This window comes from Mytilus trossulus, chromosome 6, assembly GCF_036588685.1.
Source record: "Mytilus trossulus isolate FHL-02 chromosome 6, PNRI_Mtr1.1.1.hap1, whole genome shotgun sequence".
In the NCBI taxonomy this organism is placed as follows: domain Eukaryota; kingdom Metazoa; phylum Mollusca; class Bivalvia; order Mytilida; family Mytilidae; genus Mytilus; species Mytilus trossulus.
In genome coordinates this window covers 35,541,827-35,667,546 of record NC_086378.1, presented here as the reverse complement: position 1 = coordinate 35,667,546, position 125,720 = coordinate 35,541,827, and the positions used below count along the sequence as shown (strand labels likewise).

The window sequence follows — 125,720 nt, the reverse complement described above, 5'->3', positions numbered from 1 at the left end:
CAAGCGAGAGAAAAAAGGTTGTTCAGAAAAAAATCCATAGCCCCCCCCCCCCAAAAAAAAATCAAATGGATTGCTGCCTCAGTGCCTGAATGTATTTTTATATAACAAGAGTTTACTATCTAATTTCTCATTGATAGGCAAAAGATACCAAAGGGATACTAAAACTCAAAAGTCAAAATAAACTGACTATGTCAAAGCAAAAAAGAATAACAACCAAAGAAAAAAGAATAACAACCAAAGGACAAAGAACAGTAAACAAAACACAACATAGAAAAGGAAAGACTGAGCAATAATAACCCTACATAAATCCAGGATCTCATGTGCTCTGCAACAGTATTAAAGCAGATCATGCTCCACATTTGGCACCTGCCATGTTGATTCTGATATAATGCAGTAATTATCAATTACAAAAAAATCTATTATTTTAAGATCAAATATGCCAGATAGATACATGTGTACACATTTAAATGCATCTCTACAACTATCCAAACAATCTTACATGACCCAAGAAAATGAGGTAAAGGTCAGATGAACCAAACTGGAAATATATGTACACCTTACAATCATTCTTTACACCAAATTATGCTTTAAATAAAGTTGATATACTACTGCACATTAAAGAAATGAAAAAAAAACAGGAAAAAATTAACATTGATCAATGAACCATGAAAAGTGTGCCAAGGTCAGATGAGTGCTGTCAGACAGACATGGGGGCTTATTCTCATTTCGCCTTAGCTGTCAAAATTTATATATAAAATTAATCCCAGTTTGCCTTAGTACAAATTTTCAGGTATACAAGAATTAACTAAGGCGAAATGGGAGCTTTTATAAACAATAAAATTAAGTTAAGTTTTGTTTGTATTGCAATTAGTTGATGTATTTATTATTTTGATGTCAAATTTTACCATGAAATACTTTTTATAAGATTTTTTTTTCATATTTGGTGTCCCACTTTTTAACGTTGCTCTTTTTTTCCTGAAAGTGTTTTTTTTTACTTATGTGTTATATTTTGTAAAAAAAATGTCTTACTAGAGATGACAAATTGGTTATAAACATTTCATATTTTAATGAATAAATAAAGACAAATATCATATAAGTACAAGGCACTGATATACATATTTGAATGTTTAAGGTTAATTTAGTTTCCAAGTTTGAGGATGTAAGATGCTGCATCACCATACTGAATATAATCAGTTGTACCATTGTGTAGGGTTTCCTTTAAAGTGGTGAATCTTTCTTTTTTTTATCTATGCTTCTTTTCTTTTCTTCTCATCTTGCCACTTGCTGCACACTGTCATAACTTTCTTTGCCTCGTAAGCTGCTTACTCTTTCTTGAACAAATTGATAATTTAAAATATATTTGGATGTGTTGTTTTGGTTGTCTTTTTGATCTTGTTATGCCAGCCCTCTAAATGCTTATTTGTCCTGGGTCCTTCTGTCTGGCCGGTTGGTTCCAGGTTGGTTGTAGGTTTCTGCCCTCTCTTCATATCACAATTATACGTTAACTTGGTGCAGGTATTGATTTAGTCTGTGGTGTGTTTTCCAAGGTGTGTATTCTTGGTACTTGGTAAATGTGATTGCAGTTTTGTCTGGTAGAGTGCTGATCTCCTGCTTTCGAATGAAGGCAGTTTTTGTGCAGTCTCATTGGTCTGTGCATCTCATGATAAACTAAACTCATTGGTAATTTGTTCAAATCTTGAAGAAGTCAAGTAATTGTATACCATGGATTTTACTTTATATATATAATTAGCACAGTTTTGGAGATGTTTAAATATTTTTTTATTAAAGTTTTAATTAAACAAGTTTGTGGGAAAATATGTTTTTTTCTTTCTATTAAACTTTTTGTGTTGCATAATGTAAAGGATAATTAAATAATTATTATTTTCTAACTGCATGAATTAAAAAAAAACTTTTATTAAATATCAACAAACAATATTTCAAGAGAAGCAACTTTCCAACTACATTTTATATTGTAGATTTTTCCTGATCACAACTTTTGAAATCATAAAAATGGTCACTTTTATTAAAATTTTTTTTAAAGAGAAACGACTTCCTAATTACATGTTGTTCAAATTGTTATAAAAACACAAAAGTTTAATTTGTTTATTTAATATTTTTATCTAAATTCACATTTCGCCTTAGTTCAATTCCCATCTGGCCTTAGTATATTTTATACCTTTTTTACCTGGAATTCACAGCTAAGGCGAAATGGGAACACACCGACATGGGCACCATACAATCATTACATGTGTTTTTAAAAATAGTTTACCTTTTGCATATAATAACTTAGAAACTAAATCAGGAAAACTTTTAAGATTGACCAACAAACCATGAAAAACAGATGATAATTTCCAGACAAACATATACAGTTTACAATCATTCCATACACCAAATATAGTTGACCTATTGCTAAGAACCCCAATAATTAAATTTTTGATGAAATCAACAAAGTTGAGTTTTAGAGACTTTTGGCCCCTTATTCCTAAACTGTTGGGACCAAAACTCCAAAAAATCAATCCCAACCTTCCTTTTGTGGTCATAAACCTTCTGTTTAAATATCATAGATTTCTACTTACTTATGCTTAAGTTATTGAGCAAAAAGCAAGAAAAATGCTTATTTGTGCCCCTTTTTGGTGTCTAATTTCCTAACTGTTGGGACCAAAACCCCCAAAATCAATCCCAACCTTCTTTTAGTGGTTATGAACCTTGTGTTAAAATGTTATTGATTTCCGTTTACTCATACTAAAGTTATTATCCCCAAATCATTCGTCTTTGCACGACACTCACGACGACTATGTGATACCAATATACAACCAATAATTTTTTTTAAATTTTTGCGGTCGTATAAAAACCAACATTTAACCATTAAATTAGATCAAGGACAATGTACATATATGACAGACGGAAACTTCATAACATAAGGCACCTATACACTAAGTAGGAAGGATCCAGCTCTTATACCTTCTGAAATATTAAAGTTTTTAAGTGGTCAGATAATGCAGGGCAGATCACTATCCCTATGTGTGCTTTCTGCAACAAAAGTTGCAGGTTTTTACAAAAATTATGATAAGGGTTTGTTGAGAACTTACTTAGGATGAAATCATTTCCCATCAAACCCCAACGTTGTATGCCTATGCTTATTGGGTCAACAAAGTGGTGCTCAAATCAGTGAAATCTTTCAATCCCCACTTTTGTATGCCTATGCTTATTGTGTCAACAAAGTGAAGTTCAAAACGATGTGTATTCAACTGAACTGTTTGTTAATGAAGTTGATCATTGGCCTCCAGATAATAATTTACTTAAATCTACTAGTTGGTTTATTGTTGATTTGGTTTCTCTCCAGAATATGCTTGAAATATTTGCCACTGCACAATTAACCAAAAACACTTTGGAATAATTTTAAAAGCATGTTTACCCCAAAAATGCAGAATTAGTGAAAAATTGAATTTTGAGACTTGTTTTCATATAGCAAACATGCAGATAGTCAATGACTAATTACTGATAAAATAATGTTTTGGGACAGGGCCATTCTGGGTACTTAGTGAACCTAGTCCTTTAAAGCATTATTTTTTTTATGAATAACTAGCTCCTAAGGTTGGTTGTCAAGGTCCTATACACAACATGTGGGAGCCAAAAAATAGATTACAACACATTAATTCAACTATATCCGAAGTTATTTTATTAGCTCAGGTTCAAATCAAATTATACATGAAAAGTAAACACAGATCAGATAATGAAACTAAGAGCTTTGTTGAACTGATGCTGGATCTGTCAGAAGAAAAAAAACTATGTTCTGAAGATACATAATTATTTTTTGGATAGCCATTTTTCATGGATTTTGTAGGAACTTTAAAACCCCAAATTCAAATGTTAAACAAATTATAAATTTTCTATAGGGTCTGCAAAACTACAAAATCAAATATCCATGAAAATGCAAGTTTTCATCAATCCATTAAAATGGATACCCACAAAAATTAAATGAATCCGCATTATACAGTAGTGTGTTCATAAAAACTACAATAACAGTAGGGCAATTGGACTAAACTTCAATCTTTATGTATATAAAACCAAAAACTGAAAAACAAATATTAACTTATTCATGTAAGCATTAAGTTGCACACACAATCATGCTGATAATATAGGAAAAGGTGATTTGGGGTTCACATGGACAAAAACAGATCATCCAAAAAGGGCATCTAGAGATCCATCTGTAATCTTGAACGATGGAAAGGTGTTTTGACAAAAACCTTTAAATAGCTCCATTAGTAAGACAACCTGCTTGTAAATAAATCATGATACTAATGTTGTCCTATCAAAAAGAAATCCCTTGAAGGACAAGAACACTAAGTTATAAACAAAGATGCACACAAGCTGACAGACTTGGGATAGGCACATTTCCATGTGAATAGGTTTAACTTAGGTTTAACTAGTTTCTTGAGTAAATAAATAACCCTCCCTCTTTTGATCTCAACAAAATGAAAAGCATAATCCTCACCCACTTGTAATTCAAAGTACTGTAAATTCAGAAATTATTGCATGCATTTATTATTGCGATTTTGTTATTTTAAACTAATATGCGATTTTAATTTTTGCGATATTGAGAAAATTTCTATTTAAGTCATATACTAAATTTCAAAATGCGAGTTTAAATTATTGCGATTATCACGCTGTCAAAATTTTCCCATTAATAAAAACATCACAATAATTTCTGAATTTACAGTATTGGAAATTAGGAAGAATTCAAGATTCTGAGATCTATATTACAAGTCATTAATATTGAGCTGTGGACCAAATATGAAGTGACTCTGTTCTGTAGAAAGAAGAAAAGTGTGACCAAATACTTATAAGGTCATTTAACATTTTATAATTTCACAGTAACATCACTGGAAGTAGGTATCTGTCAGATCGAATAAGCACGAACACATAACAACTCATCAATGTAAACATTTCTCTCAAATATCAAGCCATTCTTGTTTTAGTTCTTAATCTACTGATAAAGAAATCATGTATAGCATACTGTAAATTCACAAATTATTGCATGCATTTATAATGGCAAGTTTTTAAGAATGGATCAAATGCGAGATTGATTACTGCGATCTCAGAAACATCTACATGAAGATATATGTTTCTGATATAAGAATGCAGGTACTTATAATTGAGAAACTAAACCTGTTGCATTATTCGCATTAATAAAAACTTTGCATTGATTTCTGAATTACAGTACTTCAAAATGAAAACATTACTTTATAATTTTTATGCATTTGATGCGCTTTTCTGGATTCACATTCATCAACACTCAAAGACAAATAATTAAAAACTGAGGACATACAAGAAGTGAAACAGTTGATCAATAGACAGCAATTGTTTTTAAATTAATTCTGCAACTGACAATTCATAATAAAACACATTTTTTCTTGTTTTGCTTTAATTATTTCTTTATAATAGATTACAATAAATTATCAATACAAATAAAATCAATTATTTTTTACAAATTCATAAACTACAACAAAATCATAACAACATAAATAAAGAAATATCACATTGAAGACACATGCTATATGTTCATCATTTGTCCAAATTATTGACCCTGTTATCATAAATATTGGTATATAAGAAGATATTATTAGGCCCCTTTTTGGCCTTCATATTCATATTCATATTCAGAGATCTAAACGATCTTATAAATAAGATGTTCACAAGACATGCTTTTGTCAGATATTAAAAATAACATAGTGAATTTTGTTTTGCATATTGCCTTTATGTATACAAATATCTTGTATTATATATATTAAGAGCAAGTCTTGCCCAAGAATATATTTTAACACAAAATTTCTAAAACAAAGATTGTGAAAGGAAAATATGATGTTCGATTAAGGCTTAATTTTGTCTTACGTTACTGTAAATCCAGAAATATTTGCGATGTTTTTATTATTGTGAAAAATGCCATAAGATTATTATTCTAATAATTCAAACTGGCATTTGGCAAAATTTTTATATAAATTAAAACAGGAATTTTTCAATATTACAAAAATTAAAATTGCATTTTAGTCTAAAATGACATAATCCATGCAATAGTTTCTGAATTTATAGTATTCAATTTTATAAGCTAGGTACAACATAAGTAAAGTACAACTGTACTTGTAATTTTCTGTGGACTATCAAGCTATGCATGAAAATGACAGATGATGATTTAACAACTGTGTAACACAAGGCTATTCAAAGATCATTCCTTCTGATTTGTAGAAGTTCTCGTTCTTGTTTTTAGCATGAGCAAAAGTTCAATCTTTCTTATTTCAATCCTTTTTTTTTTCTTTTTTTTCATCATAAAATTTTCATTTGGATACTAAGTATTAACACAAAACAAAATTGTTTCTGTCAATATTGAAGAATTCCTGCTGGCTATACAAAATCTTTTTTTAAAGTCAGTATAAAACACTTTTTTTTAATCACAAATAATAAACTATTACCATAATTCAAATTTTTACTTTTAAATTTAAATATAAAACTTTAATTTATTCAAAGAAGTTATTTAATATTTTAGTTTGAGTTATTTATTCACTGAATGTGTTATGTAGTTTTTGATCCATCTCTTTATTCAAAATTGCAAAACATTGACACTCTACCAAACTTACTGCAAGCATTACCTTCGATTGACGCAAGACTTGGCGGCATAGAAAATAGATTTTCCAGAATGGAGAATGAAATAGTACAGATGAGAAATGATGTAAACAGACTGGAAAATAGGGTTAAGGGAACGGAAGGTAATAACTCGGAATTAAATGAAAGATTGAACTATATCGAAATGGAACGAGATCAAATTAAACAAGAAAATTATGATTTAAGAGAAAGGGTTGTGGAGATGCAAGCAAGGTCTATGAGGGAGAATCTTTTATTCGGGGGTATAGAGGAGGATACATGTGAAAAAGAGGACCGTGACAATATCCAAACTGAGAAAGTTCTCCAAAAATTCATAAAGGAAAAGCTTAATATCCTTGACAATATCAAATTTCATGTGGTACATCGTCTACGTCCACGACAAGATGGTAAACCACGCACCATTGTTGCAAAGTTTGAGCGTAGGAAGGATCGTGATAGGGTATTAAAGGCTGCACGCGACAATTTGAAAGACACTCATTACAGCATTTATGAGCAATTTCCGAATGAAATTATGGAGCGTAGAAATATATTATGGCCCATATTTAAGAGGGAACAACGAGCAGGTAGACGAGTCCGATTCAAGGAGGACAAGCTTTATGTGGACGGACGTAGGATTTTTCCACAAGATGTAACCTATCAAAACAACCGTCAAAATCATTCAGCCCCTAACAAACAGATGGACAGAAATGATCAGCAAGACCCCCCTTTTCTGCTAAAACACTTTGGACCTCCTACTGGTGTAAATCAGCAACCAATTGTACAGAATATGTAGGACAGGCATACAAGAGGACAGTCATCTCAGATTAAATTATCTTGTCTAAATGTTTGTGGACTTAAAAAAAAGCTTAATTACCCTGAATTTCAGGAACTCATTAAATCTTATGATATTTGTGTATTCTGTGAATCAAAAACTGATGATTTAGATATCTTAAATGTTCCGAAAGGGTATGAATATTTTTCCAAAAACCGCAAAAAATTTGACAGAAAATCTGGGGGGATAGTTGTTGTGTTTAAAAATTTATTAAAATCACACTTAAGTTACCTGTCTAGTGATTCGGAGTATGTTCTTTGGCTGAAATTTAACCTAAGACATGAACCAAATTTTTTACTTGGTTGTGTCTATATACCCCCTGAAAACTCGAGGTATTCCTCTGTAGAGGCATTTGATGAAGTAGAAAATGAGCTCATTTTTTTTCAAGAGGAAAATATTCATACTATCCTTATTGGTGACCTAAATGCCAGATGCGGCACAGGTAGAGACTTTATATATCCTAATGATGATTTAGCACAAATTTTGAACTTTGATGGTGCAGATGTAATAGATAATTATTTTCATAGCTTCCAAAAATTGATATTGTATGATATCCCATTAGACAGAGCTAATGAGGATACAGGTAGATGTAATACATTTGGATCAAAGCTATTAAGTTTCTGCAAAAATAATAACATGTTTATTTGCAATGGACGAGTGGGTTCAGATAAGGGGGTTGGTCGTGTTACGAGTAGTCAGACGAGTCTTATTGATTATTGTATTGTATCGCCAGATCTATTTCCACTTTTGTCGGAATTCGAGGTCATTGACTTTGACCCTTTATACTCAGATGTTCATTGCAGGTTACATGTTATATTCTCAACAGGTGTTACTACTGATTTGCATAACAATGATTCTACTCCAAACACGGTAAATATACCTGTTCGGTGGAACAATGAGATGAAAGATCAATTTGTTAACATGGTTGAGGACAAAATTTCGACTGAAGATTTGTTCAAAAAACTTGTCACATTAAATGTTGAAAGTGACACGTTTCAATCAGATATTGACAATTTTGTAGATTTTTTTAACAGCATATTTATTGATTCAGCGCATAATTGTTTTGGTGATAAGGTAGTTCGAAATAAACAGCCGAATAGGCAAAACAAGGTGTTTCAACCCTGGTTTGATAAAATTTGTCATCAAAAGAGATCTGAATTCCACAAGTCAAAGAGAAAACATTATCTCTCTAAAACAGACGATTCTCGAGCTGATTTGAAGTATCGCGCGAAGGCTTATAAGATTGCAATGAGCAAGGCTTTTAATGACTTCCAGTTTAAGGCAGAGAAAGACTTGCGCAGTGCATCTGAAGGTGAACCACGAGAGCTCTGGAATATTTTAAATAATTTGAATAAATCTACTTCAAAAAGAGATGAAATTGATCTCGATAACTTGTATGAGTATTTTAAGAATTTGAATATTGATAAACATCCAGATGATGATGATGACGAATTTATCTTGCCAAACTGTGATGATGATTTTGTAAATAATATACTCAATGGTGAAGTTTCAAACGAAGAAATTTTGAATGCTGTGAAAAATTTAAAAAACAGCAAGGCCCCTGGGTTTGATAAGGTCATTAATGAGTATATTAAATCAACCATTAATGCTACTTTGCCTATGTATAGAGAGATTTTTAATATGATTTTGAATACTGGTGTAGTTCCTCAAATCTGGACGGTTGGAATAATTATTGCTATATACAAAAACAAGGGCGATATCAACAACCCAGATTCGTATAGAGGCATTACATTAGTGTCCTCACTTGGTAAACTTTTTACAGCAGTACTTAATAGTAGGTTGACAAAGTATGCTGAACTAATAGAAACTATACCAAAGGCACAAGCCGGATTTAGAAAAGGATATAGTACAAATGACAATATATTTATACTAAATGTTTTGATCGAATTATACTTTTATAATAATAAGAAACTGTTCTGTACTTTTGTAGATTTCAAGAAAGCTTTTGATACTGTTTGGAGGGTGGGGCTTTGGAAAAAACTTATAAATTGTAATATCACGGGAAAGATATTTAAAGTTATTTATAATATGTATGGCAATATCAAGTCTTGCATCAAAAAGGGGGGTGAGTTATCAGGATTTTTTCCTTGTGAAGTTGGTGTTCGTCAAGGGGAAAATTTATCTCCTTTCTTATTTTCTGTATTTCTCTCGGACCTTGAGACTTTTTTCAGTGAAAATGGTATATCTGGACTCCAAACCGTATCACAAAAAGCTCTTGAACACTTAAATACGTTTTTGTTGTTATTTATACTATTGTATGCTGATGATACAATAATTTTAGCTGAATCAGCAGCTGCATTGCAAAAGTGTTTAAATGTATTCGAACAATATTGTAATATATGGAAACTGTCAGTAAATGTTGAAAAAACTAAAGTAATGGTATTCTCCAAAAGAAAGTACACTATGCGTGATAATTTTAAACTATATGGTTCAATTATTGAAAGAGTGGAGTCGTACCCGTATCTTGGTTTGCTTTTAAACCAAAACGGGAAATTTGTTATAACAAAAAAGAAGTTAGCAGAACAAGGACAGAAAGCACTTTATGCTCTATATAGAAAGATTAGGAATATATCTATTCCAGTAGATCTACAGCTTCAGCTATTTGATTCTTTGATTGATCCTATACTTTTATACGGGAGTGAAATCTGGGGATATGAAAAATTAGACATATTGGAAACTGTGCACTTGCAATTTCTAAAAAAAGTGCTCTCTGTCCGTAGATCAACGCCAAACTTCATGGTGTACGGCGAAACAGGTAGATATCCACTAGACATACATGTAAAATTACGTATACTTAATTTTTGGGTAAAGCTACTTTCGAATGATTCTAAACTGTCTAGTATTATGTATAAGTTATTGTATGAAATGCATTGTTCAGCAAATATGCAATCAAAATGGTTATTGAATGTGAAATCTATACTGAATGATGTTGGCTTATCGTTTGTATGGGATAGCCAAGAAATTCTTAGTAAAAATTGTATAAAATATTATGTTAAACAAATCTTACAAGACCAATTTGTACAAAAATGGCACAGTATGGCTGAAAGTGCCTCAAGAGGGGAACTTTATTTATCATTTAAAAGGGATTTCTGTCTTGAAGGCTACTTGGTAAAACTAAATAAACAACGCAGAGTACAATTGAGTAAACTGCGATGTTCAAATTTAAAATTCCCTATAGAAACCGGTAGATGGTTAAATATACCTCGTGAGGACAGAATATGCACATTATGTGACATGGGGGTGATAGGAAATGAATTCCATTATCTGCTAGTATGTTGTAACCCTAATATTGCAAGAATTAGAAAAATGCATATACCAAGATATTATTTTTTTAATCCAACAGAGGACAAGCTCTTTGGTTTGCTATACTATTGTAATATAAAAGTACTCAATAATGTCGCATTATTTTTGCAAAAAATCATGAAGTATTTTTGATCAAAGAAACTGTCTAGTACTTACCTAATTCAAGTTGTGTGTTATAATCCAATTGATCATATTAAATATATATATATATGTATGTATGTCTTGATATGTGTATTTGTTTTGATCGTTTAAATCACGTGTCAAACAACCGTATGTTACGGTGTGTTTGATGACCTATATTCAATTGACCTGTATATATGTTTATTTCAATTTTATTCTGTTATTATACAAATCTTATACCACTTCTGTCAAGCTGTATATTATGTATATCTGCCTCTTGTAACAGTGTAAACTGTCAGAGTGTACAATAAAATCAAAAAAAAAATCTTGAAGATATTCAGTGTATTAATTTGGTCAAAGGAAATAAGTGTCTAAATAAAGTTAGAATGCACAAAAAAATGCATATTCAGACATTTAATTTGAAAGATTAGCTAATAAAACTAAGGTGGGTTATTATTTTATCTTTGAATGGCCTTTTTTAAAAGAGTATTTTACTACAGATTAGATATAACATTATTTAATGGGTATATAATACCTATTCTTAAAGGTGAGATAAGATTTAACATGTAATGCAATTTATTTTATGGTATATGATACCTATTCTTGATAGTGAAAAGCATGTATGAATGTAAGTGTAAGATCTACAGATTTATGCTGGTACAATGTATAAGCTCCTGTCAACATAAATGTCAATCCCTCAATAACCTCCCATTCAAAGTAATGGTGAAAATATACTTAGTAATTTATAATTTTCTATGAACCGAAATGAAATAACATTTTTTTTTAAATTGAAAATTTCATTATCTCTAATTGGTTTGTTTGTGTGATATATTTTTTGGACTACAGTCATAGTAATTGAATGAGGGCAACGTTTTGGGGCCACAGTCCTAATAATAAAATACAGGCAATGTTTTTGGTCCTGGTTATTATAAAACTAACACCCAGTACTGATTCCAGACTTAATAAAAAAAGTTTTCAGATTTTTTTTTCTCTCATTTCTTATCAGACAACGCAATGCCCCAGGGGCTTATATCAGAATAAATCGTGTACCAAACATGCAGCAAATTTTGAAAGCAAATGATATACCTTTATAAGGGCTCACCATAATCAGTGGTATATTTAATTTCTCACAAACTTAATCAATGATTTTGTAACGTTGCTTTCAAAGTATAAATACTTACCAACACAAAAACAAATTTCATTTCAAAATCTACAAAGCAGTTCAACCAAAATCGATAATAAATAATGATCAGTGTATAAATATATATCTATTAATAAATATTATTTAATTTACAACCAATAAAATTTATAATATATATATTCTTAGAAAACATATGATGTAAAGAAAAAATCACTGTAATTATATCTAAAATCTAGTTTTCTGTTTCTGTGAGGAATACTTGGCTTTAGCTAGCAAGTATTGCTCGCCTTATGAAGGAAATATTGTAGTAGCTTATTCTATAATTGTTCTACTATAACTAATGATACACACAGCATGCAGATAGTAACCATCAATGATCAAACTATGAATCAGTCTTACTCTATAAGTTTTAAAACAAATATTATGATACATGCAGCAAAATCATATTTTTGTTCAAAATCAACAAAGAAATAACCTTTCTTAATGAAATCAATGAAACTATATTTCTCACAAATTGTCCAAACTAAGCTTTGCTAACATATACTCATAAACATTCATAACAGTCATTCTTGTATATCACTCTCTGGACATATGATGTAAGGGCTTATTTATACAATAATTACCATAATGCATTAATAATGACAGAAAAATAATTCATAATTAACAAAATTTTGTGTCATCAAAATAATAGGAGGCTGAGTATTGTGCATATCTATGTTTTGTGTGCAATTGATTTTTGCTATCATTTTCATTTATTTGGCAGCATTCTGTTAAGTCACAAGCCAAACATGACTGTGAGAATCTGAAATCTTTATATGATACAAACGTACTATATTTCTCACAATGTAATAAATTATTTTATCATGTTATTATACATTAATTGGGAAAACAAGGGGGTCTCCTACTTTTTGGACAAACACGACAAGTGCAAATAAAGATAATTTCTCTTAACGTTGTGTCTGTTATTCTGAAGGAAAATAAAACAACCAATGTGGCAAAATAATTATGGAGTAAAAATATGCATACACAGTCACTTCACAATTTGCTATGGTATTTGTTTCTTTTAGGGACATTTTTTATGAATATTGCACAACTGGTGCTAACCAAGTATAAAGAAGCTCTTACTATTGCTAATTTAAAATCAATCTATTGAACACATCAACACTTATGCAATCAAAAGAATCAAACACTTATTTGGCCAGGTTGCATTCTGTAATACATTGTACTGGTTTCTTTTGAAATACATTTTAAACCGAATGCTTATTAAAAATTTACGTTCCTATATTGAAAGTGAGACAACAAAACTGCTGAATATTCTTAAATTTCATAGTTTTTTTGCTTTCTTGTATCATGTTTATTTCACTCTTATCTTGCTTTCGTATAAATATTTCTACATGTATGATAGCCTCAGCTTTTAAAATCAAATGCCTTTTAATATCTCTTCTAATTCTTGAAAATTTAATATGATCTCATTTTACCTGCCTACAGAATGCCGACGCAAGATTAAACCTTGCCAAATGAGCATTAAACTTTTTATTTATTGCTTAATAATTTCAATATATCTTAAAATATGCAACAAGCTGCTTGTGTCATGGCAAAGCTCACACTTTCGAATGCAATCACCAATCAAAAATCAAATCACTGTTATAATCTCTCTTAGTATTCAGCATTTATATAATTACAGCCCATTTCAATGAATGTGTAGCTAAAAGTAATATCTTTGGTAATCTTGCTTGTTACCTGAACTGTGAAGTCATTATTAGGTCAGGTATACTACCCTCCTTTCATAGTAGCCTAGTCCAACAGACAGATATATTGGTTGTCTGATGGACTAGTCTACTCTTAAAGAAGGGTAGTTTACCTAACCTTAAAATGACTTCACGGTTCAGCTAACTTGCAAGCTAACAAAAGATATTACCTTTGCCTACACACTCAATAAAATCAGCTATAATGGTTTCCTCACAAATAATAATCACATGAATTATCTGTCTAAAGCATCTAAAACTTTAACTATTTGTTGTTTGATCTTTTTCGTGGCTTCCCCAGCATTTGGAATTAAGAATCTGTCCATATCAGTTACTTCAACGGATTCGTCCTCTAATGAACCATATTTAAATGTTATCAATTCTGGATGACGTTTTTTAGATGTTATTTTCACTATACTTCCTAATGCTCTTCGAGACTGGATATGTGCCATGCCTTTTCTAATTGGAATTTCACGTAAAATATACATATGATTGTCTGTAACTAGAATATAACTGAAATGGAAAAAAAAAATAACAAATATTATGTTTGACAATAATCATTTTAATTCATATCACCGTCATGAACACATAATACTGTTTCTTGCCAATATAATGAAAGTTATACTGAATACATACATTATTTGAAACTGTTATGTATTCAAGTCATTTCTTACATACTATTTTTAAAATATTATTTCAAGTATATTTTTCATTTATTGTCTGACAACAATTAGGAGCCAGTTTCAAAGATGTCTGAACATTTTTTTTTATATTTCATTGGTTATCTAGTGGAAAAAAACTATGTGTGTAATGTTCAGGGTTTCCCCTGGGTCAATTATTTTTTTCGCCACCTCTTTCGCCAAAACAATATATTTTTCGCCACTTTATTATTTTTTTCGCCAAGTAACACAAATATTTTTTTTCCTTCAAATTTTCCTTTTTTTCCAGCCCCCCACCCTCCTCCCTACATAGGAAGTGTTTTTTTTACAGCAAAACGAAGCTCGTGTAAGGTGTAGTCATTACATTGAAGGGTTACTCTCATGCCAACCTTTTGAATAGATTTCTTCATAACGACAGTTTTCTTTTATAGACCATCGTAAATAAGTAAAACAATATGCTTGAAACACGTGTGTAACTGAAACGACTTTGAAGTTCCCATTAAAATCAATGACCTATATATATGTAAGTTAAATGATAAAGTTTTAAATCAGAGACCTTTCTTGCTTATGAACATTTTTCGTCATAACAACAATTTTTTTTGCACTATCATTAAAAGAAGGAGAGGAAGTGTAAACATTTTGCTTCAAAAACGTGCGTCGCAAAGTGGTTAATAATAAATCCCTTTTTGTGACATGTGACAGAAGCCATTTAACAATATCATTTTGTCATATCATACAATCAACACCTTTATTAATTAGTCCTTTGATGTCGATAGCTATGAATGCAATCAGCTGATTATTGATTTTCTGTCAAAATCTTAACGAGTTCAAGGTGAATTCCGAGTATTGTCTGATCGGTAAAGTCAGAAAAACCCGAAAAAAGTAAATAAACAAAATGGCTGAAAATAAATCGTAATATATTTCTTTCGCCAAATTCTTTCGCCAATGACGAATTTTAATCGCCACAATTATAATTTTTTCGCAAATTGCGAAAATGGCGACCGCCAGCAGAAACCCTGGTAATGTTATTCTCCAGGTATTATCTATCCCAACCATCACATTGGATAGTTTGAATCATGATAGTTTTTGCTTGGTAAATTTTTATTGTTGCTTTAGTCCCACTATAATTTTAATCTAAAATGTTCTATCTTTAGTTAAAAACTTTAATACCGGTAGGTCAAAATACATTCGGTTCATGTTCTTTGCCAGTCTAATTGAATACCATGTCCACCTCTTGTTTTAAAGGATCTGATTCAATGCTTTGTTGTTTGTTTTGTTTTTTCTGATGGAAGGATACTTTCAGGATTTCAGGTTTACTGTAAATTTACTTTGTCTTCAAACATTTTGAGAAAGACATTTTTTTGTAGATGCAGAAATCATTCCCTCCAAAGAAATTGGTCAAAAGCATTGTCAGAGCTTTATAATTGATTTTTAGAGACAGGATCTGTATTTGAACAGAATAGTTCTTCAATTCCTTTCCCAGCTTTAATTTATCTTTTTTGGATTATAAGTGCTTCGTTTTTCAATAAATTTTGGAAATTGAAATACTTGGTCTTGAGCATTAATGTCAAGACATTTATTTTCGAAATAAACATCTTGTGCAGTTAAATTGATAAGGTTACTGTTATTGTAAATAAAAACCATACCTTGGAAACATGAAACCATTTGATCCGACAGCATTACATTTACAAGAGTATATTATATCTGGTTTCTTTAACCATGTATCCAAGCTCACTTTCTCTTTGGAATCTTCATCAGAAGAATTGGGTAACTCATCTGCTTAAACAAAAAACAATAAGTGGTTTATTTTTACATTTAAGCATACACAATTAAAATTCATCAAGAAAAAATGAAATATTTTTTGGTTGAATGTGTTATGATATTCCCAATACACATCAATTATCTAAAGATCTTTCCGAACCTAAAATGTTTTTTAAATATTTTAAAATATTTTCAAGCAAAAAAAGTCAAAATCAAATATCAAAAGAATCAACGTCAAAGAATTTCATGGCTGCTTTAGCTAGGATTTTCCCTGTCTAATTCAGATCATCTTTCTGAACTTGTTACTGAATACTTCCTGTCATACATTTCTAAATCAGCTTATATAATAAAGCATAAAATTTAAAAGAGCCTTATTAACTGCTAAGAAACAGAACACAACTTAAATGTTTTACAATGTTAAAACGACAATTTCTACTAATTAAAAATAGATAGGTGGTCACATATGTTACAAACATTAATACAGAATATCCTTATGTCAGCAAGTCTGCAAAGTGTATTCAATGATCAAGAAAAACTTAATATTTGTCAGGAATAAAGCATTTTATTTAAACAAGTCATTACTATTTAATATGGAAGAGACATATAATACTGTATACTGACCATCTTCATCATCACCTATAGAGAATACATTATCCATGTTTCTGTATCTTTTACCCACTCGATCGGTATTACTCACATGTCTGTAAAATATAAATGTGTGTCAAATTTTCATTCAGCTAAATTAATACAGTATTAGAGTGTGTATTATACACACTTTTTACCCAAGATGCATAATTAGTAAATGCCTAAAATGGGGTGACTAAACAGAACTACAGACATCTTTTCCCCCATATTGTAATATTTCAAAGTACAAGTGTGTCAATTTCCTGAAGTCTATAAAGCTATGTAAAATAAACTGATATCACACAAATAGGAAACCACTCACAATTGTAGAAAACATAAATTCATCAATCTGCTCTCTTGATAGTTCAACAAAAAATGTCTGTCTTCCTTGAACAGAATTCATATTCAAATGGAAAATCCAGAGCTCAGATGCTTTTTGTAAACTTTTACACTAAATAAACTATAGATCTAGCTGTGAACATGACTATTACAGTGGTTTCATTATTATTCAATGGATGATAATTTTCTTTGATGTCATGGTTGAAGGTTTTAAAACCATTGATATAAGCCCTCAACAATCTAAAAATTTACTCAATCTAAGGAAATTGGTACCAATTAATATAAATGATTGCAAGTATAGTACAGTATACCTTTCAACTTGTTGGTTTTCATTTTTGATATAATCAGTCAATTTTTGTTTCATTTCAGCTGATTTACTCTTGACAGCTCCAGACAATTTTCCAAATAATGACCCTGAATCATCCTTATTCTGGAATATAAAAAATGTATACATACAATATTTTGTGTTTTACCCAGATGACCTCACTCTTTGCTATATCATGCAGGAAAACTGGCAATCCTACACAATAGTTGAACACACATGGCCCTAGAGACACAGTTATTTTGAAGTGCATTATTGTATCAAAGTTATAGAAAAGTCTATCAGATTGAACTAAAAACTTTATGTGAGTGGGTCTATAATTCAGTTTGACAGCTTTAGACATGGAAATATTTTGGACTAAATCACTAATTTTACAAGTAATAACACCCCCTACTAACTTTTTTATGCACAAAATATAAAAGAAGGAATCTCTGAAAGGTGTATGAAAAGAAATTTTCAAGTTCTAGGCTGTCCAGGAACAGTATTTGTAGTAAATGAAAATCAAAGGAAAATCTGTGTCCCCAGATCCAATAAAAAAGAAAAACTTTATTGTTTAACCATTTTTGAAATCTACATGACACATGTAACCTCTGAATGTTCATATTTGGTTCTTTTTTTACATTGACGTTAACTCTACATCTGCTTTTTTGATAATCCTACAATTTTCAAAACATGTCTAAGAAGATGGGCAAAGTATTCCAAAGAAAAAACAAAATACCTTTGAAGATGGACGGAAATCTTCTCCACTTTCTAAATCACTGGAAGCTGCCTCAGGATTGCATATTATACAAAGTTTAGAATTATGGTTTGTTAATCCATCACTCAATCTGTCCTTCATTAACTGATGTACAGCTAAAATAAAAGGTCAAACAGTAATTTAAAGGGTAAGAGGAAATTTATATTTGTCTAGCAATAACCCTTTTATAAATGAATAAACACTGTGAAAAGCGTGAAAAGATCACAAAAAATAGGACACATGCTTCCATATATATTTTTCTTAAAGCAAAGATACTACAGTGACCTAAGTGACCTTATATAACCTTAATCTTGAATTATGGCAGATTGTAACTATACCTGAATACTTAAAAGTCTGTGACTAAAAGAAACAATTTTATAAATTTATCACTTACATTTACACCAAGTCAAGTTCCTAAACAAAAAAACAGAGTTGAACTTTATATTAAAATTTAGTGACTTTAGGCTTTCTTTGAATGGAATAAAATGGTCGGCTACTTTTAATTAACATCGTTTCATTACAGATACGTATCATCCAGCATTATTATATACTAGCATCCTTAGTAAAAATGTAATACCTGAGTAACCTCCCTTGGCAAAGCTGATAAACTGGTAATGTTTCTGTAAAAAGTTGGCTATGACCATGTAAACATATTGGTCCTCCTCTTCACGGCCACTACCAATAAAACACAAGTGTTCACCTCCTGATATAGATCCTGTCAATAAAGTTAAACAATAGCATAAATAGTAAAACGTTAAACAGCATATTTGGCAAAAAATATCGTGCAAGTTATGGAGGAAAATCAAAGTGTCAGAGTTGTTTGTGCACACGCTATGTTACACATTTTTTTTAAATTCTCGAGTTTCTAAATCAGGTTGTTTGTGCTCACGCTTTGTTACACATTTTTAAAAATGCACAAGTTTCTAAATCTGTTTTTTTGTGTGTGTGATTTTGACTTATTTCAACAATTCTAGAACCATTTACAAGCAGTTTCAACTTCTGTTTGATGATGGAAAAAGGTTTTTCCATGAAAATACTGCAAAAGACCACATGCTATTTGAAATTACAAGAGTTTCATTAGAAATTTTCAAGAAATTTCTTGGTCTGCTGACAATGTACCAGTTCAAACTATACAAGCCCGATTACGGTATCCATAAGATTCATTTTTTTTGTTTATTTCAGGAGTATAACTAAACCACAAATTTCAATGATCAAAGAAGTACAAATTCTCTATTGGCTTGCATGTACACTTTGGTCAAACCATGAAATCTAATATCTATTAAAATACAATTTTTGCTCAATCCACAAAGAACGGTATCTATAAAAATAAATAACAGCTAATTTTTAAATACATGTAAAGCATGACTTTGGTGAGCTTGCTTGCTGTGTTTGTATATTGTACAATTGTAATTGGTATAACCTCCAATCAAATTTACATATATGTATACAGGTTAAAATATGCCTATATATTGTTTGAAGATGTCAATGTTAATTACAAAGCTTGAATTAATGTTTCAAATAGAGCAAGCAAACCTACTAAAGTTTAACATAAATAAGCTGTAATGCATGGTGTATTTTCATCCCCATACCTACCAGCATTAATACTTTGTTGTTGGGCAGCTAGCAATGCCTGTACAGCAGTATTAAACTCCATTGGATTCTGTAACATCTATAAGATAAAACAATCAGTATTAACAATGCCTGTACAGCAGTATTAAACTCCATTGGATTCAGTAACATCTATAAGATAAAACAATCAGTATTAACAATGCCTGTACAGCAGTATTAAACTCCATTGGATTCTGTAACATCTATAAGATAAAACAATCAGTATTAACAATGCCTGTACAGCAGTATTAAACTCCATTGGATTCTGTAGCATCTGGAAGATAAAACAATCAGTATTAACAATGCCTGTACAGCAGTATTAAACTCCATTGGATTCAGTAACATCTATAAGATAAAACAATCAGTATTAACAATGCCTGTACAGCAGTATTAAACTCCATTGGATTCTGTAGCATCTATCAGATAAAACAATCAGTATTAACAATGCCTGTACAGCAGTATTAAACTCCATTGGATTCTGTAGCATCTGGAAGATAAAACAATCAGTATTAACAATGCCTGTACAGCAGTATTAAACTCCATTGGATTCAGTAACATCTATAAGATAAAACAATCAGTATTAACAATGCCTGTACAGCAGTATTAAACTCCATTGGATTCAGTAACATCTATAAGATAAAACAATCAGTATTAACAATGCCTGTACAGCAGTATTAAACTCCATTGGATTCAGTAACATCTATAAGATAAAACAATCAGTATTAACAATGCCTGTACAGCAGTATTAAACTCCATTGGATTCTGTAACATCTATAAGATAAAACAATCAGTATTAACAATGCCTGTACAGCAGTATTAAACTCCATTGGATTCAGTAACATCTATAAGATAAAACAATCAGTATTAACAATGCCTGTACAGCAGTATTAAACTCCATTGGATTCTGTAGCATCTGGAAGATAAAACAATCATTATTAACAATGCCTGTACAGCAGTATTAAACTCCATTGGATTCTGTAACATCTATAAGATAAAACAATCAGTATTAACTATGCCTGTACAGCAGTATTAAACTCCATTGGATTCTGTAGCATCTGGAAGATAAAACAATCATTATTAACAATGCCTGTACAGCAGTATTAAACTCCATTGGATTCTGTAACATCTATAAGATAAAACAATCAGTATTAACTATGCCTGTACAGCAGTATTAAACTCCATTGGATTCTGTAACATCTATAAGATAAAACAATCAGTATTAACAATGCCTGTACAGCAGTATTAAACTCCATTGGATTCAGTAACATCTATAAGATAAAACAATCAGTATTAACAATGCCTGTACAGCAGTATTAAACTCCATTGGATTCTGTAACATCTATAAGATAAAACAATCAGTATTAACTATGCCTGTACAGCAGTATTAAACTCCATTGGATTCTGTAGCATCTGGAAGATAAAACAATCATTATTAACAATGCCTGTACAGCAGTATTAAACTCCATTGGATTCTGTAACATCTATAAGATAAAACAATCAGTATTAACAATGCCTGTACAGCAGTATTAAACTCCATTGGATTCAGTAACATCTATAAGATAAAACAATCAGTATTAACAATGCCTGTACAGCAGTATTAAACTCCATTGGATTCTGTAACATCTGGAAGATAAAACAATCATTATTAACAATGCCTGTACAGCAGTATTAAACTCCATTGGATTCTGTAACATCTATAAGATAAAACAATCAGTATTAACAATGCCTGTACAGCAGTATTAAACTCCATTGGATTCTGTAACATCTATAAGATAAAACAATCATTATTAACAATGCCTGTACAGCAGTATTAAACTCCATTGGATTCTGTAACATCTATAAGATAAAACAATCAGTATTAACAATGCCTGTACAGCAGTATTAAACTCCATTGGATTCAGTAACATCTATAAGATAAAACAATCAGTATTAACAATGCCTGTACAGCAGTATTAAACTCCATTGGATTCTGTAACATCTGGAAGATAAAACAATCATTATTAACAATGCCTGTACAGCAGTATTAAATTCCATTGGATTCTGTAGCATCTGGAAGATAAAACAATCAGTATTAACAATGCCTGAACAGCAGTATTAAACTCCATTGGATTCTGTAACATCTATAAGATAAAACAATCAGTATTAACAATGCCTGTACAGCAGTATTAAACTCCATTGGATTCAGTAACATCTATAAGATAAAACAATCAGTATTAACAATGCCTGTACAGCAGTATTAAACTCCATTGGATTCTGTAACATCTGGAAGATAAAACAATCAGTATTAACAATGCCTGTACAGCAGTATTAAACTCCATTGGATTCTGTAACATCTATAAGATAAAACAATTAGTATTAACAATGCCTGTACAGCAGTATTAAACTCCATTGGATTCTGTAGCATCTGGAAGATAAAACAATCAGTATTAACAATGCCTGTACAGCAGTATTAAACTCCATTGGATTCTGTAGCATCTGGAAGATAAAACAATCAGTATTAACAATGCCTGTACAGCAGTATTAAACTCCATTGGATTCTGTAACATCTATAAGATAAAACAATCAGTATTAACAATGCCTGTACAGCAGTATTAAACTCCATTGGATTCTGTAGCATCTGGAAGATAAAACAATCAGTATTAACAATGCCTGTACAGCAGTATTAAACTCCATTGGATTCTGTAACATCTATAAGATAAAACAATCAGTATTAACAATGCCTGTACAGCAGTATTAAACTCCATTGGATTCTGTAGCATCTGGAAGATAAAACAATCAGTATTAACAATGCCTGTACAGCAGTATTAAACTCCATTGGATTCTGTAGCATCTGGAAGATAAAACAATCAGTATTAACAATGCCTGTACAGCAGTATTAAACTCCATTGGATTCTGTAACATCTATAAGATAAAACAATCAGTATTAACAATGCCTGTACAGCAGTATTAAACTCCATTGGATTCTGTAACATCTGGAAGATAAAACAATCAGTATTAACAATGCCTGTACAGCAGTATTAAACTCCATTGGATTCTGTAACATCTATAAGATAAAACAATTAGTATTAACAATGCCTGTACAGCAGTATTAAACTCCATTGGATTCTGTAGCATCTGGAAGATAAAACAATCAGTATTAACAATGCCTGTACAGCAGTATTAAACTCCATTGGATTCTGTAGCATCTGGAAGATAAAACAATCAGTATTAACAATGCCTGTACAGCAGTATTAAACTCCATTGGATTCTGTAACATCTATAAGATAAAACAATCAGTATTAACAATGCCTGTACAGCAGTATTAAACTCCATTGGATTCTGTAGCATCTGGAAGATAAAACAATCAGTATTAACAATGCCTGTACAGCAGTATTAAACTCCATTGGATTCTGTAACATCTATAAGATAAAACAATCAGTATTAACAATGCCTGTACAGCAGTATTAAACTCCATTGGATTCTGTAGCATCTGGAAGATAAAACAATCAGTATTAACAATGCCTGTACAGCAGTATTAAACTCCATTGGATTCTGTAGCATCTGGAAGATAAAACAATCAGTATTAACAATGCCTGTACAGCAGTATTAAACTCCATTGGATTCTGTAACATCTATAAGATAAAACAATCAGTATTAACAATGCCTGTACAGCAGTATTAAACTCCATTGGATTCTGTAACATCTATAAGATAAAACAATCAGTATTAACAATGCCTGTACAGCAGTATTAAACTCCATTGGATTCTGTAGCATCTATAAGATAAAACAATCAGTATTAACAATGCCTGTACAGCAGTATTAAACTCCATTGGATTCTGTAGCATCTGGAAGATAAAACAATCATTATTAACAATGCCTGTACAGCAGTATTAAACTCCATTGGATTCTGTAGCATCTATAAGATAAAACAATCAGTATTAACAATGCCTGTACAGCAGTATTAAACTCCATTGGATTCTGTAACATCTATAAGATAAAACAATCAGTATTAACTATGCCTGTACAGCAGTATTAAACTCCATTGGATTCTGTAACATCTATAAGATAAAACAATCAGTATTAACAATGCCTGTACAGCAGTATTAAACTCCATTGGATTCTGTAGCATCTGGAAGATAAAACAATCAGTATTAACAATGCCTGTACAGCAGTATTAAACTCCATTGGATTCTGTAACATCTATAAGATAAAACAATCAGTATTAACAATGCCTGTACAGCAGTATTAAACTCCATTGGATTCTGTAACATCTATAAGATAAAACAATCAGTATTAACAATGCCTGTACAGCAGTATTAAACTCCATTGGATTCAGTAACATCTATAAGATAAAACAATCAGTATTAACAATGCCTGTACAGCAGTATTAAACTCCATTGGATTCAGTAACATCTATAAGATAAAACAATCAGTATTAACAATGCCTGTACAGCAGTATTAAACTCCATTGGATTCAGTAACATCTATAAGATAAAACAATCAGTATTAACAATGCCTGTACAGCAGTATTAAACTCCATTGGATTCTGTAACATCTATAAGATAAAACAATCAGTATTAGCAATGCCTGTACAGCAGTATTAAACTCCATTGGATTCTGTAACATCTATAAGATAAAACAATCAGTATTAACTATGCCTGTACAGCAGTATTAAACTCCATTGGATTCTGTAACATCTATAAGATAAAACAATCAGTATTAACAATGCCTGTACAGCAGTATTAAACTCCATTGGATTCTGTAACATCTATAAGATAAAACAATCAGTATTAACAATGCCTGTACAGCAGTATTAAACTCCATTGGATTCAGTAACATCTATAAGATAAAACAATCATTATTAACAATGCCTGTACAGCAGTATTAAATTCCATTGGATTCTGTAACATCTATAAGATAAAACAATCATTATTAACAATGCCTGTACAGCAGTATTAAACTCCATTGGATTCAGTAACATCTATAAGATAAAACAATCAGTATTAACAATGCCTGTACAGCAGTATTAAACTCCATTGGATTCTGTAACATCTATAAGATAAAACAATCAGTATTAACAATGCCTGTACAGCAGTATTAAACTCCATTGGATTCAGTAACATCTATAAGATAAAACAATCATTATTAACAATGCCTGTACAGCAGTATTAAATTCCATTGGATTCTGTAGCATCTGGAAGATAAAACAATCAGTATTAACAATGCCTGTACAGCAGTATTAAACTCCATTGGATTCTGTAGCATCTGGAAGATAAAACAATCATTATTAACAATGCCTGTACAGCAGTATTAAACTCCATTGGATTCTGTAACATCTGGAAGATAAAACAATCATTATTAACAATGCCTGTACAGCAGTATTAAACTCCATTGGATTCAGTAACATCTATAAGATAAAACAATCATTATTAACAATGCCTGTACAGCAGTATTAAACTCCATTGGATTCAGTAACATCTATAAGATAAAACAATCATTATTAACAATGCCTGTACAGCAGTATTAAATTCCATTGGATTCAGTAACATCTATAAGATAAAACAATCATTATTAACAATGCCTGTACAGCAGTATTAAACTCCATTGGATTCTGTAACATCTATAAGATAAAACAATCAGTATTAACAATGCCTGTACAGCAGTATTAAACTCCATTGGATTCTGTAACATCTATAAGATAAAACAATCAGTATTAACAATGCCTGTACAGCAGTATTAAACTCCATTGGATTCTGTAACATCTATAAGATAAAACAATCAGTATTAACAATGCCTGTACAGCAGTATTAAACTCCATTGGATTCTGTAGCATCTATAAGATAAAACAATCAGTATTAACAATGCCTGTACAGCAGTATTAAACTCCATTGGATTCTGTAGCATCTGGAAGATAAAACAATCATTATTAACAATGCCTGTACAGCAGTATTAAACTCCATTGGATTCTGTAACATCTATAAGATAAAACAATCAGTATTAACAATGCCTGTACAGCAGTATTAAACTCCATTGGATTCTGTAACATCTATAAGATAAAACAATCAGTATTAACTATGCCTGTACAGCAGTATTAAACTCCATTGGATTCTGTAACATCTATAAGATAAAACAATCAGTATTAACAATGCCTGTACAGCAGTATTAAACTCCATTGGATTCTGTAGCATCTGGAAGATAAAACAATCAGTATTAACAATGCCTGTACAGCAGTATTAAACTCCATTGGATTCTGTAACATCTATAAGATAAAACAATCAGTATTAACAATGCCTGTACAGCAGTATTAAACTCCATTGGATTCTGTAACATCTATAAGATAAAACAATCAGTATTAACAATGCCTGTACAGCAGTATTAAACTCCATTGGATTCAGTAACATCTATAAGATAAAACAATCAGTATTAACAATGCCTGTACAGCAGTATTAAACTCCATTGGATTCAGTAACATCTATAAGATAAAACAATCAGTATTAACAATGCCTGTACAGCAGTATTAAACTCCATTGGATTCAGTAACATCTATAAGATAAAACAATCAGTATTAACAATGCCTGTACAGCAGTATTAAACTCCATTGGATTCTGTAACATCTATAAGATAAAACAATCAGTATTAGCAATGCCTGTACAGCAGTATTAAACTCCATTGGATTCTGTAACATCTATAAGATAAAACAATCAGTATTAACAATGCCTGTACAGCAGTATTAAACTCCATTGGATTCTGTAACATCTATAAGATAAAACAATCAGTATTAACAATGCCTGTACAGCAGTATTAAACTCCATTGGATTCAGTAACATCTATAAGATAAAACAATCATTATTAACAATGCCTGTACAGCAGTATTAAATTCCATTGGATTCTGTAGCATCTGGAAGATAAAACAATCAGTATTAACAATGCCTGTACAGCAGTATTAAACTCCATTGGATTCTGTAGCATCTGGAAGATAAAACAATCATTATTAACAATGCCTGTACAGCAGTATTAAACTCCATTGGATTCTGTAACATCTGGAAGATAAAACAATCATTATTAACAATGCCTGTACAGCAGTATTAAACTCCATTGGATTCAGTAACATCTATAAGATAAAACAATCATTATTAACAATGCCTGTACAGCAGTATTAAACTCCATTGGATTCAGTAACATCTATAAGATAAAACAATCATTATTAACAATGCCTGTACAGCAGTATTAAATTCCATTGGATTCAGTAACATCTATAAGATAAAACAATCATTATTAACAATGCCTGTACAGCAGTATTAAACTCCATTGGATTCTGTAACATCTGGAAGATAAAACAATCATTATTAACAATGCCTGTACAGCAGTATTAAACTCCATTGGATTCTGTAACATCTATAAGATAAAACAATCAGTATTAACAATGCCTGTACAGCAGTATTAAATTCCATTGGATTCTGTAGCATCTGGAAGATAAAACAATCAGTATTAACAATGCCTGTACAGCAGTATTAAACTCCATTGGATTCTGTAACATCTATAAGATAAAACAATCAGTATTAACAATGCCTGTACAGCAGTATTAAACTCCATTGGATTCTGTAGCATCTGGAAGATAAAACAATCATTATTAACAATGCCTGTACAGCAGTATTAAACTCCATTGGATTCTGTAACATCTATAAGATAAAACAATCAGTATTAACAATGCCTGTACAGCAGTATTAAACTCCATTGGATTCTGTAGCATCTGGAAGATAAAACAATCAGTATTAACAATGCCTGTACAGCAGTATTAAACTCCATTGGATTCTGTAACATCTATAAGATAAAACAATCAGTATTAACAATGCCTGTACAGCAGTATTAAACTCCATTGGATTCTGTAACATCTATAAGATAAAACAATCAGTATTAACAATGCCTGTACAGCAGTATTAAACTCCATTGGATTCTGTAACATCTATAAGATAAAACAATCAGTATTAACAATGCCTGTACAGCAGTATTAAACTCCATTGGATTCTGTAACATCTATAAGATAAAACAATCAGTATTAACTATGCCTGTACAGCAGTATTAAACTCCATTGGATTCAGTAACATCTATAAGATAAAACAATCAGTATTAACAATGCCTGTACAGCAGTATTAAACTCCATTGGATTCTGTAACATCTATAAGATAAAACAATCAGTATTAACTATGCCTGTACAGCAGTATTAAACTCCATTGGATTCAGTAACATCTATAAGATAAAACAATCAGTATTAACAATGCCTGTACAGCAGTATTAAACTCCATTGGATTCTGTAGCATCTGGAAGATAAAACAATCAGTATTAACAATGCCTGTACAGCAGTATTAAACTCCATTGGATTCTGTAACATCTATAAGATAAAACAATCATTATTAACAATGCCTGTACAGCAGTATTAAACTCCATTGGATTCTGTAACATCTGGAAGATAAAACAATCATTATTAACAATGCCTGTACAGCAGTATTAAACTCCATTGGATTCAGTAACATCTATAAGATAAAACAATCATTATTAACAATGCCTGTACAGCAGTATTAAACTCCATTGGATTCTGTAACATCTATAAGATAAAACAATCATTATTAACAATGCCTGTACAGCAGTATTAAACTCCATTGGATTCTGTAACATCTGGAAGATGAAACAATCAGTTCTAACCGTGTTGGCACATAGCAGCAAAATTCATCAAAATAGTGATCACTTGGCAACTGTATACCCGTAGCCAGGGGGTTCGGACAACAAACCACCCCCTCCCCCCCATGAAAACAAATAAGCACTGTTCTGTTCGAATTTTGACTGTTAAAATCAAGTTTGTGAGTCCAACGAACTCCCCCCTTGGAAATCCTGGGTACAAGCCTCAGCTTCATACATTAAGAGTCAAATATTAATTTTCCATAACAGGCATGATTTTAGATAAATTGTAAATACATAAACAAGTGATACATGTGTCCTGCTTTTAAAACTTTAGATCTCAAGCACACCTGATGAAAATTATTCAAGAATCATGTAATTCACACATTATTGGTATTGTTTATCAAAATTGAAGCATCACGCTACAGTGTTTAATGATTGGCAAAACCCATAATGCTTAGACATCTATAAAAGGCTCCAATATGAGTCGACAAGTATGCTTTAAGACAACCATCAAGTTATTAATAATTTTATTTTATGAATTACGCAATCCAACATAATAGAATTCTTTAAAACTCCAATGCTCTACAAGATAAAACATGATGTATTGTAATGTGGACTATTTTTTTCATGGGATACCAATTCATGGATTTTGATGGTAAAGATGAAAAACTAATTTAAGTATTCAACAAAGTACACATTTTCTATAGTCTTGTTTGCAGACCTGTGAAGAACCAATAAATCAAACCTCTACAAAAGTACATGTTTTTTAATCAACAAAAGTTGAAACCCCAGAAATAATTTTTTTTACAGCAAATCAATCCAATGATAAAGCATTGTGTATTGTGTTTAAAACTTTATACTTACTAAGTTAGCATCTAAGTGGAATGCTGTAGGTAAATGGCCATTATTATACTGTTCTGCTGGTCGACAATCTACCACAAAATATTTCACTCCATCACCCTGGAAAATTAAATATGAAGATTTACCATTTTTAATCGTTTTCACACAGTTGACAATAAAACTCTGGACAATTCTTCCTACCCCATTTTTTTATTCATACAGATATTCCAGTCAGTGATACCATACTAAAAGTTTAATAAATCATGTTTTTCAAAGTGTATAACAAGAATGTGTCCATAGTACATGGATGCCGCATCTGCACTATCATTTTTTATGTTCAGTAGACTGAAAATGGGGTAAAAACTCTGCTTTGGCATTAAAATTAGAAAGATCATATCATAGGGATCATGTGTACTAAGTTTTAAGTTGATTGGACTTCAACTTCATCAATAACTTCATCGACCAAAAACTTTAACCTAAAGTGGGACAGATGGACGAACAAACGAACGAAGGCACAGACCAGAAAACATTATGCACATAAATGGGGCATAAAAAAAGAAATACAATGGCATAATATAAGTAAGATACTGTGAAAGTGTCATTGAAATCTAATGATTAATCAAAAGGTCAGGAGGAGTAACAAATGAAAAATGTCTATCATCTTTTGAATGTATGCAAAATTAGGAATGGGTGACTTTTTTATACTTTTCATATGTTTTGTCCTAGACATAAATCTAATTTTCTAAGGTCGTAATTGATAATAAAAAGATGCTAAAATTTGAGTAATTAAACACTCACCGCTCCTGGTTGACAAGCCTGTAACAATTCTGCTACTGACACAGGTAAACAGAGGGCCTGAGTGACACTAACTTCAAATTCTTCTTTAACAGGGACTAGACTAGCACCAAATAATGGACCCTGGTAATCCTAGTAAGTAAGTAAGTAAATTTTATTTAGAGTCGGCATATATATACATAATAACCGAGAAAAACAATATATACAATAACAAAAATGATACACTGTTATAGCTAAGGATAAGGCTGTATGTTTACTAACTTGATATCTTTCTCTTAGTCAGTAAACATTCTTTTTTCCTACTTTCACTTTCAGTTTGACAAGACTAAGCAAATATGTAGAAGAATGTACATTACAAAACAAATTACATTATCATTGATATTGTGCATGTAAAAACAATGTGAAAGTCCTGTGAACTTATATAGGCAAATTTTGATCAAATTATATGCCATGTTTTTTATTTCCTTGTCAAATTAGTGGTTAGCTGTACTGTGTAGGTTTGTATTGTGTGTTTTTGTTTATGCTGAATATTGTCTAAAAATGCAAAGACGACAATTTGTGTCCATCAAAAACTGGTTTAATCAAATGTAACAAGTCAGACTATCTAGACCATGTGTTTGGTTTTCATTTCTTTTTATTTTCAGGAGTTACATGTGAGTGATTTGTATTATCAATTGTCATGTCCAATATTTTTTAAATTCACAATTTCCTTTTAATGTATTAATCAAGACTTACTCTTCTGAAAGATTGAGGTGTTCTAGATGCATAGTACTGTGACAAAGAACAGAAATCTTCAATATCTTCTGCTTCTAGTCCAGAGGGAAATGATGTTAACACTTCTACAAACAAAGGAAGATAACATGTTTCCATTTTGCTGTAATAGTTTTTTTTCTTTTTGGAGAAAAAAAATAGAGCAAAAATATATCATTTTGAAATGGACAAATCAAAATGGAAAATATATATTTTTAATAATCCATTACAAGTCATTTAATTTATTTTTTCATTAAAACATTGCAGACTGACCACTTAACCAATTCTTAACATTGAAGAAAGCTAACATCTAAAAATAATCTATTATCATTTGGTTATCAGGGAAGAATATCTAATTATGAAATTTAGCTTTATCTTTTACTGAATTTTTCTGTATCATGATACTGGGTTTCTTGTTTAGTTTTCATTATTTAACTGAAATTATTTTTAAGCAACTTTGATACACATAATATATTATCCTGAATCTATTAAAATGTGTAGTAAAATGATTTTTTTTAAATTTTACACAATAAATACCTATAATAGCTTGCTTAGTATCAAGTTCTCCAGCCAAAAGCTGGTCTCTGAAAAAGAAAAAAAAACTAATATTAATCCTGAGCATTTGATGTTGTAGGTCTTGAAAATCAACAATCAGTAATGCGATTTCTTCACATTTAGAAATAGAATAAAAACAAGAATGTGTCCATAGTACACAGATGCCCCACTCGCACTATACTTTTCCTTGTTCAGTGGACTGTGAAATTAGGGTCAAAACTTTAATTTGGAATTAAAATTAGACAGATCATATTATAGGGAACATGTGTACTAAGTTTCAAGTAGATGCGACTTTAACTTCATCAAAAACTACCTTGACCAAAAACTTTAACCTGAACTTCGCACTTTCATTTTCTATGTTCAGTTGACCATGAAATTGGGGTCAAAACTATAATTTGGCATTAAAATTAGAAAGATCATATCATGGGGAACATGTGTACTAAGTTTCAAGTGGATTGGAATTCAACTTCATCAAAAACTACCTTGACCAAAAACTTTAACCTGAAGTGGGAAGAACGAACGGACGGAGGCATAGACCAGAAAACATAATGCCCCTCTACTATTGTAGGTGGGGCATAAAAATCATATGCTAGTTTTATCTATCTAAATGGTTATCCAGGTGTCTTTTGTTGCATTGATTTTGGAATTTACAGTAATCATCCATAAAATAAGAACGTATGATTTTTTTCTTTATTTTGTATGGTATAAGATTTCTGCTTGAAATCATCTTTTTCGAAAAATTATCTATGAGTTCCTATGAACTGATACATGTAAATCACAATTTCTCACCAAAAATAAAGGCCCAATTTCAATGTCTTGAAAATCCTACCTTTCATTAATAAAAGATTCAGTAAACAGGCCAACTGAAATGTGTCACAATACTAACCTTGCATTGACCAGAATGACCAGTGCCATAAAGAAAGCCAGGAATGGATCTCCATGTTGGAAATATACATCCCACATGTTCTGTATCACAGGTAAATTACAGGTAGAAGCAAATAAACTTCTTAACTGAAAATTAAACATGTACATTTAGGAGATAACTGTATGGTATTTTTTTGCACCAACAGCATCAATTGGTGATTTGATTGTTGCAAATTAAGTTTACTGGCAACGACAATGTGATAACAATATACGACCAATAATTTTTGAATTCTTGCCGTATAAAAAAACAACTCAAATAAATGCATCCCAACACTCATTTGGTGTAAAAAGTTACCAACTGATTAATCAAAACAAAAGTTATAACACCAAAATCAAATTTGTTATTATGGACAGACATCTACATTTACAGAATAACATCTTCCCCCTTAAATTCTGTGGTAATATAAAGCATATATTAGAAAATGCACGTTAAGCAGTATCTTTCTTTTTAAAAGGTCAAAGAATATTCTCCCATTTCAAATATTATTTTAATCCAAAAATAAATATAGGATCCAAATTTATACTGTTTTTACTTTCTGAACGTACAATTTTCCTATCTGTTTGCTTTTAAAACTATGAATACATAAACAATACATCAAAATTAAATATTGCCTTTTTTCTGTTTTGATTTTACATATGAAATAAGTTCAAACCAATATTGACAATAATAATACATGTAGTATCACAAAGTATTGAAATATTTCTTAAACAGAGCATAATGTCATACTAGATAGCCCAAGGTTAAGAGGCGAATATGAAGATTTGTTTAATGTCACATTGGATAGCCTCAAGCAATCAAATATCAATTTTGCTATTAAATTTACCATACAGTGAGATAAAAAAAAAAGTTAAATGAGTGGTTACACAATTTCTTACCCAGGGTAGAGCATAAGTATCAGGAGTAATTCTTTTAGTGTCCAGAAATGAGGACAGTTCTGGGTCATGATACTGTAGCAGTAACCTAAATAAATGGAATGGTTTTCCATTCTTCTCACAATCTCTGAAATAAAAATAAAAGATCAATTAGAAAATTTGAACTGTATAATAACACACTTTAAATCAAACATTTAAAATGATAATTTTCTTTTTTAATAAATACATGTTAAAAGATGGTCACATAAAAATTCATAAATCACATAAAACACATGTGGATTTTGTTCAATGTTGAATGCCATAATGTGACCAATTGTTTATTTCTATGTTGTTTGCTCTAGCGTGGAGAGTTGTCTTTATTTAAAAGCAATCAAACCACATCTTCTTATTTCATTAAATCAATCCATAAGGTTATGGTTAATCAATCAACAAAATGTATGATTGGTTAAAATTTCTATTTCCTTACATCCGTCTTTCCTAGAAATTCATTTAACACTGAAGTCCATATCCCAACTCCCACTAGCCAAATTTCCTGGGTAAGAAATGATACATATTTTGTACCCACTGGACCTGTAATCTATTTTATAGAGGATAGATAAAAACTGATCAGGTTATACCTGAATTAGTGAAGAAGAAAGAAAACAAAACTTATTATCACCTTTGTTTTGGTTTGAAAATTTATGACTAGTTAGACCAGAAGTTAAAAAAAATTGAAACAACAAAATCTGGTTATGGTTATTGCTTTTCATAAGAAACATTTTAGACATGTTTACAAATCCACTCACCTTGAAATAAATTTGTTCAAAATGGCATAAAAACAATTGTAAATTTCTGCTCTGCTTAATTTTAATGCCAGTAAAGGTTGAATTACTCCTAGCCAATCACATTCTGATTTGTAAGTTTCATTACGGGACTTGCTGTAGAAGGTTATAATGGTTTCAAGGTCACTGACAAGAGTCAGTTTATCTTCTTCATCTTCATTTCCAAATTTATCTGTAAAAATAGTAGTATACTTAAGAAATAATTCTATCCTGCCATGCTCTATGCTCATTTTAACATGGGTAGGCATTATATTTGTTAATATCTAAATACTGAGCGTTAGCGAGGTATTAAATGTTTACAAATATAACGCCTACCCATGTTAAAATGAGCATAGAGCATGGCAGGATAGAATTATTTCGATTCTAATAGGAATATTTGATCTTTTTCACTTTGAAGCGAACCTATAGTATACTCAAATGCACTCATGTTTAGCGAAAGGTCCTACGACACGATCAGTGAACAAAACTTAATTGGATCGACACGTAAAGAAACGATCGTTGTCATTGGTCGCTTTAAACCAGATTCGACCTTCAAGCGCTGAAGCTCCACCCAGACACACATGCTAACAACTCACATGATAAATATAGCAAGAGTTTTGTGAATGAATCAATGGGTGAAATGTGTATTTGTTTACACATATGATCGGGAGTTTCCCTTGCATTTCTAGTTATGATGTGTGAATTTTTATAAATGTATAAGTATTATTCGAGTCTTTTGTTTTACGTTTAATCAATGTTCTATCTTTTCACGGCGTCACGGAGATATAAAGTCAATTAGATCCCATGCACATGCAGAGGCGGATCCAGCATCAAAAGATGCGAGTTTTTTTTTTTGTTTTTTTTTTGTATTTTTTGTTTTTTTTTCGTATTTTTTTTTTGGAGGGGGGGGGAGGTCATACAATAGGAAAAATGGGTGTTCCAACCAGTCCATACATCTCCATTTAAAAAACATTGATCGTCACTGACATGTTTTTTTTCTGTTTTTGAATGTTTAAAAAGGAAGAAGATTACGTCAATAATTAATAAACGACAAAAATATCCAAAAAACTGTCCAAGGTACAAATTCAATTAGAAAGGAAAGCCTTATATAACCAACTAAACCATACGCTCCACTATATGGTCAATCAACGGAAGGGACGGATGTCATATTCCTGACTTGGTGCTGTATATATGTTGTTGTTACCAATTTATACGTAAATCAAATGTATCTGATTTTATGCCCTTTATGGGCCCTGTAATTTGGGAAATACTAAATTGTCTATTCTATTCTATTATATATGTCGGTCTAGTACACTACATGCACTTCGAATTTGTGGATTAAATTTCATCGGGTATGGAAAATCTTAAACTTTAGTGTCAATAGCAAAACCAACATGCAACATTTGACACAAAATAAAAAGCTAACAAAACATGTTTAACTCCGAATACAAGTAACATAACTAGTTTTCTCATTAACAATCATGCACATTTCATTTCACCAGTGGGAGTAGGGGAGGAAATAAAACTTCTATTAAACGACGTGTCATGCCCAAGGTTCAGAATTGAATATATAAATTACACAAAATTGCCGAAAATAGGCCGCCTGGTGGTTACAGTTATTTTGGCTCAACAAACTGTACGACAAGGGTTTTACTAATTGTTGATGGACTTGTTCATATATAAAAATAATCTTTTTATCCGATGAATAGATGGCCCATTTACAATCATACTGCATCTCCATATTTGTACATTACGATCCGAACATTCGAAATGCATCAGGGGCATTATTAACAATTTTGCTTTGCTTGGTAAGAACTGAACTTGTCACAGACAGGATGAAAACTTATATACTGCCGAACAGACTACGAAAAGGACTTTGTCAAATGTTGAAATCCGAGCCAGACATTTTTTATTGGGGGTTGGACGGGAGTATTGATAGTCGTTTCTTAACAATCATACTGCATCTCTATATCATTGTATCATCGGATGGTTTCACCCAACAAAATCGAGGAAATAGTGGGAATAATGTTAAGCCCCGCAAGGGAACTAATGGTTATCTCCTAACAAAAAAAACAGCAATATAACTAAAAACTAGAAAATTAAAAACAAATTTTAACAATAATAATGTTTCACAAAGTCTTATGGCCAATCATATTTCTTATACATAAAGAACTCCGTGATGTCAATACAAATGTATCACTGAAATTTGCATTTTAAAATAATTAAATCCAAATTATCATTGTTTAAAGTTCAACTGATCAACCTTTTTTTAACGTACTGATTATCTGAAATAAATCAGTCTGATATTCAAGGATTTTCTAGGCATACCGGCTATTTTAATGTTTAGATATTTTGTTTTGTTTCATTGCAACAGTGAGTAGTTGTAGTAAATTCTTTTGTGGTCACGTGAGTTCATTGATGAAATTAAATCAATACTATGATTGTTGTGTTTATCTTATTGGCCAATGAAATCGATCGATACATTTCAATTTCTTCAATACAAACAACTTTGTTAGTAGTGATCGGGCAATCGCTAAACATGAGTGCATTTGAGTATAGACGCTCGAAATGTCGCCATTTTGATTTGATGAACCAAAAACTTAATAGAAAATAAGCAGTTTACAAATAAAACAAGAATGTGTCCATAGTACATGGATGCCCCACTAGCACTATCATTTTCTATGTTCAGTAGACTGTGAAATTGGGGTCAAAACTTTAATTTTGAATTAAAATTAGAAAGATCATATCATAGGAAACATGTGTACTAAGATTCAAGTTGATTGGACTTTAACTTCATCAAAAACTACCTTGACCAAAAACTTTAACCTGAACTTCACACTATCATTTTCTATGTTCAGTGGACCATAAAATTGGGGTCAAAACTATAATTTGGCATTAAAATTAGAAAGATCATATCATGGGGAACATGTTTACTAAGTTTCAAGTTGATTGGACTTCAACTTCTTTAAAAACTACCTTGACCAAAAACTTTAACCTGAAGCAAACGGACGCACAGACGGACAAACGGAGGCACAGACCAGAAAACATAATGCCCCTCTACTATTGTCGGTGGGGCATAAAAAGAAAAGAAACATATAAACTTACTTTTAGAATGTTTTTATTTTATTTCCTAGCGAGCAACACCAACAAAAATGTCAATTTTGATCTCTGGCGGTGTTCAAAATTCATCTGACGTTGCAATTTCAATTGTGAAGTCAATCACGTGCAGCCCATGTTCTATTCGAATTAGAACGTCATGGCTTTGTATTCAAAGCTTAACAAGGACGTCATATTAGAATGTGTATTTGTTAATATTTGTGGGAAAAATACATTTTTCTAGGATTTCTTGCAATAGGAATACAACAAATTTGAAGATTGAATGAACAACAAATAACTTTGATAAGAGCAAGTGTACCATTGAAATAGAAAATTTGGCAATTAAATTCAGCAAACCAGAGATTTATTTTTTTTGCTCAAATAATCCATCTCCATTGGAACTTTCACCAATTTGACAGAAAAATGAAGAGCTTTGAATGAGAACATACATCACACAGTGAGCTTTTTCAAATGAAGCCCAGGAAACTCTGAGTTGTAGTTATAAAGAAAAATGCTATGAAAATAAAGAATATACATATTTATACATATGTATATATACAGATATGAATTTGATGAGCTTTGAATCTGAAAACAGTCACAGGGTATATACATGTTGTGGCATGTTTACAAATGCATGGAGTCTCGACAAATTTCAAGATGCTCTTATTTGCCGTTCCATAGAAAAAATGCAATGAACATTTTTAAACGGCCATGTATGTAGGAATATAAAAGAATATTTGTACCTATCTTTCACTATTTATCCATACATCCCCTATGCCATTGCTTGTGTCATTTGCTTTTAATATTTCACTGTCTATTTTGACTTTTATGACCAATTTTACAGGTTACAGTCAAGAGTTTTGTCCCCTAAAAACCTTCCCCATAAGCTCCATACCTATAAGTGATTTACAGTCCTGTCGTATCTGTTCCTGTTCCTTCAAATCAAACAATCCATCAAATGTTGCTAGGGAATCTCCTTTACCATGTACACCTAAACATATCTATAAAATAAATGAATACATCTAATTAAAAAAAGGTTAGAAACTTGATACAAAACTTTCAGACATGATTTTCTTTTCCAAAAGAATTAAAAAAATTTGCACCAGAAAATATATCCTATTCAAATAAAATTGGGGTTTTTTTTTTAGAAAAAAAATAATTCAGTCATCTTTCTATATCAGTGAATACTCCTAGGCGATTTGCTTATTGGTAAAACAATAATTTATTTATTTTCCGCGCAAGTCCAGACTCAGGGGAAGCAACTTAAACCCTTACTATGCAATAACTGTTATATGATGGGTGTACCCAGACCACCGTTATTTGGCTCCAATGGCGTTCCATACTTTCATAAGTCAGCTTTATGATTCTTGTTTCAAAAGTTATGCATGTTCCTTCAACCTGAGGCTATCTATAGTCTATTGCATTCTGAGCACAACTATGGACTTATAAAATTGAAATCGGATGAAACATACTTGGTTTTCTGGAGGGGTGTGCTTCCCTTCTGTGTCTTACAAAGGAAGTTTAGAGGCCTAAATCTTAGTAAAAATAGTGCAAACCAGCAGGCATATAACTACTGATCATAATTATTATTGAAATATGCATAGGCAATGACTACCTCTGGTTCCTCTTTACCCACGAAAATTGATATCCCACGAAAATTAATGAATCCACAGTAGTTGACATAGAATAGAGAAAATTTTGCGTTAAAACTTACCTGCCAAACTTCTGCTCTGAGGTGTGCTGGTACTGGTCTATTTTTACATATATTTCTCAATGTTCCATAATCACACTCGTCTACCAAAGCTGTCTCTAAATCTATTATCCTAAAAAGCAGTAAAACACTTTGTTAATTATAACTAGAAAATATGTCTTTAAAGCACAGATGACTTACATTTTACAATACAAGATTTGAAAAACACTGATATTAACATTAAACTTTAAAGCCTTTTTTTCATTTTTATTTGGAACTGATTCATTGATTGCTAATTGGTTTTTCACATCACTTTCAAAAGTTATAGTTTATCATCATGATCTATGATTTTGTTAATGGAGGAAGCTTAAGTGTAGGAAGAGAATTACTTACGTTAGGCACTTAAACTAACAATTTTTGGTCAATTATGAGGTCCCTCAAATTTGTATAATTGATTTCTACTCTAAATGAAGGATTTTTTTTAAAAACATGTAGATATCAAATTGTCAAATAGAAGTGACTCATTTAATGACCACTATATCATGAAGGATTTTGGTTGGAAATTAAAGGGGTGCACTTCTATTTTTGATGGTATTATTCCATAAATCAAAAAATTAGTATATACCTACAGTTTACTTGGATATTTAGAAAAATCAAATTAAAGAAAAGGTGACAGTAAACACGTTACCAGAAAAAAAAACTCCCTACAGACTTTGTAAAAATCATTTCACTAAACAAGTATAAGACTAACTCTCAAATGATATATATCCTTTTCATTATCGTCCACTACTTGATGATATAAAAAAAGAAGATGTGGTATGATTGCCAATGAGACAACTATCCACATAAGACCAAAATGACACAAACATTAACAATTATAGGTCACCGTACCAAAGCCCATACCGCTTATAGTCAGCTATAAAAGGCCCTGATAAGACAATGTAAAACAATTCAAAGCTATTCTTTATGTTATTATATATACCGTATGTCTTATTTATGTTTTAGGCAACAAAGTATTATCAATGGATATCTCATTTTAAATAACATTTACATAAGAAATGCATTATATTCAATGTTTTTTTCACTAACCAAATATTTTATACAAATTGCAAGCATAACCTTTTCAGGAACACATATTTTTTGAAGTGTATATGCATAGTAAAGCCTATATTTTGACACAACATGTGAAACCTTATCAATGTTGAGATAGCCGTAGTGTAGTGGTTAGTTAATGCATCCGATTACTAACACAAAGATTCCTGGTTCGATTCCCATTCTGGATGAAAATGTCAGGAACTGAATTTTTGGCTCTCACTTGACACCATTTGCACATTTTACGTATGGTCTTGAGGAAACGATGATAGTCAGCTTGAAGGGGACGATAAATGGCTGACCCGTGTTAAGAGAGAGCTACATGTATATCTCTTGCACGTTAAAGACACTTTTGTGGATTTTGAAAAAGAGCAGGCTTATGCCGCTACAAGGCAGTACTCACACCCGCAAAGTGGAAAGAGATCAATATAATTTGAAAAACATTTTTCCCAATCCACTATAAATAAATATGTTAAAACTAATGTTCTCCTAAGAGGGTGGTAAAGGGTTATTTTCGTGCAACGTTTTCTGCCTTTTTATTTCACGTGTTTTTCGTGTTTTGGTGTTTTATTTCTCGTTTTCTCGTGTTTGGTTTGATGTGCTTGCTTCGTATTTCCCTTTTTTTATTTTCCGTGTTTCGTGTAGGTGGTCCTAATTTCTCGTTCTTGCCTTTTTCAGCATTTGATTAAAAAGTAAATTGGAACTAACTCAAAGTCAGTGAGTTATAGTACCTTTTGAAACTTGTGTAAAATAATAGAAATTGATGTATATTGTTACCATTTTACTTTCTATTGTATAGATATGCTATACATGTAATATAGTCCTTCATTATAATATTTTTTTTCAAATCAGATGCAAGTAGCAGACACTTAAAGGTTACCACAAGGTTTTTATGTCCATTTACAATGTCTACATGATCTCCAAGAACGGCTGAGTAATATCTGCTTATACTTATTTTCTTAATATTTACGACTTTATGTCTCGTGCTTCGTTCTTCCCGATTTTTATTTTTCGTGCTACGTTTTTGCGATTTTTATTTCATGTGTTTCCGTGTTCAGTACCCCCCTTTACCACCCTCTTCTAATTATGTTTTTACCTCAACTATTAGCACAACTTTTGTATGTTTCAGATCTTTTTAATTTACAAGATTAAGTTTGCATATAAAAATGAGAGCTTGGTACTACAGCTGTAATAACATTTTTTTCAAATGATATTAAAGGGGGAGCAGGACCTTTTTCGGGACATCAGGATTGGGTGTTTTAAAGATCACGAGTTCAGGATTGACCGTTTCTGGATCTGGGATTTGTTTTTAAATTTCAGGATATCAGGATTTATTTTTTTTAAATGCGGGACCTCTGGATTTCATGTTTTTAAGCCTTGGATTTCTTGATCAGGACCCCTCCGACCCCTCTCATTTTAGTGCCTATACACCTTTAGAATCGCTATTTATTCCATTCCAGATAAGTTCTAAAATTACATAACTTTTTCATCCAGTTAAAGCTATCTGGGACCCTGTTTAAACAATTCACCATGCATGATACTTTTTAATGAGACCTGTTTAAACTACCGTAAATACTTCAAACTAATTTCTTTTTACTTCAATTTTAATTTCGAACAAAGTGGATCATACTATATCAAAGTTTCTTGATGATCACCTTCTAAAGTTTTTCCTCCCTCAGCTCACTGCTGATGTCCTCCATTTTCAGACTGCGTGACATAAACAGGAACTTGTATAAATGACTGTTTTTCCAGAAACGGACTAAATAGCGATAAGATGTAGAAATTTGATATTTCAGAGAATAATGTCACGTTGATAGACTCTAATTTATTTTTTACTATCATCTCATATTAAGAGGCGATTCTTTTAATCAAATTCGAAAAAAAACAATAAAGATGTCATGATTATCTAGACAGTAGCACTTCAACTCTGCCACTAATCTACTGTTCAATGTATATTTTTTTAGCAGTCAGTTCTGTATGCGTTTACCCTCTGGGGTTTTTACAAACTATTGATATAAATGAAAAACGTGACTCTTTTTCATGATTCGTGATATGGCATATATAATTGTTTATGAACCAATTTGCTAATGTATTATGGTTTGTTATTTACCAACTTGTGTCTTCTGACACTTCCGCCATAGTTGACGTGTAAGGACTAACTAATTTTTAAACATTAACGGACACATCTCCGGAAGTTTTTTTCAATTAATCATCAGAGATGATAGAGGATACTGATGGTGTGCATACGGTAGAAAATAATAAAACATGTTGTTAAAGTCAGATAATTGTGATAATGAGGAAGAAGAATGCTAGTTGGGGGTCCACTAAGACTGGGTTGTCATGTCCTCAATCAGTTGTTCTAGGGAGATAACTTCAAAAAAGGGGGATTATTTTTCGCGCAAAACCATTTTTTTTTAGTTTTTCAACGCTATCAATATTTATTTTTTTCAATTTCTATAAGGTATGGGAAAAATCTTGATTCAGAATTTTTTTATTTTTTTTTCTGTTTTCATCTGCTTGAACACAATATTTTTGTTCACTGTCCAATTCTAAGATCCGGACATACCGTTATTTACATTTTTCAGGGCCGGGTGATGCCAACAGGAATCCTCTAAAAAAAAAATATCTATTTGAGATCAGAACATATTTTCAGGAAAAAAATCTACCCCCTCGATTCCATTGTGTCCGCCCCCTTGCGAGTTTTGTGCGAGAAAATTGGTTGATTACAGGGATTTACTGAAGCAAAACTGGATCGGACCCCTCCTAGGCAGTTAGTGGGCACCTTGTGAAAATTTAAGGCAATCGTATGTCTGTCACATTGTAATCGTGTTCCTCACCAACACACACTATCAAAAGTGGGAACCAGGACACACCTATATTTTAGCCCCTCCAATACTTTTTGAAAACGAAATGAAGGAGGATACTAGATAAAGATAAAGATAAAGATATTTTATTTCATAATCATAGGGGTCATAACAAGCATGTAATCACATAAAGTAAAAATAAAAAGCCTTTCTCTCCCACTCGCATACACTCACACATACAACTATCGTTCTGATACTGACTGACTTACTTGCATCCTTAGTTTAAACATATTTATTTATAGTGGATTGGAAAACAAGTATAACAACTTATATTAATCCCTTTCCACTTTGCGGGTGCGAGTGCTGCCTTGTAGCGGCATTAGCCTTCTCTTTTTCGAAATCTACAAGGGTGTCTTTAACGTGCAAGAGATATGGCTCTCTCTTAACACGGGCCAGCCATTTATCGTCCCCGTCCGACGGACAATCATCGTTTCCTCAAGACCATACTCGTAAATGGTGTCAAGGGAGAGCCGAAAATTGAGTTCCTGAAATTTTCATCCCAAACGGGAATCGAACCAGGAACCTTTGTGTTAGTAGTCCGATGCACTAACCACTACACCACGGCTCTCTTTTTCGGCGTGTCACTTTTTCGGCGTGTCACTTTCAGCAGTAGTTTATCCCCCTCCATTCTCCCTTTTCACTTTTCCCCGAGTCTATTCCTGTTTTTGCAAGAAATTTTTCTCAATAGGTTTGAGCTAAGCGTCCTGGAAAACTTGTGAAGAGTTAAAAGACTGAGTTACTTTGCTACATAGTTTCCATATATTGTATCAAATTATAAAGACAAAACACGACCACTTACGAGGGTTTGGACTTGGAGCAATCCCTTAAGAACAGTAGCTGGATACACTCAACAATCTCAATCAAAATCTCAGTGAAAAAATATTTCAATGTATTTCTAAGGTACAGTCAGAGTATGTGTAGGGTACAGTCGTGGTATTTTAAAAACTGACCATCAGTAGGTGTGCTTGATCGAACCCCCCCCCCCCCCCCCGGCTGTTTTGAAGGCCAATTAGTGTATGGTCTTGTGCTATTTACATGTACTACTCTTTGGTCGGATTGTTGTCTCTTTGACACATTCCCCGTTTCCATTCTCAATTTTAATCAATGTATTCTATATTTGTAAAGACACCTTCAGCAGGTTGTTTGTTCTTTTTTTTTTATATAATATATAAAAAGCTCTAGATCACATTCAACTTAAGATCATTTAAAAAAGGAGATGCGGAATGTATCAAAGAGACAACAACCCGACCACTAGAAAAAAACAACAGCAGAAGGTCACCAACAGGTCTTCAATGTAACGAGAAGACTGGGTTTTTTTTACTGTAAATCGGTTCGCCACTGTTTTTCAAATGCAATAACGTATTCTATAGAGTTATTAAGGCTAAACGTTCTTATGATCAGCTTGACAACATTTTAAGTTGTTTGTTTAATTGTCCTAGAATACAAAAAAATATGAATAGAAACGAAAATAGCTTTTTGCTTTAATCAAATTTGAAATTCTTAATCATAAAGTCTATAAAGTATTATATATATTGAATTTTGTTAATCTGTAATCAGTTTAAAATAACTGCAATCGATTTTATTGCCTGTCATCTCATTCATTTAGAAAAGACTCCTCCCCCTTTTCTCCCGTTTTGGACATTTGTAGCTGGTTCTGAGAGACCGCCGATTGACTTCAGGATTGAAGTATTGTTCCTCACTGCTGTACACTGGTCATGAGGAGAACTACTTCAAAATCATATAACAAGAGTGCACACGCTGAAATGTCTCGCCTTCTTTACTAATCATTGATATAATACTGATGGTGCTAAATATAAAGCTTTATTACAGCTGTCATAAAAACTTAACCAAGAAAACTAACATTGACCAATGAAGTTCAACCATGAAAATGAGGTCAAGGTCAGATGAACCATGCCAGACAGACATGTACAGCTAACAGTTCTTTCATACAACAAATCAGTATAGTTGACCTATTGCTTATAGTTTAAGAAAAACAGACCAAAACACAAAAACTTAACACTGAGCAATTATTAACCGTGAAAATGAGGTCAACGTAAAATAAAACCTGCACGACGGACATATAGATCATAAAATATTTCCATACACCAAATATAGTTGAACTATTGCAATTAGTATTAGAAAAAAGAGCAAAAACTCAAAAACTTAACTTTGACCACTGAACCATGAAAATGAGGTCAAGGTCAGATGAGACCTCCTAATGGTCAAAGTTAAGTTTTTGAGTTTTTGGTATTTTTTCTAATACTAATTGCAATAGTTCAACTATATTTGGAGTATGGAAATATTTTATGATTTATATGTCCGTGTACATGTACACCTTTCACTCATTACATACACCAAATATAGTAGACCTATTGCATACAGCATAAGAAAAACAGACCAAATCACAAAAACTTTGCTATAACCACTGAACCATGAAAATGAAGTCAAGGTCAGATGACACCTGCCAGTTGGACATGTACACCTTACAGTCCTTCCATACACCGAATATACTTGACTTATTGCTTATTGTATCTGAGATATGGACTTGACCACCACTGAAAATTTAACCTTGTTCACTGATCCATGAAATGAGGTCAAGGTCAAGTGAAAACTGTCTGACAGGCATGAGGACCTTGCAAGGTATGCACATATAGAATAAAGTTATCATACTACTTATAATTAGAGAGAATTGAACATTACAAAAAAAAAATACTTTTTTTCGAGTAGTCACTGAACCATAAAAATGAGGTAAAAGACATTGGACATGTGACTGACGATAAATTTCTAATATGAGGCATCCATATACAAAGTATGAAGCATCCAGGTCTCCCACCTTCTTATATATAAAGCTTTTAAGAAGTTAGCTTACGCCACTGCCGGATCACTATCCCTATGTCGAGCGTTCTGCAAATAAGTTGCAGGCTCGACAAAAACTATATCTACTTCTATTATTACCAATTTAAATAGTTTACATCTATTTTCATAAAGTCGACCTTATTACACTATATACTGTAAATATATCCTATATATGTATCTTGCCTGCATGACAATTACTCTTGCAATTGTTGATTAAAATATATCTTATTTAATTCACATTCAAATTCAAATATCTTTATTCCTAAAGAGCAAGCCATATAAATCAACACAAATCACAAAGTCTATACAATATCCACACAAACAACACATGCAATCGAACATACATACTGGCTGTTAATAAATGAATATGATTTTACACAAATATGGAAACAATGTTGGACATGTTGATACTAAAAAGAATATGTACATCAGTACAAAGATGAATAACTCTATTTATTTAAGCAAACTTTTGTCTCTTTTTTTTTCTTGTCTGGTCTGGTTATATTTTTATTGAGGTATAGATTAAAATTTGTGTTAAAAACTAAATCTTCAGAAAGTTTTTAATAAATTCTAATGTCTTATGTCTATTGTTTCCAAGACGTTGTTGTTGTTGTTGTTGTTGTGACTTATTGTACCTTTTTATCTATTTTTCTTGTAGAGTATTAAATAAAGAGATGTGGTATATGATTCCCAAATGAGACAACTACATCCCCAAAGTCATACCCGTTTGTGCGATCGAAAAATTACATCCGTATATTAACTCCGCCACATTTTGTATATGTCTGCCCCAAGTCACGGGAGTATCTTTTTTCCAACATTTATTTCAGTTTAGACCGAATCATGTTACCGAGCACTATAACATGTAATTAAGATTATTTTTTTTTGCAATGACTTTGTCACACACCCTAAGATCATATTTCGATCTACATGATACAAAGTGTTTTTAATGTTTACAGCATGCACTCACTAGTGGTCGAGTGCCAGGTCTCCATCTCTTACTTGGTATACCCACGGAAGAAACAAATTATCAATATAGAACTTGTCCGTTTTTCCAGATGTTATTTTTTTACTTTTTTTTTTTGCCTTTTAAACTTATTTTTATTCAAGCGTTACGTATTCTATCCTGGTATCTATCTATGATGAGTGTATTTACCCTCACGACACTTACCAAAGAGGAAATCATTGATAATCATCGGTCTGTTCTATGAAAATTCAACAAAAGATTAAGAACTGGATCTTCCATCACTGTATTGGACACCTAAACTACATAAGTGTCCTTACAAGCAAGGGCATATTGCTGGGTCTTCCAAGTGCTCAATGAAACCTCTTTCTAAATTATTAACATCGATTTTATCAGCAATCAAAGACGGGCTCCAAATCTATTGTGAATCTGCCTATTCTAGAGGTGGCGTAAACCAGATGCGGCTACTAATAAATTCCAAAGATCTTTTAGAGTACATACATTCTAAGACTCTCTCATCTTGCAATAGTATTAACACATTTGACTTTTCTAAACTTCCCGTTTGAATGGTTTTACACTAGTAATATTGGGGCCCTTTATAGCTTGTTGTTCGGTGTGAGCCAAGGCTCCGTGTTGAAGGCCGTACTTTAACCTATAATGGTTTAATTTTTAAATTGTTATTTGGATGGAGAGTTGTCTCATTGGCACTCACACCACATCTTCCTATATCTATTTATACAAGTATTCCCCATTCCAAACTAAAAAAACATACACAAAATTCTCTGAAACTGCATGACATTATCAAAATGCTTGATTTCTTGATTGAAAACATATTTGTTACGTTCGGAGGACGTGTTTTTCAACAGACTGTCGGAATTCCAATGGGAACCAATTGTGCCCCTGGTCTTGCCGACTTGTTCTTTTTTTATTATTGTTAGGCTGACTTAATACAGGAACTTCTTAGAAAAAAGATAAGAAGTTTGCAATATCCTTTAACTTTGCGTTTATAAATATATAGATGATGTTCTCTCAGACACTAAGTAATACAAAATTCAGTGACTATGTTGAACGAATCTATTCCATCGAACTAGAGATAACGGATATTACAGGTACAGTCTGTCTCATATCTTGACTTACATCTAGAAATTGGCAATGAGGGTTGGCTGAAAACTTTATGACAAAAGAGATTATTTCAGCTTCTCAATTGTTAACTTTCCATTTCTATGTAGCAACATTCCAGCATCTTCCAATTGATACGATATTCCCGGTTTTGTATTTCCTATCATGATTTCCTTGATAAAGTAGAGCTGCTTACAAGAAAGCTATTTAAAAACGTTCCAAATGGTGAAGTTGAAATCACCCCTTCGTAAATTTAACGGACGCCATCACGAGTTGGTTGACCGTTATGGAATAACCGTTTCACAGATGATATCGGATATGTTCCTTATGTCGTAACTACAATACCCTTCCCTTTTAATGGATGTGACCAACCGAATAAGACTATTTACCGGATTTGTAATAACATTAACAACACGACGGATGCCACATGTGGAGCAGGATGTGCTTACGCTTCAGGAGCACCTGACATCACCTCATATTTTGATGGGGTTAGTCTTTAGATTTCTATGTTTTGCCTTCTGTACATTTTTTGTCTGTGTTTGTCTTTTTATTTTTAGTCATGGCGTTGTCAGTTTATTTTCATCTATGAGTTTGACTGTCCCTATGATATCTCTCGTCCCTCTTTTATTGCTTCTGCTTTTACACATGCACAATTATAAGAGAAAATGCTGCAGAACCTTGCTACACACTTGTCATGCCGTTTGTCTCCAACCAGGCAACACATGCCGGCATATTGTCAGGTTAGTATACTTTAAACATATTTATTTATAGTGGATTGGGAAACAAGTTTTGCAACTTATATTAATCCCTTTCCACTTTGCGGGTGCGAGTGCTGCCTTGTAGCGGCATTAGCCTACTCTTTTTCGAAATCTACAAGGGTGTCTTTAATGTGCAAGAGATATATGGCTCTCTTTTAAAACATACATACGAATATAACATGGTATTATATATATATCAAAGGGACATTCAAAATAAAGTGACAACGGCATGGCTAAAATATAACGTTACAAGACCAAGAGACAACAAATAGTACACAAAACACATAATAGAAAACCACACACAAACTGGGGCGATACTCATTTATTCCGGAAGGGAAAGGAGAACGTTGGAGGACAGAGGACGGGATTGTAGTTACGACATTTTGAACATATTCGCTATCATCTGTGAAACTGATATTCCAGAACGGTCATCCAACACGTGAATATCGTATCAACTAGGAGATATGTGATCCAGGCTGCTGTGATGTTGATACATAGAAATTCATAATTGGGAGGTTGAAATGATCTCTTCTGTCGTAAAGCTTTGGTTGTAACCGACCCTCATTGTTAATTTCTAGATGTAAGGTAACCTAATCATAATTGTTTTAAAACCATGCACGTACCATCTTTCCCTAGCTTTCTAACATACAAGGCTTATTGCATGTGTTATATATATACGTGCACATGTATGGAAACAGAATCCTCCATAGATTTGATTTCCAATTATTAAAATTGTGAAAAATAGTATTTTTTCGGTGTATTCAAGGCACTTATTTGATGCAAAATAATTCATAAAAGGAGGGTGAAAATGTCGCAAAAGTTCCTAAAGTATGGTTAAACGTACAAATTCAATCCATTAGAGTGATATCAAAACCATGATTTATCTGACTATCAAGAGGTCCGAAAAAATCACATGCATTTCACCTAGTTTTCCCATAAAATTGATTTGAAGGTTCGAGTGTTTTAACATTTGTTGAAAAATACTACAATACATTCTGGACATATAAAAATATGCGGACAAACCGAAAAATGGCCTATATACATGTAAAACATGCAAAAAAAAACAATTTGATGTTCATATATATCCCAATTTGAAAGCTTTATACTAAAATACACACGAAACGAAGATGCATATTATCGAACTCATGCTCTGTTGTAGATTATCTATTTTAGTGTTTTTATTGTTTGGATAAATGTTTTTGTATACATTGCTATGAATCTAATATGAGAATTCATGTGAGTCAAATCGGGGAACATGTGCACCAAAAGTGCATTTACTATAATTTTAACACTTGAGTCGAAAATTTAATATATTCAATCAATAATGTAACAATGATTATTAAATATTTAGATAATTCATATTTCACTTTTAAAGCCTTTGCATTTGCATTCTCACCCAATTGCATTGCACTTGCGCCGATTTTGTCTTGCTTTATGACATCAGTTTTTGTCTAAGGGTGCAATTAACCAGGGATTTTCTATGCTAAAGTCTAGAATAGTATAGAAAGTCCCTGAGGTAACTGATCAAAGTTTATGTGTTATTCAGCCAAGTTACTGTTACAGTGACAGATCCAGAGGAGGGGTGCCGGGGTTTGGAACACTCCATTTTTTTGGGCCGAACAATGCATTTGAATAGAGACATGTAGTTGGAACCCCCCCCCCCCCCCCCAGTGGCGGATCCAGGAATTTTCATAAGTGGGGGCCCACTGACTGACCTAAGAGGGGGCCCACTCCAGTCACGCTTCAGTGATTCCCTATACAAGCAACCATTTTTTTTCCCAAAAATGGGGGCCCGGGCCCCCTGCCCCCCCCTAAATCCGCCTCTGCCCCCCCTTATCATGGGTTGGGACCCCTTTTAGAATGGCTGGGTCCGCCCCTGTGTTATATGAGTATTCTTACTTATATGAATATTTGACTGATCGTTTATTAAATGTATTATCTATAATACTAAAATTACGAGGTCCAATTTATCAGCCGGCATCACGTTAAAACGATGAATCAAAGAATTCAACTTTATTTATAACTAATAAAGTACAATCTATAATACTAAAATTACGAGGTCCAATTTATCAGCCGGCATCACGTTAAAACGATGAATCAAAGAATTCAACTTTATTTATAACTAATAAAGTACAATGGTGTAGATTAAAAATTACACTACTCCAGACCCTTTTGTTTTCCAGATAATTGATATTGCCAATAATTAACAAGTTCCGGGTTGAATCCGATACCGATACCAATTTAGTATATTCACCTTTAACCTTATATGTACGTTCTGCATCTGACAGGCGCACCACCAAATGGTGTATTTGATTTTGCTTTAAACACGGGTCATAATCACAGGGTCGACACAAATAATTCAATCATTGTCAAATTGTTCCCTGTTGTAGTTTTTTTTAATTAGTAAGACTTTCTATGATAACAATACGAATACTAAAAATGTGGACTTAACTTGAAATAAGGCGTATAGGTACAGTTTTCAATTTGTAAGCGGGCATGACGTAAAACAGCGAATCAAAGAAATGAACTTTATTGGACAATGCTGTTGATTAAAAATACTCAATTCAAGGACCTGAATATTACCAATAATTGAAGAGTTCTAGGTCGACGGGTTCAAACAGAAAGATTTGAAAGCAGAGAAACTGTATCTTATAATCGGCACGACTTTTATCAGATGATAATACCAATACTAAAATAAGGCTTACGCATAGTTATATACTTTAATTCAGTCACGGACCCGTGTAATCACGGGTGTGTTCTAGTATATATATATATTTCACTGTTGTAATTGAATATTTACACTATTCATAAGCTATCTTGAACTATTATACTAAAGTATACCATTGTATTATATGTGACATTGTCCCTGGTATAATAGTCCCAGATTCTATAGTAAAGCTGTATTGCTTATATAGTTGATGAGTTTTATCATATGAAAAAGACTTATAAAGGGCAACTCGATTATTTCATATATTTCGCGGCATTAACTTAATTCACCATAATCATTGTAGAACGGAAAAGGGAAATCCCCGAGGTTGTTCACTCAAGAATAAGGTAATAACCAGGAAGGAAAACAAAATGGCGAACAGGGATAGACCGAAGAAAGAGTTCGGTGGTGTTTTGGGCATGTTACAAGTTGTTTTCCCGCAGCAAAAGCTTGTAGTCGATAAAAAGACAATAGAAAAATCATGGAAATTAATGGACAAGGTTGTGAAATCGTGCCAACATCCGAGAATGAACCTAAGAAACAGTCCTCCATTCATTTTGGATATCTTACCTGACACTTATCAACACTTGCGATTAGTGGCAAACCGATATGACGATAAAATAAACACATTAAACGAGAATGAATATTTTAGAATATTTATTGAAAATTTAATGAACAAATGCAAAAATACAATCAAGCTTTTTAAAGAAGGAAAGGAGAAAATGTTTGATGAAAATTCACATTATAGAAGAAATTTGACAAAACTGTCACTTGTGTTTTCGCACATGCTTGCAGAATTAAAGGCCATCTATCCCAATGGCACATATGCAGGCGACACATTTAGAATAACTAAAGCTGATGCTGCTGATTGGTGGAAGGATTCTTTCGGAAATAAGTAAGTATTTACAATGTACAATGACAATGTATTTTACATTGGTGCATGTATTTGATAGTGCAGCATGTTTATGATGTTATATTATATGCCACTATGTGGAAGCACAGTCTAAGGAAAAGAGGACAAGATTGTGGTTTCAAACAATTAAAACAAATTTACATGTCAGAGACAGTGGTCACATTTGAACAGATATATACCAAAACAGTCAACCATCTTCTGATGGTGTCCTTAAAATTTTCTTAGGAATGACTTCAATTGCACTTCATTTCTTGAAACCCTGGGTCTAAAACTTCCTTGTAAGCAGCAACCATCCACCAAAGAAGTGCAAGCTCTGGTACATTTGTATATCGTTATTGTATCAGCTGGGAGATATTTACAACACATGATAATATGCAGGTGCTACTAGATTAAGAATATTGCTACATTTGATGCAGTGATCAGGAAGGACGTGCGCCCTGCGCCTACAGCGCATATTCACCAGAAATGGCGCATAGAGTGACAAATGTAAGCGCCCACGTGGCGCACGATATTTTTCACATCGTTTCGAAACGTTTAGATATCGTCAAATAGTTTTCCGATCGTGTTCCGTGCCGCCATGTGTGTGTACACAACTGTATAATGTTCCTCCAATCATAGGAGCACCTATATATTTTAGGACGTCTCGGGTGTTTTCTTATGGTAATAGAACCATGCGGTTTAACGTCTGGGGTGTTTTCCTATGGTAATAATAGAACCATGCGGTTTAACTGATAACCCCAAAAAACGCAATTAACCATCATTCATGATATAATTTTTTATAAACAACTTTACATTTGTGAAATTTGGCTATTACAGTTGAGATTTAACTCTAATAATAATCTTTTAATTTAGTTTAGCTTGCTATTATTTCGAGTGAAAACCCCTGAAGCCTTTTTATGAATATAGTTTTTGTCTCCATAAAAGGCGCTTAACTGTCCTTGTCATTTTTTGGTCTTTGGCTCGTTTTGACATTTTGTAAACATGACTTCAGCAAATTATTGTTTTGTTCTATCAATTAATGGTACTCTCTACTGTTATTCTTGTCATCTTGATGAAGTAATAATAATAATACAAGAAATGCAGAGAACGTTCCTGAAATGACCTCTAATACGGAACGTCTGGAATGAGTATGGTATCGACGAAGACCCAAATTTAATGTTAAAAAAATGGCCCATTGAATTTATTTTTGAGGGGCCCTGGGCCCATAGTGAAAAAAACCTTCCAGATCACTGTTGATGATTGAAAATGGAGAGTTCATAATTGGGAAACTGAAATCATCTCTTTTGTTGGAAAATTTTGTTCTTTCCTTCTATCTATTTCTAGATGAGAGTCAAGATATGAGGCAGATTAATCTGTATCTGTAGACTGTAGTATTCTTTATTTCAACATTTTCAATCAAGTTTGATTGGGATAGATGCATTCACTTCAAGAAGAGAGGTGAAAGATACCAGAGGGACGTCAAACTTTAGATAAAAATTAAATTAACTGACAACCTCATGGTCGAAAAAGAAAAAGACCAACAGACAAACACTAGTACACAACTTGTAACAAGACACAACATAGAAAACTAAAAACTAAGCAAAATGAACCCCACCAAAAAACTGGAAGGTGATCTCAGGTGCATCAACATTGTCACCTTTTTATTTCTTTGATAACACACAGAAGCCTGAGACATCTTTAATAGAATTGATAGAAATTAGCTCTTTAACAGTTCATTAATATGCAATTGACAGATCTATACATGTATCTTCATTTATAGGTTTACAATCTTTCAGGAAAATCTCAATTTAGAACTGACATGATCATTGCTCAAACATAATGTCCTATGCATTCAATGATGGTTTTCAAAATAAAGTGGTGATATACATGTAAATTATATTATTGAATGATATGAGCAAATAAGCCCTAATACGGATAAATCAGCATGTGCAATACTGAAAACGTTCCACTGTCGATATAAATCAAGATTTAATATTGCTCTTCGAACAGGGCCAATACGGAAAAAAACAGGGCCAATACAGAAAAAGCGGGAAAAAAGCCGTATTAGCCCTAGGGCTAATACAGGACGTTCACTTCCAGTTTTCAATTTTCTTACGCCATTACTTAACTTTGAAAGTATCGTTATGCATAAAAACATTCTTATAATATTTTTTAGATTAAAGTCATAAAATAAACAGGTTAAATGATGTGCAATGTTTTCTAACGTCTTAAAGTTTTGAAACGGAAAAAACAGGGCCAATACAGAAAAAAGCGCGGGAAAAGCTATATTGGCCCATGGGCTAATACGGGACGTTCACTTCTGGTTTTTAATTCTCTTATAATCATTTAATTAAAGTGTTATGAACTGGCTGTTTCTGTATTGGCACTGGTATAGATTCTCGGTCAGCTGTATTGGCCCTCGACCCTACGGGTCTCGAGGCCAATACAGCAAACCTTGAATCTATACCAGTGCCAATACAGAAACTGCCAGTTAATAACACTATAACATTGCCCAGTCATGTGAAATTCTTTAGGTAAACTGGGAGTAATATTTTTTGGACTGTTAAAATAAATTGAGGGAGATGCACGTGAATTAAATGCATTATAAGATTATTTGGCTATTCCCTCATGTCCCAAGCAACAAATTTTATTTCAAACTCAAATTCCAGTTGACTGTACAAATGGTATCAATAAATAAATAACTATTTGTATTGGTGAAACCTTTTTATTAAAATTTTCAATTTATACATTATGAACAATAATATATGAAAAAATGCAAGTACAAAAATGTATGTAACCAAAACAGTGATGAAATCTTACTTCTCCAAGAATTAGTAATTGGTCACTTCTCTCTATTCTCTCTCTTTTAAATACTACTTTTTGAAGATAACGCCCTGAGTGCATATCCTGTGCATTTTGATTATCAAGAAATGCTTAGGTTATTTTGTCACAGTTAAAGTTGATTGTTCAATATTAACATACTTCACACTGATTGACCCCAGGTTAACAGGTGTAATATCCATTCATAAAAAGGAAGGGGAAATTTGCTTTATACAGTATTTGTGCACAGTACAGTATTCACAGGGACATAGTCTGAAAAATGCTGATCAACCTGTGTCAGTAAATTTACACACCAGGATGACCTTGAGAGTTTGTACTAAAAAAACACTTTAGCTACAAATACATGTACATACATGTATACTAACCCTTTTTAGCTACAAATACATGTACATATACATTTGTACTAGCCATTATCACAGGATGACCTTGAGAGTTTGTGCTGAAAAAACACTTTTTAGCTACAAATACATGTACACAAATATCACAAATTTCAACATTTGTTCTAGAGGCTAGAGCCTAGACACGTAAACAAAATTTCACTTATTTTCCCTAGCCCAAATGAGATTTAGACTACACTCAATGTAGAAGGCTAGTGGTCATGGTGGTTAAAGGCAAACTGTTACCACATCACCTGTTTTACAGTCATACAAATTGAGGTTTGGCATTTTCAAGACCCAATTCAAATGTTTCTTAAGATTGTATTATATGATTCCCAAAAATCAGCAGGACCAAACAACATTTTCTTCATAAGAAAATGCCTGTTCCAAGTCAGGAATATGACAGTTGTTATCCATTTGTCTGAGCTTTTGATTTTGCCATTTGATTAGGGACTTTCCATATACATGATATAGAATTTTCCCTTGAGGATTGGTATTTTTGTTATTTTACTTTTCATTCATCATACAGAACTAGTTGTAAATTTAAAACACTTATACAAGAAATTATTTCATAAGAGTTAAAATTAGAAATCCATATGTAACTATCTACATGATCTAAGACTCTTTTCTATATGAAGTCAGGGAAAAAAATACTATCTTGTGCTGAATTTGCTTTACAGAAGAATATATATATGGTTCCAAACTTTCACTCAGAACATTTGTCATTTGTATGCTTACTTAGCTGAGTGAACAGGAACTTTTCCTACATGTATAAAACACATTTTTGTAAAATTGGTTTATAGACCATAGATCTAGACCAATTATAATTAGTATGGTACAAAGTTTGAAGTCTGGCCTACTGAAATGATGGCCCTATTATGATTATACATGTATACATGTACAAAAAATGTATGTTAATACAAAATGAATACATCTTTCTGAGGATACATGAAGTACAGTGGTCCATTAAAATCTTTTGCAGTGGAAATCAATGACTCATTGAACATGTTGAAATTTTGCCTTTCGTGATTGTTGGTACATTTTTTGTATATTTATAAATTTAATTGAAATGACAGACTCATTTTCGAACTCTTTGACGTTACACCATATATTTTATACAGTTACAAAGGAACTGTGTTTTGTTAAGATCCGGTTGGTTTTAAAAGAGAATGAACGTTTATTTTTAAAGTAAATAAATATAAAATTCATAGCACTTAATCATGCATAAAATTGTATACATATGGCTTCTCTGGACACTAACTACAAACCAAAATTATGTCATGAAACTTAAAATCTTTTATAATACATAAGAATGTTTTGATGAATAGCAAAGAAAGTGGTTAAGAATATAATGACCATTAAATACCTACTAAAACATTATGTTTTAATTAAAACATTAGAAGTTACGGAAGCTGTGCAAATTACCAGACATTGATCTGATGTAGGAAAGATTGATAATATATAAAACAAATTTGCAACAGGAAACGAACAATTATTTTTTGTAGATACTTGACCTAATTTTTGCAAGTCTGATATCCTGTTTCTGTCAATATATATATATATATGTTACTACATGTACATGTATGAAATCTATATATGTGTCTTTTTCGCCATTTAAATGATTAACTTTTTTGTAGTTTTCAAAATGTAACTGAAAGATCTCATGTACTTGAAAAACAGTTAAAGGCTTTAATTGATCAGTGTTTCTTTTAATTAGTTAAACTTTTGTGATCAGATGGATTATTTATATATGAATGAAACTAGATGTGGGGGCTGGTGAGTCAGGGGGGAGGGGATGATGTTCTAACATGTACATCAATATGACAACAATTTGACAACAGCAGATAAGTTAAAGAAAAAATATCTTAGAATTGGTGGGGCTCCATAGAACAATTGACATTTAAATGTTTTGCACTTTACAGCTAATTTCCTAATGCATGTAATGCAAAACTTTGGTTGGCTTGCTTGCTTTGTTTGTATAATTGTTTATACAAGCTTTATAAATAAGATTCACATCTTTAAACAATATATAAAGGCATAGTTTAACCTGCATAGTTTAACCTGTATATATCATATTTGAATTTAATTGGGTGTTATCCTAATGATTGTACAATATAAAAACAAAGCAAGCAAGCAAGCTTACCAAAGTTTTATTCTACATGCATTAGGATATTAGCTGTAAAATCCTTATCATCATTGTATTTTCTCATAAGTTTAAATGTCAAATAAATGTTATATTAAAGGAGGTCCTTAACTTGAATTCCGGACATCAATAATTTAATATACAAAAATGTATTTATACAGCACTTAAAATATTACTCCAATTCAGGATATCCTGGAATATTTCGGGAGCTCAATCTGTTAGTAGTCCAATGAAATGTTTATAAAAATTCAACACTAAATGATGATTCTGAAACTTATACAATATACCAAATTCAATGTACATATAGAAAACTTAAGATCCTAACTTCTGAATCATTGTTTATCATGTCAAATCTTTAGGAAGTTCAAACATGATCTTATGTCAAAATCATATACATGTTTGGCACATAGCAAAATTAGACTATTTGATTGTTATTTTACAAGGCTAGTGGCAAAAATCATAACTTTGCCAAAGGAAATTTATGTTTATTACTGTGATACATGTACATGCATGACATGTATTGTAATGTTTTCTTCAAGTGCAGATTACAAACCATTAATATTCATCTCATTTTACTGTTTCCTTGAACTGAGTATTAGGGTAGAGTTTGAAAAAGCATAAATAAAACATAAATACTTCCTTTAGATGTCTAGATTGAAATGAAAAAATTGTTGTTAAAATAATTTTCAAGATCAGAATAATGTTCAATTTGTAATTGAATTAAAAAAAAGAAGGTGTTACTGATCGAAAATTCTTGGTTGTCTCTGCTTTGAGCACTTTTGAAGTTTTAGATGAAACTGTTTGATTATATTACTTTCGATAATGAAACTGAAAAATATTTTCACTCTGATAAATCGTCCCATTTAAGCATGAAATATTTGCCACTGGAATTCAGCAACCAACAATCAATGATTATCAATCTGATGAAAATACAGATTTTGTGTAAAACTCCAGGGGCGGATCCAGCTATTTTTAAAAGGGGGTTCCTAACTCAGGACCAAGGGGGGTTCCAAATACATGTCCCCATTCAAATGTATTGATCCTCCAAAAAAGGGGGGGGGGGTTCCAACCCCCCCGAACCCCCCCTCTGGATTTGAGCCTGAACTCTTACAAGGATCTGAAAGACTCCATCCTATGTTTTGTTTTAATGACCTTTCAGGATTCTCTGGTTTTGTCAAATTAATATATTGCTTCAAAAATGTGTAAGCTGAAATTTCATTGGTTGATGTAGAAATTAACAAAATAAAAGGAAAAAAGCTTGGACACATGATGTGTATTTTAATCTGTATAACATTTTATAAGAATTGAGTGAATATATGATGATCTAGAATTTTTTTGCTATTTCTTTTTTCAGAACGATTGTTTCCTGGAAGATATTTAGACAGACCCTTCATGAGTGCCACCCTATCAGTTCTCCATTAGAGGCTATGGCTCTTAAATCCACAATAGATTTGACCTGTAATGACTTTATATCTATATTTGAATTTGATGTGTTCTCAAGGTAGGTTTTTGGTTAAAGATAATTTATACTGCCTTATAATATGTAATCATGTATGTTTATTTAAAATGCGGCATGTATAATTGTATGGAGAGTTGTCTCATTGGCACTCATACCACATCTTATATTTATGAAATATTGTTTTATTTAAAGTTGCCATTATATTCCAAAATGGTTTCAAATTTAATAAAATACATGCATCTCCCTGATGAATAGCTTCCATTCCTTGTGCAGGAATGCTTTATATTGCAGTCCTTTTTGTTTTTATCAACTCTTCAACATTTGTATTTAGTGTTGGATTTTCAAATATTTTGGCTAGAAGCTTCGCTGAAGTGACATTATTTTTTCGAAATTCTTATCTGGTACAGGTCAGGAAAATTGGTACTGTTAATTATATTTTTTACTTGACACTTCCATTGATTGTAGTGATAGAAGGAAGTAGTTAAAAAAAATCAAGTGAAAAAAAAAAAATTAGTATTTTTTTTTTTTAATACATGTACTTATCAGATGAAAATGATAAGAGACTAAACAGGAAGATTTAATCTGTGACATTTAATTAATAGCATGTAGTATTAGCTTTCCAAGTTCATATATATAGACACTATTTCTACTAAAAAAAAGTTTTATCTGAAATAAATGCGAAACTTTTAAGATTGCAACCTTAACTTGTTGTTTGTTTATTTTGCATTTATATGAAATCATTTTCATTCATTACTGAATTTACAATCCTTTGATTTATTATATATACTTTCAAATTTCGATAGAAAAGGATTTAAAAAAAAATCCAATTCATGATTAGGGTATCTCAATCTTTTGGACCAGTAAAAAATTGGAGAAATTTGTATGGAAATATTTTCATAGTAATAGTATGAGCATTATGAAGTTCCTTGTTGTCCAACAGGTTATACATAATTTTGGGAAGACATGATCAGTGATGAGACATGCAATTTGTCATTACATTTGCAAATAATGCTTCACTGCAAATAAGATATATAACAGCCTCAGTAGTCTCTTTGTTGAGTGTCTGCCTCTACTGTTTGAGGTCTTATATGTGTTCAATTCCAAGACCTGATAAATCCAAAGAATTCTGGGAGCAGGTACATATTTTGTGTAATCAAGTTCAACTCCTATACTATTGTTTTTCTACCTAGGTCTAGATATTGTTTTTACCATTTTAATTACTTTTTCCCCCTAAATTTTACAAAAGCTGGTTCCAATTTTTTCTGTATCTAGATCCCAGAAATAGACATGATATATGGGTTTTGAGAATGTAGCACAAAGCCTTCTGTTTACAACTAAATATAATATTGAAATTATAAAAAAAATACAGATGCATTGCATGTTATTATTTTTCTGAAAAATTTATAATTTGTAAAAGTAAAGAATACTGAACATTTTTGCTGAATATTCTAAAAAATTATTTTTATTGTAAGGCAAAAGTAACCTTGTTATCAATCTGAGTCCTGTCTCAGTTAACCAATGAAGCAGGAAACTAGATGACTCAGTAACATATTTTTAGCTTAAAAATAGTAATTATATAATATTTTAAAAGTTGAATTTTTTATGCAGATTATTCCAGCCATGGATTAATTTACTACGGAACTGGAATGTTTTGGCGGTGACGCATCCTGGTTATGTAGCTTTCCTAACATATGATGAAGTCAAGGCTAGACTTCAGAAATATGTTGGAAAACCTGGAAGGTAATTAGATCACTAAGAGTAAGACATGGTTTGTTTAGAATTTACAACCACTAAAATACAAGGCTGTACATTGTCCTGAACATGCATGGAATATTTGCCACTGGACGTTAAATAACTAACACTCAATCAATAAGCTATTCACATGCCAGTACTTTTAAATCTTGGACATACACTTTTATAGATACAATGTACCATGATGTACATGTATTTGAAAAAACAAACTCCAAGTCATCTTACTGTTCATTTTTAAAAAGATATGTTTTTAAGTTGTTAAAATCTGTTTTACTATGGCTTTCTTTATGCATGAAAATACTGTAATATTGTTTTAAACATCAGATTTATCTCTCTGAAAGATCTTTTGCCTATAACAAAGTTATTGGTTTAGATTTCTGTTTCATGCATTCATACACAATGTTGTCTCTGTTGAAAATATTCCCACAGTTGTATATGTATCTGATAGTGTGTTTATCTGATGTTTTAGAACTAATAACATTAAATTTCACACTTTTAAGACTGTGGTGACAAACAAATTAAGTAGATTCTGAAAGGGTAGGAAATACCACGAATTAATTAAACTCTTAAAAGTATTTTAATAGCAATTTTAGTTTTTGTTTCAATAAAAAATAATTTGACTCATATCATTTGTCTATAGAGTACATATATCTTTCGATAGTCCCCCATCTTTCCTTTCTTTTTCAAAATTGAATATATTACCTGATTTTACCAGTGCGACATAATTACAGTATCTTGACATTCAAAAGTATAAAAGAATTTGAAACCATTTTCAAATTGACAAAAGTTGCAACATCCTGACAATTTGGAAATTGACAGCTCTTCAGAAGTTTATCAAGAATATTCCTACAAATTATGTCTACTTTGGGGAAAAATCTTTCTTAAATGAGATTATGGTGGGGGGGGGGGGGTGTAAAAGTGTTTTTGGAGTCCATCATGAATTATCTCATTAGTTTGTGGGATATGCTGTGTTCCATTTGATATCAATAATTTGTTTCTTTTGATGGTTATAAACAATGCACTAGGGTTATTGATTTGTATTGTATGTTGTGTTCCTATGTACAAAACGTTTTATCTAATACCATCTAAAGTTTTTGATTTTTTTTTCAAATGTGAATATAAAATTTTAATGTGGAAACCTTATTACATAAGTACAGTTTATAATAGCCAGATTATGTAATATACTGGGAATAAGGAAGGAAGTTTATTGTATAGAGTTTGTTTATTTACACCATCAAGGAGGCTTTAAATGTTCATTTACCCTGGTACATATTTATTACGTATTGAGGGATGGTTCTCAATGCTGTTTAATTAAATATTTATTGTTTCCATGGAGTGGGTGTAATACAGATGTAATTGCTGTAATTCCCAATGTTTTATACCAATACTTGTTAATCTTTGTCATGGGATTGAGACAATGCATATTTCAATAAAGCTGAAAGATATGTATAATGTATACCTGTTCACGTACATTGCAATGTTTGGATATGTTTTTGATAAAACATTAATACTGTCTCCAATTGCCAGGTTGGGCATTTTTTTTTTATAGTAAAAGAGGGATACATATGTATTAAAAGAAGTCACATTTAAATGAATGTATACTAGCATATTTGAAGCAGTTGCTTTATGTATTCACATTATGAGTTTGGGTGAAATATTTGCCACTGTTTTGTAAGCAAGCAATAGTATACTTTTGTCAGCCAAGTTTTAACAAATTGAAATCCAACATAAAGCAAGCAAGGTTTTTCTGCTGGTCTTGATATTCCCTTCCTATTTTCATGACATCTAGCTATATATACATGTAGAAATTACTTATATATCCTTAATATTCATATGTGATTTGCTTTCTAAAATTGCAATATGTTTCAGTAGAATTTTCAAAAAAGCATTGTAATCATTAAAAGACAGTCTTTTGGGTGATTAAGTCTCAGTTAAAACTAAAAACGAGTAGGATCACCTTAACATAATCAGTTGTAATTGTATATGTTACAAATGCAGTTTCCATGGTTTGGTTTAGGTTGTCAAAATGATGTTTATATTATATTTGAAATTGCAAAGTCTGACTCAACTTTGTTCTTTTTATATCAGGAAGCAACACCTGTTTGTAGTGTCTCTTAAAGTTCCTCTATTTATTATAATATGATGAAATTATGTATTCTTGAGATGGAATTTCTCAATTGTTACTACAAATGTAGTTAGTTTCATTATTTTGCTTCCTTAAATTTAAGAAGAAAAAAATAGGTTAATTTGACAGAATTAAAACAGACATAAGACACTTCAGTGTAATCAGATATGATTTTAAAATCTTCCGAAAATTTTATTTCTTGCCAACAATCAGATTTCCCAGTTTCCTGTGACTTATATTTGAACCTGAAACCTAGGTTGGTTGTCAACAATGTAATTGTCCATATAAACTTTTAAAGCTGTATATTTCTCACTAACCTTTATAGTTTTTTCATTCCCATCTGCTGTTTTTCCTAAATCTGTCAATTATTTTTTAATTGGGAGGGGGAGGAGATCAGTTTACAGTTTTGTCAGTTTCTATTAATTCACAGCCTTTCATAGTTTGATAAAATAAAAGATGTGGTATGATTACTAATGAGACATCTACCAGTACCCACTAGAGACCTAGTGATGTACTTGGAAAAAATGATAAAAAAAAATTGTAGCGAAGACAAAAAGAAAACATTTACATAAACTCATCACAGAAACCAGGATTACAAATGTATACTGTGGATTCATTTATTTTCATGGATACCAATTTTCGTGGATTATGGAAAACTTGCATATTCGTGGATACTTAATTTCGTGGTTTTGCTGAAATCTGCAAATAAAAAAATAGAAAATCAATCATCTGATGAACATTTTATCTCGGAATTTTATTCCACGAAATCCTCAAAATTGGTGTTCAACGAGTAAAAATGAATCCACAGTACATCAGACATATTTTTGGTCTTCAAAAGATATCAGTGAAGCTCAAATAAAAAAAGTTTAAAAAGCCAAATAAAGTACGAAGTTGAACAGCATTTAGGAACCAAAATCTAAAAGGTTTTGCAAAATACAGCAACAGTCATCTATTCCTGGGGTCAAAATGTATACCAATGATCCATTATAATCAGTTCAAGTATATTTTTTATTTACAAACAAAAACATTTAATTTTAACTTTGTCTATTTTTATTTTAACAGTTATGTGTTCAGATTAAGCTGTACCAGATTAGGACAGTGGGCTATAGGATATGTCACAGCAGAAGGTCAGATCCTACAGACAATACCACAGAATAAATCCCTTTGTCAGGCATTACTAGATGGCCAGAGAGAGGGATTGTAAGTTAAATAATAGGGGCCATTCATGATTTGGCACCAAACTACACTATATTTATTATTTGTTGTCAAACTAAGAAACGCATTTTAAATACATATACTGTGGATTCATTTATTTTCATGGGTATCAATTTTCTTGGATTTCGGAAAACCAGCATTTTCGTGGATATTTGATTTCGTGGTTTTGTCATTCTCTGCATACAAAGCCTATAGAATATGTGTTATTCGTTGAACATTTGAATTCGTGGTTCACTTGTACCCACGAAAACCACGAAAATTGATATCCAACGAATAATAATGAATCCACAGTAAAGATAAGGATAAGTGGTATGATTGCCAATGAGACAACTATCCACCAATGTTCAAATAAAGTGGATGTAAGTAATTACAGGCAGCTGTACAACCTTCAACAATAAGTAAAACCCATACTGGACTGTAAAGTCAGCTATAGAAGCCTTTGGCATGAAAAATATTAAACAATTAAATTGTGAATAACAAAATCCATGGTTTATAACTAACAATTGTATGCATGTAAAAGTCATGGAAGTATTTCAAATCATGTGATGGAATACATAAACATAGTTATGTATTATTTATATCTTTGTACCAAACTTCCTAGGTTATAGTCAAATAAAGCAAAAAGCTAGTGTAACGGTTTGGAAACTTTATCACAATAAAGTTTAAAACAGAGATGAATTTTGTCGACGTTGTTGAATAATAACATTCTTATTTTAACCAATCAACATATCACAGGGACACAGAAAATATCAATCGTCAACAACAAGGACCAACATAAAATATCACAGGGTAATAAAATGGAACATACTAAAATATTTCTGTCATTTATTTGAAAATAGTACTCTAAATCATAGAAAAATGACCTCCTGCCATATTGGAATTAATTGAATTTATATGTATGCCAGACCGCTACAAAACTCATCAATCTATACTTAATTTGGAAGAAGAAAAATGTAAGAAATATATATCGCTTTTACACCAAATACTGTTTATTTTTTAAAAAAAATTATTAGACACAGTCCCAATTATATCATTAATGTAAAAAAAATTATGATTCGCTTTCTTTTAGTTTTAAATATCCAGATGGCAGAAGTATAAACCCAGACTTAAGTTATTTAGTTCAGGACTCACAGGAGGATCATATAAAAGTTACCCAGGAGCAGTACGAACTTTACTGTGAAATGGGATCAACTTTTCAGTTATGTAAAATATGTGCAGAAAATGACAAAGACATTAAGATTGAACCATGTGGTCATTTATTATGTACGCCGTGCTTAACACAATGGCAGGTAGGTCACTAAGATTGAACCATGTTGTCATCTGTTATGATACTGTTTAATACAATGGTAGGTAGGTCAAAGAAGTTAGTAAAAACAAAGAAAACTGTATCAGATAGTTTTGTCTTCCCTGCGAAAAAAGTTACAGAATGCGGAACAAAGGGATGCTACTCTGTCGGTGGCAGTGTTAAAGCTTTATATTTCAAAAAGTAGAAAACTTTGATGATTCATAATTTGAAAAGATGCCTTATTTTAAAAAGTGATGGCTGTCTAATGTCCTATGTCATTGACTTCATTTTCACTGTTCAGGGACTGCTTACAAATTAAATTTAAAGATACCAAAATGAGTACTGAAAAATGTGCTTGACCAGATTGTTTTTAGTTTACAACAGCTAATTCATGGATAAGTGATCGCCTTGAAGGTTTTTGTGATTAGGTCTGTTTCTTAAATACTAGTTGGTCAGCTGTATTTGGTACATGGAATGACTATAAAGTTTTCATCTAAGTCTTATGAAATATACCATGTATACACACACAAAACATGTATAAATTAAGTTATTTAATTTCCATTATGTATTTAAAAGCCTTTTGATATCCACTTATATAATGCATTTGTAAACCTTGATAAGATAAACGAGGAAGTAAAATGTGACCTTTAATTTTTATCGACACTTAGGAAACCCAGCATTTAAATTGTAGGGTAAAACAAGTCCACTTTGTATTATGTAAACAATTGTTTTGTATTATGTTCAAAATTGTATATGAAGACAATCATTTATGGTGTATTGTTTGTCATTTGTGTTATATCCAAGTCCCATATACTTTAAACAGAAGGTCAGCTATATTAAGTGTATGCCCTACATTGGTTGCTGTGTATTTGTCTTAGGGTTCCATTTGTCTTTAAGGATTATGAATTTCAAGGGTAGGAAGCTCCATTCAAAAGTTTTAAAAACAGACTGTTTTGTTTAGAAATAAGAGGAAGGTTAGATCTATCGAAAGGTTCTTAGAATTAAAGTGTAATGCTGAAGAATATAACTTGATGAAAGCCATGGGGTTTATAATGAGTGATTTCAGTCTATATTTACTAAATTTCTTAATATGAATTGGGTAGACAGTTCTGAAACTCTTTACCAATTTGATTGCGGTTCACAATGTTGCCATTAAGTTACATATAAATTGGCATGATATGTATGATTTCAAATCGGTTTTTTAAAGTTTGGGTTAAAAACAATTGAATAAATTTCAATGTGGAGAAGCACTATATAAAAGTCATGGGACTTTAAGCAGGATAAGAAAGGAAGAATACACATAGATAAGACTGTATCCAAATGGTGAAAAAAAAGAAAAATCATATGAAACTTTAAAAAAAATATGAATGGAACATGTTTTATTTACTTTAATGGCGTAGTCTTATTCTAAAAGAGGTGAATGGGAAGATTTTTCTCTTAAAAAAATCCTTTATATTATCAAAATTTTCATAAATGTAAGGATATTAAATTTTTGACTTTCCAGACTATAATTCGCCTATATTTTCCTGTATACAGTGACCTACACTACCAGACTTCTAGTTAACTGTCAATAATGTGTTATATATAGATGTGTATTAAATATAGAAAACATGCATGCAATACTTAGCTGAGTATATATGCATGCATTGGTGTTATGATTTCGATAACATTAAAATTTCAAGAAACTCATATCATAGGGGTTTAACAAATCAACACGCCCTACAGTCTTCAACAATAGCCTAGGCAATTTTCAAATTTGATCAAATCATAAAATTTCTTGTAATTTCACATGTGAATTTCTCTTGTTTGTTTTGTTTCCTCATTATGAATAGACAGACTGACAGTTTTCTGTAATTTACAATGATTAAGATATAATCATTTCCTGCAGTTTGCTTGGAATTGGAATACAACTTAACATTGGTACCTGTCTCCCTTTGTTTTTCTCACTGTTATTTTAAACTAAAATGTATTGTGGATACATTATTATTCATGGGAATTTTGTTTGCATTCTTTCCATTTTCAATAGACCTATGTTTCAGTACAGCAACTAATATGATTTTTTGTTAAATCAAGAATCTGCAATACAAAAATAATGTGTTGTCACTTCAAGAATCTACAATACAAATATGATTTGTTGTTATTTTGGAGAATCTGAAATACAAACAGAATTTTTTGTTATTTCAAGAGTGCAATACAAATTATAATTGTTGTTATCACATATTTGTTATGAATACCGTAGGTCTTGCATATGCAATAACCTCCAAATTGCCCGGGGCAAAAAAGACATATCCATATTGTGCCCTGTTCCTAATGACGTGACGTCATTGCATCCTCAACAACACGTTTGTGATTATTTGCTTAAAGATTTTACCTTTTATGTATCATAAAATTGTTATAATTTACATTTTTTCTCTTTTCTGCAGAACTTAAATATGTGATAAAAAGATTATAACATGTTTTTCCATATTGGCCCGGGTATCATCCCTCGACCCATATCGGCCCTCGGCTAAAGCCTCAATGCCGATATGGGAGTCTCGGGATGATACCAGGGCCAATATGGAAAAAGGCATGTTATAATCTATACTTATTTCAAGACTAAGCAATACAATTATAATACAACAAATGTAGTTGTTATTTCAAGACTATGCAATACAAATATATTTTTTTATACGACCGCAAAATTTGAAAAAAAATGAAATTTCATAAATAAAAAGAAAATTTCTTCAAACATTTTTTGAGAGGATTAATATTCAACAGCATAGTGAATTGCTCAAAGGCAAAACAAAAATTTTGAGTTCATTAGACCACATTCATTATGTGTCAGGAACCTATGCTGTGTCAACTATTTAATCACAATCCAAATTTAGAGCTGAATCCAGCTTGAATGTTGTGTCCATACTTGCCCCAACCATTCAGGGTTCAACCTCTGCAGTCGTATAAAACTGCGCCCTGCTGCATCTGGTTGTTATTTTGAGACTCTACAATGCAATACAAATATAATTATTATACCCCCGCTTTAAAAAAGGGGGGTATACTGTTTTACCTCTGTCTGTCCGTCAGTCAGTCCATCAGTCCGTCCGTCCGTCCGTCAGTCAGTCCGTCCCATGAAACTTTCGTCACATTTTTCTCAGGAACTACAATACAAGGATTTCTGAAATTTGGTTTCAGGGTTTATCTAAGTCAGCTTTACCGTGTGATGCGTTTTCAAATTGATCACTTGACAACTTCCTGTTTACCGAACACTTGTATGATTTTACACATGATAGCCAAGTTGAAAATTTTCGTCACATTTTTCTCAGGAACTACAATACAAGGATTTCTGAAATTTGGTTTCAGGATTTATCTAAGTCAGCTATACCGTGTGATGCGTTTTCAGATTGATCACTTGATAGCTTCCTGTTTACCGAACACTTGTATGATTTTACACATGATAGCCAAGTTGAAAATTTTCGTCACATTTTTCTCAGGAACTACAATACAAGGATTTCTGAAATTTGGTTTCAGGATTTATATAAGTCAGCTATACCGTGTGATGCGTTTTCAGATTCATCACTCGACAACTTCCTGTTTACCGAACACTTGCATATTTTTACACTATTAATATTATCCACTTGCAGCGGGGGTATCATCAGTGAGCAGTAGCTCGCAGTTTCACTTGTTTATTGTTATTTCAAGACTATGCAATACAAATATATTTTTAGTTATTTTGAGACTCTACAATGCAATACAAATATAATTTGTTGTTATTTCGAGACTCTACAATACAAATATGAATGTTATCTTGAGATTCTGCAATACAAATATAATTGTTGCTATTTCGAGAATCCACAATACAAATATAATTGTTGTTATTTCAAGACTGAAATACAAATACAGTTGTTGTTATTTAGAGAATCTACAATACAAATATGATCTTGTTATTTCAAAGAGGGACGAAAGATACCAAAGGGACAGTCAAACTCGTAAATCTAAAACAAACTGACAACTCCATGGCTGAAAATTGAAAAAGACAAACAGAAAAACAATAGTACACATGACACAACATAGAAAACTAAAGAATAAACCCCACGAACCCCACCAAAAACTAGGGGTGATCTCAGGTGCTCCGGAAGGGTAAGCAGATCCTGCTCCACATGCAGACATTCAAGACTTCAATTCAAATATGATTGTTGTTATTTTGAGACTCTACAATACAAATATAATTGTTGTTATTTCAAGAATCCACAATACAAATATAATTGGTGTTTTTTTCGAGAATCCACAATACATATATATATATACAATTGGTTGTTATTTCGAGAATCCACAATACAAATATAATTGTTAATATTGTTATTAACTTAGCAATACAATATAATTTTTCAAGAGTCTGCAACACAAATATCATTGTTGTTATTTCAAGACTGTGCAATACAATACATGAATAACTATGCTTTGTTATTTCAGGACTCTGATGGTCAGGGATGTCCCTTCTGCAGGTGTGAAATCAAAGGTACAGAGCAGGTGATTGTTGATCCATTTAATCCACATCCACAGAAGCGGTCACACATGATGATAGTCACCCATGACGACGATGATGATGATGTAAGATTACATGTATTGTAAATGCATTAAATTGAGTAATAACAACAAATAAAAAATTACAGGTAGCAGTTTGCAGTGATGATGCAAATATTATTGCTGAGACTTTGACTACACCTGCCTTCTGTTTAGAAACAATTTTTTTTACTAGCTTGGGCAGCTTATATTAAATTAGTTTGAGATCACGGATGAATAAAATTGTATGTCTTAATAGTGTGAGTTTAAAAAAATTATAAGCATGGCACTGAACTTGGTTTGCATACATAACATTTTGTGTTGTTTTTTGTAGCTTTTATCATAATTTTGTTTGTAACAATGTGTTTGATTGTTTTGTTGTAGAAATTTAATTCTCACATTTTGTATTCTTTCTGCATATGAAGGGGAGTTCACCTAATCAATCCATTACCCTCCCATAAAATATGTAGACCTCAGTTTTGCTCTTAATAAAGTATGGATTCTTGAAGCGTCTGAGACTTTCTTAAGTGTTTTTTTAATGAGAAAATGAATATCTCTCTCTGCTTTTATCCCTGTGCTTTGATGTACCTTAAGCAGATGACATATATATATATCTTCTATATTTATTATTTGATTATTTTATATTTCAATTTTTTAGGATTTTAACTTTTTGTGATCTGGAACTGTTATTATGATTATTTTTTAAAGTAATACATACCATACAGTCCGTTCAACGTTTATTTTTATCAGCAACTTAACCTTTGCAAATTTTATGATATTCAGGTCCTCAATGCTCTTCAACCTTATAAAGTTATTGCCTCTTTTAGAATTTGGATTCCAGCTTCACTAATGAGTCATTTAAAGGGGAAATGGGCATCAAATTTTAATCTTGGTTTCTATGAGGTTATTAACTAGAAAATATAAATGAATACAAATTTTTCATTGTAAATGTATGTGTATTCATCATGAATATTATAACAAAAGTCCTTGTGTTAGAAAGACAATAAATTAGGTGTTTGTTTACAGGACCATGTCGTAACGAATAGTGCACAGGCCCCTGCGACAAGTAGTCCAGTATCGTCCGGTGTTAGTTCAGGGACTAATAGTCCACAGGCCTCTGGGTTAAGCCCTACAAATGCTAGTGGAGGGTTTAACCCTACACTTGGGGTTTGTATTGCACTGATGCTCATAATGCATGTACAGAATAATCAAGAATAATCCAGATTTATATTCCAGTGTTACACTACATCTGAAGTGGATTTTGACATTTCTACTTGTCTACCGTTGAAAGTGGACAGCTCTCCGGCCTATTCAAATTTCGACATGTGAATTTGAGAAAATAAAAGTTTGAATAAATCATTTTTCAAATGATATGTTATGTTTCAGAGTTACTGTGAATAAAAAAAAATGGCTTGTTTTTATATGGGACTATTTAAATGTTTACAAGGAACATTATTAACTGGATTTGTTATTATCAATTATGGGATACCAATTTTGATGGATTTGAACCACAAAAATATACATTTCTATGAAGGCTATATTTTCTATATACAGACTTTGGCAAAGCCACAAACCCAATCAGTCCTGAAAAATTGGTATAAACGAAGATAAATGAATCCACAATATTGGAAATGTCAAAATCCACATTCACATTACAGTAGTGTACAATTAATAATCTTAAATTGCTTACCTATACTAATAAAGATACTTTTAACAACCTAAAATAATTCATTAAACTGCGGAGAAGTTTAAACTGTTTAACCTTCAACTTTATGTCCCTTTCATATTTTTTTACTTTTTACATGACAACTGGGATAAATGTACTTATGTCATTTAAATATTGACATAGCTGCAGTCATTATAAATTTAAAAACAAACAATTTGATATTATACATTTAATAATATGGTGGTAGTTGATATTTATCTTTTAAGACTACTTTTTAAATAATCAACTGCATGTTTAATGTCTTCTTCTGCCCTTTTTTACTTTTGACATTTTTGTCAATGAAACATTTCATTCAAACAAATTTTCTTTTCAATGTTTCTGTATTTTTATAACTTTTTATCCTGTCCAAGTATGTTCAGTTAGAAACTAATGCAAAATTTCAATATCTTCAGAAACAGCTTTTATTGATACTTTGGCTTATAGAGCTCTGCCAGATTATATACCTAGTAATTTATTAAAAAAATTGTAGAGTATTGGAGTTTGTTATTTAAGGGTCTATTTGTCAAAATTTATTTACCAAGTTTAGGAGGCATTTTTATCAGAATTCCAAGAACAGATATAATTTTCCTGTATATCAATTTCAATAACCAGGGAAAAATAATTATTTGAATAGAATACACAAATAAAATATCAGCTAATTTATATATAACAAGAAGCATTTTTTTCATATTGAAAATTTCCAAATGGCCAAAAGTTTATGTACATATAGCATTTGTATAGTTCAATGATTTCCTTAAATATTTATGGTATCAAGCACGACTAGGACATCTACTTAGCTATGTTCTGCAGGAAGTATTTTTTTACTTTATACAAGTATGTATGTACATGACTTGTATAAGGTCATGAGTATAAAGGAACTATTAGTTCAGTTTTGCATAATTTCTTTCTTAGATTTGCTTGACATTTTTTTTGATAGATTAAAGCACAGACTTAAAACAGATTAAACTTTCAAATGCAGAAAAACTTTTGTTTTGATAAATGAAATTTATACAAGTAAGAAAATGATGAAATGTTAAAAGATAAGATTTGTTTCTTTTCCTGGTTCTGTTGTTGTTGAGGGAGGGGGAGAGGGAGGGGGAGGGTTCTGTGAAACATAAATTATACCTGTAACTCCAACCAAATTGCATCTTTTGATATTTGTCTGAATTATACATCATTAAACTAAATCTCTTGAAGCAGTACAAATGATGGATAGAATGCTGAATTAAATATATTTAATCATTAATCAAGGCTCTATTTTGGTCAATAAAATAAAATAAACAAAAAAGGCATTACAAATGGTAGCAGTGCTTGAAACACTAGCTGAAAAAAGTAAAAAAAAATCTTAATTTTTATATACATACAATACAATACAAATATGTTTATTATAGTGACATTGTGTATAACAAATTATGTACAATATTGAAATATTTCAATTAAATTACACCCGGCCCAATGGACCTATAAGTCACTTCAAATAGATACTATATTATTAATTCAGATTGTCATCAGGAATTTTATATACATGTTAATTATTCAAATATAAGTGTTGTCTATATAAAGAAAAGTCCTTTATTCTTTGAAAATTATATATATGTAATAATAATTTATAAACATTTATTTATATATAATGTATTATACATGTAGTGATAATGTAAAATAATACCATGTAATACTGTAAAGTCTAAAATTTTGTTTTCTACCAGATAACTGCTGAGCATTTTCAAATGCATGATTAACATTGTTATTTCAGATTATCAAAAACAAATCTTTCTTAAACTTAACTAATAGGGGCAGATTTTCACATGCTTCAGGTGACAGGAAATATGAATTTTTAAAACACTAAACATTTTGATAATTGTGTGATACGAATGCAGGATGGTCATATCTTCATCACACATGATATATACTTGTACATATCTTTTCGTAATTTAATTTTGGTGTAGATCATATTTATAAAAATGAATTAGAAATTGGAAAGAGGAAGTTTTCAAGATAACATCATAATTTTCTTTTAAAAAACACTACCAAATCAATTTGATGTAGAAAAATTTACAGGGATAATTGAATAATTTTCTTTTTTTTCAACTTACTCAAAGTGATACCTGTACTTTCTTCTATCATGGTGTTATATTAGAAAAAATAAGTTAGTTTGTTATAGGTGTAACTGTCAAGAACAGTTTTTCTGTTGTTCGGTTTTTGTTGTTAAGAAGGACAAATGTTTACCTTTCAAGTTTTTACCCATGGAATAGAACGCGTGAACAAACTTGGCACTGACTGGAAAAATATTGAAGTTGAACTTTCCCTGAGCCAAGTTTATCTAAATGCAGTGAATAATATCTTGGCCTTTGTTTATATGCTACATTCAACACATGTTTGTTCATAATTTCTTCTTACGTTTCAGATGAGATCATCACCTTTTGATTCTCCTGGAGTAGGGAAGAGAGACTTACCCCCACCACCACCACCAGTGCCACCCCGACGTTCATCACCAGTTCCATCACCTACAGTTTCACCAACATCATCACCTAGACCACCATGGTAATGTTTGGTCATATAATTGTACATGTGTTAAAATAGTGGCTAGGGGTCACAAATGAAATAGTAATGATTAATGAGATTTGAGAAAGGCAGCAGACAATATTAATGAGATTTAAGAATGGAGGAGAATGATAATTAATGAAAATTGAGAATGGAAAGGGATGATAATTAATGAGAATTGAGAATGGAAGCAGTCAATAATTAATGAGAATTGAGAATGGAAATAGACCATGATTAATGAAAATTGAGAATGGAAATAGACAATGATTAATGAGAATTGAGAATGGAAATAGACAATGATTAATGCAAATTAATTGATTTTGAAAAGGATTTTGCATAATTCAATGTATCAAAAAAGGCTGGGTTATTTCACTGTTCATACCTTGAAACAAAAGTAAAACTACTGAATATATTATATTCCAGGCCTGAGCCACTCAGGTAATGTACTGTCTCTTTTTCTGAACTGTTAGCAGTCTGGACTTGCTTTCTCATCTCAAGTATTTTTGACTTTGTAGGCTGAATTCTTCATTCTAGGAATTTTTTCTTTTGCATATTATTTTTGTCCTGCAATTCACTCTTTATTATGGTACAAAAAAGGGGTACAAATGATTTTTATGCCCAACCCATGATAGAATAACATTCTTTTTACTATAATATCATTTTAAAAGAGGTACAAAAGATACCAAAACGATATTCAAACTCATAAGTCGAAAAGTTAACACAATGCCATGGCAAAAAAAAGAAAAAAGATCAAAACACAAACATAAACAGCAGTACACAAAACAAAACCTAGAAAACTAAAGAATGAGCAAAAGGAACCCCATCAAAAATGGGATGATCTTATATGATCCGAAAGGGTAAGAAGATTCTGTTCCACATGTGGCACCTGTGTAACTCATGCACATAGACCTAGGTGAGCTGTCGGTTCAATGTTGTGATTAGTTCATAATGTTCAGACATATCTCTGTATTATTCTGAAAGTTCTTAAAATGTTTATGTCATACTTCTTGCTTTTAGAAGCTGTTTGCTAGTTATTCATTACAAGATGATTTGATAATTTGATTTTGTTGGTTTAAGTATTTCCATGTTCATAGAAACTAAGGTGATGGCACAGATATTTGAAAACTGCTGTAGATTTAGAAAATTCTGTGAGGTTTATCATGTTTATAATATTGAGAAAATATGGGTTTATTACATTGGTTGCAATGAGTTACATTGATTTCGCAGGGAAATAAAAACCAATAATTTCACATGTGAAATAAACGTGGTTATTTCACTCCTCAGATATCTTGCATCAATAGGCTTTGTCAAGACGTCGACAATGTTGGATCAAACAAGTTCTGAATGTGTAAAAAAAGATACAGTTCCTTGCATTTTCTACATCAATTTCACAGACAGAATTTGTGACAGACTAACACTGATAATTAACTCCTGGGCTACGCGTTGATCGGTCACTTGGTGAATATTTTTCTCCATTTGAATTCTTCTTTAAGTTATTCTATAATTAAATTTTAATATAGATTTTATAAATATAATTAAAATGTAACAAGAAAAGATGTCTATTTTCATTGAAATGAAAATTTCATTAGATGAATATTTCTTTTTTTTTAGTCGGAGACAGCTGCCTCCTACTCCACCTTCTGAAGATAAAAATATTATACCTCAACCTACCAATAAAACAGTATGTACAGATCCTGACGGGTCAGGTAAGTTATTTAGACAGTTAATACCGTAATTGATTCTGGAGGGATGAAAAGGGTTGCATATTAAACACAACTGCATACTATATATACATGGATGAATACGGTGATTCAGAGGTGCCAAAATGGGACCTTTTGACCTTCAATCATGAGAAATTGTCTTCAAAGGGTTCTTACTATGTCAGACCAAAAAAGTGATGTGATGGTTATAGCGTAAGATATAAAACCATCAGATTGATCTATATCAGTCTTTTGTTAATTTAGGTCAATGTGTTCACTAACAAGGATTCTCTGAAAAAGATAATTCACCATTTTATAAAAGTAGCACAACAGGGAATATTAAATATTTTTGGGGAAATGAAAGATTCTATTTTCTGCCATTTTTCAAACCCTAAAATCCTCTCTGCCTCTTCTCAAGTTCAATAAAGCAAAAAAAAAAAAGAAGATTTACAAGAAATGTGCTCTGAAAATTATTTTTTTTGCAAATAAAGTATATGGTCAAACTGCACAGATGTTGTATGTATCTCACTTTGAGGTACATTAGGGATGTCGACTTAAATATTTAAACAGATCTTGTTGAATTAATATTAGAATGACAAGTTGCAGGAAAGTTAGACAACAATTTTTCGAGTTTGAAAGAAAAAAACGAAATTTGAGAAAATGCCATTGTAAATTCTTGATGAGTTTTTCACATCATTAGCACTACCATTTTGTTTTACAAAACTAATTTGAATTTTCTAGGGCCAAGGCCACCAGGTAATGTACTGTCTCTTTTATGAACTGTTAGCAATCTGGACTTGGTTTCACAGCTAACTGTTTTCATTTGAAAAATATCTTTTTTGAAGGCTAAATACTTCTTTCTAGCTAATGTTTCGGTTTGATATTAATATTATCGTGCAATTACATTAAATTACTGTACAAATAAAGGGGAACAAAATGATATTTTAGGCTGTTATGCCCCCACTCTAAATGTGTGGGTTATATTGAATTCACCTTGCCCAACAGTTCTTCTGTCTGTTAGTTTAATAAATATTTTCATCACACTTTTCTCAGAAACTACAGAACAGAATTACTACATATTTGGTCAACAGTGATGAGTTTGTCCGTCCTCCTGTCTGTCCCACTTTAGGTTAAAGTTTTTGGTCAATGAAGTTTTTGATGAAGTTGAAGTTCAATCAACATGAAACTTAGTACACATATTCTCTATGATATGATCTTTTTAATGTTAATGCCAAATTAGAGTATTAACCTAAAGTTCAGGTTTCACTGGACATAGAAAACAAAAGTCTGTGTGGGGCATTCTTGTACTATGGACACATTCTTATTCAAATCTGTAACACACCTTTTTCCTGTTGCCATTACCTTGAATATTCAAAAATAGGTTGAATAAACTAAAAATAATTTCTCAAACATTTCTTTAATACTGAAGAATAGAATGACTGTATTTGCTCAGCAACTCAACAATGACATTTAGATGCAAAACAAGGGTCTTGCTTTCGGTCTACTTTTAGCTACAAAACAGGAGTCTTGCTTTTGGTCTATTCTTAGCTACAAAACAGGAATCTTGCTTTTCTTCTTGACTCAAATTTAACAGAACACTCAAAGTCTTCATTTTTACAGAAAAATAAGTTACATGGAATTGGTGCTCTGATTTGTTTTGATAAGCTAAAACAAGATATGTGACATATGATATGCTTGTCTGAATATTTTATCTTTTGGATGAAAGATTTTCAAAGCTGGAGCTTATGATTTTCATATGCAGTTTGAGTCTATGAAAAGCTTATCCTTCTGAAATTCTCTTCAGACTTGTTACACATAATATGTTGTTTTAGTTTTTGGGAAGCACATGTTGACAATGTGGTAATGCTTGTTTATCAACATTTTTCAGTACTATTGATTCATTATTATTGGTTGAGTACCACTTCCCATAGATTTTGGAGTTAATTTGTTAGTGACAAAAGTACAATAATTTAACATTTTTAATCAATCAAAATAGTATAATATTGAATTTACGACAAACATTTTGTGTGCACGGTAATGCATTCGTGAAATTATGAGCAGTCAAATAGTCCCGATCCACCTTAACTGATCAATACAATGTCAGTTTTTGATATTTTATTATATTTTAGAAGAAGGAAAAATGAAAGAATTTTATCAAGTATCTTTATATTCTGTTTTCAGGAATATCTTACGCTGAATTACGTTACGATGTCCCAGCATCCTCCTCCTCATCATCCTCACATCCAAACACAGCAAATAATTGTTTATATCTGTCTCAGCCCGATACAGACAGCACAATGATGGACGAATCACAGCCAGATGAATATTCAGTGCCAAAGGGAGGTAAGCTGTTTCAAAGTATAAAATGGCATAAAACAGAAACATGAAAACAAAACCTTTGAACACAACAGCAATTTTTTTTCAAAATTGGTTGAAATTCTTTTTTTTTTTCTTCTAAATTTTAAATTAATATAATTATATTAGATTAAATTAAGTTATGAAATTTGTTTTTAATGTCTTTCACTATGTAAAGGCATATTTTATTAACGTTAACGATATATTTTCTCCTTCTCTTAAAGATAGCGCATTAAAAATTCTTACACTTCTGCTTCTCATGCTGGCTAACCATGTTTCAATATGCTTTCCTTTGTTCCAATAAGACAGTCATAAATGGTCAGGATAATATGGATTATTTTCCAGTATTTCCACTGCAATATACGCATGATTTGCTTCATCTTTTGCTTGAAATATGACCAATTAAGAACAATAAATGTATTCGTTATATTATACTGCACAAAATGCTTGACACTTTTATCTACACATTTAATATCTTCAATGCTTATGCTTATGCCAGGCAATTCATGGTATATTAAACTTTCTTCACTTCACTATATATACTAGAACACACCATCGAAATCGTGGACATTAGAGCTTATGAGATTTTATATCTAAAGAATTTCAGTAATAGTTTTCATATCTGAAAAATTTCAGTAAAAGATTTCATATCTGGAGAATTTCAGTAAAAGTTTTTATATCTGGAGAATTTCAAAAAAGGAATCAAAATTCATAGGTACTTGGAAACAGTTTAAGTCCTCTCCTTGGTTTCCAAAGCCCATTATTTTTTTCTGTTAAATTCCATTATTTTCGCGTTTCTGTATACTATGAATATTAGTTGGAGAGTCTCTTTCAATGCAATAATTATTGTATGTGCAAGTTTAAAACTGAAAGTCCTGTTTAACTTACACTGATGATGGAAGTTTAAACTTAAGTCCCAATATATATCTCATAATAGACTATTTATAAATCTGTAAAAATCTTTCATGCACTTGAAAGTACATATAAGGAGGAATAGTTCAATGAATCTTCAAGCATCCAGCAAACTTTGATCATGAAATATTTGGCACAGACAAACTTTATAAATCATTGGCAATCATACCACTTCTCCTTAATTTTATATTTATAATTCCTGCATTTTCTTAGTTTGTTTTTGGCACTAAACATATTTGTGTTTGGCCAATACTATTTTGTTAATTAGTATTATTTATTTGCTTTTACCAAAATAATTGGCTTTGTATAAGGCTTTCACCTGTCGGTACCAGAAAAAAAGTCTTTATTATTTGACATGTAACAACAATGTCTACAATTTGCTAAACATGCTTACAAGCAATGCTTATTTGCTCATATCTGCTTAGCTTATGCATTCCTTCTTTGTTATTTACAGGGACTATTTTCTCCCTCACAGGTAAAACACCAGTACACAGGGTACCAACTGATTACGACCTTCCACCATTACCTGCACCCAGGAAAAATCTACCAGGAGATCCATATAAGTAAGTCAAGTTTGTGTCATGTCTGCTCTCTTTGTCATGGTCCAGAAACTTTGATTAATTATTTATGAATTTTTTGCTGATAAACAAGACATTATTCATCTATGCATTTAGTGTAAGAAATACAACGATTTTGAAATTAGTATTAAATGACAATACAGACTGATTGCTTTTCCTTCATTATTTGTCTTTTATTTGCACAAACTTTTCACTTTTAAAGAATACTATTAGAAGGTTAGCAACTATAGATCACTAACAACAATGCCTTCAACCATGAACAAAACCGATACAGCATATCAAGCTATAAAACAATTTAAATGAGATTTATAACGGCCTTATTTGTATAAAAAATATAATATAAAAAAACAAAATGATATACAGTATCAAACAAAAACCACTGAATTACAGACTCCTGACTTGCGACAGGCACTAACAGAATGTGGCCTGTTAGCCCAGTTTGTAGGATTACCACCCTTTCCCTATAAACCTGGACAGTGGTGTAACAGCACAACATAAGAACACGCTATATAAATCAGCTTTATGTAAACAAAGAATAGTCATCTCATTGGCAACCTCACAAAACTCCTTATGTTTGTGTACTGTGGTATCATTTATTTTCGTGAACATTTAACTTTGTGGTTTTGCCCAAGTCTGCATTCAATCTTATGAAAAATTTGTAATTTGTTGAACATGTAAATTCGTGGTTCACCTGTACCAACAAAATCCATGAAATCATGTATCCAACATATAATAATGAATCCAAAGTACTTTATGATTTATGAGCAAATAGCCTTTTAATATTGTATTTCTTGTTTTTCCAGAAAGGGAGATAACTCGGATATACCTTTACCCGTACGAAATCGTGATAGCAGGGAAAGATTAAAAGAAAATTGTGATAGTAATAAAGAAAACAGTGTTGATGAACAATCAGTGGACCATTTAGTACAGAAAGGTTATGACCGGTTACGAGTGGTTGATGCACTTAGAGTAGCCAGAAATAATTTACGAATGGCAGAAGACATTTTGGAGACTTTTGTTAGAAATTAACACCCCATATTTAATTTCTACTGTTTATACAATTATGATTTGTCACAGAGACCTTTTGTTTTGTTTTTTCCATATGTTTGTTTTCCAATCAAATAGTTTCCATAACAGAGTTCATATACCCATATTTTTCATATTTTTGAAAAATATTTTGATAGATTTATTATATGTGATACTCAAAAGATTAACAAAAGAACCCCAAATGATACAATTCAAGGCTGACTGAAAAATGTTTGTGGGGAGTCCTCTTAGATGTTTTCACTGGTGTTCCTCAACATGTTTTCACCCACCATTAAAAACTGGCCGCCATGAAATAGCCCAAATGTGGCGCTAAAATCAATCAATCAATCAACATGTTTTCTCAAATAGTTTGCCAAATCCCTAATTGCGATACTCATGAATTAATAGTGCTAACTATATATATCACTGAACGAGATATATTTTTTATGAGATGAAGAAAAACTCTTTTTTTCACAAGATGAAGAAAAAGTTTCTTTGGCAATTTTTTGTTGAACTCGGGGCACATTTTTCCAGTCATTATTAACTTTTATAAGTGGGCATATTTTACCACAAATTTAGTCTCAAAGGGAGGCAATCTTCCTAATATCAGTGCAATAAATTAAACTTCTCTTTCATCAGCCCCTTATATATAGATATGTTATTTATTTGATAAGTTTTTTTGTCTTGCTTGCTATGTATTTAGAAAATCCAAAAAATAATATTCAGAAAGTTTAACTAAGAATTAAATCTTCACTGATTGCTCAATAAGCTATATATTTCCCATGACTGCTAGTAGGTTATTGTTAAAAAGTTGAAAATCAGTATTCATATTTAAAATTTGAAAATTTAAAGAAATGTCAAAATTGAAAAAAAATACCTGTAGCAGACGGCATGATTATCTGGACTACATGCTACCTTGTTATCTTAAAATCTGCTGGCAGAAATCAGATTTATTTGTTTATGTCAGTGACATAAATGTACTCTGTGTCCCTATTTGGGTGACATACATGTACTCTGTGTCCCTATTTGATGACATACATGTACTCTGTGTCCCTATTTGGTGACATACATGTACTCTGTCCCTATTTGGTGACATACATGTACTCTGTGTCCCTATTTGGGTGACATACATGTACACTGTGTCCCTATGTCAGTGACATACATGTACATTGTGTCCCTATGTCAATGACATACATGTACACTGTGTCCCTATGTCAGTGACATACATGTACATTGTGTCCCTATGTCAGTGACATACATGTACACTGTCCCTATGTCAGTGACATACATGTACTCTGTCCCTATTTGGTGACATACATGTACACTGTGTCCCTATGTCAGTGACATACATGTACACTGTGTCCCTATTTGGGTGACATACATGTACTCTGTGTCCCTATGTCAGTGACATACATGTACTCTGTGTCCCTATGTCAGTGACATACATGTACTCTGTGTCCCTATTTGGGAAGTATTTATTGTTGTAGTTACATGATTATTTTAATTGCATAATTCTATTGGTCCTTTTGTGATATTCTGTTAAAATTCCAATATTTAAAAAAAATGTATAGATTCAGTTTCATTTTCAGTATTTCACATTTCCCCCTGTTTTGTAACAACCTAATTATTATATCTATAATCAGACAGTTTCATTTTCAAAGATATATGCCCTTAATACAATATCGCATATTGATACAACTATGACAACTATCATTATACATGTATTACAGATTTGTTTGTTTTTTGTTTTGTATGTTAATTTCTAATAGTTGCATTTGATCAGATACATGTATATCAGTTTCATTCTGTTGACTACTGAATGTGTATCTACTATCGATGATGGCAAACTTTTAAACAAAATAATGTAGCTCTTAGGGTCTCAGGAATAAAATTCAAATTGTCTCCCAGACTTGGTGGTGAAAAGTAATATACTTGTGTTTCTGACCCCTCGAAAACCATGACAGACATCAAAATATTTTTGGATTTGGATTTTTGTCAAGAACACTAAGATTATCTAGGAAGAAACTGAATTAGGTTGTTGAGTCTCCAGTCTATTATATCTGAGTATATAGAATGGGTTTTTCTGATTACTTTTAAAGGCTTATATCCACATCTTTTTAACTCCGATGGATAGATGCCACATTGGCAATACAGTAAAACCTGTCATATCCGACACACTAGGGGACCAGAAATAAATGTCAGATTAAGCAGGGTGTCAGAATATATTTTTTTCTGCAATAATAGGCATATTTTGGAACTATGAAAAGGTGTTGGTTAAAGCAAAATGTTGGAATACTCAGGTGTCAGATAAGACAGGTTTCACTATATTACCTTTTCTCCTTATATTTACACTGTTGACAGGTATTGATTCATTCATAGTTACTTATTTATATTGAATTATCATTTTATGTTGCATATACAAAATGCCAGACAGTATTGATAAAATACTATATGACAGTATTCTTATTTCAATGAAACATGATTATCATTATGTTGAGGGAATTATAAGGCTACTGCCTTAATCAAATGGTCAGTCAGGAATGTAGTATTCTTGCCATGGTATACCAATGTAGAACTTTATTAAGCTATATATTTTTAAACGTCTTTCATTACAAAACAGATTTTATGAAGAGTATATAAAAAATATGTTCAGTAAAAATGTTTTTGATATATATAACCTTCATCAGCCACAAACATAAAACTTTTCAATCTTACGTACTACTTTGCCTAAAAAAATGTGGTCTTATGAAAGATGAATGGTTGGACCCTTATGACCATGTGAACTGAAAGGGATTATCATATTTAGTTTAATGCAAGAGCATGGACATTGAATCTCAAATATAAACATCAAAGAATTGTTAATTTTTATAGCTTCAAAAATTGAATTAAAATACAAAATGGAGAGTTGATTGACCGTAGATGATAAATCCAAAGCAGCTACCTGTTTTGAAAGATACAGCACGAAAGTTAAATTCATCAGGAACATTTGATTGGTCGATTGTTGTTTGCTCAACCAATGAGTATTTAATATGATTGTACCAATGTATGGTACATGTAATTGTACATTGATAATTATGTTATGATTTTTCTATTTGTATTTTCTTATGAAATCCAGAGTGTGACCTTTTGATGAATATATTTGTTTCAGAATATACCAGATAAACGTTTAAGGTTGACATAAGTAATGAGATATTGATTCGATGTTCCAATACACTTTATGGACCTGCTTATTATCTACTTATGTATAAGTCTAACAGCTAGTGCCATTAGTATTTTTACCTGGTTATGGATAGTGGATGAAGAAAAATGCTAATGTATCTGGATTGTAATTGTGCACATAATTGGTAAAAAGACTCACATAATCTTTGCTAAAACAAAACAAAAGTTGAAAAAAATATGGAAAAAATAAATTTTATTGAAGGACTTTACTGCCTTTTCTATTCAATACCTTAATTTAAAAAAAAAATACAAGAACTTTTGACCTGAAATTTGGTCAAATTAAAAATAGTGGACCACCATCTTGATTATGGACTAAAGCACAGAATACAAATTATTTTGATCAAAAAGTTGTTGACAATAAACTTATTTCAACTATTTGTCTTGCATGTTATGAATTAACTAGTTCTCAATTCTTGAAAGACAACAACCATGCTCACAGGATGTTGCATAGTACATGTATATGAATACTTTTTTTTCTCTTTGGATATAGTCCTCTGACTGTATGCCAGTTTATGAGCAGACGTGCTTGCATATAGTCATAAACTTCTTTATTGCATTTTGAATGCTTCTTATATGCTGTAAATATGTAAATTGTGAGATATAATTTATAACAAATTACTAGTGCTGATTTTTCTTGATTTATTATATAAAAGTTGTACTTTGAATATGTCAGAGTTTTTTTAAGCATTTAATATGCTGCATAAATGTTAATGTGGAGATTTCCCGAGATCTGTGATTGTGTATAAAATTCTTATTAGTGTGTGTGTTTGTAATGGTGTATGTCAATGATTTTGAGATTTGCCAAGGATGTTTGCTACTTTATATTTTGCCACCAGCCTGGCTTTTTGTAGGCAATGCATTAAACAATTTTGCCAGACTTTGCCTGACAACCCTCATTTTTCAAATATATTTGAAAAATTAACAACTTCAAATACAATTTTGACAAATTGGTTTCAATAATAAATCATTATTTTTATGACACAATATTTCATAAAGTTCATACGTTTCAAAATATTTTTCTTTTTTTTTTCTTTTAACCTTGACATTGAAAAGGCCATCTTCTGTTAACATCTGTGACACTGGTGGTTAGTAGTTCAGATATTATAGTATAGCGCTAACCCTTCTTTAATAACTATTTTGAAAATGACATTATCTCCTTGACTGTAAGGGCTGTAATAGAATGTAGCATTTTGGTTTAACAAGTAGTTTGAATGTTGGTAGTGTATGGATTAGACATATGCCAAGACTCGGATGGGACACATCAATGATAGTAAATATTGTTAAAGACTTGACTGTATTTGGTGCTTTTAAAGTTTTTATGTTTAATATTGTAGATATCATTGTTAGTCCTTTAATTGTTTCAGATTCAATATATTGTGAAGTCTTTAGCGAGCAGATTAAAGGGACATAACTCACTAAAATTAACATAAATTTTAAATAACGGTATGTTGTCTTCAGACATTAATAGCATTAAATATTTGCATATTGATTCTATTATGGTGACTTGTAGTTGCTTCATCCATAAACTTTGTACTATGTTGGATAATTGTCTCATTGGCAAGAATTCCACATCTTCTTAATTTTTATACAAAAGACTATTACAGCATTCAACTGAAATGTTTGTTTTCAGATAATTTCATTTTGTTATCATCTCTCTATTTTGTTTCCAAAATGGTCTATCTTAATGACTTTCATTAGTCGTATGATATAATTTGTTGATTCCCAGTCCCACATGATCTTTTTAAACATGTACCCATTAAGCAACAAAAATCATCTATTTACAGGACACCAAGGGCCTTTGCTATTTTGCTTCAGAATATAAAAAAAATAACGTGTTTCTTAAAAAAATACTCCAACAGCAATAACAGCCCTTAACATTCAAATGTATATTTAATTGTCAGTATTCCACATCTTTTTCTCAAATAACATTGTTTTCAAATATTGCTTTTTTATCATCGTTTATTCACCTTAATTCATTTTATGATGAAATATCATATTATATATATTGTCATTTATTTCTGAAGTTAAGACTTTGAGTCTTAAAGTCAACTTTTTTTTTTGTCCATAATTTCAGCCATTCTTTAACCTTTATGCTACATGTGATACATTTTGTTAATATATTAAATCATGAAAGTATGACCTTATTTCAAGGTCATGCCATTATATCTTAAAAATAAAATATATTAATACTACCCGTGTTTAGTTTTAGTTTGCCGAAACAAGGCTTGAAGGAGAACAATTGGAATAGCACTGTCTGAACTTGTATGTATGAACATGAACGGACTCCGACAGTGATGAATTGGTTAAATTTTACTGTTTTTGTCAGAGTTTAGGAATCCATAATCATAAGTGTACACGCTGAAATGCCTCGCTTGCTTTACTGAGCATTGATTTGAAGTTGAAAGTCTTAAAGATACAAGTTTTACTAAAAGTATCACAACAACACTTTAATTATTAACAGGAAGGACAGAAGAGGGCTTAAAAACCAGAATATTTTGACTTCAGCCAGAAGAATCACATGTCTTTGCCACATAAACTTGACATTTTTAAAGATCCATGAAAATGGAGGTCAAGGACAGATAAATCCTGTCAGACAGACATGTACACCATACACCAAATATAGTTGACCTATTGGTTGTGGTACTTGAATAACAGACCAAAATTCAAAACCATAACATTAGCCAATGAATCATGAAAAGAAGTATTTTTAGGGTCAGGTGATAACAGCTAGACCTGCATGTATACCTTGAGATCATTTCATACAACAAATATAGTTGACCTATTGTATATCAATGTATATAGAACTTGAAAAACTGACCAAAACACCAAAAGTTACATTAACCAATTTATCACGAAAATGAGGTCAAGGTAAGATGAAACCTGTGAGACTGATATATACCCCTGAATATCATTCCATACACTACCAAAACATATAGTTGACCTTCTGCTTTTAGTAGCTAAGAAACGGACAGGACCTAATTAAATAACTAATCTTGATCATTGATTCAATGAATGAGGTCAAGGTCAGGTTAACAGTCTGATGGACATGAAGATGTTGCAAGGAACACATATAATCCAAATGTAGTTATCCTTTTACTCATAATAAGTGAGAAATCTACATGATAAAATATTTTTTTCAAGCAATTTCTGAGCCTTGAAATTGAGGTCAAGTAAAATACACATGACAGACTAAGTCTGGGAAACAGAAGATATCTGCAAACAAGGTACATTTAAGAAGCATCCAGGTCTTCTTCCTTCTGATATTCATGATATTCATGTACAGTGAAACCTGGCTAAATCAAATCCTGCATAAACCGAAAACCTGTATAAACCAAACATGTTCTTAAGCAGAGTCCTATCAAAATATATGTGTTGTGAACCAAATTTAAAGTCCTGAAGAGGTTCGGTGTAAGCAGATTTCACTGTATAAAGCTTTATGCAATTAGTTAACATCACCACCTCTGCTGGATAGTTATACCGATGGGACATTAATTTTAGTCTTACTGATTTTAGGAATCCATAACTTTATAAATTGGTACAAGGATAAACGAGGGAAGAACAACCTCATACCAAAAGTAGGTCTCTGTCACCTGCATGTGATTTTTGCTTCATTTAATAGACCCCATCTTTCCAAAGTGGCTGGGTGTTTGTCTATCTATAGGAACCACATGCCATATAATCTCCATGGAAATGAAACATGCATATGCTAATACAACTGCATACCAAATATCATCTATCTATCACAATTGGGTGAACATAAACTGACTTAATCACAAACTAAAACATTGTTGATACCTGCCCTTGTCATGCAGAAGTCTCGCTCTTTTTACTTTGTTAAAGCAAAAATAAACAAGAGTGCACACACTGAAATGTCTCACCTTCTTTACTAATCATTGATAGTATGGTGATAGTCCTAAGTATAAAGCTTAATTACAACTTTACATACACTTAACATTAACCAAGATAACTAAATAAAGACCAATGAACCATGAGAATGAGGTCAAGATCAGATGAACCATGCCAGGCAGACATATACAGCTAACAATGTTTCCATACAACAATTACAGTTGACCTATTACTTATAGTTTAAGAAACATAGACCAAAACACAAAAACTTAACACTGATCAATGAACCGTGAAAATAAGGTAAAGGTCAAATAAAACCTGTGCCACTGACATATAGATCATAAAAAAATTCTATACACCAAATATAGTTGACCTATGGCTTATAGTATAAGATAAAGAGACCAAAACTCAAAAACTTAACTTTGACCACTGAACCATAAAAATGAGGTCAAGGTCAGATGACACCTTACAATCATTCCATACAACAAATAAAGTAGACCTATTGCATAAAGTATGAGAAAAACAGACCAAAACACAAAAACTTAACTATAACCACTGAACCATGAAAATGAGGTCAAGGTCAGATGACACCTGCCAGTTGGACATGTAGACCTTACAGTCCTTCCATACACCGAATATACTAGCCCTATTGCTTATAGTATCTGAGATATGGACTTGACCACCAAAACTTAACCTTGTTCACTGATCCATGAAATGAGGTTGAGGTCAAGTGAAAACTGTCTGACATACCAAATATAATTATCCTATTACTTATAATAAGAGAGATATCAACGTTATAGAAAATCTGAAATTTTTTTTCAAGTGGTCACTGAACCATGAAAATAAAGCCAAGGTCATTGGACATTTGACTGACGGAAACTTCATAACATGAGGCATCTATTTACAAAGTATGAAGCATCCAAGTCTTCCACCTTCTAAAATATAAAGCTTATAAGAAATTAGCTAACGCCGCCGCCGCTGGATCACTATCCCTATGTCCAGCTTTCTGCAACAAAAGTTGCAGGCTCGACAATGAACCAATTGGTCTTTGCCAAAATTGTAAATTATACACACTAGGCATGTGTAAATATTCTGAAGTCCAACTTTAATTGTGTAATATTCCTGTTTAGCTATATTATTAGGGTGCTGTAAAAATTCAAACTCTACATTTTTACTGATATGATTTATTAGTTTGTATCCACAACAACTGGTGCGTATTCATCTGGCTCAGAATCAAAGTCCCATCTAAATTTAATCGTCAAATGTTCTTTGAACTTTCTGCATTTTCTTTTCAGGCTCTGATCAGCAGAACTACATTCCACATTTGAAAAGAATTCTTGTAAAGTTGTCGTCAGAAAATTACTTTGTGATACAATATCAACAAAGAAATCTTCGGGGATTTCATGAACTTGAAAATAAAGTACACCAATAAAATCTAAAAACAGTTGTGTGTGAGTAGTTAATGCAGATTCACTGCTACAAAGCAAATGTACCAATTTTTTCCATTGGTCAAATCCATCAAAGACTTGTCCAATCAAAAAGCAGATAAATGAAAACTGAACTTCTCCAAGTAAATCTTTTTCAATGCAGTTAAAATTTTCTTTTAATAGAGTTTCTAATATGTAGGTTGAATCCATGCTACATTTTGTAATTTCTGCTGGAGTACTCCCTTCTGGGTACCTCTTCTTGGGTAATTCTGTAAACCTGATAAATGTACCTGGCTGTACCTTCATTTGTGGTAGTTGTAATTCTGCTTCTCTTGCAGATGTTGGTTCTGTGTATAACTTATCTGGCAAATTATCATTTGCTTTTTTACGGCTTGCAGTGTCACTACTTTCTGATATAAATTCTGAAACACTTAAGATTTTGCCATTTTCTGGTTGAAGTTTTTCCACTAAAGTCTCGCTCATGCAGCTAGAGAGAGATACCCATTTTTTGTAACTAAAAAATAGAAATAATAAGTTAATCAGTTGATGATACACAGGGCCAGAAAAAATTACAATTATTGAAGAAATAGTTTTGGTATTTTATTTTGGTAAACTAAGAATCCTGTGTCAGCTGAATTCAGCTGCATGTACCTAAATAATATATATAGACTTTGATATAAGAAGACTGTAAACCAACTAATACTCCCCAGCAATTTATTTTCCCAACTTTAACGAGAAGAAAAATAACATGAATAAATATTGTCACATATATATGTATATAAGGATCCATATTCTAATATCTTCCTGCAAACATAATTCAAAATGTATTTTAAAATGTCAACTACATTAGAATCAGCTGCCTAGTGTGAGATCTTTGACTCATTGAGAATTGGTGTTGTAAGCCTTTTTTCAGTACTAACAGGGGCCAGTTTTTATTGACAAGAAAATTGACAAGTATAGTAAATTAAAATCAAGTCAAAAGCGCCGCTTGCGAGACTTCATATTGACATGCTAGTGATTGCTGTAGATACTGTGGAATCATTTATTTTCATGGATACCAATTTTTGTGGATTGAGGAAAACTAATATGTTCCTGGATATTTAATTTCGTGGTTTTGGAGAAATCTGCATACAAGCCAATAGAAAATTTGGTATTCGTTGAACATTTAATTTCGTGGTTCGTCGGTTCCCTCGAAATCCACAAAAATTGGTATCCAACGAATAATAATGAATCCACAGTAATCAAACTTAGACCAACTATCAAGATAAACTAATAACTTTTCCTTTAATGACATCTTATATTTCATGAAATTGTTCTGATGTGTATTTAATTATAAACTCCATCCTATCCTTTTCTAATAAAGTGTCAACAATCAGCAAGTATGGTCATCATAACTATTGAATTGAAATCCAATTAAACTGGACACAAGTGTTACATTTTAATCATAACGCCAAACACCACAAGATCACAGATGTATATACTAGTGAAATTGTTAAGTTGCTGTTCTGTTTTTGCGAACCTCACTTCTTTCTCACTTAATATGAACGAAAATATAGTACCATAGTACCATTTTCTAAGTTTCTCTTACTTTTCATAAGGATAAGCTCCTAAGTATCTATCCATTTCCTCTTTATTGTCATGAAATTTCTGAAGCATGTCTCCTCTAACATCAATGTCTGGATCAATATCTGTTAAAAAAGATAAAAGACACTCAAATATTGGTAAAGATACAATAAACTGACTTTTCCTTGTTAGATTTTTCTGCAACCAATGACAAAACAGCCATACCCATGATAACCATGCACAATTAAAATGTTAATTAAATCATTTTTCTCTCTTGACATCATTGAAAAGTAGATCTACAATACCCTTTCTTCACTATATAGTGTTCCTTTTGAAGATTTCATTTAATGAATTATATCAAACCTATTTGCTTGCGCCTGTGGTTTTTTTTTTATCATAAAAAATTTTGAGAACATTAAATCAGAGTGGCCTCAGTCACAGACATCTGTTTTCCTGTTTTACCCAAAACATAATTAGTTCCTGTATAAATGAAGTAACTGTCTGATTTTTCTCAAGAAATAAAGAAGATTTAATATCAGCTATTTGAAAGCTAAAATAGCAATCATCCCCTATCTTATGAATGTCCTTCGGTTATATACTACAGCAAAGGACTGTGCTCTTTATTGAATAGACATTTTTGTATATACATGTTATGCGTTTACTTTTCTATATTGGCTAGAGGTATAGAGGGAGGGTTGAGATCTCACTAACATGTTTAACCCCGCCGCATTTTTTGTACAATTTGGAAATTAGTATGGCGTTCATTACCACTGAACTAGTATATATTTGTTTAGGGGCCAGCTGAAGGACGCCTCAGGGTGCGGGAATTTCTCGCTACATTAAAGACCTGTTGATGACCTTCTGCTGTTGTTTTTTTTTCTATGGTCGGGTTGTTGTCTCTTTGACACATTCCCCATTTCCATTCTCAATTTTATTACAATTATTTTTAAACAAATAACAGTCCAGAAAGTGAAAAAACAATAATTTATTATATGAGTGATATATGGTTTGAATCAATAGTTTCAATGTTATTACACCAGATGCCATGCATGCGCTCTATTTGAATATTACATTTACTATCTAAGGGATTTTTCTCAAGGGGAAATGTTTGCAATTTTATCTGAAACAAACAACATGAACAATACAAACATTAAACACACACATTATCTAGATATAGGTTACAACACTTCCTTCAACATCATTAAATTTTAATACAGGGAAACAAAACCTGATTTCAGTCTTTAGGATGAACTGTTAAATCTACCAGAGCCAGAGCTCAATTTTTTTATTTTCTTTTAGTTAGATTCTGTTGGCCTGTAGAATGGTAGATATGATTTTTACAGGCCCAAGAGCAATTTTACAAGCCTGGGCTGCCACTCGGCGTGAAGACTGGGATTTATAAACCAGAAACCTTAACAACTTGAAGTACAAACAAGAATGTGTCTATAGTACACGGATGCCCCACTTGCACTATCATTTTCTATGTTCAGTGGACCCTGAAATTAGGGTCAAAACTTTAATTTGGCATTAAAATTAGAAAAATAATATCATACTCATAGGGAACATGTGTACTAAGTTTCAAGTTGATTGGACTTCAACTTCTTCAAAAACTACCTTGACCAAAAACTTTAACCTGAAGCGAACGGACACACAGACGGACGAACAGAGGCGCAGACCAGAAAACATAATGCCCCTCTTCTATTGTAGATGGGGCGTAAAAATGTATAGGACAAACCAGCTGATGAATTGATTATTCTTTAGAAACTAAACCTTATTAATCTGTATATATGTCATTTCGACTTGATGGAAATAAGCTTACCTTCTAACAATTTGTTCCATTTGCGAACAACAATTTCTTTCTTTCTGAAGTTATAGAAAAACCCAGTCCTAGGTGCTGTTTGGCCTTCCTTATTACAGGCACTGAAATGTAAATAAATCTAAAATCAAACAATTTTAAAAATGTTTCAGGATAAATTGATTTCAATTCTATCATTGAATTTAATAAATATATTTTAAATATATTTATATACACCTCAGCCACAGAGTGACAAGGCTATTTTAACATATTTAAGGCTGTTGATCCTCCATCCATAAAAAATTTGCACCACACGGCCTTTGACTTTACAAAGGAATGATAAATATAGGAAATCTTATAATTACAGAAAAAAAATAAAGTAAAATCATTACTCTGATAATCTAACACAATAAGCATTGATTTCAAAGAAAAGAAAAAGGACTTAAAATTTTAATACGGAAAATTTGCCCTAATGAAGAATTGCTCTAGCTAGCATGGCAATGATAAAATTAAGGCTTGAGTTATTTTAGTTTTAGAAATTTGCCTGAATTCATCTTGTGCTAAAATATTCCTTAGCATTTTCAGACAGTGTTGGAAACATAAAATTCAAAAGACCATAACATATTTAACCCTGACACATTCTGCATGTGTGTGTCTGTCCTAAGTCAGAAATCTGTAATTCAATGGTTGTTTTTTTTATTGCTGTGTTACATACTTGTTTTTATTCAATTTTTTTGGTTCATTATCTAGGTTGTTAGTTATCTCTTTCAAATTGTTTTCATTTGTCATTTCAGGACCTTTTTTATTGCTGACTTTGTAGGATAGGCTTTGCTCTATGTTTAAGGCTATACAGTGATCTAGTATAGTGTAATTTTTGTGTCATTTGGTCTTTTGTGAAGAGTTGGCTCATTGATAATCATACAACATCATCTTTTTTATATCTAATTTTGACCTATCATTCTCCACAATCAGGAGTATTTTGGTAAAAAAAAAATCTAGAGAGGATAGATAAGATTTAATTTTCCTATTTCATGTCTTTTTTCAATGTATGTGACTATAACTTAAATCAATGAACAAAAGCTACCTATAATAAACAAAATGAAGACCTGCAGGAATCATTTTCACTCCTCGGAACTCTGGTCCAATATTCCATGAATTATAATCTATACCAAATTCTGTTCCTACTGGCACATCAAGAAATACAAAAATAGCACCTTCTCTGAACAAGGTCTGGGCTGTTTCTTGATCCATGATCTGTTTTTCAACAAAAGAGTATAGATAAGATAAGTAAGCTCTTCATCTAAATTATAACCTTAATCCTCTGTTGTGTGTGCATGTGAATCTGACCAATAGGTCATAATAGCTTTTAAATTTAGTATGAAGGGGGTCTCATTGGGGTGTTCCAATCCCATATCCCGCTTACTGTTTTGGTAGATTCCAGTATCCCACTTAACACTATGTACGTAAGCTATTCTCATTTTTTTTGTCAAATGTATATAAAAGGAACTGTTAAAGGTTGTTGATAGTTTAATATCCACAAAATCTTTTTATTTCTTTATTCAAATACTGAGGGTTGTATTGGGGATACTTTTATGACGAATAAGGGTAAAAAATCTTGCCCCTTGACGTTTAACATAAATTTTTGGTGCATGACCATAGAAATCACATTTTTTATGAATGAACAAAAATTGACTGATTTGACAAATCATGTTAAGGTCAAGGAACAGTAAATGGGCTATGTCGCAGATTTTGCTAAAAGTTTGTATACAACCTTTGCTCGTTGAACTAAAACTGAAAATCGAAAAAATAATACATTTTATCTCTTTTATTATCTGAAAAATTGCAGATTAATTTTTTTTAATATGGGTGAATATTTGTATAGAAAGCACATAAAATCGACGAAAAACCGTCTAAAATTTGTCTTAAAATCGCCAAATCTCTAGTTCTACTCCATAGATTTTTCTTAAAAAGCTATATATTATTGACACATAAATTTCTGTTTTAATGATATAAAATAATCATAGGGTCACCGACTTCATTTTTTGTCTATGTATCAACAACATATAGTTTTTTAAGAAAAATCTATGGAGTAGAATTAGAGATTTTAAGACAAATTTTAGAAGGGTTTTCGCCGATTTTATGTGCTTTGAAGTTTCTATACAAATGTTCACCCATTTTGTAAGAATTCAATCAGTAATATTTCAAATGACAATTGAGATAAATGCAATATTTTTTCGATTTTCAGTTGAAGTTCATCGAACCAGAGTTGTATGCCAAATTTTACTGAAATCTGTGACATAGCCCATTTACTGTTACTTGACCTTAAATGTCTTTTTAACAATTACGGTAACAGTTATTTGAGACCTCTGACAAATCATGATAAGGATATTTTGACAAATCACGATGAGAATATTTTAATGAATCGTGATAAGATTTCAACCAATTATACCCCAACAGTAAGAGGACTTCCTGCCCTCATTAAAGTCCACCTTAAAAGTCGTTACATGATGTGTATTTTGGTTAATTTTAATCTAAATAATTATGACGTCTTGAAAGGCTATCATATTATAGGTCAATTCATGATTGGACAAAAATAATTTCCTAGCTTTAGTCTATATAGAGTGGGTCTCATTAGCGTCTAAGCGTGACACGGGATCGCTGAATTATTTAAGCATGACGCAGGATCACTTTTTTAAGTGTAACATATGAAAGTCAAACTATTGTGTCATGAAAACAGGAAATGAGGTCTAGCGGGACCCGAGAAATACAAAAAAAATTGAGAATTGCTTACTTCATTTGTACTTACAGAGTAAGCGGGATACAGGAATATAACAAAAGAGTAAGCGGGATACGGGAACGGAACCCCCCCAATGAGACCCCATATAGGTGCCCAGATTAGATGGTATAAGGTCTATATTATGGAGGCTAGGAAAAACGGATTACCATAAATACACACAAAAAATGTTTCAGAAGGGATGTGAATATAAATTATGTTTTTCTTTAAAAGTATAAAAGGACTTCAGCAGAGACATATATACACATTTGTGTATATATATATATGTCTCTGACTTCAGTAAATCACTAGTAAATGGTTTGTAGTTTTCATATATAATTTTGTTATTTTTTTGGAGTGTGTGTCTTTTTTTTTCTTTTGTCACAGTTTTTATCTGTCCTCCGACTTGTGTGAACTTTGCTTACTACTTGCTTTCTTCTTACATTTTTAAAAATACAGCATCAAAGCCTAGAATAATTTGAGACATGCAAAAGTGAGGGAACGTCTAAAATTCGTTTTCCTAATGTTGAAGTTATGGCCAGATTATTTCTCTTAAGAATCATTGTAGTATCACTAAGTACATAAAGAAAATTGTGTATGAAAAAAAAGCAACGAACCTGAATTAAGACAAATCGCCCCACATATCAAATCGCCCGCATATCAAATCGCCCCAGATCAACTTGAAAAGTAGTAATCATGTTGTGGGGCCTACTAAAAGTTGAAAGTTAAAGTTTTTTTTTTCTTCTAATGAACCTCTGGGTAATGTACTGAAAGTTGAAAGCTAAAAAGTTTTTATTTTTCTGTTATCAATGAACCACTGGGTAGTGATAATCAGTGCTGTCAATAACTCATATACGAGCCCCGAAGGACCGCAATGACAATTGAATACATTGTAAAATACATTGATTTTCATAACGCATGTCATATAAATGAGGCTAAGAAAAAAGTTCGGATAAAATTGATTATATGATAGAAAATATAATATAATCTATCATATTTTAATTGTGCCATATTCAGACTTGAATTCGATATTTCGGGATGTATAATTAACTATAAGTCAATAATTACCATACAAATAAACCGACATATCGAATTCATGTCTGAATATGGCACAATTAAAATTATAATTAACAAGAATGTGTCCTAAGTACACGGATGCCCCACTCGCACTATTATTTTCCATGTTCAATGGACCGTGAAATTGGAATCAAAAGTCCAATTTGGCTTTAAAATTAGAAAGATCATATCATAAGCAACAAGTGTATTAAGTTTTAAGTTGTTTGGTCTTCAACCTCATCAAAAACTACCTTGACCAAAAACTTTAACCTGAAACTCCAATTTTCATTTTCTATGTTCAGTGGACCGTGAAATTGGTACAAAAAGTATAATTTGGCTTTAAAATTTGAAAGATCATATCATAAGCAACAAGTGTACTAAGTTTCAAGTTGATTGAACTTCAGCTTCATCAAAAACTACCTTGACCAAAAACTTTAACCTGAAGTGGGGCGAACGGACGCACAGACGGACGAACGGACGCACAGATGAACGAACGGACGCACAGACGCACGAACGGAGGCACAGACCGGAAAACATAATGCCCCTCTTCTATCGTAGGTGGGGCATAACAATCTATAATTCTAACTTCTCAGTTTCTTTTTTTCATTTTACCATGTACTCCTATATCATTCATATCAGAAACATATAAGGAGAACAGACAGACATCATCCTGCTCAATTTCTCCAAAGCTTTTGATAAAGTGCCCCACAAGAGACTCCTAAAAACAAGAATGTGTCCTCAGTACACGAATGCCCCACTCGCAATATCATTCAGTGTTCAGTGAACCGTGACATTGGGATAAAACCTCTAATTTGGCATTATAATTAGAAAGATCATATCATAGGGAATATGTGTACTAAGTTTGAAGTTGATTGGACTTCAACTTCATCAAAAACTAGCTTGACCAAAAACTTTAACCTGAAGCGGGACAGACGGACGAACGGACGGACGAACGGACGAACGGACGCACAGACCAGAAAACATAATGCCCCTCTACTATCGTAGGTGGGGCATAAAAATGGATTACCACGGAATACGTGGAATAACACTCAAGTGGATACAAGACTTCCTAAGCCAGACATGTTACTGGAAGGGCATTAATCCACCGGACCCCCAAGACATCATCTTAGGGGAGTCACGATGGCAGATGAATTTCAATCCGAAGTGCATCGTTATATGTAACTGTATAACCAACAAAAGAAACTAACTGATAAGGAACTACCAACTACACGGCCATACCCTAAATGCAGTTGAGCATGAGAAATACCTTGGAGTCATCATAAATCACGACCTACAGTGGAAGACATATATTAACCAGCCGGTAGGCAAAGCATCAAGGACACTAGGCTTTCTGAGAAGGAACCGGGTACGGTGTGAACCAGAAGTCAAAGATAATGCCTACATCACTATGGTCAGACCAACCCTTGAATACGCTTCCTCCGTATGGGACCCTTATAAAAAAAAATTTTGAAAAAGACCTAGAACAAGAACAGAGAAGGGCAGCTAGGTTCGTGTTCAATGAATACCAAGACTATCCCCAGGTTGTGTCAGCTCTTTAATGGAGAGACTAAATGGAAGCCCCGTAAAGATCGCCGCTGTAAAGACCGCCTCACTAGTATGGCCTACACGATCCACAATAGATTGGTAGATATTGACCCCACAAACTATTTCAAACCCGGAGATTCACGCACCAGAGGAGGCCACCGCACAACCCAACAGCTAGCGTACTCTATAAGACCAGTTCAGATACTCCTTTTCCCCAAGATCAACAGGGAATGAAACACACTACCAGAAAAAGCCACAACAGCAGCTACACTAGAAGAGTTCAAGGCCAGCCTTACCATTCTGCCAGAGGCCTTGACACGAGCTTCTCACACCTGGAATTCCGTATATAGTTTAAATTTGTAAATAATAATTATACTGTAAATAGTTACTGCTGGTTTTGATAATTGAGGAGGGATGGCCTCATGATTTTACGAGCAAGAATCATTTTACACTCAAGAAGATTCCGACTCTGTATTGAAAGAAGAAAAGAAGAAACTTAATATAAGCAGACTGAAGGAAGAATTATAGGTCTCTGAACAAGTGAAGTTCCATTTTTAATTTAAATTGAGTGGTGTAAAAGTTGGTATTTTTATTTTTATTTTTTTGTTGATTGGCGTTATTTTATAAAATGAAATAATAAATAGAAAACAAAAAATAACAAAAAGCTAAATAAATAAAAAGGAAATATTACAGTTTGCCTACAGAGGTCCACTGTGTTTCCCAGTTTTCTCAGATAAACCAGTTGTACATGTATACGAATTAAAATTTTAAGATATTTGAATGGAAAAGAGACTTTTACAAAAGGGAAGACGAAGAATTTCAAACCCTTTTGGCAAATTCACTGGACATGTTATATCGTGTTAGTAAAGGTATTATCAAACCTCATAAATCCTTTTATGTACCGGTGTTTTTTTTCTATAAAACTTGTTTGTCCTCTGATCAAATATGAAAGAGATTAAAACAGATTATTTTACAATTTTGAAAATATCAATCAAATAAAATTTTATAATAGATTAAGAATATTATAGCTACAAGATCGATTCTCAATTATGCATAGTTATTATTATTATTAATAATAATAAAATCAGTCACGGAAACCAGGATGTAATTCCACATGGTTAAAATTTTGTGTAACGATTGCTTTTAACTTCGTGAAACTTTGTCATTTTGTATCGAATGGCATACGTCCGGGCTGGGGTAAAGGGGGGACAAAAAGCTCGATTCGTTGTACTTTCTATTAGACGCAGATTTCTGAGTCAAAATTGGTATATCTAAGAAGACCTATAATTGAATTTCCGGATGTCCATGAATAATTATTCTGCAAAAAATTCAGCCCAAGTCCATGTTTCAATGCCAGGACCTCCATAATTCCTTTTCAGAACCTGCACAAATAATCGTTTAGAATTTTAGGACCTTTACAATCCAATATACCTCCTGAAAAATTTTCAGGACCTCCATCATTCCATATCAGGATATTGTGAAATGTTACAAAATTAACCATTATATTCGTGTTAGTTTACCCCTCACTATCGCTCGGGCAAAAATAGTCACGAATATTATGCCTACCCATGTTAAAACTACAATAAAGTATAGCTTGCATCAATTATTTTTTAAATCATAAATAGTTTCTGAGATACGGCAGAACATATGGAAACCCTACTTTTAAAAAAAGTCAATTACTCTTAAATACAACTTTGAATCATCACCATTAAGTATACAGATCTTAAGATTAATATAACTAAGAAGTTTTTAGCAATAATCACATATCGTTTTTGAGATACAGCGCGACATGTGAAAAAAAACACCCCTGTTTTAGTTATAAAGTCATCTAACTCAAAAAGTTTAAATCTTATTTTCACCAAAAAGTATACAGGGCGTTTGACCATCAGAAGAAACAACTATGTTTAGTTTCATGAAATTTGGATTCTCAAATTACCGGATGCGACGTGTGGACCCAGTATTTACGGTAAGCGGAAGAAGGGATCCCGTAGACCGCCCTACGTCACGATTCATGAATTATGCATATTCTATTTATAGGCTATTTATAAACGATTCTGAAAATACTTATTCTAAAAATAGAATATTCTCAACATGTACAACTATAAAAAAAAAAAACCGATTCAAAATCATTAACTTTCATGTAACACGGTGAATTTGCTTTATTTATTTTTTTATCACATGAAAAAAAGGAAAATGTACCGCATTACAGTAGCATATATCATTGTGCAAATATGTATATACAGATTCCTTTCTAAAATACACATGATACATGTCATATAGATATGATAAACAGTATATTACTTAGTGCCTTACTTATGTTAATTAAAGACCTGCAAATGTCACATGCACGTGGTCCCATGGCCTTGGATATACTATGGAGTTAATAATATTTTTATTATCCGTTTAAAAAAGTATTTTTATGTAGGCAAATTGAAAAAAAAGATGTAGCTAACACATGTTAAACATATTACACGTACTAAGGCTTTACATGAGTGTGAGAGGATGTTTAAACTGGTCTGCGTTTAAAGAAACGAATCTGTAATCTGATCCCTGTTGTCTGACCATTCTACTATAGCTAAACGTTCTATAGGAACCATTGTTACTTGTTTGCAATAAAGCTACTGTTAAGGCGTTCTACAGGCTCCCTTGGTCGTTCTACATGATTCCCTGTTGTCTGAACCTTATATATCTACTACAGAACGTTCTAACGGATCCCTTATATTGTTTGTTTATCATGTATACACTAAAGGACGTTCTACAGGACGTACCCCCTTGACAGTCTACCAGGATCCCTTGTTGTCTGAATATTATATATATGTATCTACTATAGTATAGAACGTTCTTAAAGAACAATTTTTTGGTGAGGATTCTTCTGAAAAAGCTCATGTGAAATATATTCTTGGTGTAAACAGAAAGTCAAGTGATATAGCTGTAATGTCAGAGATTGGTAGATTTCCTATGTATTTTACTATAATTTTATCAATGTTAAAATATTGTCATAGACTGGAAAGTTTGAAAGAAGGGATTATATTCAGAGAGAGATTGAATTACCAAATTTTGACCAATCAATTAGTTCTTTATGCCAGTATGTTAAGAACAAACTCTAATTGCTCCCTCGGTAAAGTTGAAGATAATCTTCATGTTTTATTAGAATGCCCTCTTTATGATATTCAAAGGGACGATTTTTTCCAAGACATTTCTAACAATTGTTATAATTTTATAAATTTGAATAAATCTTCTAAATTTTTATGGCTCTTGACCCAGAAAAATGTTTCTCTTATGGAAAAACTGGATTGTTATATTGGTGACTGTTTTGAATTAAAGAGTATGAACACTGACACTAAGTCAAGTAAACAATTTGAGAATAAATACATATATAATGTAATTTTATTATTCTTTTATTCACAATATATATATATGGTTTTTGGCTTGATTCTGACCAATGCTTATATTCAAAATATATATGTATATGCCTCTATTATTGTTGTTGTTACCAATTATGGAAATCAATTGTATCTGATTTTATGCCCTTTATGGGCCCTGTAATTTTTAGAGAAAAAATATATAGGATTCCATATTGTTTGTTTTATATCATGTATATACTAAAGGATCCCCTGTTGTCTGAACATTTTATATAAACTATAAAACGTTCTATAGGATACCCTATTGTTTGTTTTTTATGTTTCTACTAGGCTAAGAGAACGTTCTATAGAATCCCCTGTTGTTTGTTTATCATGTTTATAATAGAGGACTCTCTACTGGATCCATTGGTCGGTCTGTGGGATCCCCTGTTTTTCTCAACATTATATATAAACTATAGAACGTTCTAGAGGATACTCTATTGTTTGTTTTTGATGTATCTACTAGGCTAAGAGAACGTTCTACATGATCCCCTGTTGTTTGTTTTTCAAGTGTAAACTATAGGGCGTTCTACAAGATCCCCTAGGCGGTCTACAGGATCCCGTTTTCTCAACATTATATATTTACTATATGACGTACTAAAGGGTCCCCTGTTGCTTGTTGTTCATGTTTGTACTATAGGGCGTTCTACAGTATCCCCATGGCGGTCAGTAGGATCCCCTGTTTTCTCAACATCATTTATCTACTATAAGACGTTCTATAGGATCCCCTGTTGTTTGTTTTTCAAGTGTATACTATAGGGCGTTCTACAGGATCCCCTAGGCGCTCTACAGGATCCCCTGTTGCTAATGAAAATTATGCATTTAAGGAAGGACCTTCTAAAGGTGTCCCTGTTGTTTAATTATCATGTATATACTATAAGGCTTTCTATAGGATCACTTGGTTGGTCTGCAGGATCCCCTGTTTTCTCAACATTATATATCTACTATAAGACGTTCTAAATGACCCCTGTTGTTTGTTGTTCAGGTTTATACTATAGGGCGTTCTCCAGTATCCCCTGGATCCCCTATTTTCTCAACATTATTTATTTACTACTAGTATAAGACGTTCTACAGAATCCCCTGTTGTTTGTTGTTCAGGTTTATACTATAAGGCGTTCTACAGGATCCCCTGGACGGTCTACAAGATCCCCTGTTGTTTGTTGTTCAGGTTTATACTATAGGGCATTATACAGTATCCCATGGGCGGTCTGCAGGATCCCCTGTTTTCTCAACATTATTAATCTACTATAAGACGTTCTATAGGATCCCCTGTTGTTTGTTTTCAAGTGTATACTATAGGGCGTTCTACAGGATCCCCTAGGCGGTCTACAGGATCCCCGGTTTTCTCAACATTATATATCTACTATAAGACGTTCTATAGGATCCCCTGTTGTTTGTTGTTCAGGTTTATACTATAGGGCGCTCTATAGTATCCCGTGGTCGGACTGCAGGATCCCCTATTTTCTCAACATTATTTATTTACTATAAGACGTTCTACAGAATCCCCTGTTGTTTGTTGTTCAGGTTTATACCATAAGGCGTTCTACAGGATCCCCTGGACGGTCTACAAGATCCCCTGTTGTTTGTTATTCAGGTTTATACTATAGGGCGTTCTATAGTATCCCCTGGGCGGTCTGCAGGATCCCCTATTTTTTCAACATTATTTATTTACTATAAGACGTTCTACAGAATCCCCTGTTGTTTGTTGTTCAGGTTTATACCATAAGGCGTTCTACAGGATCTCCTGGACGGTCTACAAGATCCCCTGTTGTTTGTTATTAAGGTTTATACTATAGGGCGTTCTACAGTATCCCCTGGGCGGTCTGCAGGATCCCCTATTTTCTCAACATTATTTATTTACTATAAGACGTTCTACAGAATCCCCTGTTGTTTGTTGTTCAGGTTTATACCATAAGGCGTTCTACAGGATCTCCTGGACGGTCTACAAGATCCCCTGTTGTTTGTTATTAAGGTTTATACTATAGGGCGTTCTACAGTATCCCCTGGGCGGTCTGCAGGATCCCCTATTTTCTCAACATTATTTATTTACTATAAGACGTTCTACAGAATCCCCTGTTGTTTGTTGTTCAGGTTTATACCATAAGGCGTTCTACATGATCTCCTGGACGGTCTACAAGATCCCCTGTTGTTTGTTATTCAGGTTTATACTATAGGGCGTTCTACAGTATCCCCTGGGCGGTCTGTAGGATCCCCTGTTTTCTCAACATTATTTATCTACTATAAGACGTTCTATAGGATCCCCTGTTGTTTATCTTTCAAGTATATACTATAGGGCGTTCTACATGATCCCCTGTTGTCTTAACATCATATATCTACTATAAGACTTTCTATAAGATCTCCTGTTGTTTGTTGTTCAGGTTTATACTATAGGGCGTTCTACAGTAGCCCCTGGGCGGTCTGCAGGATCCCCTGTTTTCTCAACATTATTTATCTACTATAAGACGTTCTATAGGATCCCCTGTTGTTTATCTTTCAAGTATATACTATAGGCCGTTCTACATGATCCCCTGTTGTCTTAACATCATATATCTACTATAAGACTTCCTATAGGATCTCCTGTTGTTTGTTGTTCAGGTTTATACTATAGGGCGTTCTACAGTAGCCCCTGGGCGGTCTGCAGGATCCCCTGTTTTCTCAACATTATTTATCTACTATAAGACGTTCTATAGGATCCCCTGTTGTTTATCTTTAAGGTATATACTATAGGGCGTTCTTCATGATCCCCTGTTGTCTTAACATCATATATCTACTATAAGACGTTAATAAGACCCCTGTTGATTGTTTTTCAAGTCTATACTATAGGGCGTTCTACATGATACCCTGGACGGTCTACAGGGTCCCCTGTTGTTAATGAAAATTATTCATTTAAGAAAGGACCTTCTAAAGGTTCCCCTGTTGTTTAATTATCATGTTTATACTATAAGGCTTTCTATAGGATCACTTGGTTGGTCTGCAGGATCCCCTGTTTTCTCATAATTATATATCTACTATAAGACGTTCTACATGACTCCTGTTCTTTGTTGTTCAGGGTTATGATATAGAGCGTTCTACAGTATCCCCTGGGCGGTCTGCAGGATCCCCTGATTTCTCAACATTATTTATTTACTATAAGACGTTCTACAGAATCTCCTGCTGTTTGTTGTTCAGGTTTATACCATAAAGCGTTCTACAGGATCCCCTGGACGGTCTACAAGATCCCCTGTTGTTTGTTATTCAGGTTTATACTATAGGGCGTTCTACAGTATCCCCTGGGCGGTCTGCAGGATCCCCTGTTTTCTCAACATTATTTATCTACTATAAGACGTTCTATAGGATCCCCTGTTGTTTATCTTTCAAGTATATACTATAGGGCGTTCTACATGATCCCCTGGACGGTCTACAGGGTCCCCTGTTGTAAATGAAAATTATTCATTTAAGAAATGACCTTCTAAAGGTTCCCCTGTTGTTTAATTATCATGTTTATACTATAAGGCTTTCTATAGGATCACTTGGTTGGTCTGCAGGATCCCCTGTTTTTCTCATAATTATATATCTACTATAAGACGTTCTATATGACTCCTGTTGTTTGTTGTTCATGGTTATGATATAGGGCGTTCTACAGTATCCCCTGGGCGGTCTGCAGGATCCCCTGATTTCTCAACATTATTTATTTACTATAAGACGTTCTACAGGATCCCCTGTTGTTTGTTTTTCAAGTGTATACTATAGGGCTTTCTACAGTATCCCCTGGGCGATCAGCAGGATTCCCTGTTTTCTCAACATTATGTATCTACTATAGGACGTTCTTTATGATCCCTTTTTGGTTTTTTTCAAGTATATATACTATAGGGCGTTCTACATGATCCCCTGGACGGTCTACAGGGTCCCGTGTTGTTTATTTAAATTAATGAATTTCAGATGGGACATTCTAAAGGTTTCCCCGTTGTTTATTTATCATGTTTATACTATAGGGCGTTCTACAGTATCCCCTGGGCGGTCTGCAGGATCCCCTGTTTTCTCAACATTATATATCTACGATAAGACGTTCGTTATGATCCCCTGTTGTTTGTTGTTCATTCACTGGGCGGTCTACACGATCCCCTGTTTTTTTAACATTAGATATATATACTAAACGACGTTCTATAAGACCCCCTATTGATTGTTTATCATGTTTATACTATAGGTCGTTCTACAGGATCCCCAGGGCGGGTCTACAGGATCCTCTTTTGTTATTATGCATCTGAGAAAGGAAATTCTATAGGTCCCCCTGAAGTTTGTTTTTCATGTATATACTATAAGGCTTTTATGATTCCTTGATTGGTCTGCAGGATCTCCTGTTTTCTTAACGGTTTATATCTAAAATAGGACGTTCTGTAGGGTCCCCTGTTAGTGTTGTTCGTGTTTATTTCATAGGGCGTTCTACAGTTTCCTCTTTTGTCTGCACATTATATATCTACTAAATAGCGTTTTATAGGATCCCATATATTGTTTATCGTGTATATACTAAGGGGCGTTCTACAGGATCCCCTGTTGTCTGAACATTATAAATCTACTAAAGGACGTTCTACAGAATCCCCTGTTGTTTGAATATTATGTATCCACTATGGGACGTTCTATAGGTTAGACTGTTGTTTGTTTTTTTCATGCATACATATATGCTCCCATGGGTGGTCGATATGATCCCCTGTTGTTGAATAGTTGTGTATCTGTATAGGGCGTTCTATAGGATCCCCGGGGCGTTCTATAAGATCCCATTGTTTGGTTATCATGTATTCACTAGATTTATCTACTAAAGAGCGTTCTATGGGATACTCTGTTGGGTCTATAGGATCACCTGTTGTGTTATAATCGTGTATCTGCTATTAGGCGTTCCATAGGTTCCCCGGGGCGTTCTTTAGGATCCCCTGTTGGTGGTTCATCATTAATCTATAACTGGTTGTTCTATACGATCCCCTGGACGGTCTATAGGATCCCCTTTTGTTTCATAATCGCGCATATTCTACAGTGCGTTATATACTAGGATCCCCGGGTCTGTCTATAGGATCCGCTATTGTTTAATAACCTTGCATCTGCTATTGTTTATACCTTGGCGGTCTATATGATCTCCTTTTGTTTAATAATCGCGAATATTCTATAGTGCGTTCTTTATGATCCCCGGGTCTGTCTATAGGATCCCCTATTGTTTAATAACCTTGCATCTGCTATAAAGCGTTCTATGTTATCCCTTTCAAAGGTCGAGAGAGCATATTGTTATTGGTTGGTTTTTTTTCTTTTTCTTTTCTTTTTCCCCATACTTGTATTGTCCCGACAAGTTCTCGGAAAAGGATAGACACATTCATTTTTATGGAATTATGGCATAAACGTAAACCATTATATAAAGTTGTACCTTTTAATAAGGGGATGGTCCAAGATGGTCTCGATTACTATAAATACTGGTCAACAGTATTTTTTTTTATGTTTTTTTGTATATAATTCTAGTATTCCTGATCATAGAACCATGATATTCAATATACAAAGTAGGTGTCAACAATTGTTATGGTCCTCAGAACTACATGTACCTAGCAGTAGGTAGTTGCGTTTTTTTAGTATAAATTTTATTTCAAAATTGCTGACGGTAACCTAGCAATGGCAAAGTCGTCTTCCAACTTGACAACAGTACGACATCCGCCTTTGCTCGCAATGGCAATTCTATTTGTTTTCGTATTCTAATGGATTTGTACAGACAGGAGAAAAGAAATTGACCCGTCTTTTAATATCCATTTCCGATATATTGATGAAGTACTGTCTATTAATGATAATAGATTCAATGAGTATATATGGCAAGCCGTTTTACTATTTATTCTAACTTCAAGATAGCTCATATAATATATCAAATATTTCAAATGATATATAAAATCTCTCTCTCATATATAATATATGAGATATCTAATATAATATAAAAGATATCTCATATAACATATAATATATAAGACATTTTACATAATTTACTCTTTATAAGATATCTTTATCAACTTTAAAAGATAGCTTATATGCTTTATAAGATATCTTTTTAATTCAATAAGATATATTATACACTTAAGAAAATATATAATAAACGAAATGAGAAAAAAAAGAAAAAGAAACGAACAATAACAATATGCCCCCTTTGAGAGGGATAACATAGAGTTAACGTCCTATAGCAGATGCACGATTATTAAACATGAGGGGATCCTAAGACCGACCCGGGGATCCTATAAACCGCCCAGGGTATCGTATAGAACATCCTATTATAGATACATGAACAACGAACAGGGGATCCTATAGACCGCCCTGGGGATCCTATAGAACGCCCTATAGCAGATACATGAATATTGCACAACAGGTGATCCTATAGACCCAACAGGGGATCCCATAGAACGCTCCCTAGTAGATACATGATTACCAAAAAACGGGATCCTATACAACACCCTATAGCAGATACACAATTATTAAACCACAGGGAATCCTATAGACCGGCCAGGGGATCCTGTAGAACGCCCTCCAATAGATACATAATGAACAAACAATAGGGCTCCTATAGAACAACCTACAGATTCTATGGACCGACTCGGGGATCTTAAAGAACGCCCTATAGTAGATGTACGATTATTAAACAATACAGGATCATACAGACCGCCCAGGGAATCCTACAGAACGCCCTATTGTAGATACATGATGAACAACCAACGGAAAATCCTATAGAACGCCCCGGGGATCCTATAGAACGCCCTATAGCAGATACACGATTATTCAACAATAGGGGATCCTAAATAGGACACCTTCAAGTGGATACATCTAGCAGATACACAAATATTAAACAATAGGGGATCCTATAGACCGCCCAGGGGATCATATAAACGCCCTGTTATAGATACATGATGCACAACGAACAGGGGAACTTATAAGCTGTCAAGAGGATCTTATAGAACGCGTTATACAGGAAACATAACGAAAAAAATAACCAGGGGATCCTATAAACCGCCCCGGAATCCTATATAACACCGTATAGCAGCTAAACGATTATTAAACAAGAAGTGATCCTATAGATCCAACAGGGGATCATATAGAACGTTCTCTAGTAGATACATGATTTAAAACAAACAACGGGATCTTATAGACAGTCCCGGGGATCCTATAGAATGCCCTCTAATAGATACATGATGAAGAAACAACAGGGGCTCTCTTAGGTCGACCTTTGGATTATATCGAACACCCTCTAAAAAATACATGGGGAACAAACAACAGAGGGTTCTTTAGAACGACCCAAGGATCCTATAGAACGCCCTATAGCAGGTTCACGATTATAAAACAATAGGGGATCTTATAGGCCGACCGGGGATCCTATAGAAAGCTCTATAGCAGATGCACAATTATTAATCAACAAGGGGTCATATAGAACGCCCTGTTATTGATAAATGATGAACAACCAACAGGGGAACATACAGACGGCCCAGAGGATCTTAAAGAACGTCTTATACTAGACACATAATGAACAAACAGCAGGTGATTCTATAGACCGCCCCGGAGATCTTATAGAACGCCCTACAGCATGCAGATACACGACTATTAAACAACAGGGGATCCTACAAAACGCCCTCTAGTATATACGTAAAGTAGATACATGTTTAAAAAAAAACAGGGGAACCTATAGAAGGTCCTATCCTAGATGCATACAAATCCAACAGGGGATCCTAAAGAATATGTAATGCTCAGACAACAGGAGATCCTGTAGAACGACATATAGTATAAACATGAAAAACAATCAACAGGGGATCCTATAGAACGTCCTATGATGGATATATAATGTTGAGAAAACAGTGGATCCTGCAGACCGCCCAAGGGATCATAAACGCCCTATAATATATACATAATAAACAAAGAAAAGGGGAACCTATAGAATTTCCTATTTCAGATGCATATTGTTTTTAACAAAAGGGGATTCTGCAGAACGCCCTATAGTATAAGTAAATTAAGTAAAGAAGGTAAATGATCTATTATAGTGACATGTGTTTTTCACAAAATATTATATAATACAGTGAGATATAAAAACAATAATTAGAACACCCGACCCTTTGGGTCTATTAAGTCCCTTTAAACATAAATTTCGTGGTACGAGGGACAAAAATAAATAAAATGTTATCGAAAATTTTCATATAAAAAGTTTTTTAATTACTTATATTTTATTAGTATAAATATGAAAAACAAAGAACAGGGGAACCTATAGAATTTCCTATCTCAGTTGCATATTCTTTTTAACAAAAGGAGATTATGAGGACCGCCCAGGGGATCATGTAGAACGCATAAAAGTATAAACATAAAAAAACCATCAACAGGGCATCCTGTAGACCGCTCAGGGAATCCGGTAGAACGCCCATTAGTATATAAATGATAAACAAACAATATAGGGGATCTTATATAACGTCCGATAGTAGATATATAATGTACAGACAAAAAGGGATCATGTAGACCGCCCAGGGAATCCTATTGAACGCCCTTTAGTATATACATGATTAACAAACAATAGGGGATCCTATAGAACGTCTTATAGTAGATATATTATGTTGAGAAAACAGGAGATGATGTAGACCGCTCAGGGGATCCTGTAGAACGCCCTTTAGCATATAAATGGAAAACAAACAACAGGGGATACTTAACAACGTCTTATAAAAGACAATATTTATAAACAAACGGGGATCCTGTAGAACGCCCTATAGTATAAACATATAAAACAATCAACAGGGCATCCTGCAGACCGCCCAGGGGATACGGTAGAACGCCCTTTACTATATGAATAATAAACAAACAATATAGGGGAACATATAGAACGTCCTATAGTAGATATATAATATAAAGACAACAGGAGATCCTGTAGATCGCCCAGGGGATCCTGTAGAACGCCCTATAGTATAAACATGTGAAACAATCAACAGGGGGTATTATAGAACGCCATTAAGTACATATATAATGTAAAGACAACATGGTATCCTGAAGAATCCCCAAGGGATCCTGTAGAACGCCCTTTAATATATACATGATTAACAAACAATAGGGGATCCTATATAACGTCTTATAGTAGGTATATTATGTTGAGAAAACAGGGGATCCTGTAGACCGTCCAGGGGATCCTGTAGAACGCCTTTTAGTATATAAATGAAAAACAAACAACAGGGGATACTTTAGAACGTCTTATAGAAGTTATATATTTTTAAACAAACAGGGATCCTGTAGACCGTCCAGTGAAACCTGTAGAACGCCCTATAGTTTAAACATAAAAAACAATCAGCAGGGCATCCTGTAGACCGCCCAGGGGATCCGGTAGAACGCCCTTTAGTATAAACATAAGAACAATCAACAGGGCATCGGGTAGATTGTATGAGATTCGGTAGAACGCCCTTTAGTATATAAATAATAAACAAACAATATAAGGGATCCTATAGAACGTCAATAGTAGATATATAATGTAAAGACAACATGGTATCCTGTAGACCGCCCAGGGGATCCTGTAGAACGCCCTATAGTATAAACATGAAAAACAATCAACAGAGGGTCTAATAGAACGTCCTTTAGTAGATATATAATGTTCAGACAATAAGGGATCCTGAAGACCGCCCAGGAGATCCTTTAAAACGCCCTTAAGTATATAAATAATAAACAAACAATATAGGGGATCCAATAGAACGTCTTATAGTAGATATATAATGTTCAGACAACAAGGGATCCTGAAGACCGCCCAGGGGATCCGGTAGAACGCCCTTTAGTATATAAATAATAAACAAACTATCTTTTGTGGATAGTTGTCTCATTGGCTATCATACCACATCTTCTTTTTTATAATATAGGGGATCCTATAGAACGTCCTATAGTAGATATATAATGTAAAGACAACAGGGGATCCTGTAGACCGCCCAGGGGGTCCTGTAGAACACCACCCTATAGTATAAACATGAAAAACAATCAACAAGGGGTCTTATAGAACGCCATTTAGTACACGTATAATGTAAAGACAACAGGGTATCCTGAAGACCGCCCAAAGGATCCTGTAGAACGCCCTATAGTATATAAATAAAAAAACAAACAACAGGGGATACTTTAGAACGTCCTATAGTAGAAATATATTTTTAAACAAACGAGGATCGTGTAGACCGCCCAGTGGATCCTGTAGAACGCCCTATTGTATAAACATAAAAGACAATCAACAGGGCATCATGTAGACCGCCCAGGGGATCCGGTAGAACGCCCTTTAGTATATAAATAATAAACAAACAATATAGGGGATCCTATAGAACGTCCTATAGGAGAGATATAATGTAAAGACAACGGGGGATCCTGTAGAACGCCCTATAGTATAAACATAAAAACAATCAACAGGGCATCGAGTAGATTGTCAAGGGGATTCGGTAGAACGCCCTTTAGTATATAAATAATAAACAAACAATATAGGGGATCCTATAGAACGTCCTATAGTAGATATATAATGTAAAGACAACAGGGGATCCTGTAGACCGCCCAGGGGATCCTGTGGAACGCCCTATAGTATAAACATAAAAACAATCAACAGGGCATCGTGTAGATTGTCTAGGAGATTCGGTAGAACGCTCTTTAGTATTAAAATAATAAACAAATAATATAGGGGACCCTATAGAACGTCTTATAGTAGATATATAATGTAAAGACAACATGGGACTCTGTAGACCGCCCAGGGGATCCTGTAGAACGCCCTTTAGTATAAAATGAAAAACAGGGGATACTTTAGAACGTCTTATTATAGATATACTTTTTTTTAAAACAAACTGGGATCCTGTAGACTGCCCAGTGGAACCTATAGAACGCCCTATACAATGCTATAATATAAACATAAAAACAATCAATAGGGCATCGTGTAGATTGTCCAGAAGATTCGGTAGAACGCCCTTTAGTATATAAATCACTAATATAGGGATCATATAGAACGTCCTATAGTAGATATATAATGTAAAGACAACAGGGGATCCTGAAGACCGCCCAGGGGATCCTGTAGAACGCCCTATAGTATAAACATAAAAGCAATCAACAGGGCATCGTGTGGATTGTCCAGAAGATTCGGTAGAACGCCTTTTCGTATATAAATAATAAACAAACAATATAGGGGATCCTATAGAACGTCCGATAGTAGATATATAATGTAAAGACAACAGGGGATCCTGTAGAACGCCCTATAGTTTAAACATAAAAACAATCAATAGGGCATCGTGTAGATTGTACAGCAGATTCGGTAGAACGCCCTTTAGTATAAAAATAATAAACAAACAATATAGGGGATCCTATAGAACGTCTTATAGTAGATATATAATGTAAAGACAACAGGGGACTCTGTAGACCGCCCAGGGGATCCTGTAAAACGCCCTATAGTATAAACATAAAAACAATCAACAGGGGGTCTAGTAGAACGTCCTTTAGTAGATATATAATGTTCAGACAACAAGGGATCCTGAAGACCGCCTAGGGGATCCTGTAGAACGCCCTTTAGTATATACTTGATTAACAAACAATAGGGGAGCGTATAGAACGTCTTATAGTAGATATATTATGTTGAGAAAACAGGGGATCCCGTAGACCGACCAAGGGATCCTGTAGAACGCCCTATAGTATATACTTGAAAAACAAACAACAGGGGATTCTGTAGAACGTCTTGTAGTAGATACATAATGTTGAGAAAGCAGGGGGTCACACAGACCGACCAAGGGATCCCGTAGAAAGTCCTCTAGTAGAGACATCAAAAACAAACAATAGGGTATCCAATAGAACGTCTTAAAGTTTATATATAATGTTCAGACAACAGGGGATCCCATAGACTGCCCAGATGTTCCTGTAGAACGTATTTTCGTTATATACATGAAAAACAAACAATATAGGATTTCCTATAGAACGTTCTATAGTAAAAGTATAAGGTTCAGACAACAGGGGATCATGTAGACCGCCCAGAAGATCCTGTAGAACGCCCTAATAGAACATGTAGCTTCATTATAAACAATTAACAGTGGAAACGAAGACCAGCTTTACTTAATATTCCCTATTTAGTGTGTACACATTTATGATATAAATAATTTACAGCGTTTAAAAAAGTGTATCATGAAAGATATTCTTAACTTTTAAAATGCAAATAAAGGAACAACATCATTGGCCTTACCGCCTTATCATTTCTTATAACGGAAACAAAATTAATTCAATTTCGTTCTTGAGCATGTTGACGATCCCTGTCTAGTGGTTTTTTTTTTGGTGAAAAATACTGAGTAAGCAAAATAAGCATTTTAAGCCTTTAAAATTTTCAACTGATTTTTATAGTTCGTTCTTATGTTGTACTGTTATACCACTGTCCCAGGTTTAGAGGAGGGTTGGGATACCGCTAACATGTTTAACCCCGCCACATTATTTATGTATGTGCCTGTCCCAAGTCAGGAGCCTGTAATTCAGTGGTTGTCGTTTGTTTATGTGTTACATATTTGTTTTTCGTTATTTTTTTTTACATAAATCAGGCCGTTAGTTTTCTCGTTTGAATTGATTTACATTGTCTTATCGGGGCCTTTTATAGCTGACTATAGCTATGCGGTATGGGCTTTGCTCATTGTTGAAGGCCGTGCGTTGACCTTTAGTTGTTAATTTTTGTGTCATTTTGGTCTTTTGTGGATAGTTGTCTCATTGGCAATCATACCACATCTTCTTTTTTATATTTGAATCACGAAGCACGTATAAAAAGTACAAAAGCAGAACATGTTGAACACCTAGCTGTTTTGCACGACTGCACGTAAAATCAAAAAGTGAAAACACGTTGAACGTGAAATAAAAAAACGCGATCACGTTCTACGAAAATAACCCTCCATGAAACTTAATGATTTTGCATCGTTTTTTTAGATAGTTTTACATGTTAAGAAAATTCTATTTTTAGCATTAGTATTTTCCGAATCGTTTAAAAATAGCCTATAAATAGAATATGCATAATTCATGAATCGTGACGTAGGGCGGTCTACGGGATCCCTTCTTCCGCTTACCAGTATTTACCTGCAAGAGTGGACAGTAGACAAACCGAAAGACGGACGGACGCCGGAAATTTGTATACCATAATACGTTCCGTCAAAATTCAGGCCAAATTGCGATATCTGTGCCCCTAGATCATATTTGAAATCTGTCAGATCTTCCATTCAGAGGCTGCTGCACCGGACACAAGTTTTAAAGTAGTTGAGAATATTTCATAACTTACTTGCATGTATCATGAATAAAAAGGCTAGGATATAATATTAAGAAAAGTATATCATTATATAAAACAAGAATGTGTCAAAAGTACACAAAAGTACACTCGCACTATCATTTTCTATGTTTATTATACCGTGAAATTGAGGTATTTTTTTAGTTTGGCATTTAATTAGGAATATCATATCATATAGGGAACATGTGTACTACATGTAGCTGAGTTTCAAGAAGATTGGACTTCAACTTCATCAAAAACTTTAAACTGAAACTTGCACTATTATTTTCTATGTTCAGTGGACCGTGAAATTGAAGTCCAAAGTCTAATTTGGCTTTTAAAAAGACCATACCATAAGGAACATGTGTACTACGTTTCAAGTTGATTGGACTGCAACTTCATCAAAAACTACCTTGACCAAAACCTTAACCTGAAGCGAGGCTGACGCTCAGACCAGAAAACATAATGCCCAATTTCTATCGTAGGTGGGGCAAACAAATGATAATAAATAAAGTGTTACAATGGAGGAGTGGGAATGTAGGCGTTGGTTTGTTGAGACTGCTCCGTCGTATCAAGGACTTAAAATAGACGTCTATATACGTCCCTGGTCGTATTCACGCAAGAAGTATTAGACTTGTGATATAGATATGATAATCCGACTTAATCAGCTAAGTTATCTAAAAATGTAGTTCCCGTTAGCCTGGATATAGCATATTTTTGAAATATTCTGGAAATCAGAGTGGCTTCTTCTGATATTATAGAAGGTAATGGCTATACTGGCCGTGAGCTGGAATGCATGGATTCTTTTTCGAGTCACTACGTTAACAAGTGAATTGTCAATGGGCCAATAGATTTTCATCTTCCAGTTAGATATCTATATAAAATTTATGTTTTCTTATCCTTTAAATTAATTGTCATCAGTCAAATCAGTAGAGAAATGCACAGGCACTTGTCTCAGAATTTTTTCCCCTATATACCTTAATATAACAATAATGTTATATTAACGTATATAGGACATTTTTTTTTCTGAGACAAGTGCCTGTGGAGAAATGGACTACTTCTGGTCAGTTTGCGTTATGGAATTTCCGACTGCAGATTAACCACATAGAAGAAGATGTAGGCCTATGGATCTATTGTGTATATGACTCTTGTATGTGATCACAGAGACGTAGATCTATATCAGTATGTTATTTTTTTTTTTTTTTAATATGAATGGGTTTTAATATTACCATGAAACATAGTAATAGACATTTTCACAAGACGGTTTTGATCCCAACGGCAGCCGCACGCCCGTACCTAAAATCCTATGTTATGATCCCATTATTTGTAAACATTGACACGTGTTAAATTTCCCGCGAAATGACGTTATGTATTTCGTAGCAACTCGTCGACGGAAACAGTTGTTGATTGGATGACCGTATTCTGGCATTGCGCTTTAATGGTGGATCTGGTCAGTATTTACAGTAAACAAGATATTATTTTCAAGAGTACTTTATTGGGTATGTTGATATGTTTATACAGCCATCCATAGTATTAAGTTAAAACCAATATTCAGACTAGTGTTTTTAGTTATCAAAATATTTCAAAGATTGTTCTGGAATGTTGTGAACTTCGCGTTGGTGTTGTTCGTGAATCATCGAAATAAGGAAATAATAATTTATGATAAATTCCTATTTCTTCCTTAGTTAATACAGATTTAGATCTTTTCAATTTGTTGTGGACATCATTTACAGTAAACAATCCATCATATTTTGTTGTTCTGATAAATTTTAATAAGGTTTTAATGACTTCCAGGCGAACAAAGAAGACAATAACAAACCGAAACCGAGGCTTAGAAAGTGTTGACAGGATCTGACAGATTCTGTTGTGGAAAAAGCGGAGTTACAACTTGATGAAGATTTTTTTAAGTGCTAAAGTGAAGAACATTAAAAATGAGGGACGAAATTGCAGCAGCAGTGGTGTTTTTATCACGTTTAGTACGGCAATGCGGTAGCATCCCAAACGAGAAAATGGAATCCTTCTCAAGTAGTCTTTCAGCAGTGCTGGTCGAGAAATTTAAGAACCACTGGTATCAAGATTTTCCAGCTAAAGGACAAGCTTATAGATGTATAAGAATCAACCCAGAAGAACCAAATGACCCAGTCATGGAAAGTGCTGTACACAAATCTGGTCTCGAATACAAAGATCTCAAGTTGTTTTGTGAACTGACACTATGGGTAGATCCTTCAGATGTCTCTTGCAGGTAAAAAAAATACTGTTGTATTTTATTGATTAAAAGGGACAATATGTTTATGGCTCTGCTCCTAGTTTAAGAGGATATGGATATTTACCCTTGTCTGTCTGTGTATGTGGCGGAACCTGAAATTGGTTTCTGTTCTATCACTTTTGTTTGCCTCTAATCTGTTAATGTCATGCATAATGTTGACAACTAAAAGTATGGAGAGTCATTGAAGCAAAATAACAGTATTTTTTTTTGTAAGGCTAATATTATCATGGTCAAGGACTCCCTGCATGGTAAAGGTTATTCTTTATGAAACTGAATCTGATTGGAGGTTATGAACACATTCATTAGTTTTATCTCATCTGTGGTGAGACATATGTGATGTTTGGCAGCAAAGTCATCAGGGATCTCCACTATCTGTTTATGATGGTGAAGCGCCATCATTAAAATGTCTTGTGTTCCACCACCATCCAAAGATCCAGCCATCTTTAAATGATACCTGAGTGTCATTGTCAAAATTTGATTTTGTATATATCTAGTCACCACATTTTTGTAAGCAATTATAATCAATTAATAAACTTTAAGCTTGTATTTCAATCCAAAGGGTCATCGGTCGGTGATTACAGTTTTCAATCCCTCAGGGATTTCCAGTTAAAGATCACTTATCACTAGCCTAAATGTTGTTCAGGTACATTAAGATTAACACACCTGACAGGAGAACTCTGATCAAAATAGACGACTGATTGCATTTTTTTATTACCATGGTTTCACAGGTTAGGTTTCAGCAAATGGCAAAATGCTAATGAAAATTTAGAGTGATTTTTTTTCTTTCAATAATGAAGAAACACATGCTTTTATACTTAATGACTGCATCCACCTATTCAAATCATCAGTTAAATGAATACAAAATAAGACATACATCTCAACTTAATTTGATGCTGAATAAAACAATAATATTGAATAACTTTACCAAGTTTAAAATTAAATAACTGAATATTACCTGCAAGTTGATAATATCTGACGAATTTTCTTATGATTCCTCTTAGGCCAAAAAAAAATATATGTCTGTTTCCTGCTTCCCGACCGACCCTAACTCAAACCCCCCGACCCTAAATCTTTTTATTCAAATCCGGAAAAAATTCGGTTCCGGTCCGGAAAAAAAATCGTTTCCAGTCCGATCCAGATCCGTATTTTACTATGCCCAAACAAAAAATGGCTGCTCCCAGCACAAATGTGCCACAATAAGCGAGTTTAGAATGTCAGCACTTGGAGGATTATTCAATTAAAGCTTCTTTAAAGGGATTAAATCATTTTGGGGTACAGGACCCTAACCAAACATGACATATATCCAACTGAAAATCTGACAGGAAGTGCAAAAAAAAAAAAAAAAAAAAAAAAAAAAAAAAAAAAAAAAAAAAAAAAAAAAAGAAGAAATCCCGACCTACCGACCCTGATTTTTTGGCCTTTGAAGCAGGAAACAGACATATATTTTTTTTTGGCCTTATCGTTATTCAGTATTCAATTCATAGTTTATAATCAAATTGATACATCAGGTTTTCATTCACAATCAAAAGATGTATGCATTTGTTGGGCCACACTTAAAAAAATATTTTGGTTTGCCCATACCCTACCCAAAGGTTGAGACAGTGGGTAGGTATTACTCAATTTATTTCACTTGACTGGGCGGAGTTTAACCGGTTCGCTCATAATAAACCAGTCCATCTATAGTTAGGGATCTAGGATAAACTCAAAAATGAAGTGTCCAGTCATTGTTTTGTAAATTCCTTTGATGACACTGATAGGGTGATTAGAAATCAGTAATAATTATAACGGCAATCATCCTTATCACACACATCTTCAAATAAACTGTCCTTATGCAAATTAAAACGTAAGCTCCGCCCGATCAGTTGAAATAACATTGGTAATAGGTAGGCATTTTCTTTTTTTTTTTTTTCAAAAAAAGAAATTGAAGTATCAGATGTTTATAAGTCTTCATGCCTATTTGATTAAAAAAAACTTCTTCAAATCAGGACAATAAAAGAATTTGAGTAGGCAGCTTTCTTCTGGGTAGGTATCATTTGAGCAAACAAACCTATTATTCAGGGTTTCCCCTGGTTCGAATTGATCCCTCGTGTAAGGTGTAGTTATTACATTGAAGGTTTACTCTCATGCCAACCTTTTGGATAGATTTCATAACGACAGTTTTCTTTTCTAAACCATCGTAAATAAGTAAAACTTTATTCTTGAAACATGTGTGTAACTGAAACGACTTTAAAGTACCCACTCAAATCAATGATCTATATGAAAGTTAAATGATAAAGTTTTAAATCAGAGACCTTTCTTGCTTTGAATATTTTTCGTCATAACAACAATTTTCTTTTCTGGACTATAATTAAAAGAAGGAGAAGAAGCGTAAAAATTTTGCTTCAAACACGTGCGTTGCAAAGTTGTTAATAAATCCCTTTTGTGACATGTGACAGAAGCCATTTAACCATAATTTCATTTTGTAATATCATACAATCAACACCTTTATTAATTGGTCCTTTCATGTCGATAGCTTTGAATGCAATCAGCTGATTATTGATTTTCTGTCAAAATCTAAACGAGTTCAAGGTGAATTCCGAGTCTGATCGGTAAAGTCAGAGAAACCCGTAAAAAGTAAATAAACAAGATGGCTGAAAATAAATTGTTTTATATATTTCTTTCGCCAAATTCTTTCGCCAATGACGAATTTTAATCGCCACAATTATTATTTTTTCGCAAATTGCGTAAATGGCGACCGCCAGCGGAAACCCTGCTATTATTTATTATGGCCTTGCATAGTATACATGTAAATGGTTATTTCTATGAAAGAAAAAAAAATAAAGTCGTAAACCTTTGCCCTCCAAATCTTTTCTTTTGCATTTTACAAAACAGATACAAAACTTCTGTTTAGTTGATTATGCAAGTCATGGATACCTGTTCCTAACTTCTGAATTTGACAGTGAAAAAAATAACCAACCGATTTTAAAGCCCTATACAATTATCAAAATTGCAAGACAACGAAGTGGGAACAGTCATTAGGACGTCACAGCTCATGCCTTATGGTCATTCTTGACTTACATTGTATAATGTTGGAAGCAATGCAGACTTGAGAGACTGGAGAGTTGTCTCATTGGCACTCACACCACATCTTCCTATATCTATTGAAATTTAAATTGCTACAAATGAAAGTCTCCAATTTAGTCAATGAAGATATTTGATATTTATCTCTTTCCCCCATGGATTTTTTTTGGCATACATGATTCCCATAGGATTTAAAAAAAGAAATGCTGAAAATATGCTTAAAAGTATTAATGCATTGCGAAAAACAAATATTTCATTAAATATACTGAAGTCAGATATTCTTATGAATATCCTTTTCATATTGGATACAAATTTTATTAAGTCTGAAGCAGACATTTCATAGTCCAAGCGTTTCAACTGAGGTACTACACAGGCGTCATTATGGAGTAAAGGGGGTGGCGTCATTATGGAGGTATAGTAGCCTATTGACCATTCCTTACATGGAAATATAAAGCAATGAAATATTTTCAATAATGCCGCTGCATAGTCATCATTACCTCATTACAACTTATTACATTATCAGGAATGTACTATCCTTTAAACAAAACATTTTTTTCTTCTTCTAAGGTTTGGTGAGGCAAACAGACCAGTGTGTACTCTTGCAACATCCAAAGATGGAAATCTTGAAAACAGAGCACATACTGTTGACATAGATGAATATCTACAGAAAGAGAAGGATAGATATAACAATCAGGTAAACATATGTAGTTAATACTAAATATACAAATAGGAAATTATACATGTACTTTTAAATGTACATGTACTCTGGAGAAAAAAACGATCAAAACCTGTTGCATTAGTCCAACCTACCACAATTATTTTTTTTAAAAAGCCCCAAATTTAGAAGTCTCTGCTTCTGGGTTACTTGCTGAGATTAATTTTTGCATCAAGATCTCAGCAATTACAAATTATTAAGGAATGGTCCTGACAGTTGATTCATCATGTTTAATGACCTTTGCTATTATTTGAGGCATTTGTGTAAGCTCAGTTCTCTCCTCAGAATTTTGAAATAGCACCATGAGATTTAACATACACATGTAGCACTGGTTTTCAAAAAAAAAAATGGCACCATGGCCACTATACATTATATAATAACATCTTCGAAAATATCAACATAGAAAATATATAGCAACTGGGTACCATGGTGCTTTAAGGCCCTACTGACATGACTGAGTTATTTTTGGCTTCAAGAACAAGTTTAAATTAATAAAAAAAGTAATTAAGAAGTTGTGTTTAGGTATTGTTTCCATTTCTTAGTAACTCTCTTTATGTTGTAGTTATGTAATTTAAAGAGAGGACCATCAATTGATCAGGTTTGTCCTTCAATTCTAATGTTTGTGTACATGTAGACCTATTGGTCTTACAAAGAAATTATTTGACAGCCATGTTTTCTCATTTGTAGGTGAATATTGTTACCACCCGATCATCTCTTGCATCCCGTCCATACAACAGCAACCATAATCTAGTCTATAATGGTTTCAATAGTTTCCAACAGCATAATTACTACAACAACCACCGCCACCGCAATAGTCGTCGTAAATTGCCATCGGAACAGCAGGTCAATGGGGTGAGGCATTCTCCCGAGCATGTCAACGAGGTCAGACAGCAGTTTATGAATCAAGTGAACAGCATTGCAGGGAAAGCCAATGAGAAGTCTGATGAACAACCCTCATCGAGCTTGTCGGAAGACAGCGGTTCATCGTCAGACGGAAGCAGCAAATCACCTGATCAAAGCCCGGAGAAATCTCAGGAGAAAAAATCAAATAAATCTCATCAAAATAAAGGGAAGCATACCTCAAATCTCAATCAGGGAAAGTCCAAACAAGGCAGCTCAAATCAAGGGTTCAAAAATTTCCAGAGCAAAAGCACAGAGCAGTTTTCTTGGGGTAAAGGATCAGGGCCATCTCATAGTAAATTCAATCAAGCACCAAAGGTTCACTAGTAATAAATAAAAATGTGTTCATTTCATTACTGATTGGCCAGACGATATTTTTATTTATATCAGAGTATTTATATTTTTTTCTTCATTGTTTTATTTTTTTGCTTAATGGAAATGAACATGTTTCTTTGGTTGTATCTGTGCTATAGGGAAAATCACAATATATATTGTGGGGAAATCATAATGACACATATATGTGAGAGCTTATTTTAATCGCACCAGGAAATACTCTAAACAATAACATGACTAATGCTTAAATGGGAGGAAAAACTATTGTTTATGCCATATGTAATTTTAGTGCTACTTACATTGGAAAAAGATTAAACCTGCTTGAAAATGATAACAGATGCAGCATGACTGTATTTAATTACCAGCATATTTTTGCATATTACATGTACATGTACTTCATATGACAAGTTTTAGGGCAAAAACGTACTTTTTAAATATATATGTGATAGGTATGAAATGTAAACAAGAAAGTGCTCGGACAGTTAATAGTACATTTATGACATATACTAGTGTACTGGTAGCAGGACTAATGGTGAAGTACATTAAACATTATATTTTATTTCTTAATTTATGAAATCACTGTTTGTTTTTTCTTTGATTTAATGGATAAATTGGTTTTAATTTTGTTTTTTTGTCGATTTTACTTGTGGTTTTATATTATGATGAGTGAATTCATCGACATTTGTATAGTTCCACAGCATATAAAGTGCAAATTGTGATAGATCCATCAGTTCTGGATGTTTTATTAAGTTCGTAGACATTTATGAATGAATTATTTTGTATATAAAGAAATTTTACTTGCACAGAAAATAGAGTGTAGACCAAAATGACTGAAATTATGTTTTACTCATTGAAGAATAAATTTATTGTTTTATTTTATAATTAACAAATTTCCATGACTAATTTTGTCTAATAAGATTTTACTAAGATTCAAAATTAAACTTTCAAAACTTAGTTCAAAGCAGTTATTCATGATCTTATTTTGGAACACAACAAAATTTTGAATAAGTGGACAAGAAAAGAAGGTGATTTTCCTATATTTCTTTTTTGACAAAAAAACATTTGGAAAAAAAAGAAAGAAAAATAACAAGCTATTTCTGTGAAATATCCGTCTATAAATAAATTTAAAACTATAAAATAACCGGAAATGAACTAAGTAATACTGATATCTTTTTGAAAGTTTGAATTTTCAAAACATGGAATTGATGGATATAATTGTAGTTCTGCTGTATCAGAGAAAAGTGACACAAAATGAAGTAGTTAAGTGTTGTTTGAATGTTCATTGTTCCCAGATGGAATGACTTCTCCATGTTGTAATGGCAGAATGATTAGATACAGTAGAATATTTGACAAAGTACATGTATAAGTTTTGAAAGTTTTTTAATGTAAACATGATTTTTGTTTTAATGAATTCAATTTAGATTGCTGGAGATTTGTATACAACATGGAAAATGTAATTTACTGGTACCAAAGTGCATTGTGGGAGCCTTTTCTCCAAAATGTATGTGTTGAGGGAAGCCACTTTTCATTTTATCCCATCTTGCCGTATTTGGCATATCATTTGAATTTACTAATAGGACAGATTTTCAGAAACAACTGCCATTTGAAGGCACAATGTCATGTTTATTTTGAAATAGCTTTCAACTACCCTGTACAAACTGTTGTGGAAAAGATTATCTTACTCCAAACTTTTTAAAACATTGTTACATGTACTTTTGAAAAGATCAATGGGTTTCAAAATTGACTACAGTTTATGTGCTTTTGAACATGCTTTTCATATTCTGCTGTCATGCTTATATTTTATTTGTTCAAATGGATATAATTAGCTACTGTAAGATGGTACTGTGATCAGAATTAAATTTAAACTGTCCAAGCATTGTTCCTGTACTTTTCTTCTTTTTTGAATCAAAACAATATTTGATCAGTCAATTCCTTTAAAATTAGGGGAAAAAATCCTAACGTTTCAGAATTGATTTAATTTAATTTAAAATCAATTTTGATGTTTTTCTAAAAATTAAAACATTATTTAATGAATTAATCTTAAAAAGTTACTCTATTTTCATTGAAAATCTGGTTAGCTTCATCCATATTTTCATAGCAGTGCGTCGTCTTGAATATGCATGAAATATTTGCCATTGGACATTAAGCAACCATCAATCAATCCAAGTATATGGTTCTGTAGTCTCTTTTGTCCTCCATTGATAATTGTTTTACTTGTGTTTTTTGTTTTTCTTTTATTATTAATATATATTATTAATTGTGATAAATGTGCAGTATGGAATAGCTGCCAAATTAATTTGTGTATTGAATTCCAAAGTATATTTTATGAATTATCCCAGGTGACCTCTGAAAGTTCAGTCAGCAACATATCACATGATTTGTCCATTAATTGTAAATATTCACACGTCCAGGAAGATGGTTTCCATGGTGAACCTTTTACTTGGTGCAATATAAATATTTTAGCTTTAACTAGATTTATTTTTCAGGTCGCTTTTAAGCATTAATTCAGAGAAAAAACGAATGAATTGATAAATAGTGTATTGTTATTTTTATGACTTTCAGTGGTCAAAATAGGGCTCACATGGTAGAAGTGGTTCCACTTGAAGTTTTTCAAAAATACTTGTATTCAACAAATGTAAAAAATTTAAAATTTAAGCCACCATGATAAGTTACATTTTGATTTTCAACTCTCCCTCGAAAACAATAATATTGTACATACATGTAATCAGAAATTGGTATGGTACTTGTATGGTTTGGGAGGGCTTAGAAATGTCACCTTGATCAATTGAGAACTAGTATGTGTATTCAAAAATCTTTCTATAATTTTAATAAAGCTCGAAAGAGTATTTTTGTTCTTTCTCTAATTTTAATAAAGCTCGAAAGAGTATTTTTGTTCTTTCTCTAAACTGGTCAGTATTTGAGTTCAGATTATAAATAAACATACCTGTCTTAGTACCAAAATTTGTTACATTTAAAAGTATACAAGTATTTTGTAAATTTCTTGATGGAACTACTTCATTTTTAATGCTAGATCAAAGGACTATGTAGACACATTCTTACTTGATGTGGATTATTGGAGAGAATGTAACAGTTGTGTGACACATTTTATATATCAAGGTCAAGTCAAGGTCATTGAAGTGTTCAAACATTTAAAAAAAAAAACCAAGTATTTATAAAAAAAAATCTTTTTTGAGCAACAAGGGTTTTCAATAGTGGTATCTGCAAAATTATAAAAGATTTTTACGTGTTGCAAAATCTTTTTTTTTATTGTGCTGGTTTTGATTAATGTTTAAAAGACTATTATCTAGTCCTGCAGTAGTATTTATCTTGTTAAAAAATTTCAGTTATATAAAATTATTACGGTCACATGTTGCTTTTAAGTTGAAAGGGGCAAATTTTCTTTTTAAGATGTCAGCTTTCTGGATTTTCATCAAATTCCTGTGTCATGCAATGATGCAGACTTGAAATAAACAATTGAACATCACATAGCAGTAAATTACCTTGACTTGACCTACTCATTTGATGAGTGAAATTGCAAATGGCTACTTAAGAAGTTTTAAATGCAAATTTTATAGAAGTAAATAATTCCTAAGTCAGTCAGTCAATTTTACTGTTTTTATGTTTTTTGTTAGAGAAACTAGTTTTCAGTTATTATATTTATAATGCTGTTGATATGATTGTAATGAATTGCTTATTTGTTGAGATAAGCATACATGTAAACATTTAATTCTCATTTCATTATTCTAACTATTTCTACTGTTGCACGAACAAAACCATCAGAATCCAATTGTTTTTGTTAATTTGCTTGTTAAATTTTATTTCAATACCTCTAAGAAAGATAGTGCTTATGGGATATCATTTATGTTAATTTGAAACCTATTTGGGCTGAATATAAATTTGAAATTTCAAACACTTTTTAGGGGGGATTTTATGAGGTGATTGAAGACTAGAAACCACCAT

General features: G+C 32.5%; 4 protein-coding genes across 12 annotated transcripts; 2 read left to right on the top strand and 2 right to left on the bottom strand.

The window, feature by feature from the left end:
- Window positions 1-12,251: 12,251 nt before the first annotated feature.
- Window positions 12,252-42,067, bottom strand: LOC134721235 (TBC1 domain family member 23-like). The gene is made up of 17 exons (XM_063584057.1): window positions 42,028-42,067; window positions 38,850-38,958; window positions 38,031-38,136; window positions 34,025-34,232; window positions 33,243-33,366; window positions 32,329-32,453; window positions 31,425-31,471; window positions 30,873-30,976; window positions 30,141-30,269; window positions 29,367-29,462; window positions 19,833-19,908; window positions 18,817-18,954; window positions 18,222-18,355; window positions 17,493-17,611; window positions 16,840-16,919; window positions 16,104-16,233; window positions 12,252-14,311 (listed from the first exon to the last, which is right to left on the bottom strand). The coding sequence occupies exons 1-17, from the start codon at window positions 42,054-42,056 to the stop codon at window positions 14,035-14,037; spliced, it is 2,031 nt and encodes a 676-aa protein (XP_063440127.1). The 5' UTR covers window positions 42,057-42,067; the 3' UTR covers window positions 12,252-14,034.
- A 9,393-nt stretch (window positions 42,068-51,460) lies between these two features.
- Window positions 51,461-81,858, top strand: LOC134721233 (E3 ubiquitin-protein ligase CBL-like). Of its 7 annotated transcripts, none has more exons than XM_063584053.1 (14): window positions 51,461-52,077; window positions 58,790-58,936; window positions 60,503-60,634; window positions 63,834-63,971; window positions 65,056-65,275; window positions 69,718-69,855; window positions 70,834-70,974; window positions 73,917-74,053; window positions 74,477-74,491; window positions 75,665-75,759; window positions 76,495-76,509; window positions 77,935-78,096; window positions 79,496-79,583; window positions 80,402-81,858. In XM_063584053.1, the coding sequence occupies exons 1-14, from the start codon at window positions 51,554-51,556 to the stop codon at window positions 80,625-80,627; spliced, it is 2,178 nt and encodes a 725-aa protein (XP_063440123.1). In that variant the 5' UTR covers window positions 51,461-51,553; the 3' UTR covers window positions 80,628-81,858. The 7 variants fall into 7 exon arrangements, with proteins under 7 accessions (XP_063440123.1, XP_063440120.1, XP_063440122.1 ...); XM_063584050.1 differs by having other exon boundaries at window positions 79,475-79,583; XM_063584052.1 differs by lacking the exon at window positions 76,495-76,509 and having other exon boundaries at window positions 79,475-79,583.
- Window positions 81,859-88,863: 7,005 nt separating this feature from the next.
- Window positions 88,864-95,809, bottom strand: LOC134721232 (protein AAR2 homolog). Of its 2 annotated transcripts, none has more exons than XM_063584047.1 (5): window positions 95,691-95,809; window positions 93,559-93,728; window positions 92,499-92,599; window positions 90,705-90,804; window positions 88,864-89,630 (listed from the first exon to the last, which is right to left on the bottom strand). In XM_063584047.1, the coding sequence occupies exons 2-5, from the start codon at window positions 93,723-93,725 to the stop codon at window positions 88,877-88,879; spliced, it is 1,122 nt and encodes a 373-aa protein (XP_063440117.1). In that variant the 5' UTR covers window positions 93,726-93,728; window positions 95,691-95,809; the 3' UTR covers window positions 88,864-88,876. The 2 variants fall into 2 exon arrangements, with proteins under 2 accessions (XP_063440117.1, XP_063440118.1); XM_063584048.1 differs by having other exon boundaries at window positions 95,673-95,803.
- A 20,027-nt stretch (window positions 95,810-115,836) lies between these two features.
- On the top strand, window positions 115,837-123,703 carry LOC134721231 (maternal B9.10 protein-like). Of its 2 annotated transcripts, none has more exons than XM_063584046.1 (4): window positions 115,837-115,936; window positions 116,281-116,728; window positions 120,380-120,506; window positions 121,215-123,703. In XM_063584046.1, the coding sequence occupies exons 2-4, from the start codon at window positions 116,418-116,420 to the stop codon at window positions 121,752-121,754; spliced, it is 978 nt and encodes a 325-aa protein (XP_063440116.1). In that variant the 5' UTR covers window positions 115,837-115,936; window positions 116,281-116,417; the 3' UTR covers window positions 121,755-123,703. The 2 variants fall into 2 exon arrangements, with proteins under 2 accessions (XP_063440116.1, XP_063440115.1); XM_063584045.1 differs by having other exon boundaries at window positions 115,846-115,985.
- Window positions 123,704-125,720: the final 2,017 nt, after the last annotated feature.

Excerpts from the sequence above, each read along its gene's own strand:
- LOC134721232 (XM_063584047.1), bottom strand. The coding sequence starts at position 93,725 with ATGGATCAAGAAACAGCCCAGACCTTGTTCAGAGAAGGTGCTATTTTT. Across the intron at positions 90,805-92,498 it reads ATGGAACAAATTGTTAGAAG|ATATTGATCCAGACATTGAT; the intron begins GTAAGCTTATTT and ends CTTTTTTAACAG. Across the intron at positions 89,631-90,704 it reads GGAGCTTATCCTTATGAAAA|TTACAAAAAATGGGTATCTC; the intron begins GTAAGAGAAACT and ends TCTATTTTTTAG.
- LOC134721231 (XM_063584046.1), top strand. The coding sequence starts at position 116,418 with ATGAGGGACGAAATTGCAGCAGCAGTGGTGTTTTTATCACGTTTAGTA. Across the intron at positions 116,729-120,379 it reads CCTTCAGATGTCTCTTGCAG|GTTTGGTGAGGCAAACAGAC; the intron begins GTAAAAAAAATA and ends TCTTCTTCTAAG. Across the intron at positions 120,507-121,214 it reads AGGATAGATATAACAATCAG|GTGAATATTGTTACCACCCG; the intron begins GTAAACATATGT and ends TCTCATTTGTAG.
- LOC134721235 (XM_063584057.1), bottom strand. The coding sequence starts at position 42,056 with ATGGCGGAAGTGTCAGAAGACACAAGTTG. Across the intron at positions 29,463-30,140 it reads AGGCTTGTCAACCAGGAGCG|GGTGATGGAGTGAAATATTT; the intron begins GTGAGTGTTTAA and ends TTAATTTTCCAG. Across the intron at positions 16,920-17,492 it reads GAAAACCAACAAGTTGAAAG|ACATGTGAGTAATACCGATC; the intron begins GTATACTGTACT and ends TATATTTTACAG.
- LOC134721233 (XM_063584050.1), top strand. The coding sequence starts at position 51,554 with ATGGCGAACAGGGATAGACCGAAGAAAGAGTTCGGTGGTGTTTTGGGC. Across the intron at positions 78,097-79,474 it reads ATATTCAGTGCCAAAGGGAG|GGACTATTTTCTCCCTCACA; the intron begins GTAAGCTGTTTC and ends TGTTATTTACAG. Across the intron at positions 79,584-80,401 it reads CTACCAGGAGATCCATATAA|AAAGGGAGATAACTCGGATA; the intron begins GTAAGTCAAGTT and ends TTGTTTTTCCAG.